The sequence below is a fragment of the Aythya fuligula genome, chromosome 4 (assembly GCF_009819795.1).
Source record: "Aythya fuligula isolate bAytFul2 chromosome 4, bAytFul2.pri, whole genome shotgun sequence".
Classification (NCBI taxonomy): domain Eukaryota; kingdom Metazoa; phylum Chordata; class Aves; order Anseriformes; family Anatidae; genus Aythya; species Aythya fuligula.
This window is the reverse complement of record NC_045562.1, coordinates 20,398,292-20,518,565: the sequence shown is the minus strand read 5'-3', so window position 1 is coordinate 20,518,565 and position 120,274 is coordinate 20,398,292. Positions and strand designations below refer to the sequence as shown.

Sequence of the window (120,274 nt, the reverse complement as noted above, 5' to 3'; positions counted from 1 at the left end):
AGTATGGCCTGAAGAATTGATTTCTTTCTAGTGGAAGGACATAAATCTATTTTATGTAGCTTATTAAATAGAGTGCCTAAATTAGGCTATTAAAAATAGCATACATTGTAGTGATTATCAGAGAACAAAATTTAGAGAGTTATAAACTTCTGGCCTTTTTATTCAGTGGATGTTATTTGCAATTTAGCATTTTATGGACACGTCTAGTTTCTAGAAATTAAATGTGTCCATTTGGTTGGCAGTAGAAATCTGAATTCTGTAGGTATGGTATATCCTAATTGCTCTCCCCCAAACTGTTGCTCCAAAGTAATTAATACTATGCTAATTACTGCAGAGTAACTTCTAAGGATAGTTGAACTTAAAGAGTAATTTTTAGGCATAGGGTCACATTGTTACTCATGCAACCTGGTAGTGCAACAAACTGACTTCAAAATTAATTCTATCTTTATTTTTTATCAGAACAGACAAATTGGTGGAAGAATAACAAAGATATTAAAATATTCAATAGTCCAAACTGTTGAATAGAAAAGGGACATTTACACTGTCTAGCTCTTGTAGTACACAGGTGTTAAACCCAACTGTACATATTTAAAGCCAGTGTTTTCATCAGGTTCTGGTGACATGTATTACTCTGTACACAGCGTCATTTGAGCTTCACTCATGTTCTATATTGTCATCAGAAGTCTTCACTGAAGGTTCAGCCTTATGTTACGCAGTTGGATAAAGTTCATTTACTTATAAAAATGGCTTTCTAACTCTGGACACAATCAGTTTCTAATTCTGTCAAGGACATCTACAGTACCCAGTAAATGCACAGGTCTGTTTTCCTTGGTTTTGATGTATAAATTCCATTTCATGGGAGCAATAAGACCTTTCAGTGCACATAAAGGAAATTATTGTGCTTTTGGTTGGTTATCAAAGTCACTTGGCCTTTAGCCTTCTGCCTTATCATACCTTCCAAGATGTGCTCTAATTACCATATAATGCTTTGCATGACGCATCTTATTACTCAGTATGTAACTCCAGCCGTACTTATTCCATGCGAACTGTAGAGTCAGAGTTTTTGTGGGGAATTGTCATATACTATGCAGTGGCTGACTGTGATTTTGTTTTCTGAGACAGCTCTGACATCAGTAGTATGTATCAATTCAGTAAATAAAAATGTCAAAACTTAAAACATATATATATATATATAGCTGATGATCTGAAGTACTAATGTCAGTATTAAAATGTGAACAGCAAAAACAAATTTCACCTTTTGGAGAAACGTTTGTTTGTCATAAGCTAATCAGAACTTATGCAGGCAGCTGGTTGTACAGAAGACATAATTCCAACAGAATATGACAATACATACCTACAAACTGTTTAGTATGTAATTTCCTAAAGTTCCCAGAGACCAGCAGACAACATAAATGTCATATTAATGTTGACATGGCATTGTACCAATATTAATGTGACTCTTGGAATATGGAATGTAAACAGAAGTTTCAAATAGAAACGTTCTAATCTTGAATTCTTTTTTTTTTTTTTTTTTTTTTTTCTTTTCTTTTAAAATCAACAATGGAATATAAGGAAATTCCATCTTGAGGTTCTGGTAACAAAACCACGAGAGTGGAGCTTGAGTGCTTTATGTCACCCTAATCCTTTGATGAAATCATAGCCTTGTATTACATGGTTGCTTATCTGTCATTCTTCTTCTAATGTATCAATTTAAAGGTTTACAGAGTTAGATTAGGTTGAATCTGTGTTGTGTTCAACTGTAAAGGGTCAACACAAATCTGTCGGCATTTTGCACACTTAATATGTATTATTATAATACAACATGTTACTTTTATGGTAATTTTTTTTACACATATAACTACCTCCATGAATTTGATGAAATGCAGCAACATAAAAAGTGTATTGTACAAAGCAAGGTTAAAAACTTTGAAGCATTAGCTCATGGCGTTCTCTTGTGTGTCAATGCTTGCGTATGAGGTCATCATGTTTCCATTGCCACAATTTCCTTTTACAATATTAAAAATCTGTCTTTCAGATGAGTCACTTAAGACTTTGACAAGGCTGCATAATTGGGATAAAAGTGAAAGGGAGGCTCGAACCTTCCATCCTCTCCCCAGTTACTGCTACGATTTCTGCCTGGTAGAACTTGAAAATGTGTTTGTAATTTAGCAAATTAGGAACACCTACAGTCTGTGAAATATGATTGACAGTTTGGGGTTTGACAGAAGACACTCTGGGTATTTTCTTGGCAGCCTTCAAACATGCCGGGCCCTGTTCTGCCTCCGTTTTTGCCAACATATCAGGTCATGGTTTCTCTGAACCGGCAAGGGTGTTAGAGCAGCTCTTCCTTCAACGAGACACGCTCTGTTTTCTAGAGCGTGTGCATTAGAAACACTTGCTCCTATAGAAATTGCCAGCAGCTTTTAATTGACTAATTGACTTCTCTGGGAGCAGTATTGGGTCCCTACTCGAGGTATGTGCCTATTGTTCAAAGAGCGTGGGCGAGTTTCCAAGAAAAATGAAGCTGGCTTTTGAAAAGTAGCCAGTTGCAACAAGCCACCTTTCAGGAGGGAAAAAAGAAAGATTTTCCAAAAACCAAAGGAAGAAGGTGGCAGTTGAACCTAAGCAGATCACGTTTATATACAAACCCCGATTTATGAACACCTCTTTCAGCAAACCTAGTACCATTATCCTGATGCGAGTTAATGTACAATCATCAGCTGAGCTAATTTAGCTGGTTTTAAGTATTTCAGTTACAGACCATAGGAAATCACTATCCGTTTGGCTCCGTGTGCCATTGTGAAATGTCCGTAAAACAAGCAACAACGTTCGCTCAACTCTAAAAAGTAAGATGTATTGGGAAACAAATACTTTAATTAAAACCATGGCCTGAGTGCTTGCCAGCGGTAGTCATTTTCGTAAAAGAGATGGAGGCCACCATAACCGTGGGTCATGCCTTGCACTTAAGCCATGCCCGAGGGCCGTGGAGCACTCCAGGCGGTACCAGCCGAGCCTCCCAGCGCCGAGGCGGGCAGACCTCACCATCCCCGTCCTCTGGCGGGGCACGCTGAAGAAAACAAGGCTGAGAGTCTGTGGACGAAATTATTAACCAGTTTCTTTCTTTTCTCTTCAAAAGTCACTCGAGTAAGTGTAATAGTTGACCAAAGTGTTCAGTGTTCGTACTCCGGAGCTCATCTTTTTGTGCATTCAGTTTAAGAGGGAAACTACTTCGCAGTCCTGCAGAGACTCTAGGTTAGCAGTGCCAAAACCAGCTTTCAGTTGTACGAGTACTGCCGGCGGTGGTTTTAGAAACAGTTATTTTAATTAAAAATTTGTTTTTCAAATACATTTCACAGAGCTTCTCCCAAACGCGATTCTTCAAATTGTTGTGCTGAGAAAGCAAATAGCACTCCTAATCTGGTGCCACCCCCCCAGTTTACAATTAATTCCCTTTGCTCTTCTGAAGAAAGCTGTACAGTATTAGAGAGAAATGTTCTATTTTTTACATAATTCTTTAAAAGAAAGCAAAGTATATATCTAAAACGTTCCCCCGACGTAAGTAAAGCGCATCGACCCTGCATCGGCGTGCCCGGGGGCACGCAGCGGACCCAACTAAAGCCGAGCTGGTGCTAGAAGAAAACGGGACTCGCGCTCCAGAGGCTGGGCTCAGCCACGCGGGTCTGAGTCTGGCGTTAACCCCCCGGCCTCCCACGCGCCGAGCAGAGAGCGGGACTGGTCGCTGGCTCCATTGAAGCTCAGGTCTGAGCTGAGGATTTCCGCCTTCCTCCCCCCCGAGGCACGGCACGACGCGCAGGCGAGGCGCAGGAGGCCACGGTGCGCACACCTGGACCTGGAAGGCAGCCCCCCGTTAGCGCCCCTGCGGCACGGCCACAGTGGCCAGAGCCCCCCGAAGGGCGCCCACCCCTAAGTACGAAAGGGCCCGCGGGGTGGTTGGCACAGGGGTCACCTCGACACGTGGAGGAGGCGTTGAGTGGAAAGGGATCATAACTCTGCAGGTAATCGTCCGTGAGTGACTGAATGTGGCTGTTGCATTAGGTCTAAATGAGTTACTAAATGCAAGTGGGACTTACTGTATGTTAGAAGGGAGTTTTGCAGCCAAGACTGCCTTGTATAAATGTGTTTGCACTGAAAAAAAAAAAAAAAATTAAAAAATTACTTGGTCTCTGGTTGCTGTAAAGGTCATCCAAGATGGATGTTCTGTTTATATTGTATAGTATTTCATATGAAAAAATTACGGTTCATGAAATGTCTTCCCTAACGTTACTGATTTATAACAGCACATTTGTAACATGGTTTTTATTGTGTCAGTGTACCATATTGTAAATGATGATTACTTGTCATGCTTAGTATAATAATTTAAAGGAAAAAAAAAAAAAAGGACAGGGATTTTTGTAAGTCTATATTTGAAAGTCCCTCCATATGGTAATATTGTGTTCATGTTGTTTATGTAGTGTTGTGTGAAATATCCATTTTGGATTGTGTTACTTTTTAAGATATTAAATAACATTTGGTTATATGTTTTAAGTGGATTTTTTACACCCATCGGTGGTTTTTAGAGAAAATACTTTCCATTTCAGAGAAAATAATTCCCGTTTAATGCGCTGTTTCTCTCCCTCGTTTAGGAAATCTTGCACAACAAATGGGTAATCAGAAAAACAAGGGTCATTACGGCCTGCTGTGCTCATGTGTGCTTCCCCAAAGGGCTGTGAGCCCTTCCAGAATGACAGCGCTAGGGAGAAAGATCTGCAAAATTTGGGAAAAAGAAAAAAAGTTTGCTGTGGACGTGCAGGGTGATGTGTCTTGGGGAAATGCAATCCTCACCAAAGGCACAAGCTCTGAGCTGAGATGCACCCGAGCACAGGGAAACAAGAAGTCCCTGAGCACATCCTGATGCCCAAGCAACAGACTTCAGCTCCCTCTTTTCCTCCTGTCCATCCTCATGGGCCAGAGAAGGACCTGGGCACGTGCCAAAGAGAAAGGGCTGCAGCAAGGAGGTTTTTCCCAGTTCTTGAAATATTTACCCAGATTTTTTCCCTGCTCTGACAGTAGCTGACTGGAAAGCCCAAGTGGACAATGTAACATGCAGGTGCTGCTTTCCTGCCTCTGTGCTGCCTGTTGGAAGAAGGTTTCAAAGGGGCTCAGGCTCCAGGGCCTTGCCACCGTACCGGAGTATCTTGTCTTGATACACACCGTGCCCTTTAAACTTTGCTTAGAAACCTGCTTTAAGTTCTCTTTACACATACTCTGCTAGCAGTTAACATGAAGATCTTAAGCAAGCGACATCTTTTTGGTCCAACTCGGAGTTTTTTCTACATATTACCTTTGTTTCCCCCTGGGTCACTGCCAATGCCCAGATCTCCAGAACTTAGAGCAGACAGCAGACAGCTTAAATGTGGTCCATACCTTACTTTAAATGTCTATGCCCACTGCTTCCCTGAAGACCTTTCATCTTTCTGTTGGATTGTGCCTTTCTGTCGGGAGCACTGGCCCCAGAGCAGCAGATTTCCATCCCTCCTCATCTACAAATACCTTGTGAGGTTACGTTTGTGAAGGCTCTCCTCTCCAGAACTGCTCTTTTCCATCAGCCTCTCCGCTGACAGCTTAGGGTCTGTTTTTTTCCTACCAGTGTATTTCCTGTGGTGTCCTTCTCTGTCAGCATCCCCACCTCTTCTGCTCCTTCTTGGCATTTTCCCCCTTCAGGTTGTTTTCCCCATTCATTGCTTGACAAGAAACGTCCTCTGCCCCTTTTCTCACCTTCCCTGCTTAAAATGTCATCCCAATCCTATGGGGTCTTTTCCTCACTGTCCCATTCCTTTCTCTTTTTCACTCTCCCCACTCATTTGAATGACCCTGGAGAAGAAGAGGTGCTCAGGACAGGAGCTCCTGTCAGCACTTCCCTTCAAACCGTGCTGTTCCAGCTTGGTGGACTTCAGAAAAGGCATCGAAACTTGCCCCCACTTTTCATCCCTCCTGTTCTCTCCCTCCTTTTGACTGCTGCTCCTTCTTTAACCCAACACCTCTGTGTTTTGAGGGCTCAAAGACCCCAAACCCGCACCGATGCTAAACCAACAGGTCACATGTGTCTTCCTCAGGGTGCCAGGAGAGGTCCCAGCTAAATGCTTTGGAAAACAATTACAAAAACTACAAAAAATAACACGCCTGCTCGCCACCAGCAGTGGGTGAAGGGCGAAGGGGTTTGCAGTGGGTTCGAAGATGCGGGGACCTGCACAGCCCCCAGTGGCTTCGTGGTGATGGCTGAGCTTGTGTTTGTGAGCAGCCTCCTCCTGCGCCTTCAGGTCCTTGTCTTTAACCGAGTATTTTTAGCCCCGCTGTCACAGTATAATGTCACAGTGATAAATGAGGATTGGGAACAGGAAATCCCAAGTACATTTTTTTATGTATTTATTTTTTTCTCATTTCTTGTCCTGATAAGCGCGGAAAACCTAACCCTGTGCTTCCAGCTATTTGGAAATAAGTGAGCAGAAATACGTTTCTTACCCTCTGGGCACCATCGCAGTCGCACAGTGACAGCAGCCTTCCTGTCCACAGGCCCGGCACACGTGGGCTGGGTCCTGCTGGGATGGAGCCAGGAGCACCAGGAGCGCAGAAACCGAGCAGAGGAGCCGAGCCTGCAGGGGGACCATTGGGAGCAGCCTGTAGGCAGGGGCTGGGGCCTCTGGCCTCCCTAGACCGAGCGTAGCACTTGGGATGCCCCATCCTTGAACATCTTTCTGGGTCCTTTTAGCTGGGTTTTGGGGAAAAACGGGTCTAAGCGGCTAACTTTACAGGGCGGCTTGTGCATTGCAAGGATTTCAGCGCAAGCCGTGTCTTACGCACCTGGAATCTGCCCTTGCTGCAGAGCTGTGGTCCTCCCCCTCCTGCACCAAGCAGCACACGGGCACCACTGGGCAGAAGCTGCCAGGGGTTGCCATAAGGCTGCAGACGTGGAGACAGGAGTGCAAACTTCGCAGCTGGCTGCGCCTCGCTGTCATGGGCAGTGACTGGATGGGGACAGCAGGGGAGGGCGTTTGCCTTCCTTGCTTGGCAGCTGAACGCTGCCTGCAAGGCAGCCCCTGCCCTGCCTCTGCGGCGAGACTCCTGCTCCCACTGCACGGCTTCTTGCAGCACATTGCCCAGCTCCTGCTCCTCCTCCTCCTTCTCCTTCTCCTCCTCCTCCTCCTCCTCCTCCTCCTCCTCCTCCCCTCCGCAGCAGGCCCCAGCCGGCCGGCCCCAGCACGAGGAGGCCATGAGGGGAGCACCTCTGCTGTGTCCAGTTCCCTGCGTGCCTCTGGCTCAGTCCCAAAGTTTTCTTGCCAGCAAAGTCCTATTTAGCAGCCAGCTGCCACGACTCAGCCGGCTGCTGCTGGACACAAGTGGATGATGGTTTTCAGATGCTTGCATGCAGCCGGGCCAGCTGTAACCCTGATCTCAGGCATGGCCCTCAGTGGAACAGCAACATTTATACATATTATATATATACATATACATTTAACCTAGGCAGGGCCGTGTAACTAGTCCTCTTCTGCTAAAGGAGCACTGAGACAGTTTGCCTGAAAAAGGAAGCTTTTGGTTGAGTCCTCAGCTTCAGCTGCACGTACGGTGGCACTGCACAGACGGGGATGACCTTGCACAGCCCAGCCCTTTATGTCTGTATGCCCCATGCACAGGCTACACAAAACCTCCAGCCAAACAAAGGGACCGGGGGCAGGAGGCCAGGAGAAGCCACCTGCCTCATCCTAGGGTGCTGATGACTGTCCCATGCAGTAGGACATTTCAGGGCGTTGTTCCACGGCTCCTTGGTAGGAAACGTGACACAGCAGGCGGTGTGGTGTGCCCCGCTGCCCCGCGGGGAATGGCCGTGTGACAGCAGCCCCACAGGACACCAGCAAAAGGCGGCTGCTTGAGCAAGAGCCAGCTCGAACCGCCCTGCAGGCGGCAAGCCGGGAGCTTTGGACTTCAGGTCACCGCCTGAAGTGGGAAAAACTGACTCAGAGAATTTAATTTTCAAAAACAGGGAGCACCCGAAAACCTTGTAAAAGCAAGTGTCTGCAGCCCTAACTTCAGGCAGCATTCCCTCTCAACCCTATAAAGCAAATCAGGCCCGTTTTGTTCTCACCCCTCTCCTTTGCCTTCCTCCTTGCTCGGCCCTGGGGGGCTTCCCCCGCACACGCAGCGCTAGCTTTCCGTCTCCTCTTTCTCACAGACTTCTGAGGAAAGTCATTTTTCCTCCGACTGCGGAGTTTTATTTTTAAGTAGTCTCCAGTGGACCCTGGAGATTTATTATTCACTCATAATGAAGAACCTCAAGGGCCCTCACTGCCTAAGGTAGCCGCTGTATTTATTGTTCCTCCTTAAAGGTAGCCCACTCTCCTCTTATGGTTTTATTATCAGCTATAACCCGGTGTGGAGTGACTATTTCTCATGCTCCGATGCTGTACAGCACATAACGCTTTCACCAAACCACAGATTGCAGAGAAATGCTCTAAAATAAAATGAAAACCCCTCTTACTTTTGATGGTAGAAATGAGGAAAAAAAAAAAAAAAAAAAAGAAGCAGCAAAGTAAAGCCTTACAGGATGACAAGTAGTTTGAAAGAGCTCTTTTGCCATGTTTAAAACATTTGCCTGTAGATGAGTGGACTTCCATTGAGCCAGAAGCTAATAAAAGACTTAATATTGACTGGAAATATGTCGAGCACATTGCTGATTTTTAGAACTTTTAAGGAAATGTTGTTATGTAGTCAAATGCCCAGCGTATATCGAAGTGGAACACAGCATATGTTAGAGTGCAATTTTATTTTAATATATATATATTTTTCTCTTAAAATCACTGCATATTTTTAGATTGATTTTATCACTGCACATGTAAAAGCTACATTACCTCTCTGATGTCTCCTGGAGAAGGAATTCTCATTTGGAAGGAAAGATTATGTTGAAGAATTTGAAATATTTGTTAGAAATGACAATAAATCCTATGCATAACTATATATTCGAGTGCATTTTAGTATGTTTGCCTTTCTAAAACTGAAGCATGTGGGATGTTGGTGAGGAAAAGCCTGCCCGGTTGCCACCAGCCACCAGGCTACAAAGGAAGACTTCTGGATTTGTTGGTTTATTTTGTGAAAAAAAGAAGGAACTGACCTTTGGGAGGTACTTACATGTAGGGTGTGAGTTCCCATGACTCCTACCAGTTTTGCCTCGTGCCCTGGATTAAGCAGAGAGTGGTGCAGCCCTGGCAGGTGTCTCCACGGACGGACCAGCTGCTGCCCAGGCGCCTTCCAGACAGCAGCCTCTGCAGCTGGAGAGGAGGAGGGTGGATGCGCTTCCCCAGGAGGAGATGGAGTCAGAGGAGAGGGCTTAAAGCCTCACAGATTTCACCAAGACAAAGAAGAAAACTCAAAGCGAGGAAAGGAATGAGAGGGTGTGCTTTAGTAGCAGTGGAGGTTTTTCTGATGTGTTGGGAGCAGTAGTGGGAGAAGAAAGACATCAGCTGAGGACAGAATTAAAAATCTTTGCCTTACATGGAGGCTGAAGGATCCTGGGCTCCCTCGGGTTTCTGCCACAAGCCAGCTGAGGAGGGGAGTTATGTGCACCTCTCTTCATGACCTATGCAGACCTAGAATAAAGAGCAATCTAAACAGCCATTTTCCGAAATGTTTTCTCCGAAAGCTAGGAACCAGCCACAGCCTGTCAAGCTGGCGAGGTACTCGCGCTCCTGGCGGCATTCCCCTCTGCAGGGCAGCCTCCTAAAGCAAACACACTGCGACTGCCTGTCTCAGCCCTTCATCGGCCTCCTCCCTCCCCATGTGCATGGGATGTTTCTAGTCATGAAGGTTTTGAATGCCCCCCAAGGCCCTCACATGGGGCTCGCAATAAAACCTTCTCCCGTCTCTCTCTCAGTTCCTGTTGTACGTGCAGTAACTTGCTGTTTGTTCCCTTTTAGGAGCTGCAGAGCGCCTCTGAGCTCACTTTGTGTCCAAAAACATCATCCCCTCTCTCCAGCAGGAGAAGATACGCGATGCATCCCAGATGTCTGCACGTGGCAGCAGTCTGCAGACGCAGCAGCTTGCAGGAGGGAGGAGGATAAGCAGCGAGCACTCACCGTCTCCGCGCCCCTTCTTGGAGCAGGGACGTTGTGAGGCCGACTCTGTGTTACTGCACCGGCACACGAGGTCTCCCAAATGCCACTCAGAGACGTCTCTGCTTGTAACCAGCAGTGCTGGCAGAGCCTGTGGTTGTCACGGGGAAGCACTGGGAGGATGCAGAGCAGCTTCAGGCTGTTGTATAAGCTGTACCTTATATCGTCTCCTGGGCTGTCTGCTGCCAGCTCCAGAGCAGTGCGTTTCCAGCCCTTAAAACAGAAGAAAAGTCCTGTCTGAAACTGCCTCTTCCCCCCAGTTGCAGCTCCTGTGCTTCACTACAGCCTTGGGTCGTGCTCCCAGCTCTCTGTGGTTGCCTCCTTCCTCCCTCCCTCCCTCCCAGGACTTTTGGCAACAACTGCTTTTTGGGGTCCCGGAGTGTTATCAGCACACTGGGGCCCTTCTCGCTGCCAGAGGCTGAGCTGTGGTGGAGGGAGGGCTCCTGGGCTGGGAGGCAACTGCAGCGAGTTCCTCTGTGTGAAAGCTGTGAGGCAGCACAGGGTCTCAGCCCTTGAGAGTTTTCTTTCTCATACCAAGAGGCTGAAATGGGTAAAGGCCTTACCCACTGTCCCATGCTGCCAGCAGCTTCAAGCGAAATGTTGTTTTTGCTCGGCTTCCTGGAAGGATTGTTATGTGCCAAAGCTGGACGTTAGTAGGAGCACACATCTCCAGTGCAGTGGACAAGAGGAGAAAAAAAATAATCTATAGCAATCTGTGTAGACAATATATATATATATTAGGAAAAAGTCCGTATAATTCACAGTGGGAAAGCGATTTTTTTTATCAACAAATTACTTCAGAAGAATAGACTTTGATGAGGAAAATGGGACCAGTCCCCCAGCCTGCACCTTGCTACAAGATAATTCCTACAAAACGCTGTTTCAATGACACCTCCTACCTGCTGTATGTGTGGAGAGTGGCAGCGAAGGGACAAATGTGAGAGAAACGGTCTAGAGAAGAGCAGTGAAAATCGCTGTATGATGTTCTTCCAAAGGGGACGATGAGCTCAGGTGTGCACTGATTCATATTTTGTTTTCATGGCACTATTTATAAACCTGTTGAGGCTTCCTACGTGGTAATCCTAATGGCAAATTACAACTCCTTCATGATTTGACTTTTATCTGAATTGTTGTATGTGTCTGAAATGGGGAAAGTAACCATTTCCTTGAATGGCTCAGAACAGCAAACACTGGAGACTGTGAACTAACTGGAAACCACAAGGCACTGTCTGTGAAACCTGCCTGGAGGACATCTCTTGGATTTGACCAAGCTCTCACCAGAGCTGACTCTGGAAAATCCAGCTCTCCCCGTTACTGGGCTCCGTGGATGTTTTTGGAGGTGTCTGCACCATCAGCTTCAGATGTGCCTGAACAGGCTGTGGTGGAGCCGTGGGGCATATGGGGCAGCACCTCCTGCAGGCTGCGGTGTCCTTCACTGGGGGCTTTGCTCTGAGCCCGTCAAAGGGCACAGGGCAGCTCTCAAGGGCATGTCGCTGTCATGGCTTTCCTGGGCCAGCACCTGCCCCATCCCTCACGATGAGGCACTTTATCCGAGGTAGCACAACCCCATTTGGAAATCAGGTGCTGTTTCATTTGCCTCAGCTCCTACACCATTAATTCCTCCATTCTCCTCCTTTGTATTAATATTTTAAGCTGCTCTATCTGTCACATCTGCACACTTACCAGCTGCTTTCCCATTTTTAATTGCCCTCAGAGGGCTTCTTCCAGAGCCACACCTGCTTTTCTATGGGCCTTAATTTGTCACTGTCCAAACAGGAGAAGAGAGCATTTAAAATTCAGCCTTCATGACTGAGTTGTATTTCTTCAAATCTGTGATTAATTGCTGGGCATTTACAAGCTGTATTCAGCTATTTCTGTATAAAACAGTCTTTATTTTGCTGGGAAGATCCCCACATCATGGGTATTATGTATCTTCTTGTTGGTAGGACTTGCATTTATTCTTCCTGTTTGTTCTTGTATGAAATACAAAGAGAAAGCTCAGGGCTCTCTTGATTTTACTGTTTTTAAAGGGGAAAAAAAAAAAAAAAAAAGTTCTTTGTCAGAAATATCCTTGTAAAAAAAAACATTTGAGATCAGGGCAGGAAGGGACATGCCAGGTCATCCAGTCCAGCCCCCAGAGGGGCAGAGGCAAGCAGCTTGTATAATCCAGCTCATAAACTCATAAACTGCTTCAACTCCACCTTCTCCACCTTGAAAGATATTAAGCTTTTTTTTTTTTTTTTTTTTTTTTTTTTTTTTTTTTTTGTCCTTCACAGCTGCTGGTGGGAGGCTGCTTTAAAACCTTGATTTTAACCCACAAGTAGGCCTCTCCTGAGTCAATTTGTATGGCCATGGCTTACAGGGGCACAATTAACCTGAGCAGAGGAGCACAAAAAGGTATATATGATTTTTACAATTTACAATTTTAAAATACTTTTTTTGTATACACTGGTCATTTTAGTCCCGTTGGGTGAACAGGCTCCTGTCTGCATGTACTGAAGAAAGGCTGTAGCCTTTGTGAATGTCCTGTATCATCTCATCCTCCATTTTTCTGTCTGGCAAGGAAGCAATGCTGATATCTCCAGCTGATTTTGAGGCTTAATTAATATTCATCAAGCTATATATACAAGTGCTGAGTAATGTTTTAATGTATTATTAATTTCTCAAGAACAACAGAAGGCTGCTCAAGAGTTGTCAGTGCCCACTCCTGCAGTCACAGAAAATTGGTCATGTAGGAGATGCTGTGGGCACCCCGATCTAGTGGGAGGTGTCTCTGCCCATGGCAGGGTGCTTGGACTAGATGTTCTTCACAGTTCCCTGCCAACCCAAACCAACGCTTCTGTGATATGCCCACGTGAGGAAGTGAAGCTGGAGACTTGCAGTGGTTTGCTGCAAACTCAATTGTATCTAGCTATTTCTGCATAAAACAGAACCTTTATTTTGCTGGGAAGCTCCATGCATCATGGATAGCAAGTATCCTCATGTTCTTGGGGCTCGCATTTATTTGTTCATCTCATTTGGCTCCTTCTAGTGATGCAGGAGGCAGCGCATTGCCTCCTTTGCTCAGTCAGACCTTTGAAGGAGCATGGCTGGTCCCTGAAGTCCCTTTCAGGATCTTCTTTCTGCTTCTGCAATGAGGGGTAGAGGAGCGGTGGGCTCCCAGAATATCCCAGAGGAGCGGTGGGCTCCCAGAATATCCAGGGAGGACCCTACACTTGGGTAGGGACGACCGTGAGGGTCGGTCCCGCAAGACCTGCCAAGACTACAAACAGTGAGGGGAGCAGGAGCACAGCGGGTCAAAGCTGGAGCTGATAACATCAGACTCTTAACGATGAGGCCATCAGGAATGTAAAAGAGTTTAGAGGGAACAAAGAAGGGTGATTCAGGAGACTCCATGCAGTCTCCGGTTTCTTGTTCTCCAGGTGGTTCTATTGTTCTCCAGCCGTTAAGGCATGGAAGTTTCTGGGCGTTTGCTGATGTTGTTATAGGCAAAGTTGTTTGACCAATGAAAAGTTGTTTTGAAAGGAACTGCTGTGGGGAGAAGGGTATAAGAGGGGAGCCTGCCCTCAAGAAAGAAGGAGAAATAAAAATAAAAATAAAAATAAAAATAAAAATAAAAATAAAAATAAAAATAAAAGGAAGGCAAAAAGGAAGGCAACACGATGAAGTTACGTCATCAATAAAGAAGCAGGAAAAAGGAGTGAAGAGGAACAGGCTAGCAGAATGGAGACCAGGGCGGGAACAGGCACATTGATCACCTCATAAAGATAGGTTTGGCCAAAGTCAGCAAACCGCTCAGAGAAGCTCGTACAGAAAGTCGCTGGAAATGGGCGCACCGGAGCTGGAGAGAAGCTCAAGCTGAGAGAAGCAGACCTGTACACACAGCTGCCTCTCGCTGGTAAGCAGCTGCACATTATAGGGAATCATACGTCATTAAAAACAAAGACTGTCCTGGTAACCTTACAGCTCCTTATTAACAATCAGACAGTTTATGATCCTGAAACATGGGACCAAACTGAGGTCAAGGTGTGGGACTCTGCAACTAAAAACGACAAGGTCGCAGTGGGATTGCTCGGCACCTGGCGAGCAGTCTCTGAGGCCTTAAAGAGCCATGTGGGGCCACTATCACAAACGTGTGGTTTGCCAGACAGTGAGGGAGCTGTGGGCTCCTTTACTGATCCGACTGCTACGCCATGGGCCCCTCTGCTGCTACAGCCATCGAAGGCCTTTGCTGTTCCGCCCCCTGTTGACCTGGACGTGCCTTTTGACCCAGGCCTATTGGCCTTGAAAAGGAGATGGATATGCTTTTCATCGATCCGGGAAGAACGGGATACATAAGGCCTGAAGACCGAGTTGCTTGAGAACTTAAAGCGAGACATATTGCTCAAAAGGAATGGAAAATGGAGACTGTTACATCATGGAACTTAAAGGATTGTTTGTTACCTTTTCTGATTGTACGTATGTATAAGTGTACCCGGGTTTAGTATGTAAAGCCATGTTCTGTATGTTTAGACTGTTTGATGTTCATGTGTGCGTGTTGGTGGAGCGTAGACTCCCCGCACACCCAGCGCTGTTTACTTACCTTTTATACCTGTTATAAATATTCCTTTTATAAATATTACTCAATTCAGATCGAGTTGAGTCTTCATTTATAACAACGGGGGCATATTAGTGCTATCAGTGAGGGAGAAGCCAACTCCGCATCCTTTGGAGGGGCCAACAGAGAAAGCTGTGTGAGGAACGGCTGCGTGCAGGGGCGAGACCCAGCGGGGAAACCATTACAGCGGAGAAATTACAGCATGAAGGACCTTGGCAGGACCGCAGCCTCGGCCCTTGCAGTGCACACTGAACCGCCTCACTGGCCCTGCAGGCTCCCCGCGGAGCCCAGCTGGCCCTGAGCGAGCCGTGGTGGGAGGCTCGCTCCGCCCTTCCCTCTCCCCCGGCGGGCCGGAAGGGGGAGCTCCGAGCCCGGTAATGGCGGCGGGGCTGCGAGGGCTCGTGGCCCCAGGAGGGTTGGGTTGGGTTGGGTTTGGTTTGTGTCTGTAAAAAATGAAGCTTCCCACCCAGCCACGGAACCTGCAGAAACCGTGGAAAAGGCTGTCTTGCAGCGTGGGTCTGAGGCATGGGCTTTGCACTGGAGGAAGCCTCATTTCAGAGGGACTGAGGCAGCTCTGGTGGCAGCAGGTGGTAATTTTGTGGTGAAATTGTGCTGCACAGCAGAAACTGTGTCACTGATACAGAGTTGACACAGCTGAGATAACATCATGCCACTTCACGAGTCCATGGTGACTTGCACCTGAGCATCACTGCACTCGTTTGATGGCCTTTTCCCAACCCTCTGGCCTCATTCAGGGGACTTCTCTGGGTACCAGTTTAAAAGAAAGCAACGGACAGTAGAGGAACACATAAAGGCAAAATAATTAAAACCTTGATAAAAAATAAAAATCTTTGGAAACAAAAGTGATCTGGGAAAGGGAAAAACAGTATGGACTGAATGACTATTTAACTTAACAGGGAGTCATATAGTTCAAATCTTACCATATTAACCTATACAGCTTTACACACCAGTACAAAGCCTGGGAATTAAGGTGTCCATTCAACTTTTTAATTCTGAAATGCTCTTATTTTTGAACACTCAGCAGTTGCCTTCCTTTAATATAAATTTGCTTCTGCACCTACACAAAAGCATGTTTTCATTTAAGTGAAAACTGTTTTTCAAAACAGCTAACAAACTCGTGCTAACATGGAAGATTCAAAGCTTTTCCCTTGATAAGGCCATATTTAATTTTAAAACAGAACCTTTATATTGGCCTGCATCTCTGCCACAGCCTTGCAAGTAAAATGAGCAGAAGGAAGATAATGGAGTTTTATTCAGTGCCTTTTACTTCAGAGTGCCTAGAAGTCATCCAGCCTGCATCTTCCTGGGGAGGTGTGGAGTTTAACTTCCTACTGATACTTTGACTTAGCAGTTAGGAGACAAGGAAGAAGGCCAGCACCACAGAATCTCTTAATTCACCCTTCATTTTTTTCCAAACCAACTAGAAACAGACTTTTGCAAACCTGGTTCCTGCAGACGGCTCTGTGTGCAACGCCTGGGCCAAGAGCAAAGTGTTTCTCCATGGGCTGCAGCCATGTAGGCTGCTAGCCAAGGGAGGCTGGAGAGTTTATCCCCCAAGCCCTGGACGACTGTGCTATTACATCACTGCCAAGCTCACAGGTGAAAATGGTTGACCTCATTTAGATGGGAAGTTGCCATTGTTGGCACTGGCTTGAGGAGCTGACTGTACCAATGCAGGCAGTCACTTGTATCCTCCCCTCCTGTTTGTGGGCCATGTGTTCCTGGGACACAGGGGAGCATCTCTGGCAAGTGATGCTGACATAGTGCTGACAGTTCAAAGAGAGTCCTGATGTGAATTAAAGGCGTCATTAGTGTATTAGTATGTCTGCACTGCTTCCCTGGGCTTCCCTTTTGCACTGTCCTCCCCTCCCTGCACCCCTGGACAATTAACAATACGAGGAAAACAAGATAAATTCCACCGAGAGCAAAAGCCATAAATCTTGTTGCAGTTCTGCAGTTTGTTGCTGAAGCCCTCTTTTCCTTTGGGTGGTAAGAGCTGTGAATACCGAGGAAGTGGTCTGGTGGGATTACAGATGCATATATTGGGGGAGTGGTGGGTATGCATCCATCAGTTGGGCCAGCACAGCACTTTCTGCAGAGCAGTTCCCTATGCTGGCTGCAGAAAACTTACCCAAACAGCGGTGTCTGCTGCAGCTGGAAGAGCAGGGCAGACCCTGCCCTGCTGGAAGCAGTGTGGGTGGATTCAGTAGGCCCCGTCTTTTATCTTCATTTCATGAAATTAGTGACCATGCTGTTGGTCAGGTCTACTTGAGGAGGAAAAGGGGGGAAGTGTGTCCACATCTTCGCCCATCAGTGGTGAGCACACAGGTGGCACGGCAGGTGAAGGACCACATCTGGTGAACACATCACATCATACACCTTACGTCACAACAAGGTGGGCTTGGAGAAGCGGGTCTGGAGAGACCATTCAGGGCTCATTCATAGAGGAGCAAAATGGTTTGTCATGTCCACTGAACAGCGTGAGTTACACCTCCCTGGACGGATGCTCCTGGAGGCCCCAGTTCTTTATGTGCCCAGTGAGAGGAGCAGTGGTGCAAATTTCCACCTTTCTCCACTGCACCCTGTGGCCTGCTTGGCTTTGTGTTACCCTGGAGAAGTTATTGAATGTAGAAGAGATTTCTGAGCCAATTCGCAGTGAGAGTCAGTCCCTCCTTGGCAATCTGCCTGGCCAGCATCGGCCAGCTGGGCAGGGAAGGACAAGGCCAGCTTTGCCTGCTGAGCCTTCTTCACTAGCTGGACGGACAGAGAAGCACATAAAAGCCCCAAGCAGGCACTGAGCAGGCACCAGCGAGCTGGGTGCTGTGCAAACATAGGGTAAAAAGATTGCTCGTGTCCCAGAGACCAAGGAGGGGACACACACCAAGGAGGCCAGAGGTTGGTTACAAAGCAGGGGCATGCAGCAGGCAAGAAAGCCCTTACTATTATTAATGCAGGTAAATTGCTACAAGAAATAGTGAAAAATGCACCTGTTCAAAAGCTTTAATACTGAAATACGTCTGGAAAAAAGCACTGCATATACAAGCTACAGCATCTCATGTGATGCATTTCATGTCCCTAATTTACATGCTGACAAGTTTGCCATTTCTAAACAATGTTATCATTCATCTTGCTGATGATTAATCAGCAGAAGCTTCAAACACCGTCTATCACACATTGATGCAGCAATCAAACAAGAAAGGCAAAGTGTTATGGTTGTTGCTGTTTTCTTGTGTGTGTGTTTGTTTTTTTTGTTTGTTTGTTTTTTTTTGTTTTTTTGGTTTTTTTTTCCAAATCTTACAGTATTTACAAAAAGATTCATTTTTTTCTAACAGCATTCTTAGATTTATTCACTCATTCACAATCAGTCATGATACAAAAACACCATTCAGAACCAGTTTTTAAAATACACCCACCTCAGTTGCATAGTACACAGAAAAATAGGCTAGAGTCAAGACACTGATTTTTGACTGAGAATGTGAACTGATTCAGAGGTACAAACTTCCAGAAGAAAGATGTGCTTCTCACACATAACCAACTCTAGTTCCCATGAAGCTAATGAGCTTCTTATAGATCTACCATCAAATTTCCCTTTTATATAGTATGTTTTGAGGTGTATTGCCACACACACTGCTTGCATTAAGGTCAAACACCTCACACAATTAGGGATTTTGTTCTGCAGTATTTGCTCCAAGGACAGACACTGCATATGGCCACCGTGACAAAAATGAGTTACACAAAGTACACACAATATCAGCTTCATGTCTTGTGGCCCATCCCTGGAACAACTCAATGGACCTGATTTGTTTGTCTGATTTCTGCTTCTGCCATTGAGCATCAGAACATATCCCTGTACTTTAAGGATCTGTAGTTCTGAATATTGGCTTCTTTTTACTGTCAGAGTTAAAACTGCAGACTGTGGAGGGATTAGCGTGCCCTGTACATATCCTGTTGATTTCCAAGCAAGAATTTGCAATTTTGTCATTTGGTTATCTTGTGTGCTGATAATTTTCTCACTTTAAAAATGTGCTCCAGCGAATTCATTGAGCCTGGTCCATTAAAGAGCAACAGGGAACTCTGAACAATAGATGCTTGTTTTACAGCTACTGCAAATGCTTAGAAAGCACTAAATTGCCTTTTATACTCAACAGTCTAATAACAAAGACTGATTTTCTCCCCTTTTTTTCCAATTGATTTGATGGTTCACTTGAGCTTTAAAAACACATTACATAAATCTTTATAGCTATTACAGAAGTCTTTTGTCAAGTTTAATGCGTTGTATTTTTATTTTTTTTCATAGGGTAATCATTCACCCTTAAACTCACTGTACCAGAATGGTGCCTGATTCTGGATCCATACAAATAACACATCTTAGAAGTTTATTTTGCACGGGGAGGGACCTGAATCCTTCCAAAGGCAGTTTTTCACTGAAAGCTCCTGGCTCAGAGGTATATCAGAAAAAGTGCTGAGCGCTCCTAAAGGCATGACTGAAGGCTGCAGCCTGCCGTCAGCCTCCCCGGGAGGAAAGGACACTTTGTGGGATCAGACCCTTATGGCTCTGTTCAAGATATGCTTATTTCACAGTAGAAACTTAATGATGCAAAAAGACCACCTGTCTAACGACCCACCACAGCCACAGCTTATATACATTCCCATGTTTAACACCAAGGACTGACAACTGGACAGTTTAACAATTCAGTGCACTTCATCTTCTAAGCTAACAGAGGAGGACTTTGAAGCTGCTGGCTTTGCCTCCAGCCCCCGCCAGCCCTGTGCTGAGCACTGCCCCAGGGCAGATCCACTGGAGTGGATGAGTAAGGGCAAAATCATATATATATATGTTTTTTTTCAGGGGATTTACTATGTCTGCTATGTCGATGTTTTCAGGATTATATCATCCGTTTGACTTGACCTTCAGATGCATTACCTCCGAGAGCAGCCCCATGCTCTCCTGCTATATTTAAGTCAACCATTACGACTTTGGGTTTCATATCCCAAGGTGGAAATCTGAGCTAGGCTTAACTGAGAGAGAGGTGGAGAGAGATGCATCTGTGTAAACCTCTCTCCCTGCTGCAGAATACCACCTCTAAAGAAAAACAGCAAGGGAATGTGCTGCCCACCACATTGCTTTAACGGCAGAGATGCAGAGAGCAGGAGCTGGTAGAAAAGTAGTAGCTGTTGGAAACCTTCAGAAACACAACTGGATAAAATAAACTAACAAAAAACAACTAAGCAGCGGATACCATCTTCACCAGGAAAAGCAGAGAGGCTGTTAAATGCCAGGCTTCCTCATTGTACTTGCTCCTTAACCTGGTGTGTCCAGATGCCATTTCAATGTCCTCCAGTTTTTGGTGTGGAGGATTTCCATCAGTCCCCTCCTGCCCCAGCCCTCCCTCCAGCTGCGGTCACTGATGAAAGCCCAGCCCCAGGGGCACGCAGTGCCAGGGCTTGCTTTAAGGGAAAACAGAGAAGGAAAGGCTGGGAGAAGTAGGATGCTCTCACTGCTTTCCTGCTGACCCACCTTTCTTGGCACTACGATTGCTCATCAAAGAGCTTGGCTCTCTGACGGAGGGATCGGTAGGGACTGGGCTTGGCTGGCACTGTAAGGAGAAGTGGAGGTCTGCTGGAGATAAAGGAGTAAGCCAGAAACAGCAAGGTAAATGCACAGAGGTCTGCCTCCACCCCTGAGCTTCTCAGGAGCAGAAACAAGGGCGAGCCTCTCGGTTAAGTGTGCTGGGGTAAGAAGTGCTGGATGTCCAGGGATCTCCATGTGCACCCACCAGAAAAGTTTGCTGTTAGCCAGCCTGAATCCTGCTCCCATCACCAGCTCTGTAACTCTAAAGCAGCGACACCAGCTTTCCTGGCTGTGTTTAAAGCAGCACAAACCTCGTCTTCACGTTACAACTGCTGTAAAAGCAGGACGGGTCGGATTCACGCCTGGCGGAGCACGACGGCTGAGCGGGGGACAGCACTCTATTAATAAAGCTATTATTCAAATGAAGAACTTAAAAAACAAAACACACAGAAACAAAGAACAAAACACACACATACCAAAAAAAAAAAGAAAAAAAAAAGGAGAAGGATCAAGTTGCTGGTGACAGTGACCAACATTGTTCGGGGATCACAGCGACCAGATCTGCTGGGCAAGGAGTGAGAGCAGAGCCAGGGCGAGCGCGCAGCTGCTCCGCTGGTGCAGCGGTGCCAGGGCGGCCGTGTTCCTGAGCATGCACTCCACCCTGTCCCAGGAGCCATTGTTTGGCAGCGGCTGTACTCCTGCGAGGGTGCACATGATGTTGTAGACATCCACAGACCTGATCGGAGGCGCTCGGTAGTTGGATCTGAAGTCTGCAGGGAAAGCAGGCGGAGAGAGGCGTTAACGGGCTCGGCCCCTGAAACGTGGGGCAAGGACTCTGCTGCCACGCCAAGGATTTACCCAGCAGGCTGGGATGCTCAGCGTAATTTGGAGTATAATTTGTAAGGTTATATTTGATAATTATAATCTATACAATTTGTGGCATGGCTCAGCAAACACACTTTAAATGCTTGCACTCATTATTTTTACTTCTAATCCAATTTGATTCCCAAACCGAAAACTACAATAAATAAATACACAAATACAGGAGCTACTTTGCTGTGTATACTGGTAGGTATAAAAGCCTGAAATAATGGTGTTTTGCACTCTTTTTTGCTTTCATTCCTGCCTGTTGCCATAGCCTAGGACTAGGACTAGGACTAACTTAATGGTTAAAGGGTCCAATGAAGGGGGAATGAGGGGCTTCGTGTCTGCCCGCCGGACAGGTGGGCGAGGTCTGCTGCAGTTTCAGCCTCCTCAAAGACAGCCCTCTGCATTAGTGAGTCCGAATCCATGAACAAAAGGAGAATTCATGTGTTTCAAAAAGAATTAAAAATTTAGGCCAGCCTTGGAAAATAGGCCAAAGGGATGGAGTTACTGTGCTGAGACATAGGAGAGGGGCTGACCGAATCGCTTCACCTCTCTCTGCACTGTTTCTTCAGCTATGAAATAGAGACAGAGATGGAAACCTTCACAGTGCCGACTAGGATGAGGAAATCCTGATATCTACTTATAATAAGTGCAATCTTTGAGTGCCTCCCAGGCCCTGATGTGCCAGGGGCTGCAGGGATGCTGGGGCAGGGGCCATGGTGCTGCAGGAGGAGTGGGATGCCCCGGGTGCCACGGTGGGTGCCAGGGCCGGGACACCCGGCTGGGGCAGCCCCACTTGTGCCCCTGGTGGGGACAGGGATGGTGGCATCGTACCTGGCCCGTACGCGAGGAAGATGCCTCTCATCTCCATGAGCTCGTTGTCGTAGCCGTGCCAGCCATTCTGCCAGGCCTCCCTCTTCCCCGTGCCGTTCTCCCAGAAGGGCAGCTTGTCCCTGCTCTGGGAAACAACAGCAGGGCACGTTAGTACCATGGCGTGCCACCCGCTGCCACCACGTGCCACCACGTGCTGCACCACCCCACGGGGTTAAAGCAAGGAGGTTCCTTCCAGGGAACTCAGTCCAAGATGCAACCTTTGCTCTCTTCCTTCCCCTGTCTCTGGCGTGGACAAGTTTTATCTTCCTGCTTTAAGGAATTCATAAGGAATCATAATTCTTGTTTTTCTTTCCCCATATTACACTCCTAAGCCATACTTTTAATTTCCTTCCTTAGTCTCTCCTGCTGCATATTGATAGCTCCTGACAGACCAGCTGTAGCGGTGTCGTTTCCTGCCCCTGGGGAAGAAACGATCCTTAGGGTCCTCTCGAAATGCCGCACCAACCCACTCCATGAGTTCAGCTAGTCCCATGGGATGGCAGCCCAGGCAACACTCTGGATATCCCTAAAACTATAGTAGGAATCTCACTCACCAAGACAAGGAACATCAGTTGACAGTTCGTTAACCCCCTGGTGTTAATTTCTCCAGTGGTCACAGCAGGAGCTGCAGTTTCCTAAAGCCAGGCCTGGGCTTCCTGCTCCATCACAGGAGCACAGAAGATGCCCCGACAGAGTCTCCTGCATCCCACCCCGGGGCAAATGGTGCCACTACCCCTGCCCGGAGCATCGAGTCATTTCTGAATGTGTTTCCCTCCTCTTCCAGAGAAGGACATTCCCGTGCACAGGAGCACCGAGGATGGCAGTGATTATGGCTGCGAAGGGCAGCTCTTTCGTCTGCTCTCCACAGGAACCCCTGGAGTATCCCTTGTGTTTCTTTGTGTGTAATAGTCAGCAGATGTAGCAGATAATTGAACAATTTTAGCTGACAAATTAAATCTCTTTCCTTGTCTCCATCTATTTCCCTGACAGTGCTCAGAGCAAGGCAAGGAGAAAACAGACTCGTTTCCCTCGTCCTACCATAGCACCTCCGTACGTCGTGCTCTGCTTGGTGTGGTTCCAAAACAGCTTTCCACATACATCCCCTTTGCCTCTCAAAAAAAATAATTAGGCAAAGTGTGTTAAAAAGAAATGAATCAAACAGCTTATATCTAACAACTAGCCAACAGAGAGTTAAAACATCCCATGAGGGTGATAGTGAAGAGCTGAATATCCTCTCTGCAATGGCTTGGGCAGGAAGTATAATAGAAGGCTCAATTATTGCTTAAAAAATATGACAGGAAACTTTCATTTTCACATCCCATTCATGGATAATGAAAACGTACTGAGGATAAGGAAGATCTGACAGAATTAATGAGAGGACATTCTTGAAAATCAGAAGCAATGGGAAGGAATGGGCTGAGAGACAGAAATAATTACCATAGCAGCAGTGTTTGCTGCACTGTTATTAAGGTTTGTCAGAGTTTCAATGATTTTTTAAAGAGCATTTTTTACAGAATATGTAAAAATGTTCTGTGTTGAATTTCATACTGTACAAAAGAATTTACTTATAGTTTTTCAAAAAAAAAAAAAAAAAAATCAGCAAAAATGTTTCCAATGCTTACTTTACTAGTCTGAACCTTAACTGTGGCTTTTTAATATGTATTCTAACCAGAGGTGTGGTGCTCATCCATCTGTACCCCAAAACAACTGGGCTTTTTTAGATATGTATTTTTATTTAACTGTGGAAATCCCTGTCCTAAAGTCAGGTTAGTTAGCAAGAAATGTGGCAGTGTGGACCATCCTGAGCAAAGCCAGGTGAACAACACCTCTGAGGGTGGTGCAGGAAGATGCTCAGCTGAGTTCCCATGAACTGCAAGGCAATATGGCCTAATGACCATGCTGGGGCATTAACAGATAAAGATCAGGACTCCTTGGCTCTGTCACCATGTTACTGACAACGTAACCTCTGAGCTGTGCTGGGATGCGATTGATGTCTGCAGTGTGGAGATGGTCAGCAGAGATACAAGTACAAAATAATGATGATGACAATAATAATGATAAGGGGTAATAATACATTGGTATGCAAATCTCTTAATATGCAAGTCTGATTGTCTGCCTAACAGGCTCTCAGAATTGCCATGTGTGCACTGGGTATCTCTGAGGAGTAAACCCACAACCTGACTCTCTTTGTGGCTGGAAGACCTGGGAGAAAAGGGGTGTTTTTAGAATAGAGTCTGGTGGGTGGGAAGCCAGACAGAAAGAAAAGTAGTAAAGTACCACTGAATGGAGGGACAGTAAGATCTTGGAATGGGAGCAATCATTTTACATCTGTCAAGAGCAGAACTGAGAGAGGATGGTAAATTGGCGGGGGAAGAGGAGTAAATCAACACGACCATAATGGAAAATACAAAATGTCCTTTTTAAGGAACCATCATATATTCTTAACTTTGTCTAGCATCAGCATAGGTGTCGTGTCTTTAGGATCTTTCAAGCACGCAATGTTTGATGTGAGCACTGCAGTCAGCACAAGTAAATGATGTAATATTTTGACTCAATGTCCAGCACAGAATTATATGTTCTTCTTCCTGAGTTCATGCATTGCACCTTTTCACATTAATGTCTTTTGCTTCTGTACTTTACCTCTGCTATGAACCATCCCTTCTCAGCAACAAGAGTTAGAGGAGAAACGAATTTTCCTTTTTTGTAGAAAAATCTCTCTGGAATATCCTGTATGTTATAAACATCCATGTGCTCCACAACTTTCAATTTTTGATATATCTGCAAAGAAAACAAATGTTAGGATACCATATGGCTATAAAGAGCATATGCACACCTATGGGTCTGTAGATACACATGAGTTTTTTAAATGTCTAATCCCCAGTTCATTTAATTTGGGACATTGCTAGTCCTAAAGTGATGGCTATGCAAAATCTCCTTATAAGTTTTTGGAGGTTCTGAAAAGTTGGGCCATAAGCAGATAGAAAAACTTAGGCATTATACACACTTATAATACATGCACTCACAAATGTATGCATGTAAGTATATAGACATACAGACACGGACCAGTGAAAACCAAACTAAAGGAGACCATAAGCTAAGTGGTGAAAAGAAGGGTGCTCAAAGACATGAAGTGGACAGATGAGGAAAAGGGATATTCTCTTCTTCCCTCTGTGTGCTTGAGCGAACAATTAATACCACCTTGCCTTGGTTTCTTATACTTAACCTCTCTATCCCTATCAAAGGGATTGGTAGTGCTTACTTATCTGCTTTACAAGGATGCTGTGAGATTAATCAGTCAATGCCTGCAGCTTTGAAGGTGCACAATGCTGTGCTGGTGGCCTATTAATATTAATCATACCATCTGGAATACAATTACACAAATGTGGTTAAAGCCACAGTTATTCAGGAAAATATTTGAAATGCCTAAAGAAGATGTTCATGTGCCATAAAGAAGGCCGCTATTGGAGTCCCCAGAGCTTAAAGCACTCTTTGCTTATATACAAATAATCTTCAGGAAGAAAGAGCTCTTCAAAGACTGCAACAAGAATGAAAGGTTCTTCATTACCCTTTTAGTGAAGTCTGCCCTGCATATGTGATGCATTTGTACACATGCAATCTGCATTGTCTAGCTGGGGTGCTTCATGCATGCATCTATCCAACACTGAAACTCCCCGCCCTGTCTGTGGTCACCAGAAAGAAGGAATAAGGGTGGGATGGCAGGACTCAGCCCAACCCTCCCACTAGTGCATGGTCATTGTGTTTCATCAGTACTTCTGGTGCTTCAAAGTGGCATAACTCTTAAATCTGATACCGCTACATTCTGATACGATCTAATTCCTGAACGGGGCTTTCCAAAGTGAGTTAGGATAGCGGAGTCTGGCTCGTGGGAAAAAGAAAAATTAATTTTACTTAAAGTAGCAGCACTCCAGTAAGAAGTCCTAAAAAGAAATGAAGGAAGAAAATAAAACCATGATGTGAGACATTGCATTTTATTCTCCTCGGGGATATTAGGCTGGTTAACAAAAGAGAAGCATGTGCTTAAGGGCTTTGTCAGAAAAACAAAACAAAACAAAACATGTCAGTGTGAAGTGGCAATTTATACTTGTCCTTGTTCGATGGTCTTGCGTACAAAACTAGAGATCGATGAGTTAAGGCTGAGGAGGACATATATAAACTCTGTAATACCCTGCAGGAACTTTGAGGGATAGACTTACACGTGCCTCTAAGACAACTGTCAGTCCTGGCACTAATTTAAAATGTTTGCGATATCCCAGCTGTACAATTACTAGAGAGCCTTTTTGAGTGCAATTGGCAAGTGTTCTCTTCAAAGAATCATATGTCCTATGATGTACTGGAATTAGCTAAAATATAATATAGAAAAAAAAATCACCTGGAGTGTGGACTGCCTGTTTTGTACATCCACTCATCTCTATTTTGAGGACAGCAAAAAAGACTTCTCAAGCACTGGTTTCTAGTTCAACTATAATTCACTAGTGTATTAGTTACAGATGTTGCATTTTCATTCTTTTTAAGTGGTTTCCATATTTCTTTCTGTATTGTTTTAATTTGCTCCTCAAAATCCTGCAGTTCTAGCCTTGGGCTTTTATAAGGGATTTAACCCAACATGCTTATTCATCACAATTCTTCAAAGGAGAACGTTGTAAAAGTGGGCTTTTTTGGTAATTCTGGTCTAATTGAGTTAATTCCTCAAACTCTGTAGAAGCTTACTGGAATAAGAATGCCTGACCTCTTCCAGATCATTTAAGAGTCCCAGCTAATGAGTCAATAAATTGACTAATACATATAACATTTCAAAAAAGGATTTTGAGTGAAAATCTTCTAGCTATTTATCAAAAGCACATAGTGGTGGGGGTTGAAAGCATGTATCTGTGCCAAATAATAGTGAAGGATTATGCTTTTGAGTTGTCTGGTGTGAATTCTCTTCAGTGATGAGATCAAAGTGTGGCTCCTGAGACGAACCTCAGGCTGATTTCTGCACACATCTCTGAGAACAGAATTTAGACATTATGACCAAACAAAAGAAACAATTGTCATAAGACCCAAGAAAACACGAAACAAATCAATACTGATAAGCTGTACTTACCTCTGTGTGCTTCTCTGGAACTGGCCAAAGGCTGACAACAGGACCCCGGTCCTTCATTTGAATGGTATCGCTCATATTGATGTAGTTCTTCAGCTCAATCACTTTGTCTGTCCACGAGATGTCTGTCATCCCGTGGTCAGAGAAGAGGAGGACGTTGACATCATTCTGAAGGCCCTTGCTCTGTGGAGTGAGTGGCAAATTTTAAGCCCCATTTGACCTCCTCTGATTTTAGTGGAAGGCCACCAGAAGTAGTGTGGCTGCAAATATCCTGCAGTGAGCTCAGCCACCACTTGTAACAACAGCTGTCCGCTCTCACTTGCTGCCCTGGGAGAGTCTCAGGTTAGCACCAAGGAGAGATTTGGCAAAATAGACCCAGTTCCCCACTAAGTAAGCAGATGATACATCCCAGCCCCACAAACTGGTTGTACCACTTGGTCTTGGGCAGGATTTTATCCAACTGTTTGTTATCTGTAGGTAAAAATGGTTGTGGAAGATTAACTTTGTCACAGTACCACCTGTGGCAAAGGCCTTCTCTCTTCCCCTCCCAAACACAGCCACTTGGCATTACAGCTCTTATGATTTAGTGAAGATAGAAATATATTTTCCTGCTGAAGCACATAGAAAACTCTAAGGTGTACTTATCCTTGTGAAAAGAGAGCAGAAATATTCACAGAATTGGCATTTACCCGAAGGCTTGATATCGTCTCTTTCTCACTGCAAAATTGTTTGCATAGCGTTTTTTAAAACAAAGTTTCACGTACAGAGTTCTGAGTGGTACTATAAAAACTACCATAAAAGTTAATTGCCTGATTCCACAAACCTTACAAAACAAGTAGTTTTGATTCATTCGCCTGCCATAAATTCCAGCCAGCAACACAAGTTATAAACAGAGCAACACATATATTGGTTTATGGCTTCCTGGGGCTATTGGGGTAATAATCCACTAGGAGGATTATAACGCCATCTCCGAGAATAAGAATCGGGGGAATGGTGTCTTAACTTCCACATGATATCAATAGCCTCTCTTTCTGAGGAAATAAAAATTTACAGCCAATGCATCCAATTAACAGGCATTAAATAGGCTCTTCATAGTGCCACAAAAAGCAGTTTTTAGAACTTTTCAAACGCTGTGTTATGGTCTCAATTAATTACCATTTTTGAAAAGGTCTCTCTAAAAACTGTTGTAATGGCAAAGTTACTGGCACCTGGGGAAGAGACACACATCGTTTGGGGGCTCTGAGATGACAAGCGCACGGTGAACGGCAGATGCTGGTACTTTGATCACTACAGAACAGGTAGTGAGGATTGTAGCATATGGAAAACCAAAATCATAGAATCATGAAGGTTGGTAAGAATTCCAAGACCATCTGGTCCAACTGTCCCCCTACCACCAATATTACCCACTAAACCATGTCGCTAAGTACCACATCCAACCCAGCACCCAGGAGCTCGGTTTTCTGACATCACTGACCTTGATCTGGGTGATCATGTTGCTCAAGGCTTTGTCCACCTCCTTCAAGGCACTTTTCCGCTGCTCGGACGAGGGGCCGTAGTGGTGGCCTTCCACGTCGATGCGCTCGTAGTACACCGCGGCCATTTCGGCACTGCCATTGCTGGAGGTTGGAGGGAAGGGAGAAAGAGGGGGAGAGGCTGAGGTACATGGGCCTAGGAGCCCTGACGTACAGGCCTAGGAGCCTTCCCCTCCCGGCTGGTGGAGTTACCAGTGCACTCTTCGCTCGGACTTAGAGCCCCAAAAAAAACAGAGGAACATTGTCTGCTTCCAGCCTCTGCTTTTCTACCTGCTGCTGACGACTGGGCTTCTTATTCCCACCCACACACATTGGAGGTGCCAGGTAGAGACTGTCATGTGTGAACACAGGCTGGCCTGGGAGCCCTCTGCTATGTCTTCAACTTAGGAAGATGGCTATTCATTTAATGACAAAGAAAGAGCCAGAAGAAATACTGAGTTCTTCTTCCACAGGTCAACCCCCTTATTAAAAGGATTGTGGGAGTTACAAGTAAAATCTGGTTTAATTAAGGTTTGGCACTTTTGGCTTTCTCCTGTGTGAAGCCTTCCAAACTACCCAGGTCAACTCAGGACAGGCTCTTCCATAACCCTGCAGAAACCCGTGTGCTATGAATTGGGATGAGATTTTAGATGGGGTTTTTATTTCATCTGACCAATGAACAGAGGAAAAACGGGGTAATCTTAGAGCTGAACAAGGTTAGTTGGTCACACATTTCTGCACTGAATGTCCTCAGCCCAATTAGTAAGGGTAGCACATACATCAGTGCTTAATTACATTTTCATGACCACTGTACAACTCACTGTAAACCTTCCTGAGAGCAGTCGTGTGGATAAAATCACAAATTCATGCTCATGAAGTTCAAACAGTCTTTTTCTACTGTACTTAATATGTGCTAGGGTGTGCCATCCATAAGACATGCCCTGATTCAGATCAAGATCCCTACAAAAAGATGTTTGTGTGGTGTTCTGACAGGTCTGGCTTCTCTTAATAAAGGCTTGCCAGTAGTCTGGGGTAAGGAGCGAGACAGAAGACAAGAATCAGAGGTGAGGAACTGGCTGAATGAAATTAGGACCTATCATTTTACTTGTGAGCTTGCTAAAGGCCTCTAAAGAGGCGTCCTGTAGGCAGCTGAATGTCTCTGCCTTGGGAATTTCTCCACCAGTCACCACAGAGCAGTGCTCCTTCTCACTCCGCAGGATTTTAAAACCATTGAAGTGAAGCAGCCTTTCCCTTCCCCTTCATTTCATTTTAATTGTTACTTTCCATCTATATTAGGGACAAATTAGTTTCTGAAATTTAACCCTGTAACTTCTGTGCTGCATAAACTCTCACTGAACCTATTGAAGCAGTTTTCTTCTGCTGCAGTGCCTGTGTTATTTCTCTGCGTAGACTGCTTTGTGTCTTCTCACCTGTAACTAGAAGATCATTTGATCCAGATAAAAATATTCATAATCATCATGCCTATTTCCTCTTCCTCACCCTGCTGCAGGCAGGGAGCTCAGTTCAGAGGAAAGGAAGTCAGGCAGAAATTCAAGAGGGGATGCTGTGCAAATGGAAATGGTTCAGGGACTGAGCCTCCCTGGGAGCCTCCCACAGGTCCAGTGCGATTTGTGGGGTTTGTGCTCTTCGGAAGGCTGTAGCTGAAGTTTACTGCAGACATCATGGTAACATGGATTTGCTCTCTTCCTGAAATTTCCAGCTTTCACTTCTTGTGAGCTGCCCTATTGACTTTCGTGTGTCCCTGCCCTTTTCACTGAAGGCCGCAGCAAGCAGCCTTGTGACTCCGGGTGAATTAGCTATTGAAACTTTTTCAATGGACTCCAGCTACCCAAAAGAGCAGCTTGAAGGGCTGGAGCTTTTAGCAGTTCGTGCTTTGCTTTTAATCGTGTTCACAGTTACAAAGCTGCAACCCTTCCTGAGCAGCCTTACACATCTTCCTTCACAGAGACCCAGGCAGGAAGCTTCAGGCATATCCTGACCCATCCCCAGATGATACCCAACCAAAAATCTTTCTGTGGTAATTCTGTGTTTCTGCCAGAAATCAGGTCTGGTTTCTGTATTCAGTTTCCCATTCCCTTCTTTATTCACTGAATTACAACTTTTGCAGAAGTTCCACAAAAGCTTCCTATGGCACATGCCATATGAGCATATGAGCTCCTCATGTCACATGCAGATAACCTTAAAATGTAAGCTAAATCATTTCAGGATCAAACATCTCACATGAGACAGCTTCTCTCAAAGCCCCATGCTGTAAACGACACTGTGATTTGTGAGCATCTGTGCAGCAGGACCAGGAGTGCAACTGGGAGCCATGTCCCCAACAGCTCCGTCATCATTTTGGAGACAAGCAACACTCAGCATCCGAATACGCGACTTTTCGGATTAAACTGGATAAATGATGGAACCAAAAAGGTTTTAAAAGAGGAAGCTGATTTATAGCAAAGATAAGGCATAGGCTATGCATGTGGTGGTGTAGTTTCAACAAACCTAATCTTCCCTGATTTTACAAGCTATTGGGAACTCTCCCTTTGTTAATGTTTGGATGAGAGATGGTGCAGCTGGAAAGCTGGATACAGAGCACGCTGTTTTTCTAGGAGACATCAGAGAAATATATTCCCATAATACTCATATTTGCACAGAATTAAAGCCTGCTCCAAAAGCGCTGTACCTAAGATGTTCTACAATGCAGAAGGAGCCAAAACATTGGTCTTGTAAACAGGGGGCTGGAGTTGAATTTTCAAATTTCCTAATTCCTAAGAGCACTCTCTGCATTTCAAAGCCTGCTATTGCAGGTCAGTGAGAAGATTCTCACAGCTTGATATTGAAGTTTTTTGAAACAGCAAGGAAAAAAAAACAAAAAACAGCTGGGATGTCTCCTCTGTGTTGTGATCTACACATGAAAAAAGGAACACAAATTTCCCTCTAATCTTAATATAACTGCCTGTTCCTCTATATGAGCGTGTTTCTTTGACAGTATTATGAACCAGTTTTGGACTCCATCATCCTGTGTGGGAGCCAATCCTGAAAACTGTCCTACAGCAAGGCTGATAGTAAAACCAAATATTTACCCTTGGGGAAGGAAACACCACACTGCCGAGTTTTAATGACGTACCGGAAAGACTCGAGAGCGTCACTGATAGCATCTGCAAAGTTTTTGTCTGTTGGGACACTGAAGTATTCGCGGCAATAGCTTGGTCTGACTCCAAGGATTTCGACCTCACAACCTACAAATGAAAAATGTGCTAAGTTTTGCACTTTCATTACAGACCCCACGGTGTGGGGTCCAAGTTCACAGTAAATTCCCTGTGACATGACTTACCTTACACCTTCCGTGCTGGAAACTTTGTGGTTGGGAATGGGAAAGGGGAGAGGGGCATTTTGGATGAGTGCTTTTAGCAAAACGAACATTGGATCCTTTTATTTCCCTCTTTAAAAGGAGGTCTGTGTGTGACCTTCCCAGGACAAAGCTCCGATGGCCTCATGACAGACCCTTTCCACCTAAATCACTTGGTTGTTTTGATCTTAACTACTGTGGCCACGTATCCTCACTCCCAGACTTCCAGCATAATAGATTTAGATATTGTTCCCTCAAAGTTCAGCAAATACTTTCCACTTAGACACACTGTATCTTACATCATAATGTCCTCTATAAACTGTATTTTATTATGTGATTCTGGCTCTCCACTATTAAATCTGTTTCCCAGGAGGTCTTGTTAAAACAGTATAAACCAATTACCTCTCTTGGTAACTTGCAGCCTTCCTTGCAAAATACAGTCCAGAAATTTGTGGCAACAAATCCTACAGGAGAACATGGCCCTGAACACACAAAAACTTGTTTTTGTGGTTTTCTGCCCTTTTGCTCTCTGGTTACTGTGTGCTGCTGAATAGCATTAATATTTAAAAGAACAGTGCTTTCACAAACACTGGATTCATGCAAATTATCTTTAGAGAACCCCAGAGTCCTCCCATCACAGCTATGCATTTTCTGCTGTGTTGCTGGGGCACAAGGAGAAAAAGAGATCTTTTAGAAAATGGACTCTATACAGCAATACAGTCAGGTCAAAAAGGCAATTCTAAGCAGTACCCTGGATCTGCCTAGATTTGGGTCATTTTGCTTTTGCCTCTCCTTTGGGCTGGAAGAGAGGGGCATTATGGACCGTCAGAAGCTGACATGGCTTGAGAAGAACTAGGGTTGCATAGGAGGTGTAAGTCCAGAGGGGGCACTAGGGCAAGCAGAGCTACTTTCAGAGGTGTTTTGCAGTGGTTTAATCACTGGCACACTCAGTAAAGAGAATTTGCCTGTGTCATGCATTTCAGCCCATGTGAGCTCATACTGCTGAGATGCAATACTGGGATACAGGCAAAAGCAAACATCTTGCAAAATAAGCTGACCAAGAGACTTGGCATTGCAGCGGGAATTGCAATAGGCAATTACGAATAATGCAGTACTGCAACAGGTGAAATATCATGAAATACCATGCTTTTGGCTTTGTCCAATTTAGGATACCATGTATCTCCTATTTGCTCTATTTAGGCCAAGATTTGCTGAAAATAGGCCTTCAGTAACTGCACAGCCTACTTTTGGGAATCTGATGCTTATGAATCAGCTGACAAGCTTGAACACAGACACCCAATTTACATGCTGAAATGATAGGTGACCCATTTCTAAAGGAGTTAACTCTAGCCCAGTTTCTTCTGCTGCAGTGGCCATTACAACCTTTCACCATATAAATTCACACATCTTCAGCTCTGGCTGAGCACATGCCTATTAGCAGATCCATGCAATGTGGTCTCACGCCCATATGACATCTGCCTGGCTGGGATTTTGGTCAATGAAATTCCTGCAATCAGTAGCATAAGACACAGTTGCTCAAATGCACTCTTGTGCTTGATGTCCTGGGTGCTACCAGCAGCAAAACTCGAGTTTTTAGGCTTCTTCAAGGCTGGAGACAATGCAGCACTCCTCTGTGGGTTTAAATGGTATTTCAGGACAAAACTGGAACTTCATGGCCAAATTGTCCTCTGACACTTGAGTTTGGGAAAAGACTGGCTCCAAAGCCATCTTGTGGTAAGGATGCATTTGGAAACACAAGGCCAGTCATGACTAAATTGAGAAATGACGCCTAGCAGTTTAGTTTGGGTGGATAACTGCTCATAACCAATGACTAATATAATGACTTTGCCTCTTTTTTCTCTTCAGATGCTGACATCAGATTATAATTTTCTCAGATACCATTCCTCAGAATTACTCACAAAACAATTTTCATTGGCAGCATCAACCTCTTGGGGATCTGAGATATTTTTGATATCTCTATCTTTGCTATTTCTAGATTGTCAAGGGATAAGCATGAAATAAAAGACTACAAAAGCAGCAACAATTAGAAACAGTTTTTGGCCACTAAGCATTGGTCTTCAAGCATGCAGTTCATTGACAGCAACATTAAAAATTCAGGCTGCCTAGATTAGACATCAAGAACTTGCATGTTGTTTTTTGTTTGTTTGTTTTTGTTGTTGTTTTGGATTTTTTTTGTTGTTGTTTGTTTTTTGTTTCTGTGTGTGTTGTTTTCTTTCTTTCTTTCTTTGTTTCTCCCTGTAGTGAGCAGGACTTAAGATTGGATTTTCAATGTTCAGGCTTGTTAAAATTCCAAAATACCGGCCTGGAAGACCCTGTAGTAAATTATATTTTGTGCTGGTGGAGGCCAGGACAGCTGGTAAATTTTCTCATTTAAATATAATGGGAAAGGATATTTGAAAGGATTTGGAGCCAGACAAAGGGAATGTTAAGTTTTTTCATGGTACAAATAGATGAGTTGTGTTGCTGAGATTTAATGTTAAATACCTTTCTGCACAGTTTTATATGACACTAAACCTTTATTTAAAAACCGTAACTTCTGGAGCTGGAATAAGGAGTTCTTTCGCAGTGATATATAGATTCTTCTTTATCTATCTGACATGGAGACTTGAACCTCTGCCAGCTTTAAATTGCATTTCTAAACATTGATTTAACAGTTGGACACTCCATGTCATAACAAAAAGGTCTGAAAACTTTCCAGACTAGCTCCATGGTCTGGAAAATGTTGTGTTTAAATGGCAAAAGGTTGGGTTTGGAGGCTTTTTTCCCTTTTCTCTCATTTCAGTATTTAGAAAAGATGTCACTGCACTTCAGCTGAAGCTGTTGCATATGCTGCTGAAAAATGAGACTATTTGAGGGTATGGGGTTACATCACCTTCCAGGCTGAGCGCTCTAAAGCTTTGACTTTTGTGGTACCACCAGGAGGCTCTTGCACTCCTCTGGGGCTTCACCATCTGCTGGGGTGGCAATGCTTCCAACAGGAGACCTGGGTGTGAGACCATGTGTTGCACCTCCGATATGGCATTAGCTATTGTGTTTTACAAAGCAATCAAATATTCAGAGGATATATAACCTTTTACCCCAGGAATGCCTTGAAAGGAGAAAAAAAAAAAAAAAAAAAAAAAAAATATAAACCCACTGTGTTCATCTCTGAAGTGAGACCGTGCTGCCATGAACAAGGCAGGAAAATGTTCCTACAAGCCAAGTGCTTACCACGAGAGCTCTCAGCACAAGCAGTGGCTGGGACACTCAGCATGGTGGTAATTTTTTCTCCTCCGCTCCTGGGGCTAGGACAGCCCAGCTGAATTCTGCCCACACATGGGCTTTGCTGTGTCTGTGCTGGGCTCACAGATACAGCTGTGATGGCAGAGTATTTACACCCAGTGCCCCTTCTGCTTTGTGTCCCTCTGTGCTGGGGCTTAGATTTTCTAGACTTTGTGCTGGGGATCACTTTCCCAGTCAAATGCCTTTTTAAGAATTAAAGCTTTAAAGTAATAAATCTAGAATTTTTAGAAGGGATTCCGTGCTTACCATGGAATTAGAAAATGCCTCAAAAATCATATGGGGAAATTTTAATAAATAAATGTTACTGCATTTTGGCTTCTGTGCACTTCTGTGTACTCCTGTTACATCTGGACCCCAGTGCTCAAAAGGTAACATGTAGGAACTTGGTAAACTCTAAGGGCATTTAACAGAGAGGGATCCTGCTCTTTTGGTTTTGGTAGCCCTCTGTAGACTGTTACGCCTACTCAGTACATAATTATATCTACTCAGTGCAGTTATTTCAATAGTTAAAAATGTCTGTAGTCTGTAGAAACAGGTCTTCTCATAAATTTTTAGAAGAACATTCTTTTATAATTTCTATTTCTGACTATTTGCATTGCTGTTAAGTCACTTGGGTGACCCAATAAAATTAATTTTTGTTTTGTTTTGTTTTTGTTTTGTTTTGTTTTCAGGGTATTCCAAAATACTATATCTAGTCTGCACTTCCAGCCCAGTATTGTAAGGCAATATTGTCACCCTTAGATCTTCTTGCTTGTCACCACTGTAGAAATGCTCTAGCTTTTCAATCTTTTCCATCTTGGTTTGCTCTTCCTTCTGTTTCCTGAGAACTGTGGCTTTTCTCCCGGGACACCATCAGCTGCGTTGCGTGGGGAGAGCGTGACCAGGCACCCGTGCATTGGTATGAAGGAGACAGGCTGGCTGGGAGCCTACAGAGTGACTCAGATCTCATTGCCCTGCCTTGTCTCTGGCTGTATTCAGTACAGCTCTTCTAACATATGGTCCTCCAGTCTGCAGTTGCACGAGTCAACATTTGCCTACTGCTTAAGCTGCATTGTTAGAAGGTCAAGAAGCAAAGAAGGTGGATAACCTGCATGGGGCTTGGTCTGGCTGCACAGCTAGAACTTTTATTTCCACACAGTTCCCTCAGTGGACAGCCTAAGGATATACTCATATTTTTTAAAAAGACTCATTATTTTCTACCCCTAGGGATTTCAGTGCTCCAATACCCAACAAAGCAGGAATGGCAAGGCCAAGTGCCTCCAGATGAATGGCTCAAACCTAGAGCAGCTGTGACCTCTGGTTAGTTAATGATGAAGGAAGGCAACAGTGCTCACTGCAAGTCACCAAAAGATGCATAGCTTTCAGCTGGATTTTGTTGCCCCACAATTAAAATAGATTGCTTTAATTTCCCAGCTACTGCTTTCCTGGTTAAAAACAAACAAACACTGGGGGAGGATGGTTATTGTTTGACTTTGATCAGCGACATAGTCTACTGCATTGCTCTGTGAACCCTTTGGCACAGCAGAGGCTAGAGGTAGGCAGGAGGAAGGAGCAGTCAGTGGAGGAGGAGATGCTCCGCAAGCCAACACTGTCCCTGAAGGTAATGTCTGGTGGAACATTACCCCCAGTGACACTTGAGTGTTTTCCTTCCTCAGCATATGCAAACTGCCATGACCTATGAAAAAAGAATTAATTTCCTTAAGTGATTTGTAATATACTTGTAATTCTTGTCTGTATTTCAGAACTGTAGTGTGTGAAAAAGGCATCCTCTGGAGTATGGGGTGCTTAGACGTAAAGATGCACCATTGACAAGTAGTAATTTTTGTCATACTGACCTGGCCAGTAGTACATGAAAACGTTCTTTTTTTCTTTCGTCATTGTGACCCACAAAGGCTCCGATCCATTCCACCAGAGAGGCAGCAGGCTTTCTTTGTTCACGCCAATATCGAAAGATACATTTGTCTTTGGGTCCCACATGTAGTTTCCAATCATCTGATGGACCTCACAGTGGCGACCTTCAGGGAGAGAGAAAAAAAAAAAAAAGAGCACGATCTGATTTGTGTTCTCCAGCAGAAGGATACCACCAACAACACCAGTGCTGCCACTTGCTTAAGAGCGCTGAGCAAATCAGCTGAAAAGATGTGAATTGAACTGAGGAACCCCTTACAGTGCAACTAATATGGTTTTCTTGACTCGACTACCTTTCACTGAGGTCCTCTAGGTAGCAGTCCATGTCCCCCAGATTGGCCACCTAAAAGCTAGTTTCAGAAGCTGTGCTCCCTTCCCAGCCGATAAAGACACACCTCCTGAAAGCAATTCATGCCATCCCAAGACAGGCATCTAAGGTATCCGGGAGGAGTTCTTCTCTGGAGGAGCATATTGCTCTCTATTAACTGCACAGAGAGATTGGGTAATTAGCTCAGCCTGAGACAGACAATTTTCAGAGGCCTGAAGCCAGAAGAGACGGATCTGATGGACCCGTGGCCCACACAACACGCTGTGCACAGTCCACATGAACAGGCTGCCGTGGTGCCACACCAACAGGCTGCCGTGGTGCCACACGCGTGGCTGATGTCTGGCTCCTTCTCCGCTTGCAATGTCTGCCAAATCCGAGGCTATTTTTAAGGCAGCCACCCACGCTCAGCCCCTGAGGGCTGCAGGAAGCAGTCTGCAAACAGGAAGGGATAAAAGCACAGTCTGGAAACACAGAATGGATTTTGGGAAACTTGCATTTCCCCTCTCCTTCACCTAGCACTTAGCGCACGCTGCACAGTGCAGACACTTTAAAAATAAATAAATAAAAAATTGTAGCAGCACTCAGAACAGGGTCAAAATAATAAAAAGCAAGGCCACAGGCCTTCAAGCGGCCTAAAAGCTCAGCAGCTTGCCGGGCATAGCTGGGTTAAGCTGCCCTCTCCATCCTTTGCCAGGCCCTGTGCTCCTGGCATGTTCCTTAGGTACAAGCCACAGGCATGCAGGATATTGGGCCAGAAGGTCCAAAGGTATGACCAGGCTGGGGCTTGCCCTAACTATCTGTTGGAAGGATTCCTCTCTCCTCTTTGAAAAAAAATCCATGGGCCACACTGGTTTTCCACATACAAGATAGAGAGATGTTTTGTTGTCATTGGCAGAAGAGAAGATACAGTATTTCAAGAGTTAACCTGCAGTTGAGTTAATAAAAATGGGAAAAGAAACGTTGCAGATTAAGTAGTACTGGAAGTTCACGATTTCCTCGTCTTATAAAGCAGCGGCTGATGTATGTGTGAGACACTGTCATCGTTACCCAGTGAGTCATGATATTGCAGGCATCCGGATAACAGACTTTGATTACTGTGAGAACAAGTGTGGTGAGCAGAACTGAAATAACCTCAGGATGCTTGTTTTAAAAAGGCTTCGTTTTGAGCAGAGGACTCCATATATTTTGTGTACATGTGACCTTGACAAGGATTTTGAAAATCTCCTTCCCTACTACGAAGTATTTCAATTATGCAGAACATTTCCTCCTCCCCAGAGGAGCAGTCCCGGTTTGTAGCAGTCGCTATACGCCTTATTAAAACAAACAGGCTTAATTTAAGAAAACTGGTGGACTGGAGGGGAAGTAATCTGTCCTCCTTAGTCTGCCAAGAGCTTTCTTCATTATAAGTCTAAAAAGGGCTAGTAGGAGGCCTCTGTAGTGCATCAAAAATGCAACCTTCCTACTTAGATGACAACCCTGTCTCTTCAGGTCCTTGAAATCCGTGTACTCCCGAACATATATCAACCTGCTAAACTGCAGGGCAGGCAACTACTGCCAGCCTGGGAGACCTGCAGGTCAGTGCTGAAGCTGTTAGGTCACATATCTCCATTTGATGTACAGTGCAGTTTTCATATAAAAGCAATAAGCTCCAGCTGCTTCTGATGTCAACTCCCTGTAGGATTTATGGACTCCTGTCAGTTTGCTCACCTCTTTATGGAACAGAGCAGAGATTGTTCTTTGTAGTGTTGTTGGGAAGTTTAAGTATGTGTGTGTAATAATACAGAGGACAGTAGTCTTCTGATCACCACATTAGACAAGTCTGTTCTTCTATAGACTCCAACACTTTTTATATTGAAAAGGAAGCCTACAAGTCCATAAAGCATCAATTTTCATTGTAGACATCACTTTAAGAGAAATGTGATTCAGTTGCTATTTTGTAAAAATCTGCCCTTCTATATGCTGATAGTTGTGCTTGTGGAGAAACCCTACAGCAATAAGCAATCATGATATGCACACAGCACAGAGCGTAGAAAGATTCCAACTGACCGTAGCTTATTGTAAGAGAAGGTATATATATTTTTCAAGTTCACAGGGCCAGCAGGGAACATCAGATGAGCAGATGTGACCATATAATGCTACCTAAAGCCATTGACCTCTGCTTGCCTGAAGCCTGTGTCCCAGGAAGACCTTGGGCCTCCTTGGAACACATCAATAACCATCAAATCAATCTCTTCCTTGGATTGTTCTTCCCAATATTTATCATCTGTAAGCACTGTTGAGAAAGTATGCCTAATTTGATTTTTGTCCTATGTTACTAATCTTCAGCCATGGCTTTTCCATGCCTTGCTCACTAGGTTAAAACCCCTGCAATAGCTGGCATTTCTCTCCCTGGAGACACCTATACACAGCATTAAGGTCACTTCTCAAACTTCTTTTGGGTCACCTGTGCAGCCTGAGTCCTTTGCAGCCTCTGTTGCATGTTATTTCCTCCAGCCTGAGAAGATGACTTCTGGTGATCTCCTTTTTATTGACTGTCAAAACATTAACATGATGTTAGACAGTCACCATAGCACAATGAATTTATTATTACTTCCATTATGGCGACTTTCCTCTATAATCAAACATTAACTTTGGAGTTTCAAAACTAGAAACAGGGAAAAACGCAAATGCAGTAAAACTAAGAAATAAAAAAATCCCCTCCTCAAGCAACAGAGAAAAACAAAGAGGGTATAGTTCCCAGGAGTACGATAACTGCTGCATCCTTCTGGAAGAGAGCCAGCAAAAGCATTTGCACATCTTCGTGCTGCATCTCACTTGCACACTACACTTTTTCCATCATTAGCTTTGTCTAAACCCCTTTCCTATGTCTCCAGGCAGTGTTGTCAGCATTCAAACGAATCTATGTAAAAAAAATAATAAAATAAATAAAATTAAAAACAACAAAACAAGAATGACAACAACAAACAAATACAGCACAACATGTAACTGGTTGGCTGCCCAGAACAACAGCATAGCAAACACTGGTGGCTGTGCACCTTGCATCAACTGCAGGTGAGATTTGGAAAGCAGAGCATGTGCTCCTGTAGCATTTGCACACTTCTGAATGAGCTCTTCCTGATCTCAGTGCTCCACCTCTCAGCATGGTCCTCCACTGGCTGCAAGCACAGTGCGTGGGATCCCCAGTAGGTATGATAAGTCATACAGAGACCACCTGCATCTAAATCTGCCAGAGAAAATGCTCTTCTGAGATTTTCAGTGATCCTTTCTTTGGAAGAGAGGCAGCATGGGACAGATGTGTGAAGCTGTACCTGGTGCCCTGGGCAACAAAGCAGAGGTAACTCATCTCTGCACTGAGCCAACTAAATTTATCCGAGAACCCATGGTGTATATATTAGCCTGCACAGCAAAGGTACCATAATCTGTACCCAAGTGGTATCCAGCTAAAGACAAACCTAAGAACATACATGTACACGAATGTACTGTTTAATACCATATGCATTTTGTGTGGGTGCAATGAGGTCTTCCCTCCCATGTCCTACCACGATGTCCCCACCCCTTGGGAATTAGTAAGAGCTAGGAAGGGGATGAGGCAAGCGCAGGCTGCCATGGGGATATAGAGTCAGGGGTGGAGTTAAGTTCCTCCATGCAAACAGCTGTGCACAGGTACCATGAGCTGCTGCAGCACAGCAGAAGATACGTCCCCAAGCTCCATGCCAGGGGAGAAGTGAATGATGCCTCATAATGTCAGTTGGTGGCTAACCCTAAAATCACACCAATCCAGAGATGAGTGATTAGGAATTCAGTGTTTTTGGAAGTTGTCCTGGACAGGCAGGTCAGACTGCCCGGTATCTCACAGCGTTGCACAGAGACTAGAGATACCTGATGTGTCATTACTGCTCTCATGAAATGAACAGGCAAATGGGACCACACCACATGATCTGGTGGAGGAACTTGTCCGAGCAGGCCAGAGGAACACATTTAAGTTCTTCACTCCCTCACCACAAACAGAAGATAAAGAGGAAAAGACAACTAATCCTGCCAGGACTAGTCAACTTGGAAGGTTATTTTTTTCCTTACACACATCTGGGCCTCTACAGCGTGGCTGGACATGTGACATCCTTGAAGCATTATGGTTCCACCAACTTGTTGGGTTACTTGGATAGGTTTTAAAAGCCTGAGTAAGACATGCAGCTCCCCTTCTTCCCCTCTTCTCCTCCTCAATATGTCTTTCCTCCACTACTCTCTTGTTGCTGGAAGAGTCACCTAAATGCTGACCCAGACCTGCTCATTGATCAGATCCTCACTGTGCCTAGCTCTGTCTGCTTCAATTTATGTCTTGCCCTGCTCTTCCCCCACTGGGTCTCATTTGCCCAGCTTTGCATGGAAATGAGATCACAGGGAAAAAAAAGAAACCCTGGTTCAACCCAAACCCGGCCGGGAGAAGTCCAGGCAGACAGAAGAAGCCCTTGTCTGGATGAGTTTGCCGTACCATCTGCAGACCCCCAGGGAAAAAAGGTTTCCGAAGATGTGAACAAACTATATATATTCCCAGAAGAGCTTGTTGGCAATGTCCTTGCAATCTGTTATGGCCTGCAGTACCAGACTGATCCAAAGCAGAAACACCTTACCCTACGTGAGGTGAGAATTTGCCACCCAATTAGGATCACAACAAAAAGCACAGAAAAATCTGCTACACATAGATTATTTGTTTATTTATTTTGAAGGGGATTTTTTGAACTGTATCTCCTCTGCCTTAGCAGCCACAGCTCCAAGTGGTGCAAAGGAGCTGGCCAAAATAATGTGCAGAGTGGCAGTGTGCACCGCTAGGGAAGGAACAAGCCTCTGGCAGTCCCCTCTTCATCAGTTTTCTGTACTTTTCATTTTGGGCAGAGAGTTACCTTGATATATGAATGTCCTCTTACCTCTGCTAATAGCTGGTAGCAGGCACAATATATGGGCAGTGAGGTTTTAGCTAGCATGCAAGTAAAAACCTCTGTGTTGCAATTTGCAGCACATGAGCTCGTCCTAGGGAAAACTTTCTGTTATTCATTTTGGAAGTGTTGCTATTTTTTTTAGTTGGTAAAAAGCAAATACTTTTTTTTTTTTTTTTTTTTTTTTTGCAACATTTTGTGTATGTGTGAAAGAGAAAAATCTTGGCACTCACAGCCTTTCTGAGCAAACAATGCGAGATTAAGAACTTGAAAATGAAAAGCCCTCCCAGTTCCCAACCCTTCTGCAGCCTGCCCTTGCAGGGATAGTGCTCATTCTCTGCCAGCTAATACTATTACCACAGAATTCTTGACACTCTTTTTATTCCCAATGTGCAATTTTTGGAAATAGAAAGCCACCAAATCCAAGAAAAAGAAGAGACTATTGATTTAAGAATGGTGTGCCACCAATAGACTTCTCTCATCTCTGCTGCTGCTGGCATCTGTGGTGGCTAAAAGAGGAACAAAGATCAGAAATCCAATTTCCTTGTCCCTCATGTTTCTCCTTGTGTCCTCCTGGCTTTTTTCTTGGGTTGGGCAGTGAAGTTGATATCATTTCATTTCATTGGTACTGATAATCAACTTCCCTGTTGTACTCCTACCCCTGCAATTTTTATGCCTCAGACAATATGCGGGCACTGCTTATGTAGTTACAAATAGAGCCTCTGTATTGTTTCGTTTAGTACCTTACAACAGATTTGGATGAAGAAGTTTTAAAGAAAAAGGTGAATAAAACTAGTAACTACAAAAGTGAAATGCTCACGTTCCCCAGCACTATGGCAATGAGCACAGCGAGGCCTGTGGCGGGGTTGTGGCCAGGTTCATGCTTTGCTGGTGTTCACCACATCACCCACTGGCAGAGCTCAAAGGGCATGCTCCTAACAGGGGAAGTTAATAATTAAGCAGGGCAATCCCCATCATTCAGCTGCGATGCACAGCCGTGACCGTGCACTGTCTGGAGAGGTTCTGTGTGGGGCTTCCTGCATGGAGACCCAAGGCGCCGTGCTGTAAGACCAGCGAACAAGAACTGTACGTATTTGCCATGGTGAGCAGTCCACGTGGCGTGCTGACAGCTCGGTGTACACCAGGATTTGCTGTGTTCAGGAGAAGATGGGAGCTCAGCGAAGCACAGCGATGGTGGGACGTCCTGTGAAGGCCTTGCCCTGGTGCTCAGAGCTGAGACTCTCCCTGCTCCACGTCCTCCTCTGTCCCACAAGCTTCACGGGGCCTCCCTACCAAGATCAGGTCCTCCCTAAAGTGGTGTGTGGAGGCTCCAGGCTTGCTCCTCTTTGAGCTCTCCCCTCCCACCCACCTCCACTAGAAGGATCTCCCTCTGCTCCCCGTGGAGGCCAAGAGAAACACGGCCCCTGCACAGCCGCCCGAAGGCCTGCCAGGAAAGACTGCGTTTGTTGTTGGGATCTTGGAAAGCAAATCCTCCCCCCGGCTCCCTGCTCAGATGTGGTGCTGGTGTTTATGCTGGCTGGGCTCAGCACATCGTGCCTCCCAAACCAGGGGGGACTTCATGGGGCCTGCAGGGCTGGTATCCCCAGCAGGTCCCTGGGGCCTGCGGGTGCCTTTGAAGCTCCTCAGCATAAGCAGCTTTTCTCGAGAGATGGCATGCATGGCCCTGAGCAGTAATACCACTTGCAGCGGTTGCAGAGGGAGACCTCAGACTTTCCGTTTGCTTTGGCTTGAGACCGCCCTGCAGAAACACGCCAAGGCAGGGGAAGGGAAGCACTGAACACTCCCAGTGGGATAAAATCCTGGGGTGACTTGTGATCTTAATTCCTTTCTTTGCAAAACAAACAACACATGATGTGGCTAAGTGAGCCTTTCGGGTTAGACGTATCTGGATTTCTTCTCCCCTCGGCTGCCAAAACCACATCTAGCCTCACAAAGCTCCCTCCAACACATCAGTAACAGCTTTTACCTATCTCACCATTTTATGCAACGCCTTTCTTCCAAGTGCCTTTCTTTGCTAACACAATCCTGCCCCTCCCAGGGGAGTCCCTTACATACGCATGGATTTAAGGCCATACAAGCACCAAATCTGTCTTTTGGTTTACTCGACAATCTTATTTCAGGGTGCCATTGAACTTTTAGAAAGAGCTCAGGCATTTAAAGAGCTTTTGGCAAGCTAATAAAATGTGCCTTGAAAAAGACTTTACCTTAAAGCATCAGTTTTTCTTCTATAGTATTTTCTATTCACAGCTTTGTTCACTGATCTGAAGGCTATTTGCCCAGAAGCAGGGATGTCTCTGTTGCCAGAGTGCTTTCCTGTTGTGCTCGTTTCTCATCTGGAATCACAGATCTCTGTGATATTAGGGGAAAAACCATCAAGTCCACAACTTCAGTATCATAAATGGAGAGCATTGAGTTAGGGCATGAGGTAGGATCCAGCCTAGCAGCTCATCTCCCTAGGAAACAACCCAGCTACTCGAGAACCAGTCTTTGCACCACTGTGGAAGCCAAAACTAAGGAAAATGGCATAAGTGAAGTTGTTACAGGAGATTGCTTTTCAAAGTGTGGGGCACTAAGTCATAAAATAACTTGTCAGACTGGGTGTCAGAGAGATTGCTTTGCTCCAGCAGTAACCTGGGTATTGCTTGGTGCTGTCCTAGCCATTGGTGTTGGTCTCCTTTCTGTGCTCTGCTTTTCTTTCTCGTAATTGCTGAGGAGGCAGAGGAAGGACAAAGATCTCCTGGCTGGCCTTGGACTTCCTGCATCACTCCGGGAAGCCTCAGAAAACACCTGCTTGGAGGTTAATAGCAGCAGAAGAATTAAAGAGACCTAACTTATTACAGTGAGGATTAACACTGAATGCTACTGTCTTTGAATGACTCAAGGCTGAGGATTAGCAGTACAGGTTTCCTTCTGTTAACTCTTAATATATAACGAGCAGTCCCACCCCTGGCAGGGCTCTGTGGCTTAATTCCACTTCACAGCTGAAATCTCTGGCTTTATCCCTGGTGATTGTCCTCCTACATCCACCATTCCCTGAATCCACCGCTTTGGGCAACTCATAACCCTCCTGGTTTCATCACCACAGGTTTCAAACCAGCCACAGAGAGTTCTGCACTCATCCAGCATCCCCATGCAGCACTGCGTGACCCTGGAAAGATGTCTCCCTCTCCAAGTTTCCTTTCCCAACATTTATCCATCTTGTTCTACCTAGACTGTCAGCATTGTATTACCTATGTTGGGTGCTCTTTCTCCCACTGCACCTGTGCTTCACTTAGCAAATATTGTCAGCAAAATGGGGTGTGCTTCACATCAGTGGTTAGTTGTTTTTAGATCTGTGCCTCTTTGTCATCAGTTATGGTTGCATCTCTTAGTTATCCCTTTGAAACGCTCAGTAAACTCTTGCTATTTCTTGTGAATATTAAACTCAATCAGGTTGCCCTCTTGGAAATATCAGCAGAGTCTAATGTAATGACTACATGATCCTGCAGACAGTCAGACAGCTGCACTGCATGCTGGTGCTTGCTTGTTGCCTATTGCAGATGAAATCTGCCTCTGGGCAGGGCTGGCAGGGGCAGTTTGGCACCTTCAGTGAGACGTGATGGGCAGAGGCTGCAGCTCTGGGCAGGAGGAGGAGGTGAGCTGAGGTCTGAGGGGACCAACTCGTCCTGATGGTGGTGGTAGGCAAAGAGCAGAGTCCATGTCCTCATCCAAAGCCACCAAAACAAGGGAGGACATCCCCCATAACAACTAAGGCCCTTGTGGCACTAAGAGACAGCCGTCAGCATGCCTGGATGAATACAGTTCCTCAAGAGCTTGTGAATGAGCAGGGAATGAAGGGACGGTAGTGCTTATCCTGCTGTGAGATACAGTGACCAAATCAGGGGCAGGAATGTGCAGAAGGGGCTAGATGTTTCTTGAGCTAATTTATCTGAATAAAAGCCAATACACTATGAAAGCACTCTTAGAGATGCAAGATACGACAATCTGGAGGTCAAAAGTGAGTCTCTTAACAGCTTGTGATACAGCAGTTTAGGACAAGACACAAAGAATAGCCTGTCCTTGTAGCCCCTGATTTCCCAGAACAAACTGGTAACATTTAAGTCCTGCACATCCCAGTTCCTAAGGGAGGCAAACTGAGTTACAGGCACACCACAGCAGAGGTGAACGAACTGTGGTGTCCGATGTGGGGTCAAATCGATCACACACAGCCTAAGCACGCAGCTTCACAGCCACCAACACCAACCTGCCTCCTGCCCCAGCCCCACCACCACCCCAAATGCAACATCTCCTCCTGCAGACCCTGTACCATAGTGTTGGGGTGGACAGGTCACTGCCAGGACACAGCCACAGAGTACACCTACACCCCAAGGGCTCAGGTGCAGCCTCAGATCTTCCTTTGGGCTTGTTTGGCACCCAAACCTAGCCCTCGATTTCTTCCTGACCTGTTTAACACCGCTGTGGCCCATGCAATATAAAGGTTAATTATTATTTGCAGCTCATTTGTACTTGCAACAGAGATCCTTGTCACGAAGGCCAGGAGACTTATGAAATGGTTTTGTCTCTCAGATTGTCTCATTGCTTCTGGCTAGAAACTCCAGTACCCTGAAAATGTGAGAAGCCTACAAGTCACGTTTTATCACCTACACCAGGTCTCCTTCCTGAGCACTAAAAGGGATGTTTTCAAAACTCTTCAAAGGGCTGCTGATGGGCTTCACTCTGCACATATGCACCCAACAGGTGTGATGATTAATCACGGTAAAGGGAGAAAGCAGTCCCTCCCTGTGCTCTTCAACAGCTTCACCCAAAGGCTTTTCACAATATGAAGTATTCAGCTGGTGTGCCTGCATACATCTGCAGGAAAAGGCCCACAGTGGAGAAACACCTCTGTTTGCTGTAGTGAAATCTGTCCTGCATTCGTGCTTTTCCACTGCCACGAAAAAAAAAACTGGCAGCTTTCTATTTTATTTATTTATTTGGGAGATGAAATGAGCATCAAAAAGGCATTCCTCTCTCAAGATAGAGAGGGAAGGGTTAAGCGGTTTCAAAACAAGCTGGGCACAACTGATGTCAGATTTTGTCTTACAATGGCATCTCTCTGCCTTCCCAGCAAGCAGTATATGAACTGCTGGGCTTTGTATTGTTCTGTGGACAGCAGAAGACGCCACATATCGAGGAGAGAGCAGCTTTTCTCACTGTTCACAGTCAGCTCTAAGGTCTTGTTTGTTAAATAACTATGGAGGAAAAATCCCATCTGAAACTCCAGAAAAAATTCCCTTTCTTTCTGTGCTTGAGTTTTGTCTCCAGGCTGCCTTTATCTGATACAAACAGCAAATCTGTACTCTGCACCTTCCTAGTACCACAGTAATTATGTATGGCCCCAGTCAGGTTAGAAGGAAATCAGCATAGTAAAAGTTACGTCTCTTCTCCCACTTTTCTGAAAACTTCTCCCAGGCATTCAGAAATAGAGAGACAGTAGAGGAACAAAAACAACAATTCCTAAGGGCTTTTTATTTTTATTTTTATTTTTCTCTAGATTACAGTTACAAGAACTTTGGGCAAAGTTAGAGCAGGAACCTGTGGCAGCAGAAAGTCAGCAGAGCACAAGTGGAAACGTGATGCTGAACTTTCTAAAACAGACCTGCTGGCTGAAAATCCATCTTGTCTTAGCCCCCCTCAGCCTGCATACCTTTCTGCTAACTGAAAGCTCTCTGAGCAGGCTCCGTGCTCACTGTCTGTACGTTTCCCACACATTTCTGTGCTCTGAGTGCAGCGGGCAAGGCAGGGAGCCGGCAGCACTGCAGTGGAGCAAAACCAGCTCCGTGCAGCGTCTCCAAGTCAAGGACGGGTCTGCTCGTCCTTTCATCTAGGCAAGCAGTACCAAGCTGCAATAGTTTTAAACCCCAAGCTAAAAGCACGAGCAGAGTTACTTTTACAGCTTCTCCACAGGAAAGGTATGAGAGAAGTGCCCTCCACCCCGGCACAGGACGCTGGCAGCCCTGCCGAGCATCACAGCGAGGAAACGCGAGTGCTCACCTGTCATCAGCGTGTAATAGTTAGGGTAGGAGAGGCTGGGGAAATCTGGGGTCATGTAATCCACCTTCACCCCCATGCTGACGATGTTCCGAAAGCCCGGCAGAGCCTCCAGCTCCTTGTCGTCGATGTAGTCGAAGCGAAAGCCGTCGAGCAGAAACACCAGCAGCTTGCGGCGGGCAGCAGCGATGGAGAGGAGGGCGAGGAAGGCGAGGACCACGGCGAGGACCCTGCAGCTCCCCATGGCAGGCAGCGCCGCTGGGACCAGGGCCAGGAGTGAGGGATCTGCGGCAGCTTCGGGGCTGGACCTGGCACTGCTGTCCTCCCTCCTGCTTCCACCGCCTGCGTTAAAGCTACAGCACTGCCCGGCGTGCTGCGGGGGCGGAAGGTCGCAGGTTAATTGCAAACAGATGATTAACTTGGAGCCAGAGGAGGAAAGAGCTCTGTGTCTCGCCGCCTCGCAGCGATGTGGAAAGCAGTGTGCAGGGGAGTCCGCAAGGACCTGTCCTCCGCATGTGCTGTGGGGCTCCTCCAGCCCCCAAGTCTTTAAGGAAAAGGAGTAGTTTGCAGCACTACCAAACAAATTACACGTTTGTTTTCTGGCTGTTGGCACTACTGCTGCTGGTAAGAGCTGGGTGGTGCCAAGACTCGTGCTAATGAAAAGTTGTTTGCACTTTCGTCACGAGCCGGCACCGGGTTCTTCTGCTGCCAGCCACAGGGGCAGAGCTGTACCTCCAGCACAACGCCGGCGTCTGCTACAGACTGTAATTACATGCTGCCTCACTTCGCTTGCATTTCATTTGCTTATTCCAGATAAAAGCAGCTCGCAGTGCTGTGTTAGCCCTGGAAGCCCCACCTGCCAGACCCCGCTGGGCTGGGGAAGGGGTAAGGCTTGCAACCCTCAGTGCACAGAGGAGAAGCAGCCCCAGGGAGGCTCGTCCATCGCGGGGACGTGCCCCACAGATGCTGGCACCTGGGGAAGGTTGCAGAGCTGGCTGCCCTCCAGCCCTGAGGAAGTCTGGCCTCCTGCTTGCTCCCCACAGGGCTCCCGGCGGCACGTCCAGCCTGTCTGCTCGCCTGGTCTGACGCCAGCTGAGCAAGGCAGCCTTCGGCCTCCCTCGAGGTCTGCCTGCCTGCCCCAAACCAGCACTCACACCTGTGCAAAAGGAGAACAGAAAGCACCCGGGTGTTACCCGAGCTGTGCCAGCACCCTGGACTGACTGAACGAACCATCCCTTCCCTACACCCTCATCATCCTGATGCTCTGGAGCCCCTGCTGCTCGTGCATCATTCACCACGCAGCAGGAGCACAGGACCTCGAGGCACGCAGCTGTGCTACCAGCTCTTGGCTGAGCCTTAGTGTGCTCGCCCCGCCCCACGCCAGGTCCCTGGGGCCATGTAGCCAGTCGCCAGGAGGAGTGTTGGTGGCTGTCCCCTGAAACAGGCTGAGCCTTGCTGGTGGTGGCTTGCCATCTCCCACCTTGTTTGCTTTCCAGGGTTTTATACCTCTTCCCTTAGCATTTACATCTTAGAGCCCTGCGTTGCTAGCTGTTATGATCTTGGCAACTTTAGCTCTCTGTGTTTTTACTTTCCTTATCTCGCCTGCCTTTAGTCGGTGTGTTTTCTCACAGTGCAGCCGCAGTTTTCTCAGCAAAACCAAGCCAGGGTCACACAGCCAGGGCAGAGGCAGCTGGAACCATGGCCATCGGTACCTGTGTGCCCAGGAGAAGGACAGATGGACTCGTGGCGAGCTATCACCAGTGCCTGCTCTGCTGGGACAACAGCAGGTCCTGGACCCCCAGCCCACCTCCTGGAGCAGGTATCACCCAGGTAACAGGGCAGCACCACAACTTCTGGGGTTCAAACCTTTCTGCATGCAGGGCCAGACCCTCTCCAAAGCAAGCTATCCATAAAAATACCACCTGCTTATCTCTTTCTGGTGCACGGGATCCTGCCAGGCCGGGAGAGATGCCACAGCTCTCCAGATCTGCGAGCGTGCCAGCAAAAGGCAGCACATCCAGCCCCAGATGCCAGACACAAGGAGCTTGGCTGGCCACAAGCAAACACAAATGATTAAGAAGCTGTTTTACCTTGGCATCTGTTTCAACTTGTTGCATGCTCTTCTGTCATGCATTTAGCTTTTTATTTTTTCTTGTTTATTTTTTTTACCCTGCAAAAATTCACTGGTGAGCAACTTGTGATTTATTTTAGCCGAGGCAGGCGCCAGCATCACCTCGTTGCAGCAGCTGGGGATGGAAGAAAAGAACTGGCATCGTGCAACAGGAGATGAAAGCCACAAGGCTGCTCCAGCGGGGCAGCCGAGCTGCATGTCACTGGCGTCCCAGCCCGTGCAAGGCTGCATCCAGAGCCTTTCAGCCACCCGGGGGGAGGCTGCAGCTGTGTGCCGGGCTGGCAGGCGACGTGATAGCCCAGGCAGGACCGTGCGTGCTGCACATCACCTCCTCGCCCCAAGGGGATGCGCGTGTCCCCTTGTCTCCTGCTGCCCCTCCTCACTGCCAGGCAGGACGGGAGGTGGCCCAGCAGAGCCTGTGCTCGGGGTGAGGACTTCTGCTGGTGCTTACTGGGCAGTGTCACTATGGCAAAGGCTGTCTGTGATGGGCTCTCAGCCTCCCGCAGTCTTGGCCAAGCTGCCAAGTGCTAATTTACCACGTGCATATGTAGGTTGAATGAACTCGTAAACGCATCCAGCAGTGGGGAGGGAGAGATGATTGTGGATCTCTTGGCAAAGCTGTGGGAAGGTTGATGTTGACATCTTGGCTTGCTCTCTGATGGGTGGCCTCTGGGCTTGCCAGCAGGGCTGAGCAGAAGCAGCAGCTGCTGCTCACGCAGCATGGGATAATTAAGGGCAGTCCATCAGGTATCCAAGCTGGACTCACACCCTGAAAAGATGATCAGATTTTTGAGGTGGTTAGGCTGGGCTTCCATCACAAGGTGATGCAAAGATGCGTCTTTTTATTATTTCACAGCATTAAAAGAATAATATCTTCCTTTCAAGAGGGTTGCAATCTGGCAGTTGAGAGCTCCTAAGGGAAGGCTCCACCTGGACCAACATAGTGGCATGACGAACAAGTGGTGCAAGGTACCTCAACCTGAGGTCTGCCTTGGGAGTTGGGGATTCACAAGTTTCCACTCAACAAATAACAAGAGCGTAAGGCCTGAGAGGGGTTAAAGACATAGCGAGCCATGTAACCATGACGCCTTACAATACCAAATTGTGTTTTGACAGACAATTCCCCTGAAGAGTGGGATCAGAGCCAAGCAGTCTAGCTTGGCAGAGACAGACCCTAGCAATACATTTCATCCCTGCCAAGCAATGTTGATTTGCTTTGGTTCACATTCATTTGTAAGCACCCAGTCTGCACAAAGCCCCAGATGGCCTTGGAGACTCCAGCACAACAATATTTTGAAACAAAAGTTCTTACAAAAGCTACCAGGGCTTGAGCTGGAGTCCAGGGACAGCAGTTTGTACAAGTTAGCTGTTATACCGCGTATTGGAAGAAGCGTGAATACAGGAAAGAAAATCCCTAAGCCCTATTTGTGCATGAGGAGATACCCCACTGATCAAAACTTTGTTTGTAACAAGATCCTCAGCCACTTAGGCTGCTCAGGAAATCCTCTTGGCAAAAAGCAGGTTTTCATCTTTGGAAAACTGCCTCCAGTGCCTGTGAATCTCTGATTTCTTTTTGTCCTGCTGAAATCACAAGCATGGTGATGGAAATGAAAGCATGTTCTCCAGGCTCACACTGCTGGTTCAGCCTGGCTGGTCAGATGTGCCAGCTGCTCCCCAGCGCTGTGTGGTTGCTGCTCTTACGTCCAGGAGCATATGCCAGGACAAAAGCTGCTAAAAGCAAAACACTGGAGAATCCAGAGGGGAAAATTGTCCTTTCTCTTCTGGAAGAAAGACAAGAAAGCATGACAAGACTCGCTGTCTTGTAATTCCTCTTCATGTCCTGTTCCTCCCTCATACAGCAGTAGTTAAACACTTTGGCCAACACGGCCTGACCTACGAGTTTGGTTGCTTTTTTTTCCTCATTAGCAAAAAAGGCATGGCCACCTCCAGACAAAAAGGCCTTGAGGGGAATAATAAGTTGCTTGTGTCTCTTTGAAGGAGAGGTAGAGGGTTTGTGCCCGTCTGAAGTTTTAAGGTCAGAACTCTGCTTGAGTAAGGTCCTTCTTCCTCCCATCCCCACCAAGCCCAAATTGAAAACATCACAGCTGGTACCAGCTCCTCTGCTGGCTTCAAGAGAAAGCCTCTGGCAGTACTTGTATCTGCCTTCGGAGCTGACAGAAGGCCTCACCTTGGTGGAAATTATCTGCTGCAGAAGTTTAGTACTGTTGGTTGCAAACTCATAATTCGCCATCTCTTTGTGGGTTGAATGGTGGAAGTCAGCTTTATCAGCCTTTGCTCCTGTGCCGTGCCTTCTTACCAGTGCTTCTGCGTGGAGCAGCCCATTAGACAAAGCATCTGCTGCTCCATCAGACCTTCAGGAATGATATTTAACACAAAGTCTGTTACTTCTGCAGTCTTCTGGTGTGCAGTAATGCAGTCATGAGGAATTTGAGATGCAGGAAGTGGGTTGCTCTTATTGTCAGCCATGTACAGATAGATACAGTAAAGGAAATCACACACTGGCTAGCTATGGAGCATTTCAAAGCTAGAAGCTCCAGCTTTCCTGGAGAAGAGTGGTAATCTTTCTCAGCTTCTTGAGGCACAGTTCTCCTTTAATCTGTTTGGCTGGTATGTGGCTTACCTTACCAGAAGCATCCACACTCTGGGTAACCAGTACATCAGACTGGGACTGTGGTGGCCCTGCTGGACAGCTAGGCCCCAGTCAAATGTTCTTTGAGTGTTTCAGCCCAGGTAGTCACGATGTTAGGAGAGCAGCCCTCCAGATCTCCTACTCCCCACTTCCCTGCAACAGTCACAAGTCATACAGATAACTTTGCTATTTGAGCCCAGTGGGCTTAAACTCATTACCTGGTGGGTCTCTGACACTGGGAAGTACAAAGCAGTTCAGGTCAGAAGAGGCTGAGAAGCCTGCACCAGGTGATGGCATCTCGTGGCTGATTCAGCAGATCAACTCTTCCCTCAGCCGTGTCTGAGCACAGGACTGTCCAGCTCTGGGAGAGGGTATCTTAGCCACAGGCTGAAACCAGTCTCCATTTCATCCAAAATATCTCAGTTTTGCTTGGATATCAACCCATCTCCACCCCCAGTGCCTCCCTGACGTCTCTAATGCACGTCCCTGCAACATCATAACTTAATTAGCCCAAGACCGTGCTTGCCTGCACGCGGTGCCTTGTAACGCACAAGTTTTTACTGCGTTGAGGAAACCTTACACAAGACAGCTCTCTGTCGAAATCACGCAGTAGGGTTTGTTAGATGGCAAAAACAGATGGCTGGTTCCGAGTAACTGGATATTGAGCTCTCTGCTTGTCTCTGCTGTCTGGTCGCTCCCTTGGATGGTGAGGGACCGTGGCGAAGGGTTTTACTGCTGTGCCAGAAACAGGGATCAGCATGCAGTGGTTCAGGTGGGGACGGAAACCTGGGAAGCTAAGCAAATTGATCAATATCAGTTAATTTGTTTAGTATAAAAAATAAGCCATCGTCAGCAAAATAAAGTTACGGTCTGACCTCATTTGAAAGGGTAAGCATGAGGTCTAACAATCCGACAAGTCATCTACTGGTAGCCAAGTGGAGACCTGTTTCAGCTAAGTATTTGGATTTCGGGTTTTTCCTCTAAATAAGGGGTAATTTGAGAGGCCAAATATTTGGCAAATTAGTGCTTGTGTGCCTACCTTCCAAGAATAAAATAATATGACGTGTTTGATATTTCTGGTACCCTTCTAAACTGAGCACAAAAGAGACTTACAACGTTGGCTTCAACTTAGTACAGGTACAAAGTAAACCATCTGGGGCTAGTATAAAATGCTATTTGAAAGCTCCCAAATACTTTGCATTTGGCATCCTTCATGGCCTGGAGGTTACACAGTGTTCAGCTATAACTCCTGACATCAGTGACTGGAAGCCATGGGCATTTGGCTCACAGCATGCCATATCAGCGAAAAAAGCCCTTGATTCTGACCGTGGTTACTGAAGCCAACCTGAGATCATTCATAATTCGTCCCCAAAGGCTGAGCTCTGCCCCGCTGCCCGTGCTACCAAGCAAGTTGCAGCCTACAGCTGCCGCTGCTTTCGCCGTGTGCCACTACACTGCTGTCATTTCGGCTGCCGTATTTCTGGTGGCATCGGTCTGGCTCTTGGTTACTGCAGCTCACTCTTCAGCACGTGCTCGTTGGAGGCTGAAGCTCTTACCTGGAAGGCAGATTAAAGGCCTGCAACAGCGATGGGTCCCTGTCACCTCCCAGAGCAGAGAGGTGGTTTTACAGTCCCACCTGTGCTCTGGGCAGGGTGGTATTCGCACAGCAGCTGCCTTCCAGCAGAGGGTGTTTCTCTGTCAGCAAGTTAGAACTTCTCCAGGTCCCTTCAGCACTTCAGATCTGTGCCAGGTCTCCTTACGGGTAAGGTCCGTTCCCAGCCACCACCAGTAAGGTGCTGGGGGAGGGCAAGGTCATGTAATGAGTGTGATGCTTTCACCCGCTGAGTGCTCTGCTTAGGAAATCCTAAGGTGTAGCTCAGGGCCTGAGCCCGTATCAGTGCTGGCAGGACACAGCCTGGGACAGGGCCTTTACCTAGGAAAGCCCTCAGCCCTGGGAGGAGCTGATGAAATTCCTCCATCCAGGTACTTCCGAGGAGTCTGTCTGAGATAAATTGCCCTGATTCCCATCCGCTTTATCTCTGACTTAACACAATCCAGAGCAGACCTCAGTGGGACTTTAGTCCTTCAGCAGGGACTTTGCATTCACGACGCCACGTCCACATCCCATTTCTGAGGTGCCTCTGCTTAAAGGCTTGATGTCACTGCTCTTTTGCTACTCTCCTGAGATTTATAACCACATCTCCTAATTCGAGTGGTGGGGACAACCCAGCATGTGACATTCTGCTCTTCTGCACATAAGCATTTTATTACACACTGCAGTGAAGCCTCCTCTTTATTTTTCCTGCAATCTGTCCCAGGAAGTCCCAGTGTGAGGCGTCTTCTTTAAAGCTCTGGCTTAGCCGACAAAATTTTTTTTTTTCCTTCGTATGGACACCCTCAAGTCAGGATGTTTGCAACCGACCCCACCTTTCCTAGGAACACCTGAAGCTCCCCCCTCTTACCACTGCTGACAGTAGAATGTGGAAACCTTACGTGTCTGCCCCTCTTGCTCCGTGATGGACTCCGCTCTGCCCGTGGGCCGTATGCACACAAACAAGCAATCAGAGAGCACAGATAAAGCCCAGCTGCCTTTGCACGCTTCAGCCTGAAGGCTTGTCCACTAGAGTGTGCTGCTTCTGAGTTGTTTGCTTTAGCAGAAATGACAAAGAGGAGTTAGGGGTGTCCGTAATTTTGGGTGGCACTACAGTATCCTTTGAGAAGAAGCTCTGATTGCCCACACTGAAGAGAAATGAACAGTAGGAAAGTCTCCTCCTTGGGCAACCACCTTCCCAGCAGGTCCCAAGACCGTGATGCTTTGGTTTCTTGCCAAAGCCCTCTTCAAGACCCTTCCAGCAGGATATGCTCTTCTTCTGGGTCTTCTCCACCAGCAGCATCTCTTGGGTTGCCTGGGGCCTGCCAAGGGAGTATTTCATCCCCTCCTTCATTTAGCCTAAGTGGCACAGCACCCTGCAGAGGTCTCCAGCTGGCAGGTGCTTTGCGTGGCCCAGTTAAAGCTGCTGGCACTGCGCTGTTTTTGAGGAGGAAGATAAATTACTGGAAAATTAGCTACTGCTGGAATGACATCCTTATGCTAAAAATAAGGAAACTTTCATTCATCAGCTCAGTGTAACACAATTGAACACTGACAGGCCAAGCTGCCTTGACTGAATATCTTTGCTTTTTAGATAATTTGTTTTTCTTTTTCAAAACTATATATATATTATATATATAGATTATGTGTATATATATATGTATAACATATATATATATATTATATATATATATAAAGTATCTCTGGTTCTAGAGGCTGAGAAAATGACAGTTGATTTCCTGTCTGAGTGTAAGCCCTGTTCACTTGCTAGGTCTCCCCTGTTTTTCAAAAGACAAAACTAATGTTGAAAAGCAGCAAAGATTGACATGCAAAAATCATTAGTCACATAGCACTGAAAATGGTCTAAACACTTAAGGACATCTTTCTTGTTCCTACTTCTTTCCCTCTAGTGGAAGAAGAGGACACCAAAGACTGTCTTGTCAGTGCCTCAAACCCTGTAAAAACTTTCCTCTTTCATCACTCCTCATTTATCACAGAAACAAATAGCATATGAAGAGCAGGCATCCTGGCCCAAGGACTTGCTGTTCACTCTCAGTGGAAAGTCATAGCAAAGTGGTGGCTATCCTGCATTAAATACAACATCTCTGCTGCCTGGCTGACAGAAAATGAGCAGAATGGTGTCCCTGCTGCCTACCCAACACAGTATCCCTCTCTGTTGATCTGAGGGTTTCTCTCCACAGAGAAGTTCATCTTTCCCTGAATTTGTTTCCACCTTGTTTTACTGGAGACGACCACCGTCTCCTCTGGTGGTCCAGCACCAGCACTATTTCCACCTTGCCTGGCTCCAAAATCCAAAGTATGGACTGCTCCTCCTGTACCAGTCCCCTGGTACAGCTGGATGCCAGCAAAGCTCTCTGCCTAATATGTTTTGATAGCACCCAGTTTATTTTCTATATTTTCTCTCCCAACTTTATGTGCTAGTCCGCCACGTGGCAGCAACACAACAACAACCAAAAATCCCTTCTTCCCCCTCCCCCCAGAAAATCCAACAAATCAAACCAAACCAACCAATCACCACCACCAAAAAAATAAAAAATCAGAAACCTGACATTTCCTACAGCACTGTCAGCTGCTGGGAATGGACACCATGTAATGAATTCCAGGGCCAATGACCTGGTGCCTCTAATTCCCAGTAAGGATTTATTTCTTTTGGTATGGATAACACAGGCAAAACCTTGCTCTGATAGGTTTTTAAAAGTGAAAATAGGTGGCAGAGTACTTAGCCCTTTCAAGGAAGTTTGGAGACGATGGAAGAGAACCTCATACCATGTGAGCACTGAATGTGGCTGCCCAGCTTCCAGCAGGAAGGCAATAAATCATCTCCCAAACACCTGCCACGGGCACCAGATCACCACAGAGAAGCTATTCTTCTTCTACCACAACTGCCCATTCAAGATGCACCACGGCTGCTAATGCATTTAGCAGCTGCAAGAAGCATTTGAAAAACTGTATCTTTTTTTTTTTTTTCTTTCCCCCAAGAAATAAGGTTACGGGCTTTTTTGCTCTGCTTGTTTGTAGTCTGGCTTATTTCGCTCAGCTCCTACACAGCTGCTGTTTCCCCACCTGCTGGAGGTGGCTGCACCCGCTGAGGGGCAGCAATCTCAGGACAAGCAGGGCCATTTCCATCACTGCCAGCAGGAATTTAAGGGGTGCTTTAATGGGCTTGCATTAACGCAACACCAGCTTGGTTCTCCCTGATGCAAACACCTCTCACCTGATGTGCAGGCAGCTCCTGCTGCCCCTTGCCCAGCACCATGTCATCCCCAGGTACCTCCAGCATCCTTCAGGGCTCTCCTCAGTGCCATAGGGAAACCTGGACAGCAGCAGCCATGAGAAAGCATGGCAGTTTCTGGAGGGATGGTCACACAGATGGAGACATCACAGGCTTCGGAGCTGCAATACTGAGCTCTTACACACAGCACAGGCCACCAGGACACCAACTAGCTGTTTCCACCCATGCTTCCATGGGCTTAAATCTGGTATCTGCAAAGAAAAAGCATTGTGTCACCGCCAGTTCTGTAGCATCTCACAGCCATAAAATAAGCCCCTGAGCTCCCCAGAGGAGCCCTCATCCTCTGCTTCCCAGCACAGGAAAGCAGCACGGTCTTGGTGTGAGAGTCAGTGCCAGTTTCTTGCAGATGGTGGTCCCAGGAGGGAGCATCATCTCATCCCAACATCCCAACCCACAGGACAACGGGGAGGGGGGAAACGGGTCTGGACACCAAATGCCAGCCATCCTACCCATGTGAGCAGCTGGTTTTCATTTCTGGCTAAACAGCTCTGTTCCAGTTGTGCTGGTGAAGGAAAAGGGAAACAGCAGATCCTGAACCTTGGCTTCATCCAGGGTAGCCCATGGGCAGAAACCCCAGACTGCTCGTGCAAGGCTGTTGCATTTTGTGTGGCCATTGTGCATCTGTCAGTGTCCCTTCTCTCAAAACAAAAGCATCACATGGCTTTATGAGATATGAAACCAGAGGTGTTCATAGCAATGAAAAATGTGTGTCCCTAGATTATTTTGATTTAATGAATGAGGATTAGAAAACCCCAAAGCCTTGATGTTACCCTCGATGTACATTGTTCGTGCCATCAGCCCCATCCTTGTCAATAATGGATGCTTTCAGCTGCTGCATCTCCTCTGCAGAAGTTGTTTTGCAGTGGCACTTTTTATGTCCCAAGATTAAGTTTTTGCTATTTTGGTTTTACACTGGGGAAGGGGATAGCATGTGATGTAAGGGCAGCAGAGAAAAATATCACTAATGTGGTAATGAAGAAAAAGAGAGGACTGTATTTAATATAAACAGCAGCCATAAACGTAGACGTGTATATACTCTGACACTGCATGAAGTACAATATACCACAGCCAGAACAATATGAGGGAATACTTTGTCCTTACATGGTTCACAGTTATATAAAGTGTCTCCATGTACTTTCCAGAGTTGAAGTGTGTACAGAGGAAATACTTCTGGTTGGTCAAAGTGCCCTGTGTCATCTGAGCTTAACTGTGAGTTCCCCGGTTGACTAAAACTCCTATTAGATGGGGAACCCGAAAGGAAAGACAGGGCATTTAAGGGTTAAACAGTAGCAGCAGTCTTCTGAGCTGCAAACTGTAGTGTCAGGGTGCCTGCAGCATCACTGAGAGATCTGCTCCGTGACCTCATCTGCCCCTTTCAGAGTGCCCAAAAGCCTGCTCCTGTGCAAATGCTGCCAGCTGGGGCTAGAGTACCAGGCATCCTCTTGCATGGGTCTCCCTCCCAGTTGCATGGGGTAGGGACGGCAGCGACATATTTTCCTGTTGCTTCATGTATTCCCAAACCAAATCCTGTTCCTGCTTCTTTGGGAAGTGCCCATTACAAGGACACGTTGCCAATCCTGTCACAATCCACAGGTCTATGGAGGGGCTGAGTCCACGAGTGGCTTCCGAAAATTCTGTAGGTCTCAGAAGTACCCATTTTGGGGGTGAGACAGATGTTAGGGTGAACTGACTTGAGCTGGTGTGCTGGCTTTTGTGGAAAGATCTGTCAAGGAGGATTAGCCCACATGAGATATGGCTCTCAAGCCAATAATAACAAATCAAGGCAGTGGCAGTGGGGTTTACTGAAGACCATACCAAATGATTTTGATGGGAAAAGTGCCTGAAATCATATCCTATCATTAGGTGGTACTGCATCAACTATCTTCCTCCCTATAAGTGACTTCTACTGCTCAAGACCAGTCCCTAGTCCTTGCGATGCTTCACGAGGACGTGACAACAAAATAGCAAAGCAACTTGAGCTGGTTTTCTGACTTCCAGGCCATTTGTTCACTTACATTTTGAGCGACCCATTATTATTATTTTCCTTGGTAGTTTATGGAAAAAGAGATTTTCATGAGTTATGGGTCAGACCTGCAGCCAAATCAGCAGAAGCACCAAACCATCTTCCTCATCACTGGCAGGCCGGGAGAAGCGAGGCTGGTTTCTCTGGGCTTGTCCACACCGACACTAGATGTCAGCCCAAACACACGAGTGCCTCAGCTCTCAGCTGCAGCCGGGCTCAGCCAAACTCACGGCCAAATTGCTGTGTTGGCAACCTCCACCCGTGAGGGATGGGGCTCACTGCAGACAGCTGTGCCGTGGCTGGGCTGGTGCGCTGTGGGCTGCCCAGGGCCAAACCATGCAGATTTGGCACCTAAGTGTGAAGTGAAACTGATGGTGGGGAGATAGGACTGGCCAGAGCACTGCTTGCACTCAGTTAAAAGCTGGGTTAAAGCGTTTCTCCTCACGGCATCCCTGCCTTGGAGTGTTCTGCCCACAGGCAGCGGTTACCAAGGCTGGTGGTGACTGAAAGTCCTGCAAAGCCAACAGAGACTGGCTGGGACAAAACAGCATTTCCTCTTATTGCCACCCTGCCTGGGAACAGAGGCAATTTCCCCTTCCCTTGTTTAGAAAACAACCTTCTTCCCCCAATACCCCCTCATCCTCCCTGTGCAGCAGGCCATCCTGGTGAGGGCTTCGCGATCCTGGAAATTGGGGATGGGGGTCCCGGTCTGCCGGAGGTCAGCGGCTGCTGTGTGTGGCTGGCTCCACATCCCACTACTCCTGCCTGGCTCCCACGTGCGTGGGGCAGGCAGATTTCATAACACCCCTCTCTTTCAGCAGGGGGATTTCCACCAAAGCGAGTACAAGCTGTTCTGGCTCAGACCAATACCCGAGGCGCTACAGCCTGGCATCCCGCTGCACATGGCCTGCTCTGTCAGCTTAGCTGCTTGGTGCTGCGTGTTTCGTTGTAGGGAACCCTTCCCCAAAGAACAACGGGATGAGCAGTAGGTACAGTTTGTTCTTGTTTGCCACGGGGGAGAAAAAAAAGCGGCAGCTCACGGGCTGCTCCATGAGGCGACTCGGGGCAGGCCGCGACGGGGCTCAGTTGCAGGGGCGCAGCCTTGACGCCAGGCGGGAGGGCTGCCTGAATGTCAGCGGCTTGACATCGTGCCATGTTTGCTGTTGTTGTTTTTCTGTTTTTCCTTTCCACAGCCCTGCTCCTGGCCCAGATCCCAACACACTTCATCACACAACAGTTGCCCCAGCCACAAAAGGGGAGGTTGCAAGCAGCACTGCTGGCCCAAGCTGCCGCGGCATCCAGGGTGCAGGCGCATGGGTTTGTGGGTGGACATCCCACCAGGAACCCAGCACCCCTCTGCTCAGCTGCAGGCACAGGCATCCCACAGAACACTGCCAGCTGTGAAGAAGCCACATGCCACAGAAGAGCTCCAACGTGAGGCAGGAAAATATTTTTGATGGGTTCACTGTGGGCATCTGCAGCTTTCTGCTGTCCAGCTTTGGAAATGGAGATGAGTGTTGGAAAGTGAGAAAAGGGAGCCAGGAGGATGCTCAGCAGGCCCCATTCACAGGGAGGGCAGGTGGCACCACCACCTTCACCAGGCACAGCCTCCAGCCCCAGCACTGCATGGCTCTGCCTGCCCAGAGCCCAACACCTGGGGGCATAAGGCAAAGCTGTTTGAGCCACGCTACTTCTCTGAGCCACTTACCAGCTCCCCAAGCTCTCTGAGGGAGCTTGTGCTGCCTGCTCTGCTGTGCCTCAGTTGTAGCAGAAGGGCAAGAAAAAGGACAGGCAGCTTACATCAGCGCAGCACCATCAGCTCGTACTTGCTTGCCAAAGCACTGGGTTACTCATGGTGCTCTCCTTTTGATTATGGTCTGTTCTGTTAAACTAAGAAGTTCCCCTCTCTCAGTGGCTTTATGCTCTCCAAATAGCTCTAGCACATTTCCCATCCCTAATTTTGCATTTGCTTGCTTGTTTCTCAAGCCAGTTCTTCCAGTGTCTCTTAAATCTCATCTACTGCTGTTTGAATCCCTTCCAGTTTCTTGCCATCTGTTCAATGCCAAAGTGAACAAAATGTTCAGGGTGCAATATCCACTATGATACAGAAGCAGGAGCACTGTGTGTCTGAAGTCTAGGGCCTCCCTAGTCAAACAAAATCAAGATTAATGCATTCTTTTTGCCCCTTAAAACCATAACTCTCCTAGGTTTTCAGCATACAAGAAGTACATAGGATTCCTACTGCTTTTAGATCCTCTTCTCTTCCTTTCTTTTCTTTCCTTTCCCCCCCCCCCCTCCTCCTCCCCTTTCTTCCCATAATCCAAGGCTTGCACTCCTTTTGATTTAGGCATCCTACAGCCCACTAAGGCAAACCCTTAGACCTAGGCCCACTGCCTTTTGCACCATTTATGATCTTTGCCTCACGATCACTTATTTGAATAGATTTACAGCACTCTGGGGTCTCCTAATTGTAACATCAGCCAAGAAGTGCCCTGCAATCAATCTCCAACTTCTAAGGCTCCAAATATCCAAGCAGGCCTTTCAGTTGCTCTGGAGTCAGCTGGGGTGCTGGCTGGTTGCATCTGGTCTTTATTTTGTTCTCAGAGTCTCAGGAGAAGCTACGCCCCTTATGAAATCCTGGATCCTAGCAAGCCGCTGTTTTGATGGATCTTCAGTTGCATTTTGCTGTTCCCAGATGTTAATAATATAATGTTCACAGAAGTCAAACCAGCTGATCTTACCATTCACCATTAATTCCTGGAAACTGGGAAAAATCACACATCTTCCTTCAATCCTACAAAGATAATTCTCCCAGACCTTCTGCCCAGCCACATCTCCCATTGTGCAGGAGGGATCTTCCTCGCACCCCGAGCAGAATGATCTGTTATCATCTCCTGATACCCAAAGTGTATTTCCTGGGAGGATGATGCACAAGCCTGCAGACTTCACAGCCCTTCCCTCAGCCAGCTAGGCAGCCTTCCCATTTGTCAGTGGAGATCCTCAGCTGCTCCAGCTTTCAGGATGCAGTCAGCTTTTGTCACACCTTGGGGCAGGGCAAGGCTGGACCATCAGAGACAGCAGCTGGACACAGCCCTCTCAGCACACACAAAGCTGAAGCTCCACATCTTGCTCTTCTGATAGTCATAGGCTTCAGAGGTGTTGCTGGGGCAGGCAGGAGTGTCTCTAAACACTCGCTGCCATTGCAGCTAATTTATTTGCCAGCAAAGGAAAGCCCAGGTGATAGTAATCCCTTCCCTCAGCAGGCAGTGCTGATTGTCAAGCCTTTCCCTCCCTCAGACACAGGCCTTTTCCCCTTTGCTGCTTGATACGTGGCATTTTTCTTTGAGATAGGTCACCTTACATTTCTGTTGACTAACACTGTCGAATACTTTTTCCCAGAAAAGTTTCATCATCACTTGCTGGCATTAGCCAGAGCACAGATCCTCCTGTTTAAGCATCTCACACAGCGCTGTCAGCAGTGTGTTTTAACACGAAGAATTGCTGAGTGATGACAAGCCCAAAAAGGACCGGTAGATGCGTTGGCAGGGCAAAGGATTATTCTGTAATGCTGAAGCCACAGATAATTTAGTGTATCTGTTCTGGGTGTACAGCTGCAGATCTCCTCCTGAGGCTAGTTTTCTCCCCAGTAAGATCATACAAAAGAGAAGCATCAATCAGAATAATGGTAACGAGGTTAAGGGTATGTCGCAGAGCGGGGTGTTGGAGGAATCCTACTGGATCTCCAAGTGAACTTCTGCACTGTGCTCAGGTTTGCAGTCTTTGCTTTCCTCCCGTCTTCAGCTCTGCCAATGGAAGTGGGGTCGGGGAGGTTAAGTGCAAGCATGGGGCTCTCTCTTCACGCCAGATATAACCCAGCACGTAGGTGAGGAAGGGGCCAGGGCTGAACTTGTTCTCTCCTCGTCTCTGTAAACAACCTGAACATCTTGCAGCTGTCAGAGAGCAGCCCATAACATCTCATAAACCATCTGCAAATCTGTAGGGGTGGGTGCATATATAAGGTGCAGAGAACAGGCTGTCCTCATTAAACTATCTGATAGCCAACCTCTGATTCAGATTGCAGTTTTTCTGACTGAAATACTGCTTTTGGCTTATGTAAATGGACCACTGGGTAGTCTCATGCTCTCATTGCGAAAGCAAGTACTTGAAGATTGGTTTCCCTTGAGTACATGTATTGTAAGAGTGATCTTAGCATCCTCTGGCCTTCTGCTAAACCAGCTTACCATAACAAGTCCTAGGGCTGTGGGGCTATAACTCGTTTTTCAGTGAAATACAAGTGTCCCAAGGGCAGTGTAGGTCCCATTTTTTTTTTCTTTGTTGCAACCTTTTTCCAGTTTTGGAGTATGGGTGAAACCAACACGCCACACTGCCTCTGCCCACACCCTGTGAAATGTGGGGGCTTCTCAACAGGAGAGCAAACCAGGCTCAGTCCACCGAAATTAGTGGTAGTGTCTCATGGCGTGGCTTTCTGCACCTGGTGGGGTGCAGCTTGGACTCGCACCAAGGAGTCTATTTTTAAACTGGCTCCGTTGCATAATGCAATATGCCATTAAGTTGCATCACCGTTACTTTCTGTTTGCCTACCCCCGAGTTGCAGCAGACCGAAGGGGTGGCAGCCGCCTGCCCAGGGCTGCACGGCTGCTTCGTCCCCTCCAAACCTTCCCACCATGGTGCTAACAGAGCAGCATTTTGCTTTCTAAGGCATGCAGCGACTTTTCAGAAAGCTTTTCAGCATGGCTTGTGCTTTCTAAGAAATGAGCTGATGTGGAGCCTGGAAGTGAGTGACACTGCCTACCTGGGCATGCACGGGGGGAAAAATCCCCGCAGATCAGAAGGATGCAAAAATCCTGTCAAACCACTTGAGAAAGGGGTGCGTTTTTTACAAAAGTGACTTGATGAGATCTCTTTAGGTGAAATGAAAGGAAGGCGGGGATTTTTTTTATTGCCACTAGAAGCATTTTTCAGCCTGACATAAAAATGACATGAAACCCCAACCTCAAAGGGCTTATCTACAGGCTGGGGTGTGGGCAGGGGGTTACCATGGATTTACCTTTACTCTGGTCCTGGCTACATTTGTGCAGAAAAGGAAGACCGGGGAGTGGAGAAAAGACAGTGGGCAGCTCACCCCATTTGCAAAGCACTCTTTAGACACAACTCTAGTTCTTGAGCATCTTCAGGTATATTTGGGAAAGCCCTGCCTCTGCCTATGTCCACTCCTTTTCCTTCCATCTTTCTAGAACATTTTATTTCACCTGGAATAATTTTTCTTTCAATGTGAAAGAGGAATGCAAAGCCTTATGTTTCCTGCACCTCTTTTTGGGTGGCTGAGACGTTTTCATTACATTCACTGTCAACTCTAGTTAAACACAAGCAAAGTCCTACCCCAGTTGTCCCTGACTGTGGAGAAAAACCTGTTTTTTACTCATTTGCACTGCAACTCTGTGACTGATGGACCCATATAGCTGCCAGGTCAGCCTGTTTGCCTTGCTCTGTCCTTCATGCCCATCTTTGCAGATGTGCTCCAGCTACACAGAAGGATCTGCACTAGTCTTATGCTTCTTCATCCCTTGGCTTTCCTCGAGCCTTGGCCACATACCCTTGGTCAGCCCACAAGCTCAGGCATCCTCACTACAATGGTTTCTCTGCTCTCTGTGCCTTGCTAAGCTGCTTTAAGCTTTTTGTTGCTTTTCCATGGACTCATGAACCTCACAGTAGGGATCACAACCTGAAATCTCCCATCCACATGTGGCTTTCTTTGGGATGGAGGCCACTATTGGTTCAATAAAGGACCTTAAATGCTTCTTTTAAAAACCCACGTCCAAAGTCAGGACATTGCACTCATCCATAATGGCATCTTCCGAAGTTAGATTTCCCCCTTCCGCACATTGCTTCCTCCCCACACACACACACTGTCATTACTTGGAGGCAACAGAAAAGGTTCAGCTGCTCATCACAAGCTGTTGCCATGCTCCAAAAGGCAGCAGAATATGGGGTCCTTGTCAAATTAAAAGAGATAATCGTGACAGTGATCAGAGAATTCGCTGCAACAAAACGGCAAGTGTACTCTGCAATGTAGTTATGGCTCTAGGCTCACAGGATCACAGGAAGACTGCGGTGGAAAGAACTCAGGAGGTCTCCAGGCAGGGGCAGCCTGAAGTCTGCAGTGTTATGGACCATACAGGAGGGTAAAGTCTTCCCATGCAGCAGTGTCTGTACTCCCAGACAGTCCTCTGGCCACTTCTGCATGGTTCTCCTCTTAGATGGATGTATCCAGGGCTGCAATTTAATGTGAGTGCCATAGCAGAGCTTTTGGTTTTGTATGGGAAATGGGCCAGTTTGCAGTCAGATAGAAACATCTGAACATAAGCAGCTGCATTTTCAGTTAGGATCCTGGAAATAATCTTACCTTCAAAAAGGCCAGCTAGTCTTCCTAAGTATTAAATTTCTAGAGCTGTGTTATACAGTAAATCCTATATTATTAGTAGTATTAGTATTAGTATTACTATTATTTACTGCATGCTCAGTATAATGCAAATATATTTAATGAGTTGGCTTAGTAAGGTTTGGATGTACTCCAATACTTATTTCAGAACATAGAGGAGTATCTCCAAGATTTCAGAACAAGTTGCACAGGAACCTTTTACAGCAGATGATAAAACATAACGTCTGGTAGAGAATCAAGCTTACAACTGTCTCCAGAAAGGAACAGATATCCTGCTCTGAATCAGCAGCTTCTGAATCCTGCACTGCTCGCTCATTAACACCAGCGTCACCAGCACTGGCTTCCTTCCCAAAGCAGCTCTTGTGTCCTGATAAGCAGATAGCCGACCAAGCACACAGGTACACAGATAATGCTCCACACATGAGAATTTCCATCAATCTGAGGACTTGCTGAAGTGATTTGGTGGAATGAGACAAAGTTTGGTAGAAGGTATATAAAATGCTTTAATTTAATAGATATACTGTTTTAACAGTCAGACTGGCAATTATATATTTTAACTTGATACCTCTTTCAGCACTGGGTAGCTAATTTTAAAGCTTTGATCTCATTTTCTTTTCTCTCTCTCTCTCTCTCTCTCTCTCTCTCTCTCTTTCTTTCTTTCTTTCTTTCCTTCTTTCCTTCTTTCCTTCTGTCTCTTTCTCTCTCTGTTTATTTCTTTCTCTTTCTTTTCCTTCCTTCCTTCCTGCTATTTCTTCTTAAGCCAAGAGATGTAAGTGACTTACCATGCTGACCACAGCAGGCATACAAAACTGCACCGTCTTGCATTTAACACTCTATATCCCTATACGGAAGCTGAGGTGTAAGCAGTGTTGTTTGGCTAAATTTCACTCCAGAGTGTCTGAGATTTCCCTGTGCATGGGAAGACACCCAGGGAATGCCTCACAGAATGGTATCTGATGTTTAATGCAGATTAGCAACTGGAAATGAGGAGCCGAAATGTCCTGAATCCAGCCATTCCTCCACAGACCACAGCATGGGAATGGGTCCCTGTAAGATTACCAAGTTCACCATATTCCACTAAAAGCCATCCTTTTCATCTAAAATTTCGCTTCTTCTCTCAGTTTTGTGATGATTTGGTCCCAAAGAGCAGTTCCTGTTTCTTTTCTCCCCTCCCTCCTGCTTGGCAGGGCCTGGCTGACGTGAGGAGCCCAGCATGCAGGCCGTACCGTGAGCCACCATCTTGAGCAACACCAGGCCTTGCTGGGGCACGGAGCGGGCTGCCATGCACCAGGGGCATGGCCCAGGTTAAGCCACAACACATCTGGAGGAGGAAAGTCTTCTTGGGTGGACTGGGAGCAGCTCTCATCCAACTCACATGATTATTCAGTGCATGGGGCCTGTGGGATGTGATAAACTCACGGGGTACCTTTACCCACTGCTGAAGCACAACGCAAATGCAGAGCCAGCATGACTTATTCTCCTGTAGATATATAATCGGAAATGTTCATCATACATCATGTATGCATTTGGAAATTCTCTCACTGCTGCTAGGAAAAAAAAATCAATTCAGGACGCAGGATATGCTCACAAACTCTGGATTCATTGCAAGGCAAAGTAAAAATAACATAATGGAGACATCAGTCTTGCCATGAAGGTCACTTGTCAAGGACAACTGAGAAATCTGTCTGTAGTGTCCTCCCTCGCTCTGCCCTTCCCTGAGGCCATCAGGTGCACTTGTGAGGTCACAAACTCTGCAGATGAGCGTGGGGAAGCAGTGCCTGCATGGCACACGGGTGTTGTAGAAGAGAAGTGATGGTGGCCAATGGGCATGGCCCACATACTCCACTTCCCTCGGTCTGTAAATCCTATGCAATGAAAGAAAATTTCACCCGCAGCTACTATAAAACAGTAAACATACTGGTGGAGCAATGGGATTAAAAAAAAATCACCTCTGGTTAAATCCTGTTTCTTTGGAAAGCCTGTGAATTAGGGGGAAAAGAACAATGGTTTCAGCCTGCTTTCTGGACAAGTAGCCATGCCAATGACTTCTCTGTCCAGTAAATCCTTCTTAAAATAGGCGGATCCCAACTGCTACTTCCATCCAAGCTGGAAAAAACAGAAATCCTCCCTCTCCCCACAGAAAGAAGAGGAAAGTGAAATATTCAGTGTCACCTTCCCTTCCCTCTAATGTCTTATAGGCAGGAGCCTGTATACGGCCAAGGACTTGCAGTGACTCTTGCTTTTGGCTGTCTTGTCACCTTAAAAACTTGCCTGTTATAAAAAGTAAAAGCAGCTTGCTGCCCTGCAGCTTGCTGGTCAGCAGCCAAGCAGCCACAGGGACAGCATGCATGTATATGTGCATGCACACGTGCACAGACATGTATGTGTGCTCACTCCTGCTTGCCTCGGGAAGGTGATGCCGCCTGCAGCCCGTGAGCCTGCACACCCAGCCTCAGCAGGTAGCTCAGTACCAGCACCTTTCTGAGCAAGGAAAAGCCGCTGCTGAGCAAAGGCAACCCCTCCTGCCATCACCCCCACCCTGTGGCATGCCTGCAAAAACAAATCCTTCATGTGCACCTGCTTCCTCTTCGAAAGAAAGTAACGCTCTTCAGTGAAAACCAGACAGCAGGGTGAAGTAAGAGCTTACACACATACACACACACATCAACCCTAAAATAGGTCTGCTTGCTGCACACAACGGGCTTTTTCCTCTGCATGGTCGGAAATACAGAGGCAAGAGGCACTTGTATGTGCTGTCTCCTTGGGGGTGCCTGGCAGGCTCCCCCCATTCAGACACCCCCCAACGAACAGCAGTTATCTTCATTCAGCACCCCAGTGACACAGCAAACCCGATTTTTGTAGGCCTACAGACTTGGGACCTGTTATGTGAGTCTACTGAGTGCTGCTGAAGACTTTCACTTGCTAACGTGTTTTTTAAGGGAGGTAACTGAGATTTAAGGTGTGCACAAACCACATGCATGGTTCTGTGGAATCTGAGCGCGAGGGCACGTTTTCACTTTCACGGCCTTCATATCTGAAGATCTCTGAATGCTTGGTTTAGAATTAAATATTGAGGCAGTTGATCTGGAGCAGCTGAAGAACGTTTTTTCACACAACATTTAGCTGGACAGTGAAACTCATTGCCACAGGGTATTTCAGTGGCTGAGAGCATGAATGGGGTCAAGAAGGAATTGGTCAAATTCACGCGAGGTGTGTCCACCAGGACTCTTGAATACAGTCAAGACGCAACCTCCAGCTCACAAATTCTCCAAATTGATGGTTAGCAAATGCTGGGAGGATTTATCAAGGAAAAAAAAAAATCCCTCTAACCTTGCCCTGGCTCCAAAAATCTTGTCCCAAACGCCTGTTCCAAGTCATCGCAGGAGACAGGATACTGGGCCGGTCAGGCCAGTGGTCTGACGCACATCCCCATTCTCACATTGCAAAAACCACCCGGCCTCTGTGTGGCTGTAATAATTAATCAGCTGGAAAGAGCCCAAAACCAAAGAACAATGCCACGGCACTGAGCACATATTTACTCAGTTGGGGGAAGCAATGAGAAAACAAGTTTTGCTCCAATCAGTGCAGAAAGACCTAGGAGGGAGAAGTGAAGAGCAGCAGGCTCTGGGTGCTGGTGGATGCCTGGCCAGCCTCCCCTAGCTGCACAGCTGCTGCCTGCCAGAGCACTGGGGTCTCAGCACAATAGCATCCCATCCGACAGCAAAATACACCTCTATTTGCAACGGGCACTCTGGGATAATTTTAAGAAGTGGGGCCACACAGGAGTGATCTTAAATTTTAAAAAATATACATTATTCATGCCATTTTATGTGTAAGTGTGGAGGAAGGCAGCTTGGGAGCAAGGCAGGCTGTGCCCCCGTGCTGGGAAGCAGCACTGATGGAAGAGGTGAGGTTCGCAGGGGAGCACGCATTGAACACGAGCTGCAGTGAAAGCAGCTCCTTGGTGGGGTTCGATGCGAAAGGAGACATGCAGGCTGTTGGATGAAGGGCAGGACTGATGGAGTGAACTTTCTGAAAGGTGCTGCTGCTCAAACAGGGGGCATATGAAAGAGCATGAGACCAAACCAAAGGCCAGAGGATACTCCTAACAGTAAACTCTTCACCTGCTTGGTCCCTGCCAATAATCCAGAACTGCTCACAGCAAGAAGACTCACACAGGTAAAATTATGGGCTTCACCGGCAAGAAGCCACATCTTCAATCAGATCAGCCAAAACCATCCAAAAAAAAAAGCAGCTGAGGCACCAGACCACACCACAGAGCTTCTCCAGCACTCCTGACCCTATGATCCTTTCCCCTGGTGCTGACAGAGCCAGCTTGCTTTTCCTCAGACCCACTCCTTAAACCCCCAGCTCTCCTACGGGATGCGAGGCAGCACCCAAGGGGTGACAAAAACAACGGGTACGCTGGACTTTCCCTGGCCAGACAGCTCGTGCCACTTGTGTAGCACTGGGACAAAACACCCTGCTGCTGACGGACAGACGGACGGATAGCACGCGCCTGGCAGCGGGGCCGGTTTCCTGGTGGGGCGCTGAGGCTGTTTTCGCTGCTGAGGGAAGTCGGAGCGCACACATCCTGTTGGGTTTACCTGGAGTGACCCACGCAGCAGGCTGCTCTGGCACGGCGCGTGTTTATGGGGCAGCGAGCCCAGCCACGCTGCTGCGGCCGTCCTGGGACAGGGCACAAGGGAGCACCGTGCCTCAACGCCGCGCCGCAGCCCGGAGCTGCTTGCACAAGGAGATGCTGTTCATTTAATTAAAGCCTCTACATAAAAATATCATCACTCTGACCCACTGGGACGGATGTTCCTGCAGCTAATTCCCTTTGCAATTTTTTTTTTCCCTTTCAACAAGGCTGTGTTACCCCAAATTAGCATTTGCTGCAGACAGTTGCAGTGGACCAGTGAGCTTGATGTAGCACAATCTGCTCGCTTTTAAAATCCTTATTCAGATGGAAACTTCACAGATTTAAGTAAAACTGCTTCAAATCTGGCTAACCAGATTTCTGTGAATAAATGTGGGCTTGCCAGAAGTGTCATTCCTCACTAACACGCTGCTCTGGTTTTGCTTCTCCTCCACCTGACCCGGAATCTGAAACTGTGTGAAATGGATGGATCGGGGTATCATAACCCAACAGAAACGGCCACATGGGCCGAGGGTCTCGAAACTCAGGGGTTTGTTCTGCAGGGCTGGCTGTGCTCCCCCAGCTGATGTCCCCAGGGTCACCTGTGCCAGCAGGGAGCATGGCGCTGCCCTCCTTGCTCCTGCATCCCAGCAGGTGCTTGCCTGCATCCCCATCCCCAGCACAGGGCGTGCTCAGCACATGCGTCCTGAGGAAAGCTGGGCACGGCACAGCAGACCACTGATCTCCAGGTAACTGATGCAGACTTGATCTTTCGCATTTGTATGTTGTTTGTTTGTTTGTTTGTTTGTTTCCCCAACTTACATTGAAATCTGATTTATTTCAGATCACTTTTAAATACTCACAGAGATCTTGTACCAGTTTTGCTTGTGCTCATCACTTATTATTTTTCCTGTAAACTGTGCTCCACCAAGCCAAACAAAAAAAATGCTCCTAAAGTCTCTCTGTGGTACCAAGAAGCTCGTGTTTCCCTACAGCAGACACCAGAGACGTAGCAGTGCTCTCCCCAAACGCAGTGTCACAGCATCACAAGGCCTTCAAGCAGAACAGGCATCATCCCATTTTCCTCCAGCAAACTTTGGCAAATGCGAAAGGAAGCCGTGAAAAGCGAGTGCCCTTACGCATACAGGGATGAGTCACGCCGCATGTGCTGGGGCAGCGGAAACCTCTGGGAAAACAGCTTTTTGGGAAAGGCATCTTGAACTTGGGCATGCGGGGCACTCCTCCAGCCCTGCAGGCAGCTGCAGCGTCCCATGAAGGCGTTGCACCAGGAGGGACAAGGCTGGCTGTTGGGGCAGCAGAAAGCCCCCTGTGGAGGATCTGGGGCTGCAGCCAGGGAGGAACAAAGCCTCTGCCAGCCCCAGAGGAGGACGGGGCTCCCGAGGGGGTCAGTGGGGTGGCGTGGGGGCTGTTTGATCAGCGTCCTTCCTGTGCTTGTGCTTCAGGACGCCGAGACACGAACACCGCAGCTTCCTGCCAGCTCCACTCGTTGCTGCGCTGTGGGTTTGAGGCTGGGCAAAGCGGCCAAGCAGGGAGAATGGCTCCAATTTACTGCTAAAGTAAACAGGTTTTAACACCTATTCGCTCTCTGGGGCTTGCACCCGCAGTGAGCCCGCAGCAGTATTTGTGTGTCAATATTTTCTCGCCCTCAAGAGCAATGTGCCCAGCAGGCCCATTGCAGTGGGCTGGGTTGGTTGGCTTTTTCAGTTCTTTGAAAAATAAATAAATAAATTGCCTGAGAGTAAAAATACCACCAAAAACTGAAACTTGACAATGTTGGCTGCGAGAGATAACATCTTTAAACGGGCACATGCAAAAGCCCATGCCACAGCAAACATCCTCAGCACCCGGCTGGTTTCCTGCTGCTGTGCTAGGTGTCAGAGCAGAAATTGCAAGGGGTTAACAATGCAGCACCTTCACAGCTTGGGTTCAAATGTCCTAAAGCTGATGTTCTCCAAAGCAACAGCCTGAGAAAACGCACGCAGTTTTCAAAACCTGGCTGTATTATGAAGAACATGGTCAGCTGAGAAACCATACATCAAATAAAGCATGGAAACGAACACAACCCTGTCAGGTATCCTCCGGAGGGGAGCCGTAGCACTCAGATCTGAGAGACGTAGCCACGATGAAACAAAGAAAAATAGTAGCTCCCATTCCTTTCCACCATCCCTACACTAGTATTAACCTGTAAAAAACAAGGGACCATCTCCACTGATGCCTCACCTCCCTGTGCTGGTATGAAATCAGCTCCAGACAAAATCCATCTCGGAGGTCCAAGCAAGCCACGCGCAACTGCAGCGCGCCTCTCAGCTGCTGCTGAATTATTTAGTCCCCAGCTGTCTCACTGAAAGCAGAAGCAGCCCAAAGGATCTACCTATCATCAGCTACTCATCAGAAAAATAACCAACTGAGCTTGGAGAGGGCTTCCTCTGCCTCTGCTGATTTATTTAAAGCTGCTCACCCCCCCAAGAAAAAAAAAAAAAAAAAAAAAGAAGCTGAGAGTAAGCTGTAACATCCAGTAGCTGAGTTTCATGAAGCCCAAGCGTGGCCTGGCCACCGCTGTCTTTATCTCAGCAAAAACAGGGCTGTGGACAAAGCGCTGCCTGCAGCAGCAGTCGCTGTCAGCCCCTGTGGTTTCCTTCCTCACAAGAACTATTTTCGTTTTTGTTGACAGAAAAATCCTGCACCTGTTGGTGCTGCCACAAAGGAGGAAACCCGCCTTCAGGCACTGCCCATGAGGGTCCCCGGGCTGTTTCTCCTGCAGCGCGACTCCTTCGGCAGCCCAAACTGAAGCCCCAGGAGTGCCGAGGGATGGAGAGAGGGATGGGGACACAACCGGGTGGTGACACACAACCAGGGCCCATGGCCATTGCCACATGTTGAATAAAACATTAAGGCCTGACCCCGGGGAGGGCATTGAGCTGAATCCCATAACATTATTTTGAAAGGGACTTGAACAATTTTGTATGCAAGGATCTTGCCATACGCCAGGGGGGAGGCAGCAGTGGCAGCCCCAGCCACCAAGCACGAACCTGGACGATAAGCTCTATGACTCACAGAGACACCTGGATAAATTCACGCTTGGGGCCATCAGTTCATTTTTTCATGCACACACTCACTTTTTCCATTATTTCAGTTGAGTTACAGAAAGGGCGATCCCGCCTTCACAGGAGTCTTCAAGCAGCTCTCTCTTGAAAAACTGCAAGAAACACAAGCCCAGGTGAGGGGTGCCCACGATAGCTGAGGGCAAAGGCACCTGCAGTAGAAGGGGGGTGATTCCCCTTGCGGTAAATCAGCAGGCGCAGTAAGAATCTGTGCTTTGTCATCTCCTTTGCTTTAAATAACCCTGCTCCTCTCTTTCTCAGACTTCAAAGCAGACCTCCGTGTGATGGCAGCATCTCACGCAGGCAGGTCATCAGCCTTCAGCTCTAGGGAACCTCCAGCTACACTGACTAAAGCCCTCGTTTCCAAAGAGTCTGAGGCTCGTGGCGTCATGTTATGAAGGTGACCACGTCACCGCGTGAGACCACCCCCTTCCTATGTTGGAGTGCTCAAAATTGGACCCAACACAGCTCTGAGCAACCTGACCTTTGAAATTAGCCCCATTGAGACCAGGTGCTGGGCCAGGTGACCTCCAGAGGTCCCATCTGACCTGAATTATTCTGCAATTGCTGTCAATCGGCTCTGAGAGAAAGGAAGGCGTCTTAAAGGCAAGAAGTTTCTACAGGTCTGAGATAGAAAAGACAGCTCTCACCAGGTCCTTGCTGAAGAAGCAGCTGCTGTGTGGGTTAGCCCTTCTCTAGAGACTGGAAAGTTCATAAATAGATGAGGCAGGGAGAAGGCTGCATGAACGCCCTAACAAACAGCGAAGCTTCAGCAATGCCCCCCCCAGGAGACACCACTGAACATGGTGCGAACCCCAAGCACATCAGCCTTCAGTTCTGCTGCTCCTGGGATTACTTTTCTCCAACCTGAGCCCTGTGGAGAGCCCTTCTGCAAGGAGCAGACTCCGGTATCACAGCTCCTGGCTATCAGAGCTCCCTAAAGGGAATTGCCCGAGCTGGCAGTGTCCCCAGGGCAGGCAGCTCGGCATGGACACCCCCATGGCCACTGAGCCATGCCCAGGGAGAGCCTGTCCTCCTTCCTGCCCCTCAGGGAGGTTTCTGCAGGCTCCCCTGCTGACCACATCACGTATCACATCAGATTGAACTGGCATTACTCACAGCACTGATGGGCAGGCATTTGGCTCCCAGTGCTTTGGAACCAAACTGGCGGCTGCGCTATGAAGGGCTGGGTAGTTTTAAGGTTTTGCATAGTTCTGCAAGCGTGGGTAACACAGGGAGTCGAACATCACATTGCAGAACAGATGCCTAGATGGTTTCTGCGTCAGAAGAAATCTTCTTTTGCATTTACATCACCCCGCCGCTGACCAACTGCTTTCGGCCAGAGCGGGCTGCCAGCACGTGGCCACCTTCCAGGCGCAGTGAGTGGAAGCTGTGCCTGGTGGATCAGTGCTACAGCTGTGCACAGCAACTCCCTTGCGTGGACACCTCTTGGAAGAGCTTCAAACACCTCAGCCCTGGGAAAAGGAGAATTTAGCAAGTATGCCTGCCCTTCCCAGGCGTACGTGTGTCTCCTGTTGCGCAGCTGCTGGAGCAGGGCAGGAGCTACTGCTTTTGCAGGTTAGCTGCCTTCCTCACAGAAACAAGGGGAGAGCGAGCCAAGCTATCTCATCATCAGCAGGCTCTCACCACAGGCGAGATGGGAGCACGTAACTTGCTTTGGCTACACAAAGACGAAGAAGCAGCCTACACTGGAGGCGCCTGCCTTTGCTCATCGGCTACTCGTTTTCAGATGGCTGAAGCGAAGAGCAGCAAATTCTTCTCCTGCCAAGTGACGGTTTACTTTGGAAACAAACTTCTACCTACCTAGGAAAACTCAGGCGGACCTTCTGGCAAGCAGCTCCTTACTTACCCAAACATGCAGCGGAGCTTGCTGAAGCCAGACTCTCAGCCACAGTCACGCAGGATGAACTGAAAGGCAGAGACTCAGGAATAAAAAGGAGCCTTGTGGGAAGAAGCAATTGCTGAAAGGTACAGAGCCTTGGAGATGCTTTTTTAATGCCAGAGGTGTAGGGCAGGGAGCTTAAACCACAGCTACAACTGAGGATAGCCCACTGCCTCTTTTCTCTGTGTAACGCACCGGGCACTGCCGTTTGCCTGGGAGCCTGCAGAGATGTGCCAGCATCTAACACAGCCAGCCTGGCCCCCGAGAGCAGGCCATCGCTGGGGTACACAGAAGCCCTGCTTTTGATAAAGCAAAAGCCCAGCGTCAGCTCTGCTTACTTTGTAAGACCCTTTCCAACCCCCACGCCACTGTGTGTCTGGGCTTTCGGCCGTAACGCTAGCACTAAACCCAGGCTGAGCCAGAGGCAGCAGAACTTCTGCATCCACAGACTAAATACTCCTCAGAGGAGAATGAGAGTGCCAGCACTGAATTTACATTACTTGATGCTTTCCAGCCCTATGCAACGGGGCCTTCTCTTCCTCTCAGCCCTGACCCTAGCCCTAGGGTCTCAGCCCAAGCACTGCAGCCGTGGTTTCCCCAGCAAGCCCTCCTCAGAGGACAGTTTTAGCAGCAGCCTTCTGCTGAGCTCAGCAGCCCCTTCCTAGCCGCAGGTCAACAGCAGCTCTGGGCTTGCCTTTGTATGCAACCTTAACCCTAGGCTGAGCTTTGGGCAAGCACCCCAGCTCTTCCTTCCCCACCATAAAAATTCATCAGGTGATGGTGGGTCACAGCAAAGACAGAGGCAGCCCCTTCACAAAGGCACATGGTGATGGTACAAGAGGCAATGGGCCCAAGCTGCTCCAAGGGCAACTCTATCTGGTTATAAAGACAAAAAAAATCTGCTGTGAAAACCATTGACCATGGAGTAAGATTGCCGAGTGAAGACGTGGCCAGTTTCTCTTGCTGGAAACACTCAAGACTTAGTTTGACATGGCGCTGGATAACCTAATCTAGGATCCTGCTTTCAGCAGAAGGAAAGGGGTGCATCCCCAGGGGCCCTTCAACACAGCTCTTCTGTGATCCTATAAAGCCACTGCCTAGAAACAGGAGCCTGTTATCTTAATTGTGTCTGGGAAACACTATAGAGCAACTTCCAACCTTGAGCTGGGAAGTTACAAAAAACAAAGTAGACTGTGTTAAGAAAACAAAAAATAATGAGGCAAAGGCTTCAGGATAATGGAGACTCAGTGTAACACCCCCCCAACACACACAATCTCTTTGCAGAAGATCAAACCTTCTGGCCTTTGGAATGGCCACTGGAAGGGTGAGTACACAACCCCCAAAAAAAGGACAGAGACTGGGAAGTCTCTGTTACATACACCAGTTTTCACTGTTACGAGTTTTCAGGCTCACTTCAAATACTGCTCTGGGCCGTCTTTTCCTCCCAGCCCTGACCAAAGCTCTAGCCCTGTCTTCACACACCTCTGGGTGCGAAACTGCAAGTTTCAGATGGGCTTGTGATGAAACTTGAAATTGTGGTATCAGGTTAAGCACACAGCAAAACCCTACTGGCCAGAACCTGAGCCTTTTTAATAGACAACTAATACATCTCCCTTTGACACAGCCAATTTTGTGCCTGTTGCTGCTCATCAGCCACACATGCACAATACTCCACATGCACTTGGCTGTCGAGTCAGTATCGGCCTGATAGGCACACCTGGAGAACACTCTGTGATAGCTCAGAGTATAGCACCTCACAGAACCAACAGCATGGTTTGCCCACCACCACCACGCAGTCCTGCTAGCCACTACACACACTTAATTAGACACTCAACAGCTTCCCTCAAAGGCCCAGAGAAATCAGAATTTGTCATCACACAGTAGATGTTGAAAGCCTTGGGGGATGTTTACTTCAAGTGTGTTTACTTGACTTCTGATTCATTCCACTAATGAAGAGCTATTGCTTGAAACTCTTCAAAAACGTAATTTTCTGGACAAGAAAACTGAGTAAACTAAACAGGTATCTACCAGGAACGGGGCAAACACAGCTGAGCCTGCTTTGGGCTGGAGATGGGCTTCCTCAAGATCCCTTCCATGAGGTGCCTTGCTCCAAGCCCAACCATAGAATAGCACCAGAAGAGGTTTCCCAGTTCCCAACCTGTTCACGTGAGGCCAAACTTGAGTAGGTTGCCATTAAGCTCTAGTTCCTCTTTCCACCTCAAGCTGTCTCGAGCACAGCACTTCCCACTCTGTTAGATGGGCACTGCAGAAACTGTAAAGACGGCTCATGCTAATTGTTCACTCTGAGGTCACATCCACCTATCAAACACCCATCTGGGGCTTCTGCAAGATTAAAAAAAGAGAGACAAACAAGAGGATTATTAAAAATTTAACTATATACCATATTTATTATCAATCCACAGGATAATCTGATTGCTACATGAGCTCATAAAAGCTATTTCACCTTTACAAAATTAAAAAAAAAAATGTGCCACAAGGATGTAATAACTGCTGATAACCAAGGACTGATTCTTAAAATTATAAATTTGCTGTAGAAAAGATTAAAAAAAATTATATTCACTTTAGAATTTTATTTTGAATAAAATATTCCCCTGTATAAAAAATAAAAAAGCTTGCTCTGGTTAGAATTAGAGTATTTTTCTTCTTCTTTTTTAAATCTGGGAATTTGCATAATATCTCTGTAATAGTTTTTTTTTTTTTCCTATTGTACCACGCGGCATTCAAGCATAGCAGATTAGAAAACAAACATGAGAAAAGCAGTCTTAAAATGTATGAAATCCACATGGGAAGTTTTAACTTCCTTTCCTTTCCTCTATTCTTTAAAGACACTTTAGCAAGAATAGCCTTGGAAAAGAATACAGGTGGGGAGGGACCTTCAATGTGCCATTAAGTAGAGCAAGGTAATAAAAGGCCTTTCATAAGTGCTTTCTTAATAAGGTGCAGAAGCAGACTGCAACGTTGCTAGTACTGCACTATGTACAATATTCACAATAGATTTTTTTATTTAAAAATATTCCAGCTAGTTCACATTTTCTCTTCCATTCTGAGGCTTTCAGTTCCATCACAGCCTTGACAGCAAGAAGCGCAGCAGCACCACTTCCCTTGTGGTTGGTTGGTCCTCATATGAAACACTGGAACCTGCAAGTGGGCCAAAGTTCTTGGGTTTTTCCTACCTAGCAACCTTGGAAGTCCGTCTGGGTTCAGGTGTACATACTGACGGCTGGAGTCCTGAGTTAAAAACACTCCGGCACTGGAGTCGGACACAGCAATGTTTTATATTGCCAAGGCTTTCTTTACCTTAGATTTGTCTAATGTGCGTCAAGGGATGAACCTCTCCTAGAGAAACATAAAATACAAAACCAAACAAAACGAAGCTAAAAAACACACTGTCAAAGGCTTAGCAGCTCTTGACTCTCGACTGGGTGATGTCTGACGTTTTCTTGATGACACTTGCCCGCGTCTCGCGGTCTGGCCGGCTGCTGCTAGTGGAGGCTGTGGACACTACTTGTGGCAGGGGGATGTCTGGGAACGGGGGCCAGGAGCTGTTGTAAGGCAGTGGGCAGCTTTCTTCTTTGATGGTCACCTGCAGGTCAGGCTTGTTGGCAACGAAAGTGGCCATGCTGGGAAGCGTATGAGAAGTGTTCCTCATTCCCAGATTGCTGAGATACTGTTTGCCTTCAATGTTTTTCTTCTGCCAATGAAGTCGGCCCTACAAAGGGGAAGAAGAATGAGGAAAGAATACATGAGTGAATGCACTTTGTAAGGTGCTCACGGGAACAAGATGAAGACAGAAACATCCACAAATTGCACAGGAGTTACTCCCTCTCTAAAATCCTACCTGCTGGCATTGAATGTCTTTGCTAGCTTTACTACCTGCTGACTTTGAATGTCTTTGCTCTCTGACATTTCTCTCTTTAGGAAGTCCTGTATCTGAACCTTGGTGGCTTGCTCTCCATCACTCAGGAGACTCTGCCCACTCTTCCGATGGAAAAGGAAGGCCTTACTGCCAGGGTGCCAGACACAGAATCGGACACAGAAGACCAAAAACTCAAGAGCATCAAATGGAAGTCTCCTCCATTACTGGGGAGAGCATCCTCCTGCCAACAGGCAGGTACAGAGACTCAACACCTTTCAAACAGCACCGCCCACATTGTCAACACAGGTAAGGCTGCTGGGAAAGTCAACGTCCCTTGATAGCATGTCCAACATCACAGCTATGAGGTTTGCCAAGGGAACACGAGCATCCTTTTCCTTCCACATCACACATGCCACAACGGCATGTTCTGTCAAAGGAGAGTCCTCGCTGGGTTTGGGGAGCCATGGAGCTCCCACCTCAGTCGCTACTGGTGAAGTAGCTGGTGAATTCCCACGCTTCTCCTTTACCGGCTACACAAACCCTCCTGGGGCATTTTACTGAGCTTCCTGCTTCACCAAAGCAGGAAAGAATAGCAGCCCATCCAGCCCTCTGGTGCAGGGCAGGGCAAGAAACACTGTTATAACCACGCTGGCAGCAGGTAGCTGATGCTGAGCGCTAACTTGGTCTTCACTTCTCAGGAAAGCCTTTTGCCTCACATACCTCAAATGTTCAAGTTGCATTTCTATCCTACATGTAAACATTTCCTCCAATTGTATGAGCTCAGATGCCATTTAAGGAAAACAAAGTGAGCGTGCTTCCAGCTGAGATGAAATGCTCACTGCCCAGCAGTGTCAATGCATGGTGCACACACACACATAGAGCACATGACAAAGGCCACTGGGTTGCTCTGTATTCACAAATTAGTTGGCACTGTTGATGGTTCGACAGAGTATTTTCTTATGCAAATTTATCGCCTTGTAGTTATGACAGATGAGGAAGAAGGAACTTGCAGAGATATCCGTTCTGCTAGGAAATCATCCAAACATATGTATCCTTTGAACCTTTCTAGTTTTTGTTTTTCTCTCTCAGCTTTTAAAACTGAATGTTTCAGTGGTAGGCAGTTGCAAACGTAGAAGACAAAAGAATACCTCTGGACATTATTTTGAGATCTTGCCCCAAAATGTTTAGACTTCAGAAAGCACTTACCTCTGCATTTTCTTCATCGCTTGGAACGCTGTCAGTCGTTTCACTTTCTGTCAAACAAAATGGAAGCAAAAATGAAACTCGTGTTATTTTATCTACAGTAGCAAGATCCAGCTCAAGAGGCTCGATCCACTTCAAAGAAGTACAAGCAAACAGAGCCAAGCCAAACAAGCAGGAAACAATAGCAAAGCACGGACCCCCTGTGCGAAGTAATTGAAGGGCTAGACCACAAGGCATCATTGAACGACTGGAGCAAATTCACATGGTTATCACGGTTAATACGGACACACCCTGGGAAAGACAGCAACAGAGGTGGAAGCAGCAGATCTGTGTAACTGCACATACTTCTGGGCAGAGGGAGGAGACTCCTGCTGGCAGGGAATGCCCCCCTCCCTCACCTGCTCTGGGCAGCTTGAGGCCCAGCTATGGGCAAAGTCCTTTCCAATCCTTATTTTTATCTCGCTGCAAAACCATCTACAACTCCACCCCAGAGGAGATAAGTGTGTTTTTGTTTCATAAACTGTTATCTCAATCTGCCGCCTCAAGGGCTCGTTGCCACTTCTTGCACTTTACTACTGCTGGTTTACTTCGCTTTTATTTCATTCTTGCCACCCTTGCCCAGTCCTTCAGCCTGTTTCTCTGCCCTCCACCCATGACTCCAGCACAGAGAAATGTAATGACATTCTGCACCAAAGCAGGACAGCCCCATCGCCTCTCACCCCTCCCTACTGCCTCTCTGGCCCTCACCATTTCAGCCAGAGCACAAACACACAAATACACACACAAGCTGCCACCCCTCCGCACCAAGGGACAGGCCAGCAGCTCCAGCAGGACAGCCATCCTCCTGCAGCTCAGCCTTGCTTGCAGAAGAGCCCGAAACCCAGGGCTTTCAGCTGTATTTTCAAGCCCTCTAGATGTCCCTGCTTGAACAGTGGTTGGACCAGAGGAGCTCCCCTGCGAGTCTCCAGAGCTCTTGAGGCTCGGCTAAGGACGAGGTTTGGGCAGAGAGCCATAAGCTTATGGTCTGAATTGCTCCTTCAGACGTAAGGATCTAAACTGCACCCAGCATCCTGAAGCAAGGAAGCTGGCAGCTCAGCTATTGAATGCTCTGACTGCCACAGCTGACGCTTCACCTACTCCACAAGTCCCAGTCCCAGCATGCGGCCTGCAGAGGATCTAACTGTGAAGCTCTGTGAAGTTAACACTCTGCAGGGCTCCTCGTCCACTGGCCCAGGTAAAGAGAGATGTGACAACGTGATAAAGCTGGTCCATTAAGCCAGACTGAGGGGAGAGAGAGCGGGGGGAGAGGCAGAAAGTAATCTGTACAGAAGGAGAAATGGCCCTGGAGATAGAGTCAATAAGAGGGATCAACACAGAGACAAGAAGCAGATATTCCTTGACATGAAGAAACATGTGGCAACAAAAAAAGGGTGATGCAGATGAAAAGGAATCTATCCTTGATGTTTATACATAACAAAATGCTGAGCAAGAGATAGCACTATAGTTAGCATAGCCAGGGAAGCGAGCCACTCGGGGATGGAAAGTTAGAGAGGCTATTTGAATCAGGAAGGTTATTTGAATCGGTGTCAAACAAGACAAGGTTGACAAGAACAGCCTTGGTACGAAAAAAACGGATTTCATAGACGTCAGTGGAAATCTGAGGAAACTCATAAGGGCCAGACATATCACTTGCCTGTGTAACCTCAGAAAGGAACTAGAGGTGTTTTTGAAATAAAGCAGATTTATGTAGGACAGCTGATACCTCCAGCTACCGTTTGTTGTTGTTGTTGTTTCAGAAGAGCTAAACTAACTGCTCTTGCACAGCTGTTCTGGTCATGCTCCTCCCTGCCAACCCGTGGCAGCACCTGACACAGGAGGCAACTCCACTCAGCAAAGCCACGAGGGCAGGTTCAGGGCTCCTTTATGGGCTTGTGTGTAACAAGATAAAATCTGAAATAGTCACAAGAATGTCCTACAAACATCAGGGTTCTGACAAACCCTGTGGTGAAAAATGTGACATTTGTTCCTATATCCAGTTGGACCGTGTTCTCTCGCTTCGATTTATGCCCATTGCCTCTCATCTTCCCTCCACGCCTCACTGTGAGGAGCTGTGCTCGACCTTCTCAGTACCATCCCTGTAGGTGTGGATGGGCTGCTGTGAGGGTACCAGGACCTTTTCTTCAAGCCCCAGTCCCTCAGTCAGCACTTCCTCACAGGACAACTGCTCCAGCCCCTGACCACCCTGGCAGCCCTTCCCTGCACTCGCCCCTGTTTGTTGCTTTCTTGGCCTGGGGGACTCAGAACCAGGCCCCGTGCTCCAGCAGCAGCGTGACGAGCGCTGAGTAGAGGGGGATAATCACTTGCCTAGATCTCCTAGCCATAGCCCTGAAGGCTGTTGGCCTTCTCTGCAGCCAGGGTGCTCTGCTGGCTTGCGTCCAGCTCCCTGCCCACCCCCCTTTGTGCAGAGCTGCTCCCCACTTCAGCAGCCCCAGCCTGAATTGCTGCAAAGGGCTCCTCCTTTCCAAAAGCAGGACTTTGTGTCCGTCCTCGCTGAACTGGCTGGACTTGGTGATCTTGAAGGGTTTTTCCAAGCTAGATGTTATCATGAATCTGTGAATTTCCTAAGGTTCCCATTGGCCACTTTCCTGCAGTCTCTCCGCTTTTTTCTGGACTGTGGCCCTGCCCTTGGCCATATCGACTGGTGTCCTTTATTTGTGTCTGCTGTAAGCTTCACAAGTGTGCATGCCACCACCTCCTCTGCTCACTGATGAAGATATTAATCAGGACTTGTTCCAGGACAGACCATAGGAGAACTCTATGTCTTGCTGGCCTCTGGCTAGACTAACCAGGATCCTCAAGAGCTGTCTTAAGATGCATTTAAAGGCACGTCAGTGGCATGAAATCATCTCTGTGCTATCCTAGTTATGAGTTAGCAGGTCCTGATATAAGTTAGGTCAGCTCAAGACCACCAGGACACTAAGACAACATAAGGGGATAGCAGAACAACTTCAGACATGCTTCATTTATGCAGACTTCTTGCACTGACTTTAGGAAAGGTAGCTCAGGACTTGCTCATGTCCGGACGATTCTCTTGTCACCATATACATCCCTCCCTATTGTCACAGCCCAAGCAACCGCCACGACTTCCAGAGCTAGACAGTGACTCTTGTTTGCATCCAAGAACTTAGATCCTTCAGCCGATGTTAAAAGAAAGCATTGTTGCCACATTCACATAGCCAGGGAAAGTTTTGCAAGAAGCATTTGGAAGAAGGACAAGCATTTCAAAGGCCGCGTCTCCCACTGCTAATACGTTAGAGCACGCCCACCTGGTGCTGTGCAAAGCCCTTCTAAATGCTCTGGCCATTACAGACTAAACATGCTGGGAAGCACGATCATATATCAACGTGTGTGAGACTAACATTGGAGGCTATTCAAAAGAACATCAACTATTCACCCAGACCCAAAGATAAAAATTCCTACATTCATATTTTATGAAAATGTGTCTGGAACTAATTCAGCCTAATGAGTCAAAGACAAAACCATGTGTAAAATAATAAATTGCACTGGGAACAATTAATGCTCAATTTTGCCTAAAAAGATGACTTTTCTGTTTCTGCCTCAGTATCCCGAGGCTTGCAAGTTAGCAATATGTTAAAAAAGGAAGGACAGGTTGGATATGAAACTTTTTCTACTTTCAAATGTGGTTTTGCCCTGTTTCCTACGGAAATAAGGCTTATGTGATTGCAAGGACTCTATATAGCGTGCCCATGTGTGCATTTATATCTGTTCTCCCCTTACAACTTCTGAATACGTTGTCAGTCTTAGATAAGGGATTAATAAGTGCCAAGACTCTTAACTTCCTACCAGTTTTATGAAAATAATGGGCCAGATAAAAATGAGAAACCATTAGCACCCTGACTCAGGGGAAAGCTTGTTATCTCAACCCTTACTAGATATCACAGTATCCAGATGGGAGACAGACGTTGGAAGCAAGACCTCCACAGACCACTTGTTATCAGTCACTACATGGCTGTTCTAGTCTGCAGACTATATGCAACAAGACACATCCACTCCTCCAGGGCCCTCAGCTTCACATTTACATTATACATCATTAGTGCAGCCCTTAGCGCTCTGTACCCACTGTGGTAGGCATCACGGAAACATGCATCAGAAATGACCTTTTATCTTTAAAAGGTCAGGGTGCAAAGGGGACACAATATATGGGCAACGTACAATTTGTACCACTGAAAATGTCCCTCTAATAAAAGATGACAAGATATCTCTGCACAACATCTGAAAAGGTTATTTTTCCATTAATCACAGGCTACACACTGCAGCTTACATTTCCATCCTTAGATCTGCTGAGTGGTTTCCCCAGGTAAAATGAATATACAGGACTGCGAATTTTTGAGTTAAAAATACAAAAGGCAGCAGAACAGACATTTCTGAATCTGTGCCAGCTGCCCTGGAAAAGCCACCCTTTCCCCTGTGGTGACCCCTGCCTCTTGGCTTGACACTCCCGAGCAAATCGAGAATCTCCCAAACATTTCCAAAAAAGAAACACCAGGATGCTTACCTGCATAGGACGAGACAGGGGAGATCTGTAGGGGGTACAGTTGGCTCATGCTGAGGGGCTGTTCATCACTTTCCGTTGTCACCTCTACTACCTGGCAAACATCTGGAGGATTGGCAACTATCACCTGCTCCTCACTGCTGCCATCAAGGTGCGGCTGTCCTACAACTTGGAGTCAGAAGAAAAAATTGATTACTCATTTTATGTCGACTCTGATGAATCTCTAAGAGCTTGTCCTTGGAGACTGCTTGGTATTTGAGTGAAATGCAGTCTTTAATATAGCCTCAGCACTTTCTTCCACGTCCACCACCTGCTTTCAAAGGGACTTCTATAGGAAACCTGTGTGACATATTTAGTTTCCATCACCTTCAAAGACATTTCTTTTCCACTTGTGACAACTGAAAATACCTAACTTTTTCCTGGCTCTCATTCAAAATGCCCTCGAGCCGTCCCCAGCACACCAGCTGTCCAGACGCTTTCCCAGGGAAGACCACGGCCACACTCTCCCTTCACCAGGGCATACAGACCACGGCAATCTCTCCTAATCTGGGAAGCATCCTCACCCAACAAGCTGCCCACGTCCCACAGCCTCTGGATGCTCTTGTGTAAATTATGCATCATGAAAGCAAATGGGTCAGAACAGGCGTGCGGAAAAACAGCCACCTGGTCATGTAAAATATGTTAAAAAGCTGATTTATACATGACATGAATCTGCCAAAAATTTCCTCTCCACTCAGATGCTTGTTCTCACTGATCCTCGCAATGCCAGTGGTGGCATGTAGAAAATCACAGTTGTACTGCTAGTCTGTAGTCCCTGTGGTCTGTGACTGACAGCTACAGTCTGGTTAGTTATTAACAGATGGTTTTCCTATTCCCCCATGCACATAATATTTAATACCAAAGAAACATTACTTATTTCTACAAAGTGAAAGCACCATGGATGCTTTGTAAGCGTCCCAAAATACTTTGCAGCCACTAGCTGTGCTACAGAACACCCTTTTGAAACAGGGGAATAAACTTAGAAGTTACTTAGCAAAGAAGTACTGTTGTAAAAGCCAAAACCTCAGTTATCTGGAGCATCTTGAGACAATTCCCTTTGTCTTGTACAACCTCCCCTTTTGATCCCAGCAGTATGAACACATGACTACTGCATTAATCCAGCACTCAGCTGAAAGCCACTAGCTAGATCAGGACAACATGGATGGACAGAGAGACCTCAGGGGATGGCTAACCTGAAACCCCAGCTGTCCAAGAGAAAGGGAAGGACTACAGATATTCTTTCACTGGACCACAAAACATAAAAAGAAACAACCTTCAAACAGATATATTCCTACCAAATTCAACAAGAGTTTGGAAAGATTTTGTGCTGGAAGAAATGTTTCAGATTTATTTGTGTTTTGTGAACTATTTTTAGTCTTAAACACACTGTACAGTGATAAATGCCTATTTTAAGTTTTACATAGGAACAACTCTACTAAATCTTTCAGGCCCCAGTAGTCCATTCCACCTGGTAATGCCATTCTGGAGCTGGCCAATACTGGAGTTTCAAAGGACAGCCACAATTAATTCACCGAGCTATATGGTATCATTAGGAATTCAGACAGCACGTTTTTATTCTAGATTCATGATAGAGAAAAATGTGGTAAGTGAAGCACAGTACATTTTGAAATTCTTCTGTTAAGTGACCTAAGTAATCTGATTATTAATTAAAAAAAAAAAAAAAAAAAAGCAAAAGATAGTATCTTTTTCTGGATGGATTCAGGTAAATATACATGAATGCACATGTATATATACAAAACCCATTCCTTCCTTCTATCTTTAGACAAGGTAAGAACACGATGTTTTGGAAAAGAAAAGTGACAGGTTTTTCTCCCAGGGAAAAGCTTTGTGAAGTGCCAGCCAACTTCTGGCAACTCCCCCAAAGCCTGGGGGATGTGCATTCTGTGAGACAATTCCAACATATAGAAAATTACATACATACCAGATAGTCTTTTTTTTTTTTTTTTTTTTTCAGTTGGCCCACTACAATTACTACCATTTTGTTCTAGACATTTTATTATCAGTTTTCCTGGTTCTGAAAGGACCTGCTTTTTATTGGGCGGAGGGGGCAGGAGCACATGCGTGTGCACACTCACAAACACACACACACAGAGTTAATTTTTATCCAGGAGAAACCAGTATTGTGCAACACTGTTGGGATAAGAACAGGCCATCTGCACTGTTTTATCTTTCTCTTCAAGACCTGAAGAATTCTTACCCACCCCACGAGATAATTTCAGTGCAGCAAAAAATACTGCTCACTTGGGCAATGTGCCACCACTCTTCCTTGAGCTGCACGTATGTCAGAAGCACTGCAAGTGCTGTTTGTCTTTTCTCCCTGCCAGTTGACTTCCCTCCTTTCTGCAGAATATATCTATCTATTTTACCCTTTCCCCCCTGTTTACATTAAATACCAGCCTGGAGTACTAAATAAGGACTTCTCTCCTCAGACTGGATAAGCAGCACACTCACAAGCCATTAATTAAACAACACTGGATCACAGTTACGCACCCAAACCTTGTTGTTCCACCTCTGAAAATGGATGCTAGGTCTATCCACAGGAGCAAAGGGAAAAAAAAGGCTAACCAGACATCTCCCTTGTGAGCTCAAGGAAAAATGAAGGCCCTTAAGGTGCAAACTCAGTTCTGTTCCTCTGAACATCTTGGTCGGTTTCCACATCAGCCCCTTTACCAGTTTTACGTTGATGTTACCAGTGTTGCTCCTGTCCTGTAAATTACTAAGATCTGCTATGGTGCAACATGCATTCATCTCACAATAAAATTTAACAGGAGTTCAGGATACATTGCACTGTACAAAACTGAGCTGTTGCAGCAAAATTACTGTCTTGGATTTGGGGGAACAGCAGGTACATTTCAAAGAATGCTGTTAATTGATCTCTGTTTGACTTTAAGGTTGTAAAATAAAGCAAAAGTGTATGAAGCTTCCTTGCTGGGGCTGCATATCAGCTTTGGTGTATTTCGGATTTGTTTATGAGTCAGTCAGTAAACATACCACAATACTGTGCTATTCCTTTGAGTTATAAAGCCCTCTGTAATAGTAGGAGCAAAAATCATGCCCTAATACTTTTACAAAGCAAGAGATGATTAAATAAACTACCATAAAGAGAACAAAAGTACTTCTGGACCATAAAAGTACTTGGAGGAATGACTTCATGAAAAGCTGTGTGACCAAAAAATTGGGTAGCAAAAATAGTCACTGCATGTAATTTCTGCCATCTTTGCATACAGAAGATTAATATATTTTTCAAACACTTCTTCCTCATATATAAAAGTGGAATTCTAGAGAAAATGTTACACGGCTCACATTTCTAAGATTCCTCACTACAGTTACAACCTTAGCTGAAAAAGAGCTGTCAAGAACAGCCCCATTATTCTACCAAGGTCCAATTATTCACATTCTTCAAAGATGACATCTAATTCCTAACGTACTGGTTTCTAAATACAGTCTTCACTGATCTTTCTTGTTAGCTCTGTGATGTTAAGAACGGACTCTGATACTGAGGTAAAAGAACTGAGGTCCTCTATTTCATCTGTAGGTTTAAATTCACAAATAAAATGTTAACCTATACAAACCTGTTCTTTGAGCAATGGGAAACTGTGATCCAACTTTGGTCTAACTCCCACAGACACTGGCTACAATATCCTCATAGCTGAAGACTAGCCTGTATAGTAAGTTAATGTTAGGAAAAGCCACCTGAAGAAGTCTGTAAAAGCTTTGATCTCAGGGGAACAACCATGCTGCAGAAGTGCTGCTCACTGTCTCGGCATGGTGGTGGGGCTGGCCCACAAGCAGGACCTTGCATGTCTTGGGCTAGCAAAAAGCATGTAGACAATTTTAACTGTGTTGTTTTCCAAAGTGCAAAATGCTGCTGGAAAGGTGAGTTTGGCAGAGTCAGAAGTTTATTTCTGGTACCACCTATTTCATGAAATCGTGTTTTAATTCACCTGTATGCTTAGCATATATGAAAAGCATAGTAGTACTTACCTACAATGTTCACTGTACTGTCAACTTCATTTTTTATACTGGAGGGCAGGAAATAGTCAGAAGTGACATCATTTAGCCCATTAATCCCAAAAGATGATTCAACTGGCTCTTGCTAGAATGAAAACAGTACAGTTGGGTCAGGTTTGATTTATTTTAGGAGCCTGGACTCAGTTCATCCCTGTTTTCTGAGATGGTAATAAATTAAATCGCTTCTGCCTGCTGCATAGCCACTGCTCTGTTAGACACAGTTTCAGAACAAGTAATTTGGCTCTCTGAGAAGCAGCCAGAGTTTATTCCACTTCCAAATCTTCAGCTTTGAAACTAAAGCTATTTTTAATTTTCAGATTTAGAGTGAGCCTTCAGAGAGCAAGAAATTAGTGTGCTATTTACTACAAGAGATTAACATTTGGAACAAACAAAGAAGAAACGTTGCTTTAAAATGTATTCTATTTAATATTCATCCTTGCTCCCTTCCAAACATGCCGTATCTCTTAGCGCTCTCTTAAAGGAAGCCTTAGCTCCAGCATAGTAATTACTAAATTCTAGTCTTAATTTTTCTCTGCAGCAAGCCTGAAAGCAAACCAAGATGTTTACACTAAATACAGCCTTTTAGATCACATCATAAACATTACCACAGGGCAACAGCGTTGGGAAAACACCACCTGTTCTATATACACTGAGCTGTCCGCAAGACGCATACTCTGTAGGTCTGTTACACTCAAATGGGAATCTAAAGTCCTCCCTTCAGACTAGACACCAAAAATTTAATTCCACAAACTCAGGATTTCTTTAAAAAGCTATAGACTCTTTTAAAGAATTAACTACAAGTCCAACCTCCTCCCTGTTACGGGCTCCTTTATGGGGTTAGCAGATAGAAAGTCTAAAGCCTTCTGCTCCCGTTCTGGGCAGGCAGTGCCGCCACCAGAAGTGAAGTCCTGCATCGCTCCTGTCCTCACAGCATCTGCAGAGAGGTGCAGAACTGCTGGTGTGATCTGATGCCACAGTATGCCCATTTTTGCTACTCCAAATCACTTCATCAAGCACAGGGCAAAGGCAAGCCTCAAGGCTTGTGGTGCCAGCCCTTCACAGTACGAACCGTATGAACTGTTACCGTGGGGACGAAAAACCAGAGGAGAGTAAAGCACTAGTGGCAACCGGTCTTTGATGAGCCACACTGGTAGTGTCAGCCCACAAGTCAAAGGACCAGAAAAACAGCAAAAAAATAAAATTAGCTGCTATTGATCCATCCACAAATACCGACTGCAGAGACAGATGAGGACTCTGCACCGGAGCCCTGGTGTTGTGCAACACCCTGGCAAACGCAGCAGCCCCCATGGGAATGCTGCTCACACTGTAACTCGCTCAGCTTTGCTGAGGCTTAGTTACAGAAACGTTTATTTAGCTGCCCTATCAAGCTGCAGAAATAAATATTCATCCTACAACTCAGGTGATGGTGCCAGATCCACAGAGGGACGTGGACACTGGCACAGTCGATGTTAAATCACTTAACTTTCCAGTTATGCCTGAAGGAAGCTAAACTGAAAGGACAGGGAAAGGTGTCACTTCGACTTAAACAAATGTCTGAATGGGAAGCTGCATGCATAGCCAAAACTACACGTAAGAGAAGGTAGAGATTAAGCCCCATGCAGTCATCTCAGCCCTGAACTCTGTCTCCAAAGGAAAGAGCCTGTTTCTCTTTGGGCTGCTCAGGTACCTATGGCCTCTCCTCCATTTGCCCAAAAACCCAGGAGATTCATCTGCAAGGTGGAGACCCGCTCTCAGCTCCTTTGCCTGAAGTGGAGCAGGGATTAGGTGCAGGCCAGGCCTCACACCCACAGCGGGGATGAGGAAGGACGCACCCTCACTGAGCACCCTGCTCAGGCTTGGCCTCAGCAGCCCGGCAAGGCCTGGCACCAAGTCTCTCCAGCAAGGTCTGGCAGCTCTCCTCACCCCACCGGTGGTTGCCCTAGAGCTCTGGGCACCCACAGGGTCTGGCAGTGGTGACCCTGTTACCCTACAGCAGTTAAGAGGCTGGTCATGGAGCAGCCTCCCGCTCATCTTCACTAAGCAGAGGTTTTCCAGGCTCCAGCAAGGCTTTCAACGAAAACCACACAGCTCAGATCTCAGGAATCCACATCACCAAGCAAAGAAATTTAAGCGGCTTTCAAAAACGTGCGTTTGCATTAACTCATCCACCATCTTTCTTCACAGTTACTGCCTTCAGCACTCAACAGCCTGCCTAGCAGTGGCTGAGCACTGAATGAGCACCTATTTTATAAAGCCAGGTGTATTTGGAAGTCAACTCATGTACACATTTCTCAGAATAAAGGAGAACGGTCAGGACCTGGCCCCATATCAAAGCCTGCAAAAGGTAAGCAGCCATATCATAATTAGTGGCTGGCGAGCCATATACATGTATTCACAGCTATCAGTGGCAGGTGTATGTGCTGGAAGCATGGCCAGATCAGCCTGCTGCTGCTGCGTTGTGTGGCCCAACGCTTCTGCACAGTTCAGGGCAACCAAGCTGGAAGAAGGCACCCCCAAAAGCTGTGAGCACCTCCCTGCAGGCTCCTACTCACAGACATAATGCTGTGTGTAATAATCTCCCCGACATCACTGGAACTCTCTCAAGCAGTATTGGTGAGATCAGTCTTAATGAAGAAGACAAGACTGTTCAAGCACCTCTACAGCTTTTAAGGTATTTAATATTTTGACTAAAATAAAGATTATGAAGAAAGGGAACAGCAAAGTGCTCCTGCCAGGTTTGGGAGGCATTGTGTGCTGCCTGACGCTGACCAAAGGACCTTACCAGAATAAAGGAGTGCTCTGACACGTAATTATACAAGTCACCAAAAGAGTTTTTGCCTTCCAAATCCAATTGCAATCAAGTCTTTTTACCAGGCCTCAAGCATTCACCTGGCTGAGGAATGAGAGTCACAGTCCCTGAGAAGTAAGCAGCAGAGGACGGACATTGCTACATGCTACTGCAGGCCATGCTTTCACTACTCCAATCCCAGATTTCAATGAAAGACCCAAGAACACAAACTTCAGTGAAGCCTGAAAGTCTGGAAACTTTGCAATTTACTTTATGAAAAAAAAACAAATTGGACCAAATCTTGCCACTATTTAACAAGGATCTTCTTTGAGGGGCCTCAGCAGAACTGTGAAACCTATCAAATACCATGCTTTGTAGGGAAAGCAAATGGGAGTTTGGGTCCATGCTCTGAACAAGAAGAAATCTCATATGCTACCTGATGAGCTTTACAACTGAATTCCTCCAACCTACAGTGCAGAAGATAGTGCAGCTCCGATAAAACGTCTCCCCCTTGCCTAAACGAAAATGAATTTCCAATGCCTTCTGCACAAAAGGTAGTTGCATTGTTCAGAAGCATTCCTTCCGTAATTACCTTATTTCTACTTACACAGACAAACAAATGGCAAATGTATTGCCAAAGCTGCCAGTTTTCCAACCTCCAGGCATTGCAACACAAGGGCTGTGTCAACTGATGACGTTAGTCATGGCTGTAACAGGCTTCAGGTTTAAAAAAAAAAAAATTCAAAATAACTGTAGCTACTTAACCAAACCACAAGCATAGGAGATTTGCAAATATCCACAACATACTACTGGGGCTATTAAGAAATATTGCAACAGATTGTTTTCACAAGCTCTTACAGTATTAACAGCCGCTTCTTACCTTAATTTGTTTGAATTTGTCGTCCTTCTCGGACTTTGTTTTTTTTCCTGCAACAACAGAAAGAAGATCTCTTAAAGTTCTCTGTGCCATGACTTTTCCTATATGCCTTCTATATCCACTAAGAAATAGCCCCCAAATGTGCCTCAAAATAGTAGCACCTCCTAAGAAAGGGAGAGCTCATTTTGTTTAATTTTAAGCTCACTATAAGGGCTGGGCAGTCAAAAATTTACCTTGAGCACTCGGGTTTTGTGTTTCATTTTTGAAGGACTGCAAAAAAGAACCATAAATGGACTAAATAAAGTGATCTCATTCAAAAAAGCAAGGTGAAAAATATGAAAGAGTGACATACTAAGCACCAGGGACTGTTAAAGGAAAAGCAAACTTGATAAAAATACTCAAAGAAAAAAAATATCAAAATGCATTCCTAATTGCACTTGAGACACTCTAACTGTAGCAACAGGAAAAGGGAGATCATTCTTTAACATGTGAAAAGAGATCACAGTAAACTTCAATGCATTTTTGTAAATGGTTGCAACATGGGAGAAGGATTATATATTATAATTAATGCAAAAGTGGTTTATGTAATCATGCTGGATTTGAGAATGCAGAAAAAAACCCAAGGTGTATGGCCCTCACCAAACCTCCCGTGCCTCGGCAGACCTCAGCACTACTGCCCCTGCTGTGTCCTGAAGGGACCCTAACGTGAAAGCTCAGACCTGCTGATGCAAGCTCTGCTCTACCCTGCTGTTTGTACAGACGTGTCCCAGGAATTTCTCCCATCCGTACTACAAGACAGCACTTCGAATTAGAAATGTTTGCAGACAAATTCTTTTGCCCTCACTCATACATAAATATAGCCACATGCCATGTAGAAAGGGCAAGTGAGAATATATACAAGGCCCAGAGTATGTCAGTTGTATAGTAACTGGATTTGTAGTGGAATCTTCTCCTGCACGGAGCTCCAGAATCTCATTTTTCATGACGAACTTTTCTAGCTCTTACAGCTATGAGAGGAATCTACCACAATGGGACAGATTGTGGTTCATGGATATATGCCTGAATGTAAAAAATACAAGACAGATGAGAGATCGGAAACAGTTCCAAAGCAAAAATTCTACTTTTTCCAGACTGATCTTCATTTCATAGTATGATTCTGCCCGTGAAATGCCAGAGTTAAATGCTTCCAACCACAGTTACCTTAAACTTAAGATGTGCCTTTTACTTCTCAGTTTGAGAAAATAACAAATTGAGCACTAGGTGAACCGGATTTGATTTTAGAGGAGCATTATACATTGGGATTGCAGGTTATCTTTTAATCCAATACTTCTAGGCTCTAGAAGATACCAGAGGAAAAAGGAAGCCCATCTTCTACTCCATAAGACAATTAACAAAGCCATAAAGAAACCGGTGTTTCTACTCAAAAAGAAACCACTCATGAGATTGACCTGGTGGTTGGATCTTCTCCTGGCATGTGGGAGACCTAAAGCCTACGCCAAATCTGAGGAGTTTAAACAGTTTCTCATGTCACCACTACCATGCCCTGGGGGCAAAGAGGACAGCCTTTTTTTTTTTCTTGGCCTTGTTTAACTATGTAACTAAAGAAGTGGCTCCATGGTTTAACATCCTGAACAGAGATCCTAGGATGTCAAACCTGGGAGTTTGTTCCTTATATAGGAAACACAGATGCTGAATTTGAGCTCCCAGTTCCACATGACAGCTGAGTTTGGTCCCTGCAGCCTACAGAACCAGCTTTTCTATGTAGGCCACAGCTATGCTTGAGAGTACTGCTCCCACTCAGCTAAAAGGAGTGTGAGCTTATTTCTATCCTTGCTTGGAAACAGACAGAAAAATGCTTGTCACCATATTCTGAATGAGTTTTACTGTGCCAAATGCACAAATGTCGAACATCCTCTATTCAGCCCCCTTGACTGAAGGAGACCCAGTTCTCTCATGAGAGTTAGGGAATAAGCAGATATGGCTTTATGCTGCCTTCATTCACTAGGATACCTCACAGGGACTGAGATTTTGAAAGTGGTGCCACAGAAAAATGAATAGAGGCTCTCCCCTGTGGTATTCTCAGCTTCCTAAAACTGTGCTTTAGTTCAGCACTGTTATTAACACCTCCCGCAGGAAACATTTTTCCTGATTCAAGTTAGGGGTGTTTGTCACTCTGCAAATCTTCAGCTGCTTATGCCGTATCACTGTCCCCTATCAAGCTTGGCCCATTTGGCAGCAGTTACTGGCAGCCCCAAAATTTAAGCAAGCAAGGTACACGGGACTAGCATCTGAACACAGCTCCATCGGCTTTAACAGAGCTATCACCATTTACACAGACCACCAGTTATCGTGTCTCATCGATCCTCTCTCAAAGTAGCTTGTTCTCTTAATTGAATACAGCCCATTTTTCATGCAGAAGTTCCTAAGTTCTGGGGAACACCTGGATAGAACAGTCTGACTTTACAGCAGGAGACGTAAAATGGCACGTTATGCAGACCCCATAGCAGCAATGCACCCAACACCAATTTCACACTCGCAAACTCTCTCCTCTACCTTTTTTGGAAGGTCTTTCAGATAGTGGCAGCATCCGGTACACCCTGAAGGCATTGTTTCCTTTCTTTATACTTTTGTCCTTCACTTCTTCTATATCTGGCAGAGAGTTCATAGCACAGCGGAAGTTTGCTTTCCATGTCTTTGGATCAGGTTTATCTACCCCCGACTGGTATTTTCCTAAGCAAGAAAAGAGAGTTAGGCACACACAATGCATAACTGAATACCCCAGGCAGACTGATAGCAACGCAGGTTAACTCCAAGGCATTAGTCTTTGGTTCTCAAGACGGGCATTCAAACAACAGCTGAGGTTGCAAGAGCAAGCGAATTCTGCGACCTCATTCTCATGCATGTTTCTCGAACACATGATTAAAAACAGTTTCTGTTCAAGAAAGACTTAGGGCACTGCGGATCAGATGCAACTCTACAACAACGTGGAAAAGCTTGCACAGCATTTACCTTTATTATGTCTGGCTCAAATCCATAGAAACACATAAAAAGCCTAAGGGCCCAAGTCTACAAAGTGCTGAGCATGCTCTACTCCAAACAATTTTGAACCCGATCTTGTTAACGTTTAAATCAATTAAGTTTTACTGTGTACCTAAAATGCAAATGACTTATGGCCATTCAATAAAGCTGGGGAGTACTGCAGACCTTGAAAAAAGCACTTAGCCTCCCACAGATCTGGAAGCTTCAATTCATTTACTGTGTTAGTAAAAGCAAAGACATGAAAGGAGGAAAATACAACTCTTAAAGGGAAAACAAAGTGAAAACCTGTCCTGCAAAAAGAGAGTCCCAATACCTGTGTGAATTGCCCAGTTTCTAAATAAGGGAGCATCTTTTTCAACATCCCACCCATGTCTTGCAGCATGCATCCATGGAATCTGAAAAATCTTCTTCTCCTGGAAGGGAAAACAAACAGGAAATGCCGATATTGATTGACTTCAGGGATTTTCTGATGACTTTAAGTCACCCATTTAAAAATGCACTTCCAGCATCTGCAAATGTTTTGCTTCCTTCTAACCCAGTGCTGCTGTCACTGAACTCAACAGGAAAACATCCACTGGCGTCAGTGAAAGCAGAATACAGCCCCAAGTATATGAAATACTCAGATGCCCCTTCGTGGACTACGAGACTGGCAGCTTTCCAAGCTGACACATGGATAAAACATTCAGTGCTACACATTTTCTAAACATTCAAAACGAGGGCTAGTTTTGGCAGCACGGACACTTTTATGATTAAAAAAATCAGATACAAAAGTAAACAACCATAGGAACAGAGCTAATTCAAGGGATTTAGAATTCAGCCAGTAAAGCTAGCATGGTGAAAGAAAGGGCTATCTAAAATTTATGAGCTAATCAAACAGGACGTGTATCAAATGTAGACTTCTCTGCAGTGGGATAAAAAAAGATACAGGACACCCATGTGCAGGGGTGGAATTAAAAGTAGCCACACTTCTTTTAGCTCAGAAACTTGAGGTTGAAGAAAAGTAGATTTAAAGCAATCCAAAGGAAGGCCTGTTTGTTTGTTTACACAACACATAGTTAAACCAGGGCGTGCCTTATGTAGTGGAAGTATAAACTGATTCACAAAGGGAACAGAAAAACTTGTGGAAGATAAGTACACTGGTGACTGTCAAAGATGATGGGCTCATATGCAACTCCACCTCTGGGAGCACAATGCCTTTCAGAGCTCAAACAGCACGGGAGTGGGAAGAATCATATTCCCCCTGTGGTGTCTCCTGTACTCCTTCCAAGAGCACTTCACCCAGGCCATCATCAGAGATAGGATACTAGGCCAGATGGATGCTGGGTCAGATGTGCTTTCATATCATGTAACACAGGAAAGAATTGCTATGTAATGACCTAGGGGGTTGTATAAGAACACTCATGTCTGCAAAGCCATGAAAAAGGGTTTTGTTCCACAAACAAAATCCTCCTCTTGGGCAGGATACACCTCACCTGGCTTTAAATACAGATATCTTACACTGTAAGCGCCACCCCTACCGGTTTAGATTTCTTTCACAGCTAGTGAAGAGAAAAGAACTTTCAGGGCACAATTTCCTTCAACTCACCAACTGAATTACAACCCCAAATTGCCTCTTTCTCTCCATTAAGTGCAAACAACTTTAGACAGCAGCCCTTATTTAAATGACTGCTTTGTAGATGTCTAAGGTCGGCTGAGATAAATCCTTTGCCCTCCCCCCTTCCTCCAACAACAGCTTTTCTTCCTTGTCTGTCAGGTTAATATTTCACTAATGTCAAGGTAAGGCTTATTTCCTCTCCTTTCTGGGTGATCTTTGCTTTTTTGAGCCTGCATTTTTTTGTCACCTTCAACTATTTTCTCCAGTCCCTTCCCATTTACTTTCATTTGTTCAGAACCGCATTCTTCCCTTTTTGCTTCATCTTTTAATTTGGTGAAATCACAGATCTAACGTGTTCTCCATTCTCCTGCACACTCTCACACACTCCTTCCTTTTCATCCATTCTTCATCATTTGCCTCACATGCCTTTTGCCTCCTATCTCTTCCCCCTCTACATATTTAAAACATCTTAGAGATATGCTCTCCTCTTTCCCCAAGTACAGTTGGTCTAAAGAAAGTTTCAACCCCACTTTCCTGTGGTCCACAGCTCTACTGTGTTCATCACCGTGAGAATAAGCTCTATTGCCTTTACTCTCCTGCAGACAGTGATCAGCCTGGAAAAAAATACAGGCCCATTAAAAAAATCTACAAAGAACTGCATGAATAGACCAGACTAAAAAGTCTTCTCATGTTTGGTGATAGGAAGAAGTTTCAACAACGCTACACGATGCTACAGAGGTTATTCAATTGATTTCATATTCTGCAATGACATCCAAGAAGTTCTTTAGGAACTTGCAGACTGAATAAGACTACAGATATAGCACCATGTCACCATCAGTGGTACTCACTGCTTCAACGAAGGTGCAAGGACCTTCTCAACTGCAGTCTACGTGTTCGTTACAGAAAGTTCTTCCTAATTCCAGGTGTCTGGGAGCACAAGGGCTTACAGCAAATTGTAATACAAATAACAAAATCTTAGAATCTATATGTATTATAACTTTAAAATATAAATAATTTTACATACAGAAACATTTTCTGACCAATTATGAAAAAAATCTGATTTTCTCTGAAGCCCCACAAGACTGCTTACTGCAACGACACCATGTGGCTGTGGTTCCACGGCGTTCTGCTCTAGTTCACCTAGATCCCCCCTATTTAAATATTATTTTTTTATTTCACAAATCCTTTTCCAGTTCATGTTTATTAATAATGAGATTAATAGGAAAAGGCTCAGCACTGATTTTTCTTAGACTTGGAAAATCAAGAGCTCTCTAATGCTGCACTTCATCACCGCACGTTCGTGTAGGAGTCTTGAGTTTGTATAAAAAGTTAGGCTCACCCAAAGTCAAAAGCACAACCCAGAAAACTGCTGCTGCATAACAGCAATTGCTGCCACAATCCAGTGGGGATATCGAAAGGGAAAAGGTGTCACATTCTTAGAAATAAGCAGGAAGAGGAAAACGGTATTGAACACTTGAAACCCTAACAGTGCAAAACACTCCAGGCAGGTGAATGAGCATGAGATCACAGATTAGTTAGAAAGTCACAGGACACATTTTAAATAGTGACCTCCATTTGGACGGTAATACTCCAAGCAGCCATCAAAGCAGCTGGCTGCCTCTCGGCTCCCGTTACAGCTACTCTGCATGTTTTCACTCTAATTTCCTTTTCCAGATCCATGAGGGACGCTGACCTCCCATTATCCCCCTCCTCACACCACCTCTGCCCTCTGCTGAACTATGTAATTTCCTTCACGCCTTCCAGTTTGCCTCCCAGGGATGGTAAAGAAATTCCCCTTCTCCCTTACGCTGTTCAGCAGGATAAAATGTTCACTAGGAAGGTGCACAAGGATTTATTTTTTAAGCCCTGTAGAGAAGGGCTTGTTCTGGTGGGGAAAACATTAACAATGCAGTGCAGAACAAAGCAGGAGGTATAATGTGATTAACTGACAGCAGAGGAAGGAATTAGGTAAGTCAGTTGTTACCTGACTTGTCATTTTTAAATGAGAGAGGTTTAATTCCTTCCTCGGTCTGGAAAAAATTCCCAAGAAAAGGCAGCCAATGACAAACATAGAGCCATATTCATTTCTTCACTAGTTAAATCTTATTTCCTTAAGAGCTGTGCACACAAGTGAGTGCCATTCTCTTGCAATCTGCCCCGTCTTCTTTTGTCCTTTGCCAAACTGACTGAAATATACAAACCCTGAAATCCTACAACTTCCAGAGTCAGTTCTGTCTGTACCGAGCGTGCTGTGACACACATGACACTTTATCATAGATTCCATGCATGGCTTTGTTTACGGTCAGGATTTACAGTAAAAATAGAAATATTTTTGGTTTAATGATTCATTGTTGGAATGGATTTTTAAGCATTTTTAAACAGAAACGCTCAGAAGTGCAATTAGCTTGAGCACAATAAAAGCAACTTGGGATGATACCAAATCTGAGGGTAGAGTGGGGAATCGGAGTTTAACAAACGTCAGTGCAGGCCACGTAGCCTGGTGCACTCCTCCTGATAGGGGCCAGAGCTTTGCTCTAGAAAAAAAAAATACTCCATTTCAAAATGCTTTATTTGTGAGACAAGCATTGATCAATGTAGAATATGCTAACTAAGGACAAAATCCCCTACCGACTCTTGCATGCAAACAGCTTACGCCAGAAGCACAAGGCAGAAACCGCTGCAACAACACAATCAGAGAGCTGCCAGCACTGAACAACGTGACATGCCTTGCAACACGCCTTTGTAGGCTACTGGACTGAACTTAAAGAGTGAATCCCTTAGCACAGAGGCTGTGTTTTCACACTGCAGAGCAAGTATGTTTCCAGGATGTACTGAGAAAGGTTACACGAACATAACCTGCAAACACCACCACTACATTTAACAGTAACTTGCTCCAATCTGAAATACTGTGCCCTGATGGAGAAATTATTCTGGAATCAAACAGAGATTTTCCGGAAAGGACAGCAGAGGTGGATCATTAGCAGGAGAGACCTGACACAGAAGTAGAGATAGTAAAAGAGAAGAATCCATAGGGACCTGAATATGGTATTCGTATTACAAAGACAACAGTAAAAGCTGCTCTCTTCCTCCTCTTCAACTATGACCCCATTATGCAAGAACAAGGACCTACTCAAATTCACAGGGCAGGTAACTTGGGAATGGATAAAGCAATATTTATTTACCCAGTCACAGCATGTGAGAGTTACTGTTGCAGGATGTTCCTGAGAAAAAAAAAAAAATTGCAGTCGAAATTTATAGGGCTGCTGATAATTTTATAGTCACAAGTGTTTTTAGCTTTGGAAGCTGAAATAAAAATATTAATTGCCATTCTCCAGTGTTAAAAATTAACATCTAAGCCCAACATCTACTATCACAGGGAGAATACTAGACAAACTAGACTAGTGTCTTAACCAGAATGGCAGTTTCTATGGTTCTGCACCCACTTTACTGCATTTCTATTCATTTTGATGATAATGTGGGCTTTGTAGTTAAAACTGCTCCATTCTTTTCAGTATGGTGAATTGCACTTCTGCATACTGCAGAACACAGGTAGTATTTTGGGGGTTTATACTGTTCAAAATCTCAAATACACCGTTTTATTCAGCCAATTAAGAAGAGTTCTAATTGGGTCCTAACATTTTGGAGTTGTGTTCACAGAGTATCTAGTGAACTAGATACTAGTGAACTAGTATCACTATGAGTCCTGGACAAGGAATAGTAGTTGGGGGCCTGGTACAGAAAAACTTATCTGATTTTTTCCCAGGTTCGCTGCTTTGAGAAGTGTAAGAGCATTCACCCAATTCTGAAAGAAGAGTCCATCACTTCAACTCGGAGGTTAATGCAAAATACACTATTCCACCTCAGAAGAGCATTTTGTTCAAAATCTCTCTGATGCTACTTGGTGAGCAATTTGTTCCAGCTTAAAAAAAAAACAAACAAAAAAACTAACGGAGTCTTTGGGACGGTTTTTTCAAAAGAGTTGGAGGAGGGAAAATGCTTACAAACAAGCCACAAATCTAGCAGGCAAATACAGAGAGCTTCAGATCTGGAATGTGAGCCCAGAAGAACAGGTTCAGCAGGAAGCATTCAGCTTTGCCCTCCCTTCTTATGTTGCCCCCTCGAAAACCAGGAACACCGATTTACTTATGCAAACCTCTGACACTGCTATTAAGCACCTTTTTCACACACACACACACACACACATGTGCACGTGCGCACACACCTTACCTTATTTATCCATTTCAGCCCCGGTATTGTGTTAGAATTTATTTGTTCTTCCAGCCATGGGCGCATCCGCATTCTTTCGACAGGCATTGTTACCTGCACTGCAAGGAGCTGAAGGGAACAAGGGACAACGTTACTTGTTTTCCTGGCAAAACCGTGGTTCCCCCATCTACCAGCACAAAATACAGACTTATTAAAGATTTGCAGGCATTGAACAATCGTAAACATTATGCAGACTTTGGATCTGTGTAGAAGCCTCCCCTCGGAGTAACAGAAACCGTAAAGCTTTCTCCTCAGAAGAAAACAGTCTCGGTACACCTGTATTAGTACACCCTTCACCTGAAGGCACAAGGCAATAGCAACAGCTCTTCTGCTTATACAGGCAGGACACCAGAAGCCACAAAGAAAATCTGTTATGCTCCAAGAGCCCTCTTTTTTTGGCCCGTGTACCTGTACTTGTAGAAGACTTTTTTTTTTGCTACAAAAAAAAAAAAAGTAACCAAAGGAAAGCAAAACAAAACAAAACAAAACACAGGAAACACTGCTGTACTAGCTAAAATGATGTATCTACTGACTCAAGTGTTTTCAGATGGCTGCTTCTGTCCCGTAGACCTGATTAAGAGAATGAAAAATATATTCACATCGCAATTATTTTCAGACAAGTTTGGTTCTGGCTGCACAGGACAACCCCTTCCAGCTTTCTCTGATCAACCCTGCCACTGATTTTTTTACTACATTTCGATACTGCTTGGCTGGGAAGCGAGCGCTCCACAGCCCCTCAGCTGCACCAGGCCGTGTCACACTACTCAGCAGGGCTCAAACCGACGTCTTTCTCTCTCACACACACGTGCACGTGACCCTGATGCCATTTCCCTGTTTAGAACGGTAAATTATTGACATAAGAGTCCAAAGTCTTGAAGCCAAGACAGATAATTTAAAAAACATTAACCTATCTCAGGCACCACTCCGAAAGTGCCAACCAGCACTAGATGCAGATGAAAGCACCGCATTAAACTCCTGTTAAGCAGCCTGCAATCAATCATTTCCACGTGCAAGTACTTGCATTTAGGCTTCTTCTTCTCTCCCCCACTACACCAGGCTCAGCTCCTTCCTTTCCCCTTTGTTCTTTACATCTGTGCTCACTGCATCATCCGTAACTTCTCTGCTCTGCTATTCTTGTCACCTTTGATCTTAAAAAAAAAAAAAAAAAAAAAATGAAAACACAGGAGAGAAAACAAAAAGACTAGGCTACATATTTGAAAGCACACAGCAATGACACAAATGTAAATGGGTTTGTTCTTTTTTCCTATGGGAGTACAGGCATCAGGCAGACTAACAATTAGGCAGTACCAAGCCCACACCCAGCACAAGAGGAAGAAAAACGTTCAAAGTTTCCTCTCATTGCTCTGAGGACATGTATTTCCTGAAACTAACAGGGAATTAAAACCTGAGAGCAACAATAAGGCTCCCTGATATGCTCAGAGAATTTACCAGCCGCAGCGCTCATGCTAATCTCTTAGCAAACTTATTGGCATTTTATTTATTGCTGTGCAGAGCTGGTCACTATAGCTTCAGCCTCAGCCTTTTCCAATGACCAAAAATGTCTAAAATAGCTCAGAAAATATTTGCAACTGCTCGGCTCCCTTTCAGATTCATTTCAGATATGAAAAAGCAGCCAGCCCCAGAGCCCAGCAATGGTCGGATTCCGCTGCAAAGCCCCGGCCTGTGCAGGAGCAAAGCAGTTTTCTGAGTGATGGCGGCATGCTCCTAAAATGCACGATACCCTTTTCAGATATGCAAAAGTACGGGCCCTTTTTACAGCGCAGATGCACGCAGGCCCCAGCAGCCCTTCCAGCACCAACTGCCTTATCTCAATCACACAGTACCATCATCTCCCTCCCACTCAAAGCGGGGTCAAAGCTAAAAAATGCAAATGACTGTACTAAAAACGCGAGCACATTTCTATTCATCTGCCAAGGAAGGAGCATGTAGATGCAACTATCACTTTACATGCGTTGCTTCTTGAGATTTCTTTAAATATATGTGAGCTTTGAGATAATTCCTGGAAACCCCATGTACAAGCTCCAGAGCTCAGTCTGAGCGCTCCCGTTTGCAGCGGGACACGTCTCGTGTTGTGGCTAATGAGCCTCTAAGACAAATTTCAAGCCTCTCTGAACGAACCAATTAGGCAAAAGGTGAGGAAGTCGTCTTGAAGGCAGCAAATCCCACTTGGGACAGGAAAAAAAGGTAAAAGCTGCATTTGTGAACAAGCAGTGCACTGCAGGAGAGGAGAAAGCTGCCAACGTTACTACAGGGAAGCAGGTCCTGCCCAGGGTGGCAAGGTCGAGCCATTTGTCTCGCCCGTGCCGTGTCCCCAGGGGCTGCCCTGCTGTTCCCCACAGATGTGGCGGGCTCCATGTCCTTCCCAGCGCTCAGAGGCCTCCGGGAGCAGCAGGGCACCTGCAGCCGTCAGCTCACCCCTTCACAGCCATCACCCGCCCCGCACCAAATTAATCGGAGGTGGTCAGGAAAGCCGTCTGGCTTGCGAGCGGCTCCTGGGATCTGTTTATCTGAAAGTAAAACCAAACCTGGCTAAAAATAAACCCGGCGCGATGTCCAGCTGGAAGGAAGCGTGGGCTTCTTCTGGGGAGCCATGCTCCGCTGAAGGGCGAAGGCAGCGTGCTGCTGGTAGCCCAAACACAGCCCCTGCTCCTCTGCGGCCACGTGAGGCAGAAAATACAGCCAGAAGACACTCCCAGACACAGTGCCCTGGGACAGCACCGACCACAACGGCACTAAAACGTAGCGGGGTTTTTAGCAGTTGCACGTCAGCAACATCTCTGCAACGAAAATAACGAGTCAGCTCTCTCTAGCAATCCTCTGTGTGAAATGAAGGTGCCACGTCTTCCCTCCAGAGCTGTCAAACCTGTGGTTTGCTCGTAAAGGAAGAAACGCCACGATCTGCCGGGCCTTGAAGGAGCCTCCGTGTTTCAGTACTGCCTCCCGGTACGCGTAACGTGGTTAAGAGGCAGAGCTGATGGCTCCTTTCTGTGCTGTTTCTCTTGTTGTAGCCTCCACTGTTGGCTTTGCAGGGAGAACCTCAAGCCCATCTCTCAGTGACAAACACCTTCTGCCATCCAAAGTCATTCCAGTTTTTAAAGACCCCTGAAATTCTCTGAAGCAGGCAGCAAAGGCACATGAAGTTTCACCGGCCATCACTTAACATAAAGCCATCTTTGCCCTAGATCAGCACATATTAATGAAGCCCGAAACGAAGGGGAGCCACACAAAACACAAGGCCAGCCTCCAGCATCTCTTTGGGGAGGAAAATGCTCAGCGCTCCCACAGACCCGTGCTGAAATCAAGCTTTCTGGCACCACGTCGAGAATCGTTTCTGTTTGTTTTCAATTCTGGTTCATAATTGTCCCGTGGTGGGGGGAGGGAAAGAAGAATCGCCAAGAAACACAATCAACTGCTAATTTTCCTAAGAAAACATTGTTCTGTCCTACAAGGGGAGGACTCCTTTAGGCATGAAGGGAGGCCCACCTACCGGGAATTTGCTTTGCAAAGGCTTGCCACTCCTAGCAAGAAAGCCAGTTGTCACGAACCACAACTTGTAACCGTACACATATAGAAATGTATGAAGCCTGACAGCTCTGTTAGTATCATTTCCCTTCTCTTGCTCCATTTTTATCACACACCTCTTCTTAATTGGGGTCAAAACCAGTGGCTGTGGGAGCAGAAACACACTGATGGGCACTAAGAGATGAACGACATCACCCCCTTGAAGGACAAGCGTTGAGCACAGCAGACATGTAGATGTACCAAATACCACACGGCACTATTAATACTACAATAGCACGATAATAGTATTTTGACCACTTTTGAAGGTTTGAGCTAGTTCTGCAGTCAGCTCAGTCTTTTTTTTTTTTTTTTTTTTTTTTTTTTTTCAAATAGATACCACAGAAACGCGGTGAAATCTCCTCCCTGACAAGCTATAAACTGTCCTAATCCTGCAGACGTGACTCAGAGGAAAAGCGTTGTGGAAGACAGTGAGCACGGGAGCTCTGAAGTCAGGCCAGCACAACCCAGTTACAGACACACAAACCTGGAGGAGGCCAGCCAGAGCACGGCTCCTGCTGCCACGTCTTGGGTTTGAAAATGAGCTCTCTGCACTGAAATCCTAACAGCAGCCTGGGCTCAGGCGTACAAACCGACCTCTTAAAGGACACGGCTGAAGGAAAAGAGTCACAACAATGTTAAGGGGCATAACAACATTCTTACAAGTAGTAGTACAAAGGGCATTCGGCAAGTAGCTGTCACTACACCACCCTTAAGACGTAGTAAGTCATAGTGAATTTTAGCTCCGTGCTTCTCTGAAAGATGTATTTTTCCAAGTTTCTTTACGTAAAACTCTTCAAAAGGAAACCCAGAGTACTCATTTGTTTTTAAAGAGAAGTTATAAAAATATTTTCAAGAGATATTTCCCTTCAAAGAAATATTTAAAAAGCTGTAAATGATGGTTGGGTTATATTCTACATAAACATATAGCTTTAAATATTTTCACTCAATAATGTTCAATAAAGAGCTTGTAGTCCTCCCTATTGTCTGCTAAAACGTACCAGCAAGTTTGTTTTTTCCTCGATAACACTGCTGCCATACAGAAAGTACAGCCTTGGAGAAGGCAGGGCTCTTCAGTAGAATTATGGCAGCTGTAGAGAGAAAGTGAAAGCAACAGCACAGCATGTATTAAAACTGAGCAGTACAAGATGTTCCATTCCCTTCAGTTTCACTCTGTCTGTCAGCATCTGGATAACTGAAAAGACACGTAGGTTATCTCAAAACCACAAACTACTCTATGCCTACATCATGGATATTTTTGAAATTTACTTCTACAGAAGTAAGAAGAAAAAGAAAAAAAAGCATTTCTTTTTTCCCTGTCATAAAGTACCCATTTAAAAGATTTGGAGATGGAAATGTAGCCCATGGTTGTGAGAAGGTAAGGTGGGAGAAGATACTCAGAGGTGCATTTGGGAAGTAGGTCACAGCCTTTCCCCAGAACTGTGAAAAAACATCTGTTCCCCAGAGGACTTGTGCAAAATATTGAAATATACTATTTCTCTTTTATCTGTGAATAGACAACTATTCTAAATATTAAAAAATATTCTAAATATTAAAAAAAAAAAAAGGAAGTAATCTCGTGTTTGTGTTTTGCTGATAATTACTCCCTTTGTTTCCTAATGCTGATGCACTTCAGAAAAGCATCAATCACCCTGTGTAACCAAACAGATATGCTGAAATGAGACCATACGCTAATTTTAGGATTCAGGGAACTGGATTCTGTTTTTGTCCGTGTGCCAAGAGTGTTCCAGGATACAAAGAAACATGATCTTATTCGAAGGAACAGTACTTACAGCAAAACTCTGTCCCTCGGTCACAGCTTGGACTCTGCCTTCACACAGGATTTTGTGCACAGGACCACCCTGTGTCTTTTCCTGGGTAAGAAAACCTGCTAATGTGGCCTGGTCAGAAATACTTTGAAACGTGACTGAGGTTTAAACTGAAACACACACCACTGAACTGCAGCTACTCTGACTTCGGGCACCTGAAATCTTCCTGGCTGCGGCCTCCAGGAGACCCCAGCTTTTCGTACCTTCTGAAAGCAGAAGGAAAGCCTTCCCACTGACACTGCACGGGAAGAATTAACGTGCCTGCTTTCTGACAACCCCACATTACGCAAATACACATATCTTCCTTGGAACCACCAGCAGAACACTGAGTTAAAGAAGCATTAGTAAATGAGGAAAAGCGCACATACCCATTCTCACAGTAGCCTGGGCTAGGGGCTCCAAATAAAACCCTGAAGCTCTTGGAGCTGTAAAATAGAGATACAAGGCAAGAAAGTACAGGGAAGCCTAGAAAAGACTATCTAGATTCATGGACAGTTAGACAGCAAACCTTCCTTCTTTGGTCTTTTAATCTCATGTATTTATGGCGCCTCTTCTGCTCCCTACGAATACTGACACTATTAAATAGGGGCAGAGGAATCAACCCGGCACGCTGCTGCACACAAGGGAGATGCAGGAAGGTAGAAGGATAAAAAAAGCCCTTGTGTCCTCAAGGGCTGGAGGGTGAAAAACACCCCAACCAACCCACCATTCCCTGCAAAAGAACAAAACAAAGGCAGCAAATACCTCCAGTGTGTACAGCAATCGGCATCACAGACTGCATGACAAACATGCCCAGGAAAACGTACAATGGGAACTCATACTGTATAGAGAGTGTGTTTCATCAGCCCTATAGCATTTCTGTTCCACCCAAAGGGTGTTAACACGTCCTGGCTGGGATTCAGACATTACACATCAAAACAGACTCTTTCCTTTGGTTTCCATGCACAGCTGAGTTTCCCTCGGCAGCAAGGACGTGAGCTGTTATTTTGCAGTGATCTCAGGCATCGCCGAAGGTAGCCCTCGGACCTACAGCCTCCAGCTGCACTGAGAAAAAGCCACGGCATTTTAATTCAACTGAACCAGGAGCCTGGTCAGTGCCTCTGGATAGGGCTGCTATGAAATAACGCTTCGGTTTCCCAATACCTACAATAAATTTCCCTTCCACTGGCTCTTATGTTGAACATTATCATAAGATTAAATAACACGACGTCTGTTGCTGAGCCCATTCACTTCTTTGGCACCACAGTGACTTACATCAGCTGGGAACTTGGCCCAGCCTTCCAACAAATAGATTGTTAGAGATCATGTCTGCAGTATCTGTGCCACGAGGATCATCTGTACACACACGGGTGTCTGCAAAGCTGGGGACAACACAAAGCGATTGCTTCACTTCCAACTTCAAGGGAATACTTTGTTTCCTGTTGATTTTTTTCCCCTTTGTTTCCCAGGTCTTGCCCTGACTCGAGATGGAGATGATGATCAGTTTCAGATGGCGTCGGGATGACAGCAGCTCTGCGCAAGCGACAGCCAACAAGCGGCGTGTGATCACAGAAATCTCCTTCCCCGGCACCTCGGAAATACAGCCACAAGCTTCACCTGATTTATTTACTTCTTCAGCTCTTGTTTTACGTCTGGTGACGGCTGGGGGTTTGTTTCCAGCATCTGGGATGGCCAAGGACTTTTCCCCCGCAGGCTGCCAGAAGAAAAGGTGGTCGTTTTTCGGCGGTGGATCCCTCCTTCGCTCAGCCGAGTTTGGGAACAGCTTGTTTACAGCAAGAAAACCGCTGGCACGGCTGTCAGGCAGCAATTAATTCCTTGCACTGGGGAGCAGTTATCCCCAAATAAATCAATTTTAATCTGGAATTAACTGCTCACACACGGATTCACTCCTGAACACCCACATACAATAGCTGATGCGGCTTAGCCGTGCCGGTCCCTACGCGCCGCAGCCAAACCCTGCGCCTTCCTCAGGGCTGTCAGGAAAAGGCAGCGTTTGACAGCTGATTCATAAGGAATTTTCCAGGCCTATGAAAACTAGGAGGCTGTTAAGGCTCAAACAATTACCAAGAATCACTTCTTTTATCATACTAATGCAGCTCAACAGCGTTTTTAAAGTCTTTCCATGGCTCTGTCAGACCAATGCTCTCTCAAAGTGCGCTGTGAGGAGGCTTACAGGAGACGTCCAGCCCTAAAACACTGCCGAGCACACTGCGTTTCCTACACAAAGCTGTTTTTTTCTGAAAGAAACACAAAATCATACATACAAGTATCTACAAGATCGGGATCCTGAACTGTAAAAACCCTTTCTAAAGCCTGGGCAGACACCATCTCCACGTCCTGCCCAGCACTTCTCTGACTAAGTACACGGCCGGAGCTGTACAGGACACCACGAATTAGACAAGCAGCCACTGTAAAACACAAGTCCTTAATCACAACGTCCCCACACTGGCGGCTTGTGGCAAGCCTCCAGAAAAGATGGTTACTCTTTAAAGGCACTCGGAGAAGCAGAAAAATGATTTTGGACAGCGAACGCTGAGAAGCGCGTTCAAGGAAGAGTTCTCACATTCACTGGCCATGACCTGAACCTGATGTAATCCACCTCGCTCAGATTTGACTTGTTTCCCATCGCCAGCTCTGTTTGGATAACATACTGTTCTGCGACACACAGCAAAAACTATTTGCACACTACACTAAAGTACAATTTAGTATTTGCTCAAAGCTTTCGTTTTATTGTCTGGGCAAAGGCAGCTTCTACCACCGGAGTTAATATCTAACCCACACCTACTTTTGCTACCCTAACTTCTAATCAGCAGCATCCAGAGAGCAGGAGAAGTAAACCACCTCTGCTTAACCTTGTGGTGAACACCGAAGCCAGTCCTTTCCATAAATCAGTTTCTCCCTCACTTCCACCAGAAGGGACAAATCCCAAATCCCTGACTGCGACGGTGCAATTATTAAAGAGAAGTATACGCTATTTCGGTTTAGGAAAAAAAAAAATAAAAAAAAATCTCTCCCACTCACTTAACATGCTTGCTTTAAAGACAGACCACAGAAGGCACAGACTTGGGGGCTGGGATACTCTGAATCATCCACACTGTGAGCTGGAAACATGTCTGTCACATGCACTTATTTATGCCTACAAAAATAGCACCATGAAAGAAGCAGATGTGTGAGCACAAAAACTAACTTAAATTGAGTTAGTTATTACAGAGATATTGGCCCGAACCCGAGAATTTAACAGAGAAATGTCTTTCTTTTGTTCGCCCGCTTTAAAGGTTTGCTTTTACAGAGCACCAAGTACTAAATGCTTAATGCTGACACTTGTTGAAACAGTATGGTGTAAGCTTCCTTTTCACAAAACCATTACTTCCCACCACCACAGGGCACGCAGGAACTTCTTCATTCATTCACGTTGAGCTATGAATGGTTAATAGGCTCCCTTGCAAAATTTGTTCTTGGTTTGATGTTTTTGTGTTGGTCACAGGCTAACGGCAACAAGACAGCTTCAATTCCTGATCCGCAGCAGCTATTTCTATCTTGGAAGTTTCCTAAAATACTACTGAGCTAGAGTGAGACCACTGAACTCATCTTCATTTTGCTTCTAAGCAAGGTAAGTGTTTTAAACTAAACAAAGCTCGTCTTCACCAGCTTCCCCCATGAGTCTCAAACCTCCAGAACAGTTTCGGCATCCAAGGAATTTAGTTCTGATACGCCTGAACATAACGCTTGTCAAACGTGTGAGAACTAAATCTCTGGAATTGAAGCCCTTCCTTTTACCCTCGTACAGCTTCAGAAGGGCAGGGATGGTCCACGCTTCTCCCCAGTACCCAGACAACATTTTATTCAACACATTCCAGGAAGACACATCCCCACCTATGAGAAGGATACTCATTCAAGTTCCTGTGGCCGTCTTTTGACTAATTTACCAACAAGTTCCCAAAGTCACACAGGACCTTCTAACTGCTGGCTGATCCACGGGAACTGAGCGAGACCCCTTCCCAGCCCTTTCAGGGGACCAGCAGAGCTGACAGCAGATAGCATTGTTGTGTTACTGTTGATCTGGCCCAGATCTCAGTGGATGACCCCAAAGATGAAAGAAAAAAAAAATCATACATTTTATACCTGATCCTATTAACAACTCAGATCTCAACACGAATACATTTCAAGCATACCTGCCATCTGAATGACCCCCTCATCATATTGATGTTATCACCTGTATTTCTCTTTCTGTACCCTCTTGCCACGTTTCCAAATGTTACTTCCATAAAAGACGAACACACACTGCACAGAGCACTGCAGGGTCATCACACTGACCGCTGGACGGGAAAGGAGTTACCTGGAAAACCTGGGAAAATTGCTCTTATTCCTTATTGTGCATTCTGCTAAAGCAATGCTGCCCTGTAGAGCTCAAATTTACTAACAGAGAAAACAAAAAATAATACTGAAATCCTCTTCATAAAGTTCAGCTCTCGTGCTTCTTTGCTCTGTGTTTATTTTCTCATTTTTGCCAACTGGGAAACGAAAACCAATGGAGTCAGTTTCACTTTTGTTTATATTTGGTTTCAATTTTATCCTCAAGTTTTGCTTTCATGTTTTTACCATAACAATGTTTGGATTTCAAATCCTGCAGGAAAGCTTTCAGTAGCTTTAAAGTATTTGTCTCCTATCCCCCCCTTTTTTTTATTCTCTGGAATTATTTTTATTCTAGATAAACTTTTTAAGATGCTGTCACAATTCTGGAATGCTTGTGGTAGGGGCACTGTTTTGATTTTTTACAAATGCATATGCCACATCCAATTTAATTCAATAGTTCGGTACTTTCCACTTGATTCATCTCCCTGCTAACATAAAGCACTCAGAATAACACCTTAAAAGTAGGAGCAGCCAGTGCACCACACGGACAGAAATGCATGTTACATATGTGCATCGAATGTGCATACAGACCAAAACGTGCTGCTACTTCACCTCATTGATGAATTAGGGCATTATCTTGCTTAGATAAAGCTGTAAGAGGTTTGCCTGTAGCGCTGTCAAGCAATGTCTAATATTAACAGAACTATTAGAATACCGATTTCATGTTCCCTGTGCTCATCAAGCCCCTCCACTCGCAGACACCCTTCCGTACACATCAGAAAGCAGAACTTAGCCACGCTTTCAGAGTTTCCTAAAACAAACCGTAAGCAAACCTTCCTTCTTTTGTGCTATGTCAGTGCTAGGCACGCAGGTCTTTAAAGGCTGCTTAAAATAATATCACAGCAGAACGGAAATGGTTAGACAACATCCACTGTCAACTGCGGTTCAAACTAAGGGACAAATGCAAATGCTCTTGCCACAGCTTAACTCCATTCCTAACACCAGATATAGCTACAAATCAAACCTGTAAAGGTTACCTGAACACCTCTGAACCCATGATCTGCCCTGTTCTGTAAGGGGCGAGAACATGGACATGAGTGCTTCTAAGCACAGCATGAAAGCCAGTAGCCTGTACAGCAACAACAGAATGCTAAAATCATTTAAAGTCAGAATTAGTTCTGTACCTTGGGTGAAAAAACATGTCACAAGGAGGTGGATTTGCTCCTGGGTGCCTGTGTCCAAGCTGCAACAAGATAAAACATCTGCTTTGTGCTATAGACTGCTGTACTTTCGGTGTAGTCTGCCCCAAGCAAACAACGGGGCCAGAAGATCTCCAACACACACAAACACCGGCTTGCAGCGTATTACACACAAGAAACCGAACATTACTCCCTCATTCACCACTTCTGCATTTTCTTCCCAGCTCATTTGAAAAAACAAGCATTCTTCGTCAGCTCCAAGAAGCTGAAAACATAACCAGCACTAACTGAAAGAGCAAGCTGGGTGTTTTACAGCCTATCAGTGAGCAACGTGTGCTGTACAACGTGTCAACTGTGCTATACACAAAACATGTAACTTTATATATATACCAATGTAGACATTAAACTCTTAACATGCTTCCCTTCCTCTAACTGTCAGGAATTGCTAATAGTCAGTGCTCGTTTTTCCTATTGGCTATTTTAATCTTAACACACGAGCTCACATGGTGAAAGCAAGGAAGAACCTTCAGCCAGTTTGTAAGTAATAATTCAACAAAACTTCTGAAACAGAAGGGGAAATATAACTATATTGACTGTTTTTTGTGTTTTTTTTTTTTTTTTTTTTTTTTTTTTTTTTTTTCCATAATGTTATTGTTACATAAGGAATATGCAACGTAATAAATCTGTTCTTCTCATGCACTGTACCCAGAATCTTTTCGGTTTGCTAATTTTTTGTTTTCCTTTCGCACTTGTGATCTCAAAGAGCAAAACAGAAAACGTATTACACTAATCACGGTTTATAGTAATAAACCTTCTGTAAACACTACCTTATGGCTTATATCCTCAATATCACAATTAGTGTAGGTAGGCCTTTGAAGAACGGAGCTTTACAAGGTCAATCTTTAACAAGTCACAGAGATAAGTCAGTGTCCCACAAAAAGAGCAACAGGAGATTAGTTCTGTTCCTTTATCTACAAACAGATCCTGCCTTTCAATACTTAAGATCCACGAAACATAAACTGAGGTTCTAATGAGCTAATAATGAGGTTCTAATCTTGAAACCAGCATTTTGCTGAATACCACGGTGTCAGCGCACACACGGTGCATTTAACCTGGCTGCAACTTGTGTCTGTTAACAAGTCCAGGGGTAACATGCGTAGACTGAACAGGATCATCGTGGAAAACATTTTTGTTCTCAGGAAGTTTCCTGAGAACTTATAGCACAAAACTCACGTAACAAAGGCCAACACACAGTCTATGGAATCAGTCTATGGACCATTTTTTATGCCTGTGCTTCTTACTCTTGTGGCGAAAATTCCCTCACAGTTTTCAGGAAGAATCCTGGCTCAGGCCTGCAGTGACCTGCGGATACTCAGTGCTCAGCGTTTGAAACTGAACCGCACTGACTGCTAAGCCGTGCAGCAAGTTTCTCTTCCACACACTGCCTAATTGCTCGTCAGCCTACGTCAGCCCGTGACATGCGTGACACGTGAGGCAGTGCGCGCCGCGATTTATTTACTGCACGACAAACACCTCCTCCTCTAGTGAGGCTGCCTCCCATTCCTTTTACGTGGGTTGTGTTTACCTGTGCTGTTCCCTGCTGCCTGTTCACTGCCTCAGGATGCTAATGATTTCAAGGAACACTCCCACATCCTCTTCTGTCACCTCTTCTCCAAGCTAAGGCTTCTGACTCTCTCACAAAAGCTGCTCCATGCACTTGATCGTCCTTGATGCCCTTCTCTGCAGGCCGTCAAGTCTTACTATGTCCTTTCCAAGGTGGGGGAACAGAAATTGTTAACGCTGTTCAGGAGAGGGGAGTAACATGGACTTAGGGTGGCATGACAGTGTTTCCTATTCCATGTTGCACTCCTTCCTGATAATTCCTAAGCTGCCCTCTGCTTTCTTAGCCACTACTGGGCACAGAGCTCACTTTTTCACAGGATTACCTGTGTTCTGTGATTTGTTCCCAAGTAAAAATAGTTCAAACTTCACTTTTGTGTGTAACATTAAGATTACATTCTTGTCCATGTGCCTTACATCTCGTAAGTCTGTACCAAATCTCATTGCAATCTTACCCCTGGACTTTCAGCACCATGAGGTCCTTCTGCAGCCTTTCAGAGGTTTTACCACTCCGAACAGCGAGTCAATACCATGAGCTAATTTGTTGCATCACCACCTCTCCCTTCCTGCCCCCGCTGAGTGGCACGGACTCTAGACCAGCTCCTGGGGGATGAGCTGAGCCTCCTCTCATGGAGCAGACCTTGCAACCAGCCCTGCTCTGAGGAGGGCTGTACTAAGCAGACCTCCACCACGGCTCAGCGATGCCTTGAAACAACCCCAGAAGCCTCGTGAGGCACAGCTTCTCCTCCTCAAAGGCCCAGTCTGTTGTCGGTGTATCACACTTGTACCTCCTGCTCACTAATCCTGTTCACCAAACCCTGGCAAACAAATAACAACAAAAAAAAAAAGGCAAAAAAACACAAAAACAACCACACGTAAGTTCCCAGTCTCCCCATAAACCTTGAAAAACTGGCGTCTGATTTGTCACCTCCTATTCCTGGAGCACCAAGGCCAAGTCTAAGCCACAAGTTACACAAGAGGCGATGTATCAGCAATTTTCATCGTCTAAGTTCTTCCAAAAGTTTTGAACAAGGATTGCCTCCTCCCATCTGTTTTATCCCTCACCTCAGTTTGCTCTGATACCCTCTCTTACAGACACGTCAGTTTGAGAGAAATCCTCAAACAGGCTCACTCCTGCTTAAAAGGGGAAAAAAAACCTCTAGCAAGGGAATGTTCCTAAACTCTTCCTTAGTGAAACAAGACTCAAATAACTTGTTTCACTCTTCTGTTATGACTTTATCTTCCTTGGGCACTCCTTCTACACTTGGATCATTTATCAGCAGGCTTCCTGCTTTTGATGCACTTCAAAGGGGATTTATTGTTTGTTTTCATGCTTTTAGCAACTTGTTCCGTGACTCTTTTTGGCCTACCTTATTGTGTTTAACGCAGATTTTATGTTCTTTTCCATCTTTCTCGTTTGAAGGCAAAGCATTAGCTTGTTGAAAGATGCCTTTTTACTTCAGCTGATCTCCTTCACTTTGCTTTTCAGCCTGTTCAGCTTTTTTGGCATTTCTGACAGATGCCATGCAATTGCTCTGGGCCCCTATTACAACGCCTTTGAAGCATTACATGCCACCTGCATGTATTTTACACTTCTGACTGCTTCTCACCATTTTACTCATTTTTTCCCCTCCTCTTATGAAGATTTTCTCTGGAAAATTAACCACCACCACAATAGCCCCTGGCTTTATTCCTCCTGAAATGACACTGAATCTCAGCACATTAGGATCACTGTCACATCAGAGCATTTTTAACATAAAATCACAAACTTAATTCCTGCTGGCTAGGACCTTGCCCAGAGCTGCCACCCGCAGAGTACCCTGACAAGCTACACCCAGAAAACACCCTAAAAACTTAGGACCTGGGCAAGTTTCAGGTTGGAACGTGACAACTGGCATGGGGGCAACCGAAGCCTTCCATTACCTTTGTATTTCCTACTTTTGCATCCTCTCTGATCTCCCTTGACGTCTGACAGTCGCTGTCGACACCTTGGTTGGGCAGGCAGTCACACAGCCCTAATCTATGCTCTTCCTATTTGGGCCTGGAGCACCGGTTCATGAGATCCTGTGTTACTTCCTGAAACAGTTACAGGCTTTAACAAAAAGCATCCCGCTCCATGCACGTGGCAGCTACTCGGTCCTCCTCACGCCATCTGTAGTCTGTCACCACACTCTCTGAGCTCCTGCAAAGTTTCTGGTACTCCGAGTATTGTACCATGGAGATGTTTCGGCAGGGGTCTTTATTAAGACAATAGGCAGTATTTATATTATATAATATTTAATATGCAACGTTTATGTAATTTTAATAACATTTTTAAATAGGGATGATCCTCTCCAAGATAGGATGTGTCCCAGCAAACCATGTTCTTCGCCTGTAGGTCTTTCCTATAGGTTTAAAGCTTTGATTTAAAACTTATTTATATGTAATATGTATAAAACAATGTAAGTTTATGTTTTAAATTAAAGTATACATAGCCTGGTGGAAAATTTATTTAGATAAAGACCTTTTTTTTTTTTTTAATGTAGATTTGTTCTACTCCAAATATATTTCCTCTTGAATCTTAGCCCCTTTCTTCTGCATCACTTTCTCTCCTGTGCATTAAGACTCTACCTCTCTCCAACGCCACCTGGTCCCACCACAGAGCTGGAGGCCTCCATGCGATGTAGATTTGGGTCTCTACCCCACAACAGCTCTATTTCACTTCTCAAGCCTCTTATCTGCCTCTCCCCATGCAGCATGGCCTGTGACGTGCAGCCTTTCCCAAGGCCCGGCCTGCCACCTTCTGATAGAGACACCGCGCGGGGAGGAACGTCAAACGTGACGGCTGACCACCCTGACAGCCGTGCCTGCCAGCTGGGATCCCTGTTTTTTTTTGTTTCGTGACTGTTTTGCTACCTGCCTGTGCTGTGTGGCACCATCACCTCACAGGGCTCCGTGCTCCCACACCAACCACGCCGCGTTTCTGACCGCCGAAAGGGCCCACGGCGTGCAGGGGGCACTCGGGGTAATTCCCCCGCGGGGCATCACCAGCGTGGGACAGAGGAGCCCCAGAAGAGGCCAGTGGCACGGAAAGATTGTGATTCAGACAGCAACCATCTGCCCCACAGATCAATCGTGCTAGTTTTACAATTATGTCACCATTTCCGTATTAGGGAGAATGTAAATTTCTGCTGCCACATCCAGCTCCCTTTTTATGGTGCTAACAAGGGCACCCTGCAAAGGACACCGCATGCAAATCCGCGCGGGGTCCGCGACTATAAATCGGGGTGCTTCATCTCGGGAAAGGGAGGTCCCAGCCCACGCCGCCCCTGCGTCCAGGAGGCTGGGCAGCACCTGACAGCCACCCGATAACCCTGAGCAGGCTGCCTGCTTCACGGGAGCCATGAGTGCAAACACAGGAGCCCTGCGGAGCGGCTCCCTCGCTGCTCACAGGGCTGCGGGCAGTGCCGTGAAGCCGGGCTGGGCGCTGCAGCCCCCGGCTCTGCCCCCCCACCACCACCCCCCTGCCGGGGACGGAGCCACCCCGAGCCCGGGGTCGCGGCGGGGCCCTCCGGGGGCCGGGTGCCGGTGCCTGCGCGCTGCCGGAGGCCGCAGGGGCGGAGGCGCCGCCCGGCGCTGCGCGGCGCGGGGCGGGGGGAGGCGGAGGCGCGGCCGCCGCTTGTGTAACGCGCGGGCCCGCCGGGAGGGGCCGGGGCCGGGGCAGCGCCAGCGCCCCCCGCCCGCCCGCTGCAGGCCCGCACCGCGGCCCCCCGAGCCCCGCAACAAGTGCCTGGGTTTTATGCACCCCCCCCCCAAATAAAACAAGCACACGCACACCCCACGGCAGCGCGGCCCGTGCCCCGCCGCCGCGGCCTCCCCCCCCCCCCTTCGTCCTCCTCCTTCTCCTCCTCCTCCTCCTCCTCCCGCAGCGCCCCCCCCCGCCCCGCACCCAGCCCCGCGGCGATCCGGGAGCGCGGCGGTACCGGCGCTGTGCGGGCAGCGGCCCCGGCCCCGGCCCCGTCGCCGTCGCCGTCCCCGTCCCTTCGCGGCGCGGCTCCCGCAAGGTTACCGCCGGTTGCCAGGGGACGCGGGCTGGAAATGCAAACAGGCGCTGAATAATCGCGGGAGCAAAACTAAAAGTGCCTCCCTCCTCCTCCTCCTCCTCCTCCTCCTCCTCCGCCCGGGCGCCGAGCAGGGCCAGATCGAAAGCAAAACAAGGAGAGGAAGCGGCCAGCAGCCGGCGCTTGGAAATCCCCCCGCCTCCTTCCCTCCCTCCCTCCCCGCCGGGCCGGGCCGGGGCGGCCGCGCAGGCGGCGGGGGCAGGGCTCGGGGCAGGGCTCAGCGCCGGGCCCGGGGCTGGGCTCGGCCCCACAGCCCGGCACGGCCCCGACACCGGGCCCGGCGCGGCCCCGCTGCCAGCACGGGCGGCCCTCGGCTCCCACAGCCCCGCAGCGGGCCCCCGGGGGGCGGCCAGAGGTTTGCAGAGCCGCCCCCGGTGGTGGTGGCTGGGGGCAGGCTGAGGGGCTGCAGGGTGTCACAGCGGCCCAGGGGAGGGGGCTGGTATCGCTGGCTGCCTCCCCAGTGATGGAGGGAAGGCCCCGTGGGTTAGGGACACTGGGAGATAGGAGATCTGGTCCCACAGAATTACAGTATGCAAACATTGCCCTCATGCATTCATACCTACACGTGTCCTCTGCACACTTACCCAGGTGAACAAGCGGCGCACACGCGTGTGGATGCATGCCGAGACACCTCCATTTGCTCACACCCTGCTCCAGTGGGGTGGCAAAAGGAGATGGAGGTGTTCCCTGGGCGCGCAGGTGCCCCAAGGACCCGCAGCCCTGGCCACACACAGGAGCCTGAGGTGTCTGCCCTTGTAGGCGATGAGCCCTCCTCGCCGGGGTGTGATCTCTTCACACTGAGGAGAAGGCAATCACAGGAGCATTTAGGCTGTCAGGAATCCACCACCTCCTGAAAACCACCAGGGCCTCACAGGAGGTCGTGGACCACTTGTACA

At 46.2% G+C, this 120,274-nt stretch overlaps 2 protein-coding genes across 5 annotated transcripts; both read right to left on the bottom strand.

Moving 5' to 3' along the window:
* Nucleotides 1-18,085: 18,085 nt before the first annotated feature.
* On the bottom strand, nt 18,086-48,935 carry ENPP6 (ectonucleotide pyrophosphatase/phosphodiesterase 6). The gene is made up of 8 exons (XM_032186970.1): nt 48,579-48,935; nt 37,193-37,372; nt 31,833-31,944; nt 28,663-28,804; nt 27,192-27,371; nt 24,728-24,865; nt 22,049-22,172; nt 18,086-21,117 (listed from the first exon to the last, which is right to left on the bottom strand). Exons 1-8 carry the CDS (start codon nt 48,817-48,819, stop codon nt 20,894-20,896), a joined length of 1,341 nt encoding a protein of 446 aa, XP_032042861.1. The 5' UTR covers nt 48,820-48,935; the 3' UTR covers nt 18,086-20,893.
* Nucleotides 48,936-79,108: 30,173 nt separating this feature from the next.
* IRF2 (interferon regulatory factor 2) lies at nt 79,109-119,385 on the bottom strand. 4 transcript variants are annotated; one of them, XM_032186840.1, is made up of 9 exons: nt 119,327-119,385; nt 102,660-102,767; nt 97,152-97,251; nt 96,353-96,529; nt 93,803-93,849; nt 90,108-90,219; nt 86,067-86,231; nt 81,494-81,540; nt 79,109-80,140 (listed from the first exon to the last, which is right to left on the bottom strand). In XM_032186840.1, exons 2-9 carry the CDS (start codon nt 102,744-102,746, stop codon nt 79,829-79,831), a joined length of 1,047 nt encoding a protein of 348 aa, XP_032042731.1. In that variant the 5' UTR covers nt 102,747-102,767; nt 119,327-119,385; the 3' UTR covers nt 79,109-79,828. The 4 variants fall into 4 exon arrangements, with proteins under 4 accessions (XP_032042731.1, XP_032042732.1, XP_032042733.1 ...); XM_032186841.1 differs by lacking the exon at nt 119,327-119,385 and adding an exon at nt 119,241-119,263; XM_032186842.1 differs by lacking the exon at nt 119,327-119,385 and adding an exon at nt 107,279-107,457.
* Between the last annotated feature and the right edge of the window lie 889 nt (nt 119,386-120,274).

Bases quoted from the DNA above. Each gene is read 5' to 3' on its own strand.
- ENPP6 (XM_032186970.1), bottom strand. From the start codon at position 48,819: ATGGGGAGCTGCAGGGTCCTCGCCGTGGTCCTCGCCTTCCTCGCCCTC. The intron at 31,945-37,192 runs GTCAGTATGACA...TTTCATTTGTAG, and splicing joins TTTCATGTACTACTGGCCAG to GTTGTGAGGTCGAAATCCTT. The intron at 21,118-22,048 runs GTACGATGCCAC...CTTTCCCTGCAG, and splicing joins CTTCCTCGCGTACGGGCCAG to ACTTCAGATCCAACTACCGA.
- IRF2 (XM_032186840.1), bottom strand. From the start codon at position 102,746: ATGCCTGTCGAAAGAATGCGGATGCGCCCATGGCTGGAAGAACAAATA. The intron at 96,530-97,151 runs GTATTGGGACTC...TTTCTTGCTTAG, and splicing joins AAACTGGGCAATTCACACAG to GAAAATACCAGTCGGGGGTA. The intron at 90,220-93,802 runs GTAAGAAGCGGC...TTTTCATTCTAG, and splicing joins ACAAATTCAAACAAATTAAG to CAAGAGCCAGTTGAATCATC.